The following is a 117,134-nucleotide window of genomic DNA, read 5'->3' as shown; positions in this document are numbered from 1 at the left end:
CACCGCACTTATAAAGCAATTATTACGAAGGTGAGTAAACTGCTAAGCCCCTAGAGATCCAAAATGGAAAGGTGCTAGATAAGGGCAAAATATAGTACATGAACACAGAAACACTGAAAAAGAAAACCTGGGCACTGTGCTATTTTTATAAAATTACATTAGTCAAAGCTGCCACGAGAAAATCTGATAAAAGGGGAGACCTTGTGAGATTTGCCAAATGGTTCTGACTTGTTCAATGCTTTGCTCTTGTCATTTTTCCTGTCAGCTGCCAGAGAAAATCAGGGCGTGAAGTTGACTCCATGTTGCTAGTATTTCATGTACTATACACAAGAAATATTTTGTCACCCACTGTTGATGGACTGCTTTGTCAATGCTTTACATAGAGCATTTAGGTGAAACAGTTATACAGCACGTGCTTAATGGTCCTTTAACACACAAACCTACCCTAGACTAAACTGATACTTTCTCACTTAAAATGTATTCATTAATTCTAGTTTTCATTCAGCACCTTCCATGTAACCAAAAGAAAGAAAACCTGCCTGAAGCAAACACTCATGGCTGGACAAAAATTGGTTAAGGGATGTGGAACAGAAGTGTACTCTTGCATATTTGAGGTGGTCTCTTCCATTAGGAGTTCTTATAAAAGGATGGTCTCCCACCCACCTGCACAACAGTTGAGTTTTTGTTTAGAGGGGTAAGTAACTAACAAGAACAAGAAGAGCAAACATAGGCAGAGGTTTAAAGGCCGTCCGAGTATGTGTTTGAGGCTACAGAGTCCATTGAAAGAATCTAACATTGCAGTGGTTGAGTTACTCCTTCTCAGGGAAGTTGATTTTAGCTACAAGAGAACTACTTTTCTTCCTCCTCCTGGAGGAGATCCAGTTAAGCTGTCAAAGCTACAGAGAACTATGGGATGTGCCTAGGAATGATGAGATTCCTATGTATGTACTTACTACCACACAACTGACAAATTATGGAATAAGTCCCATTCCTCAATCCACAACTACTACACGACAGGTCTTTTGTGGAGGAATGGCGAGAAGTGATGCTGAGCTCAGCACGGTCCCCTCCTTACACCCAGTACACCAGACAGACAACAAATAAGGCAATATGAAGTCCCACTCCTGAGGCACAGAGAGCTGCTCTGCCAGCTGCTCCACATTTGTTTGTTAAGCTTTTTAAAGTCCCTGAAGTAATTTGTATGAGATGTGTCACTTTAAATTTCTATAAATAACTAGATGGAAATAAATGTATTAAGTTCAATAAATGATCTTCATTTTTCACTTGTCGATTTTACAATGTGTTGTTGTTCTGCCCCATGGACTAGGTTAGAACTACACAATGCAAAGCAATAAGCATATCTGCTATTTACACTGAGACAGCTGATAAGCCAAGAGTAGGAAAGGAGGCCGTTGTTAATCATTTACTCCACCTCATCCTATAAGGAAGGGAAGTTCCAGTCCAGCAACCCTTTGTTCTGTGCCCTTGCCAGATAGGGTGAACATGAAAGCTTCATCTTTCTTCACTGCAATGACCCAGGCTATCTTGGTTAACTTGCCCTTTAAAAAAAATAGAAAGCCTCCTTGAAGAATTTGTTTAACGTAAGGGGACACGAGATCAGAACACATCCACTTAACTGTTGATAGGGTCCAAGAAAGGCCTTGTGCAGCAGAAGAGCCAATATGGACTCACAAGAAAATAGGCAAGCAACTAAGGAAGCATTCACATCAAGGCTGCTATTAAACATATGGAGGAAGCTACAAGTTCTCTCCTTGCTGTTCGTTCAGATCCCTCGACTGTCTTCACTTCAGAGCATCAGACCAGCTCTCCAACTAGAGCAAGCTGGCTCCTTTATTACAGTTGCTGTTACTCCTAAAACATGGGTAGAAAACTAGATTGCAAGAAAGGGCAGAGGACAGGAAAGGACTCACACACACACAGCGTCGCATCAAAAACAAGAGACATTTAGAAAGTGCAAATTATTTATAAACACTATCAACAAAGTGCAAATCTACATGTAACATTTCACAAAGAAAAGCTATAACCAAAGATGACAAACAAGGGAGGCAAGTAAATTTGAGGAATGGGGAAAATAGGCTCTTAATTGATGCCAACTTGATGTGTCAACCCAGAAGACTGCCTTTTTCAACCTTCATAAAAAGGACATCGACCACACAGGTGATTCCAACATTAATGGTGTCCTAAGGGAACCTAGCAGTTGCTCTAAAAAACTTAAAGCTTCGTTCTGAGCCCAGGCTCTGGCAAAAAGATTTCCATTCTAAATTGCATCATCCAGCTCCTGTAGCTGAAGCATTATATCCGTTAGATTTCTCATTCGGTGTGACTTCCTTTTGAACAGTGGGGACACCGCTGCTTGTCAGCTCTCTGGAAAGCTTGCTTTTGTTTCAAAGGAAAATACTGATAAGAAATGCTACAAAGAGTTACCTGTACAGAACAGATCACATCTTTAATTTCTATTTAAAAAGGAGGTTCTGAAGGTCTCCAAAACAAAGACACACAAAATCCTCATACTGGCCTTATTAAAAAACAGAACAATCCATAGATCAAACAATCAAGAGACAAACAGCTAAGCTACAGGACAATTAAAAACTAACTTTAAATGTAGAAAAAACAGAGCACAGTCCCTCCGTAACAAGTAGCTCAGACATTGGAGGATGTTGTGACAGAGCTACGCTGGAAGTGGTCAGGAATGTCCTGGAAGCGACGGTGGTGGGCCAAGTTCCTGCTCACCCATTGCTTAAGGCTGCACTTTTGGGTGGGTTTCTTGGAGAACCTTGGGTATTTTCTGCAAGAACAGAAGGGGAATAAAGGTAACAGAATAATTAAGGCAAATATGGTGTGTAGGATCATGCATACAAGAGCAGCAGGAACAGTGGCTAATTTGCAAATGCCTTCCCTCATCCCGTGGCACTTGCAGTCTGCAGACACTTTTCTATTGCCAAAATTTTTAAAAGAAAATTATCTTGCCACACTGCTATGTTAGATACAGTAGAAGAGTACAAGAAGAGTCCTTCTAGGAGCATTATCTAGTGCTTTCTGTTACCCTCCTTGCAGAGATCTGTCTCTCCATGGCCTGCCAGAGAAGTCTGAAGGTTGCTCAGTTCATGACAGTTAAATGAGAAGTAAATTCCCACAGAAGGAGCTGTTGTCATGCAAATATTGCCATTTCTTGGATCTAGTACATTCTGAAAAAGCTGCTGGCTTTGTTCAAACAAAAACCCTAAAAAATACTTCCTACAAGGACTTAAAATAAAACAAGCAAAAAAATTTCCACAACGCAATTCCATTTTCATTAACTTGTTTACAACACACTTTCAGATGCAGGAAAACAAAGCTTTTCCATATTAGCTGTCAGATGCTGCCTTCCCGCTTCTGCACATAGCAGAGTTGGCTCCTCTTGAGTCTTTTCATTTGGTCTGGGCAGATATATTAGCATGGCTAGGAAATAATATTTATTAACTGCAGAGCCATCTGGGGAACCATGAGACATTGGGTGGGGTCACGCTTACAAAAAAATTAACTATCAATATAGTTATTTAGGAGAAGGAAAATTCATACCAACAGCTTTTCAGTTCTACAACAGTGGTTCAAACACAAGTTATTGTGATTAAACAGGCCTAAAACAGCAAAGTGGCCTGGCAGTTTCAGTCATGAAAGATTGGTGTCCATATTACAGGTCACCATCACAACTCATTCCTGTGTTGGGAGCCTCTCTGAAGAGTTGGAGATGAAGCCGGGGGGGGGGGGGGGGGGCGGGAAGAAGGGGCGACCTCCTCTAGGGAGGACAAAATTCAAAGTAAGTGTTACACTGGCAAGATGACACAGAAACATTGTTACCAGATACTTGTGTTGTCACCTTGATTTGGCTTGAAATTTTGTTTCCAGCAGTGTCAGTCAGGTACTTCTGGTGAGCATTACATTCTGAATGGATATTTAGAATCCAGGACACCTTCCTTCTCAAGTTATAACAATTTCAAACAAAGGTCAGTGTTCAGGCCTTAGCTACTTCATATTCTTAAAGTGAATTTTAAAAAAAGTCAAAACAAAACACCTCCAACGGAAATAAGCTCCTGAACAAGTTACTTTGTAAAGCCTATTTCATTTCCCATTGTAAGAGGGGCTTTCCTCTGCTCCCTCCCCTCCTTACAAACATTTGATGCCATACCTCATGGTGAGGTCCGATGGATGCTGCCATCTGCGGTCCTGGGTTCGGTACTCCCTGCTGGCAACCTTATCCATCAGTGCGTACAACTCATTTAAGGCATCTGCAATGCAGCAAAGTAAGGAGTGAATGGGAGACCGCGCAGGCCACATGAAGCTGGAAAAAAGACAGCAGCAGCATGGGAACTCTGGCCCCAGCTCATAAGGTTGCTCCTGGTCTTACACCATGGGACAAACAGAGTCTGCCCAAAAGACAAGAGGTCTACACATGTCCATTTTCAGGGACACTTGTGCAACATTTCCCTGGAAGCAGAGAAGAAGCAGACACCTGCTACTGACATGAGTAGGATATTACTTGCCATGATGCTTGCCAAGTAGCGGACTCAGCTCCTCACTGCAGTGACGGTTCACTGCAAGGATCCATTTGCACATGTCTATAATCAGAGTGTAGCAAGAGACATCTCTGTCCACAGTCACTTACATCTGAAAAGGATGTAACATTATTGCTCATGCAGCAGGGTTACCTACTGCACAGAACAAGCCCTTTCAGTAGATACAGTAGTTCTCCAAAGGCCTCACACCATGAATCCTTGGTAAGGGAATGCAACGGATGGTTTGGCAAGATACATGAGTCTGTGTGTCCAGGTCACAAAATAGCTCAGACCATATCTGCAATGCTTGTACTCTTGCCCACTCCTCGCTTCAGTGTCTGGTAATGCAGGCCGAGACTACATACTGCACACTACTTGTGACGCACACTACAGCAGAAGTCTGTTGTTATGATGTTGCTACCAACAGAAAACAGTGCCCTTCCTCAACCAACATGAACGCAGGTATTTTTCCCATCTTGCTACTGCAGTCATGTTGCTAACACTAGGAGTGGTTCTACATGAGACACTTCTTCATTCCACAGGAAGTGACTGCCTACTGAGTGCATCTGTGTAGACTGGCCCCACCTCTCTTTCACCCATTGGAGCGTCAGCTTCTGTTTGAAGTGACCAGTCCCAAGTCTGACAAGAGGCCATTCATTTTTAACTGCACACTTCCTAAAGATGGCTCTTTGAAAGTCCACAGTCTGTGTTCAGCCAGTATTGTTTACGGAGAAACGCAAAGTGCCAAGAGGGCTAACAACATGCAGACACCCACCATGCACATGTTGCAGAGCTGTTCAGCCCAGACAGCAACTCACCCTTTGAATCCATTTAGATTAGAGTAGAAGTCCCTGGAAGACTCGTGATTTCTTCCAGTTTATCTATCTTAAGCAACTTCCCACAAGTTCTTACTCTTTCTACACCAGGGCCCCTGACTGAGTTTCAGTCATGCCATCTTTGGGCCATCCCCCACACCCCAAACTTTTTGCCAGTACGGCTGATGTAACTTAGATCCATTTGCTGTTCTCAGCTGCTGGGGACAGAGCGCAGAGGCACTCTGGCCAGATCTCCTTACCTGCTGAAAGCCCTAGAACATTGGCGCAGTAATAGAAGACTGGTGTAGAGCTGTTAAGTCTTCTGTACACCAGCCATAGATTAGGGGAATGCAATAGTCTGTTCAGCTGGCTTTCCTTCTACTTTACCCCAGCGTGATGTGAAGCCAGAAGAAAAGGTCAGAATCAGGACCATAGTTTTATTTATAAGACAGAAATTGGTAATTGATCTTTTCCATAAGGGTCTTCTGTCCATCCCCCACTCCCTCAGGGCCAGTGCAGGGTTTTTCCGTACAGCAGAGCATCTCAAAAGTGTCATAGCATGGAGCACATTTTAACATGTTTTATGGACATTTCTCCCACCCATTCACAAAAACATAAGCTACTTCCCTTTCCACTGGCAATCACAGCAATTGTTTCCATAGAAGAGTAACATTAAGCAGCCATTTAAGATTTGTAGCTTCTTTTAGCAGCTGAAAATGAGAGCCAACACCATGTAACTTGCCAATTCTCCAGACTACCAGTGGTTCCTGGATCACAGTGGAGAACCAATGCTGTACAATAGAAATAATCCCCTGCTCCTCTTTATCAGCATCTGGTCTCCTTGGAATTTTTGGACTCTTCAAATACTTGGCGCTTCTTGCACTACTTAATCCAAAGATCTCAGAGTGCTTTGGCGAAAGCAATAAAAATTGTCATCGCTATTTACAGACGGAGAAAGGGGAATGGAGGCACAGAGACAAAGTGACTTGTCGGTCAGTCTGCATGAGAGTCAAGAATAGAACTTGGATCTCATCTCCCAGGTCTGTTCCCTGACCACTGAGTTATTTTCCTGCGCTAACAGATATATTCCCATCCCTATCCTCCCAAAATAGCAAAACGGGGAGAAGCTATACATTTACATTCAGATTTTCGTAAAAGCTGAGCCCTCATTTAGATACCAAGAATCTTCAACTGTTCTCAGTGGGAACTTCTGGATGTTGAGTTCTTTTTGAAAGTCTGGTCACTAGTCTTAAACTTCCCTTAAAAAAAAAAAAAAAATTCAGCCCCCTTACTTGTTGCGTTTGGCTTCCCACTAGAGAAGCTTCTGCTTTAACGCTGGGCTTGGCTTAGGGGAGGGGGTAGGAGGGATGGAGGTAATGCTACCGTGGAACAGCTGACTCCCAGAAGCTTCCCCTACCCCAAACACAATTTAAGTCTCATTGTGAGTAGGCACCTTTCCCAACCTGCTGTACAAACAGAGCCCATACACTCTGAAGTCCAAACTTATCCCCCTTCCCAGGATTTGAATTTATTATGGGTTTGGGTGGGGGTTTTGTTTGAAAGAACCAATTCAAGCCTTCTTCCCAGACTTGGTTGGGATTAGGATTTCTCCTTCAGGAAAGCTCAGCCCACACCATAGATCCTCTCCCTAGAAGGGCACTCCCCCATACTTTATATCCAAAAGCATCAGTGAAATCAGCAGAACCCACTTAACCTCTGCCCTTAGGTCCCCTGTATGACTTAATCCTCCTTGTCTGCAACATTTCCCAAAAATCTGCAACATGTTATTTAATAAAGATAGTTAACCTTCATAAATTAAAGGTATTAAATAAAATCAGGTCCTAAAAATTCCCTGAGGCACTTCACAAGTTGTCTCCTCTCTCTCTGCCCCAGAGGATCCAGCTTCATCATGTCTTTGCCCAGCTGCCAATGGCATGATCGAGTTGGGAAGCATTACAATGCAAATTATGTGTTTCCAGAGAGGAGATAAACAGGTCACCTCCAAGTGGAGGCAGCCCCGTATATCTAACATGCTGTGTCAATCTGCCCTTGGATAGAACTCCTGGTACAGTTTTACTAGCAGAGGAGCTCTTAAGGAAAGAAGCTATTAGATACCAGATTGGAAGAGCTAGTATTGCTTTCCAGGTACCAAACAGCTTACAAGTCTGAAGAGAGTCCACATGATGCCATGAAAGTTGTCTGAGCAGCAGGTGGTGCAAGCACTATTCAATATGTATAATTATGTCGTCAATATCCTCCAAAGGCACATTTACTGAACAATGTTGCAAAAATCAAGAGAAGGATATACAGAGGGAGAGGAAAAAAACCTCACCACTAAATTTGTTCTTCACCTGCCCTTTAAAAAAAAGGGGGGGGTTCTCAGCTGTTCTGTATTCTCTCTCTTATAGACCAAGACGAAGTAACAAAACTGGGTGAACGTTCAATGCCAAGAGCCACAACAATAGTCACTTCCAGTTATGAAACTAGGGAGCCTCATCACTAGTGACAAATGATTCTGGACCAAACAGAATCCACAATGAGGATCTCGTCAAGAAGGATTTGATTCTATTTATGGTTGAATAAAGACCAATAATGAAGTTTGAATACTAAGCTAGTGGTCAGCTGGCAAAATTTCTTTGTGGTCAATTATGGACAGTTTCAGCCAGTCATTTGGAAACAGATGTTCAAATCACATCACAATTTTACATCTGCCAGGACACAGCCTCTGCAGCATTTAGATTCATGTGGAAAGCTGCAAACAAATCTATTTCATTGGAAATATTCTATTCCCTAGTTCCTGGAGGATATCCATAGACCCAAAGCTACAGGTTTATTCTGCACTGGGTCAGTTCACTTTGCCAGACAGGGAAAAGTTAGCTCAGAAAATGGACTCCTTCTAAACTATCCAATATCCATAAAGACTAAATGGTTGGCAGTTAGTGGAGCTGTTACCTTTAAGTGGTTTAGCCCACAAAAGCCACCAACATGAGCACAGGAAAGTTGTTTTCGTATAATATTGTGCTGGGTGCTATACAGACAGGTAAAAAGACAAGGTCCTTGCCCCAAACTAGCTTACAATGGAAACAGGCAACATACAAATGATAGACAAGAGCTGTGCTACAACAAAGAAGTGTGGGGAAGATTATGCAGAAGAGTGTGAACAATGAAGTTAAATGCCAAAGTACAAGTGACAGCCTACAATACAAAAAAAGACTAAAAGTGGTGGCATAATGAGGTATTACTTTCAGTCACGTGGTTGGTTACCCCTTCCCAGCAAAAGGCACAGATCTGGTGGGCTTTCTGGCCTAGATTCCAGGAGGAATTACTCACAGCTACAATACATGTGCTGTGGCTCCTTGACAGGGTTTGATTACAAATTCTCACTGGGTTTAATATGTGTATGGAGAAAGGATCTTATGTGATTCAACTGGAAAAACCCTCCCACCTGTCACGCTATATTCCAAGCCTAAAGTTATTTGGAACATTTCCACTAAGAAGCAAAAAAATTAGGTGCATCACACACAACATTCTTCCTCAGTGAAATGGAAGATCCTGCCAGCCTCATTCATCAGGCTCCTGCCTGACTTGCTACAACTCAGAGATACACCTTGCATTTTTAATTTGAAAGGAGGAGAAAACGGGTCATAATTAGTTTTCCTCGCAGAGTCCCCTCTGCATTATGTATGCGATATTCATAGACTGGAAAGCAGCCCCATGGCTCTGCAGCTGTTTGCACTGCCCAGAGAAGTGGCGGCTCCATGTGAGCAGCAACACAACTGTCAGTTTCTTGAAACTCTCAAGAAAGGACAGTTACCACACCCATGAAAAGCCTGACAAACGAACACAGTTTGAGGCCATCTTTGTAAGCCGCAAGGGCCATCTTTAACCTCTGGAGTTTCTCAGTTCCACCCACAATTCCTTCAGGTGTAGCTCTTCATCTACTATTCATGTTTGCTCTTTACGTGGAGATTCTTCTTTAACCTCTGTCAGCAATAGCTTTTGTATGGACTGATCTGAGAGGGGCACAGCCTAAGAGTCCTGGAAGGTATTTGCAGGAATTTCAAGCCTTACTACTTGGCACTTAAGTTAAAGGTTTCACAATTTTAAGTTCTATGCTGCCAGCTAGGAAGAATGGCCTCCCATCACTAAGCACCACCAGAGACAAGCGCTCATGTCTACCTCTCCTATTTTGCATTTTATGGCCAATTTATAAGTGTAATGCCCTCACTGCCCAAAGTCCCAATTTTTGACCTGCATTTACCACACAACTTGAGCACGTGCATCAAACTCCTTGTCTATCGCAGCTCTTACAGGCAGAGAAGCTGCTTCTGAGGTTGTCCCAAAGTGGGGGTGGTTACATATTGGACCCTAAGTTCCCTCTAAGCTGCACGGCCATGCAGCAGCCTATTAAGCACCGCGCAGGCGCTCAGGGGAGAGATGGCTCTCCCCCAGCCCCAACCCAGCCCTGGCCAGGGGAAAGGCGCCCTTCCCCCAGCATCGGCGTGGATCTGTCGTGGTGGGGTGAGGATCTCCCCCCAGCCCAAGTGCTGCTGTGGGGAGAGAGGGCTGGGGGGCGTCCTCTCTCCCCACCATAGCCCTGGGGCAGCCTGCACCCCAAACCCCTCATCCCCGGCTCCACCCCAGAGCTCAGACCCCCAGCTGGAGCCCTCATCCCCCCACACACACACTCCAACCCTCCGCCCCAGCCCTGAGCCCCCTCCCATACGCCGAACCCCTCGGCCCCACCCCCACCACATGAAGTTTGTTATGTGCACCAATATGGAGATGATGAGTTACACATGATCTCCATATTGGTGTGCATAAAATTAATTCTGCACATCCGTGGGAAAAATTGGAGGGAACACGGATTGGACCCCACAGTCTCCAAAAGTGGAGCAGGCAACATTATTCTTATTGCTACCTAAAAAATGATAATATCTGAACCAACTTTGCTGAATGCAAACTAACAAAATTTGGTCCTTTTGGTTTGGTCTGTGCCTTCCCCTCACCCCATCCCAATCCTTACTGCAGGTTACCTGGTGTAGGATCCATGGAATTCTTTACATGGGCACGCACACATTGGATATAAATACACTTCTTTTGCTCAAGTTCTGCTTCAGAAATGCATATCCGTTGTTTTGGTCTTTAAAAAAAAGAAAAAGAAAGTTAATTTTTCTGAAGTACCTGTCAAGCAAGGCTCCATGTAACAAACAGCACCATGATTTCCTGTGTGGCGAATACAGATGGAAGGTCCTTATAGCACTATTCTTTTGGACACACCAGTTGTAAGAAGGAGATCTGGCAAGCCACTCCTAGGAGCAGGACAGCTGACAAGTCTGCTCTCAGCCTGTGGGAGGAGGGGATGCTTGTCTCCCATTAGCAGTGACCTACGGAAAGTTGAGGAGTGACAATGGCAGGAAGCACCAAAGTCTGATTGGAGTGAGACTCAGAACTGAAGCAGGTGGAGGGAAGGGCGTAGCAAATCTAGGAGTAAGAAAAGATCATGTCAGCATCTTTCCCCATCTCACAGACTGCCTGCTTTAAAGAGGGTGGGTGAGGTAGTATCTTTTTATTGGACCAATTTCTGTTAAATACAAGATATTACCTCACCCACCTTGTCTCTGATATCCTGGGACCGACAGGGCTACAACAGCACTGCATACTGCCTGCTTCGATAGTTAACATGCTTCCCTATCTTTGGCCTGCTGTATTGTTGCTGCCATCTGCTGGAAACCAAAGGGATAAAGGGGAACAGTGACCACAGCAGGCGCTCTCACACATTCATAATATGAACTACATCCTAACAGTGTCTCAGACACCGCCTCTCAGACTCAGGACAGCTTGAATCACCTCCCCTCCCATTCACAAGTAACCCTTGTGACAACTACAGCAATCGCTTACATGGAAAATATTACCTAACAGGGCATTAAATAAATTTACTTGCAATTTAGCAAGTGGAAATGAGAAGAGTTATTACCCTGTGAGCAGCCAGCTCTCCAGACCCCTAGCGAGTGCTCCACAAACCAGTGTGAGAATTGCTGAGCTAAGGTATGTTTAATATGTTACCTTTCTTCCACCTGTGGCACAGGAATGACTTTGCCTAGCTTCTTCCCACAGGTAGTGTCTTCCCCACAATCCTGGTTTAAGACTACAGAGTTTAACTGGATAGAGGAGGAGAAAGAGGATTAGCCTGACAAGACACTCCTGTGTCCATTAAGATGCATTATTTTCCTATAGAAAAGCTTACTTATTGTGCAAGGCTGCAAACCCATGTATGCACTCTGATATTGCTACTGACATCTGACCTATAATGTTTAAATAAAAACGTGTGTGATCCATCCACCCTACTGCTTATCTGTTCTGCTTCACAAGCTTATGGCTTTGTTGAAAGACAAAAACATTTCACTTTAAAACATATTGATTAAAAAACATTTTCTATCAAAAATACTTAGGCAAGGCTGCTTTATAAGAGTAAAGAGACAGAGGTGTGTGCTGTTACTTTAAGATTCTCTGATGATTCTTCAACAGACGTGGATTCCTGGCTCAAATCTTCCTTTTGGGAGCCAAAGGTCCCTGATAATCCATTGTCTGTTCCTTTGGAAGGGTCCTGATTTAAGATGACATTAGAGGTTTTTGGATGCAGTAGCAGTACAGGTGCTGTATTCTCCACTTTGTCCTTACTTTGACTACAGGCAGGGTCAGGAGAGTATGTGGAAAATTGTGTGTGCGCATCATAGAAGGAAGAGGATTCTTTGATTTCTGATGGCAGCTTTTCCACATTATCCATGCCCCCCCTGTGCTGCTCTTTAGAAACCAGGGACTCAAGGGACTCTTCAACAGCCAAGCTATTAGAACTGATTTCATCATACTCTATACTTTGTTTGCTTGCATTTTGTAGATGGTCATCTCTTATTACTTGTGAAGCTTTTTCGCCGGTTTTCTCCAAGCCATCATCGCCTTTTGGCTGATCTACTGAATCTGCATCAGTTGGGGAAAGATTTAGAGGCCCCTGAAGATCACAGTCAAATAGCGTACAAATGACTTGATTTGATTTCAAGCAGCCCACGTTCAAGCATCCTTCACCCTCAGAATTAGCTGTTTCATTCTCAAGAATTCGAAAATATCCAGTATTAACTGAAGAGCCAGTCTGAGATAGAGACTCGTTACTTACTAACTCATCTATGGTCCTGAATGATGTCTCTGTGCCTTCAGGGGGGACTGATGCCCAACTACAGTTGCTACTCACTTCCTTCTCACTTTGCCCCCATACATCTAGAGTCACTAAAGCACTCTCTCCAGTGGAGTTCTGGTCATCTCCTAAGCAATCATCTGCTAACATTTCCCTACACTCTTCCTCAGTATAATTGAAGGGAGAGTTCCCTTGCTCATCATCTGAGGGTTCCAGCAAAGAATCATCTGGCTCACTATCATCAAAACATCTAGTTGTATCCACAGAAAGGGCTACCGCACTGTCTTCTGGAAGACAAACTCTGATGACAATGTTCTCCAGCTCAGTATCATCCAGACAGCCAGGGAAGCAGGCAGAATCTGGGGAGCATAGTGGTAGTTTCTTTGATGGACATGGAGTGCTACAATAATTACTCAAGTGGCACCGTTTCTTAGCAGCTGATTGCAGGGGCTGATCCTCCTCCAGCAAGTCTAAGGGCCTTTTAGTCCTGTGGATTGTATCATTAACAAGAGTCACTTTATGATTAGGATATACACCAAGCCCAGAGGAATGTGGAGAGCTGTCTTCCATGATGCCGTTGGTCTCTGTATTTAAGTGACCTCACTGCTTCTGCTTTGGCCACTAGAACCAAGGGCAGAATAGGTACCAGTGTTTACTGAGCCTCTAATCAGCCTATAATGTGCTTCACTCTTCCAGAAAGTTAGTCAGTCACAGGACGGATCCCACTTGCCTGCAAAGAAAAAACAACATAAGTGAACTAAAGGAGTGTTTCTCACCTGTTCGTATCTCAGCTAATCTTACTCCCTTCGCAGTCCTCTGGAAAAACAGATGTACACCTCTCCACCTTGGGCAAGTTAAGTGTTGGATTTTCACTTGGCCCAGAACAGCTTACACTCATCCTGTGACTGATCCATGTTAGAAATACTAGTCACTTTGAAATCTAGGGCATTCTGCTGCCTAACTTTTAAGGAAGAAAGTATTGCACATATTTTGCCTTTGTTTCTCTTAAATTTAGTCCTTCCTGATGCAGCAGCAAGGGAAGAGCCTATCAGCATCCACTCTTGGAGCAAGTAGCCCAATGTCTGAAGATACCTGGCCTCCATAGCCTTCACTCCTGGCTATTATAACCTTTAATAACTTTTATTTAAGTCATAACAGAGTGAGCTTGCTCACGCTATTCAAACATCAGCTAGAGAATTATAGCCTGTAAGCCAGACAAGCTAATGAGCAATCCCCCACATAGAGAGGGGTCAGAGGTCTAATTTCAACAGCTATATTAGCCAGCACTAACAGAGTCTAAATCATGAATACAGTGACCACTGCATGCGGTTTTCTTTTAAGCTGTTGATATAATCAGTGTAACGTGCCTCAAAAAAGACTGTATAAAGAAATATTGTATGTTTTCATAGCACCTTTCATCCAAGGATCATAGAGCAGTTTGCATACTAAATGAAGCCTCAAACCTTTCCTCCCTCTCTAGTGAGATAGCATTATATCATTTTTAAATAAGAAAACTAACAAACAAAAAGGTTAAATAATATAATATTATAATGTTACCTAATCCTTTTAATAGGTAATATTTCTTTGGATGTGCTCCTAGATTCGCATACTTACACCCTTCCTTGAGGACCTGGTGGTGAGACACAAAGGACCAGCCCTGCCTCTGGCATGCCAAACGAATCTGATGGTCCAAGTTTCTCAATGCCCGAGATGGATGGTAGACAATGTTGCCTGATTTAAGGAGGTTAATATTATCATTTTAGATAATCTGGGTTATAGGCTCACCAGTTAATCTGATTAGAAGATAATAAGGTTCTTGTCCCAGAACCAGGCTACACAGAGTTTGCAAGGACACTTGGGATATACGACAAGGATGCTCACACTGAGACAAATGTAGCCTTAAAGACTTTTATTGAGATAAATGGAATAGGAATCAAATAGCAATCAAATGGTAAAATAATCAGAGTTACAAAGGAAATAATATTGTTCTAGAGATACATGTGATATTATGCACTATAAAGCTTTTGATTAATATACTCACACCCTTCCTTGATAACCTGGTATGAGACAAAGGACCAGCCTTGCCTCTGGCATACCAAGAGAGTTCAGGTCCAGGTTCCTCAATTCAGGAGTGGGAGGTGCATTGCTTAGGAGAAGCTAAGAGCTATAGAAGACTAAAGAAGCTAACTTAGAGTTTTACTTAACTCACTGACGTAAAACTTACAATTAAGAACCAACAGACTAATAAACAAAAGGATAATAAACTAAGAATGAAGAAGCTTCCTTGGCACAGTGGGTCACTCCTCTTACAGAGCTTGAACACTTGAGCCCTCCTTCTATGTCCAAACTTAGTTTCCTCACCCACAAGATGCCAGGGTACACTTGCTCCAGAGGCGGGTATGTTCGTACATACTGATGACACACATACATGTTAATGACATTAGCTCATTCTCACATTTGTTATTTCCGTCCTAACCGGTTATTTCCAAGTTCTTTGTGGTGTACTTGTTAAGTTTAAAGAGGGTATGAACTTAGGTAGCTCTCCTATGCCAACCTGCTTCAATGCATCCTTTATCTACATTAAAGGTCGCAACCATATATGGACCTTATGGTTTAGCTCATCACCACCTATCTAGGTGAAAGGTCCCAAACATATGTACGCTAACTTTGCCTTAGCTCCGCATACAGGATGTGGCCTGTAGGTCCCTTGTGTTACAGCCAAAAATACTCTAATATAAAATCTATAAACCTAGTATAATAAAACAAATAATCAAACCCACAAAAAAATAAGAAACCCATAAGAAAAGCTATATAGGCAGGCAAGCAGACTAGCCCTGTAGGCTACAATAACAATAGAGCTGAAGGATCTAATGATGGAAAAATACACTAATTCAACATGGTGGTTTGCCCTAAGCTAATGCTCAGCCTTCCATGTCCAAGTCTAACTTCCTCACCCTCAGGATATTGGGGTGCACTTTTCCTATAGCTTAGGATATTAATACATATTAATGCCATTTAGCTAACTGTCATATCCGTCACTTCTTGCTCAAGCAGGTTGGCGGTTATCATTTCCATGTTCCTTTGGTTGCCATTTACCATTAGGTTTCAATTCCTGCCACGAAGCAAGCTATTCCTAGTTCCCCAAAATCTAAGGATAACCATCAGGCCATTTATCTACGTCAAAGGTGGCAGACCTACTATACTTATGCTAACTTGTTTAAGCTAATATCTTACAGCAATGGTTCTCAACCAGGGGTACATATACCCCAGGTGGTATGCAGAGGTCTTTCAGGCGGGTAAGTCAGCTCTTCTAGATATTTGCTTAGTTTTACAACAGGCTACATAAAACACACTAGCAAAGTCAATACAAACTAAAATTTCATACAATGACTTGAAAATTTGAAAGCAAGCAATTTTTCAGTAATAGTGCACTGTGACACTTTTGTCTTTTTATGTCTGATTTTGTAAGCTAGTAGTTTTTAAAGTGAGGTGAAGCCTGGCGTACGCAAGACAAATCATACTCCTGAAAGGCGTACAATAGTCTGGAAAGGTTGAGAGCCAGTCTTACAGGATACAGACCTGTATGTTCCTTGCCTTTATTACATTCAGCAATAACGCAAGCCAGCCCTATAGGCTACAACAAAGTAACGCCATCCTCTTCCTAGGCCTGCTATGCAGATGGCTAGCCCCATAGTATAGCTACTAGACCAGAATCTATCCCAAATACATATACTTATTAAAAAAGAAAAATAGATAGAAACACACTACATATAGGCCTCATTAGCCAAAAATACCCCACAAACAAAACCTATAGTAGTTTTCCTGAGCAACTCTTGATTTCATATTTTTTTTAAACTCTTACTCTGTAAGAATATCAGTCTGGGAACCTAGTATTCATCTGACTCTCTTCAATCAGTTAGTCTCAATAGTGGGAGGTATTTTCTGTCCCCTTTGACCAACTGGGATAAAGAAACACCTTTTGTCCATACTCTTCACACTTTCTATTGGTTTGCCTGCTTACTGGGTCTAATGAGGAGGGGTTTGTTAGGGAGCTACACTATATAGAAGAGAAAATCAGGCCGCCCTGTGGCTTAGAGGGCTTCTGGCTACCATCCCAGTCTAAACACAGGAAAGAAAGGAAATACAGAAGGGAGCAGCCACATATTTAGAAGAAAAAGGGGAAGGTAACTGATATGGTAGTCTGTACTTGCACAATGTTTTGCAATTCAGATACAAATATTTGTAACAGAAGAAATAGAGCAAATAAAAGAAAACTAAGAACTGGTTTGGGTCCTGCAGGGTACTGCTCTGTGGTGGACTACTCTATTACAACAATAAACACTTGAAGTAGTAGAACATATGGAAGCTATCCAAGATTTTACTAGAACTGTTTTAGCAAAACACGTTCTAACATATTTACCTGCTCCGTTTATAAAATAAAGATAATTTCTTTAACTGCCATCCCTGCTGACTCACCTTTCCATCTGAAAGTCAACCTGGGTACTGTACTTTCTGCCTCACACATCAACAGGTTGTGCAATCAGAATTTAAGTAACAATGCTATTGTTGATACGTGAACCAGAACAGAGTCCAGCTCCTTGCCCCAGGGCTGCGTTGACTCTGCAGGACTAACTGAAGTAAAAAAAATAAACTTGTTAGTAAAGTAGACCTGACTGAATACCCACAGGGAGCAAGTCTACTGAGTTAAGAAGTCCATTTTCAGAGTAGAACCACACTTTAAGTTGTAGGGGACACCTGCCATTGGACAAAGTTTAAAAAAAAAAAAAGTTTCAAGGCTCAATCTCTCTACGTCCTAGTAAAGAAAGAAATAGGTTAGAAGAGACATTGGCAGGATGTTAGCTGTAAGTAAACTTGGAGAGCAAAGATGAAATGTAAAAATATTAAATACCGATATGGACTGGAATATTGCATCTTAGTAGCTAAGTAAAGTGAAATCCTACTCCTTTACATCAAAGCTATATGCAATTCAGACCCTTAGATCCCTTGCCTAGACTTCAGTTCTATTCACACCTTTTTACTGGTCTATTTCCTCTGTAAATACCTATTAGCCTTTGTAACCTTGATTTTTAAATGTTCCCAATTAATATTAAATTGTCAAAGATAAGGATACATTAAATCAAACTTAGTTTCCAGGTCCGAGGCTCTAGGTTGGGTACAGACAATTTAATTTAGCAGTGGACCCTGGATGACACTTTGAACAATAGAACTTAAGAGAAAAATTATTAGTTAAGCAAACAGACATACAATTACTGTACCATTTACACAGGTACTAAAATTATACTCACATTCAAAGATGGAATGGTGTATGAGCTGATCAGCCTACTGACAACAAAATGAAGTATAGCTTTATAATCAGGTAACCTAGCTGTATGCTTTTGGTGTTAATTGGAGCTCCCCCCAAGTTAGCAAAGCTACTCCTTTTGTAACTTATTAAAATACTAATTAACATTAAATCTATTACCATATTCACATTCTGCCACCTCTTTATTGGCTCTTTACATTACAGATTATTTAAATTAACACCTGCACCAATTTCCTTTCCATGCTATCAGTATAGATAGCATTTTAATAAAACATTCCAAATTCTCAAAAACACCCATTAAAAATGGCTGCTAAAACCAGTTATAACCGCAACATAACTCAAGGTCATGTCCTTGCTACCTTCCATTTTCCCATCTTGCTATCTCCAACTTATCTCTAACTTTTACTTCCACTAACAAGCTCAATTTTTCATACTCCTCCATATTTAGCCTAATTTCTACTTATTTTTTAAACCTAGCACATTTTATAGACTACATCTTCTCCCTTTTTAGTTTTCCTTTCACCTGAACAGCACCCACTTCATCATCACTGATTTTTGTTGAGCCTTTCCTCTGACTTCTTCCAATTAAATACCTGGTTTTCCACCTTTCCTTCTGCCAGCTTTATCCTCATTTCTAAAGGCAGCCTCAAGGTATAAATATCACATCCATTTTTATTTTCTGTTTCTAGAGTCCACCCAAGGGAACAAGTCTCTCTTACATTACCTAATCCATTTCTTATGCAGAAATTCTCACGCACACCCCCCCCCACACACACACACAAATATACACACACACTAGTTTCCACTCACTTCCAGTGCTGGGATAACTAGGCAATTGTTGGCTTGTACATCTCCCACCCAGCTCCCTCTTCACCCCTTTAAAGGGAAATCTGTATCTCCTACACTAATATCAGGGAATGAGGAAATTCCTCTGCTACTCCCTTTTGGGGGCTCTCATATTAGTCAGGGAATTCAGAAGAATGTTCAGCTCTCTACTTCCCCTTCCTCTCTAAGTGTATGTGGCAGTTAGTGCCAGAGGCCGAACCACACATGATGGATAACACCCCACTGGGTGGGCATCAGTGGGCTGATCACTTACCTACTTAGGTGGGTAGTGCTTCCCATTCTCATAGGCAATCTCTGTGTGATGGGCAACTCCCCACATACAAGGTAGCGGGAGAGGAGTCTTCCTTCAAGCCAGACACTTTCTGGGGAGCAGAGGTCTCTAAAGGAATGGGCATTTAGTGCCCATAGATCACATTCTATTTGGGGGCAATCAGGAAGAGGGAGGGAGTACCAGGAGGCAGTATCGCCCCAGTCAGAGCCCTTCAGAGGTGGGCTCTGACTGGGGAGTGGGCAGTGCCCCTTGTAGCCTTATTAATGGATTGGTGGTAAATTTATATTGATCAATCACTTAGACCACAATGGTCAATGAAGGTTTGGTCTCCTGAGGGCTACAACATCAGGATGATGATCATCAGTATCATTAGAATAAAAGATGCTAGAAGCACATAAGAAACAACTGCAATTTATTACAAGTCTCTTTATTAAAAAGTGCACTAAGCAGACGAACAATCCCACAGACACTAAAATACAACAGATAGAGAAAGAGTGTGAAGTTTAGCCCTATGATTAGCATCACTCACATCTCCTGCTGGGTAACCATAGAGAGTCAGTGATTATCTTCCTCCTCCTCATCACTACTACCACCACCACCAGTGGTTGCCATCCTAGCATCTCTCCTCTTCTTTGCCCCTCCCTCCCCCACAGGCTGGCTCACTTTTTATTGAATCATGCTTACACACACTAAGACTCATACATATGCATAAGGCTTCCAACGCCTTTTTCCTCATCCATACTTCCACTTCCCACTAATTTAGGGGCACCTCATTTCTCATTGGCTATCCCTTAGTTCCCCTTACTCTCATTATACTCTCTGTAAACTAGTTCCCATGGTAACCTGCAGAATTTCTCATGATGTTACAACTGGGTGCCTCGGGGTCTAGACAAGTACACTGCGGTCTTTTTTCCCTAACATCACCCACTGGCACATTCTTTACAGTAACCTTGTAATTTCACTGGTACAGGGTTATTCCTGGGCCACCTTCTTATGCCAACGCTCCTTAGGCCTAATATGGCTAAGTGAAACCTTATAGGCCTCAACTTGTAGACCCCATCACCCAACATTAATTTTTATGTTTCACTCTATATCTTAAATATACTTAATATCTATTATTCTTGGCTGCACCCTCCTGCCCAGAGTTCACCTCAGCAGGGGGACAAGGGGTCAGGACCCCCCTCCTCCCCATTACAGTCCATCTGGAGGGGAAAGTTGAGGTCAGGAACCCCCATTACATCCCACCTGGAGGGCAAGGGGGTTCAGCTGTGGTTGGGGTCAGGGCTCCCCCCGTCACATGCCACTCCTGCGGGAAACCAGAGGGCCCTGCACCCCAACTCCGCAGTCAGACTTGACTCTCAGTCAGCAGGTAACAGAAGGTTTATTAGTCGACAGGAACACAGCGTGGAACAGAACATGTTAGCACAGAAATCAGTGACTTTCAGACAAGTCCATCTTGGGGGGAGGGGAGCCCGGAGCCAGGGCTCTGGCCCTCCCCCTGCGCCCCAAGCCAGCCGAGACAGACTCGCTTCCAGCTGCCTGGCCCCCTCTCTGCACAGCCCTACAACGTCCTTCTTAAGGAGATGGCTACAAGCCATCACCACGCTGTTCCCAAGTGGTCAGGGACTCACAGGCCTGCGCTCTCTCAGCGCCCCACGGTCCCTGGGAGGAACCCCTTCAGTGCCACAGCCAGCTGGGGGGGGGGAGCGGCAGTTGGGGTCAGGGCCCCCCCCATGTCACAGCCCAGCTGGGGGGGGGGGGGAGGGAGAGCGGCAGTTTGAGTCAGGGCGCCCCCATATCACAGCCCAGCTGGAGGGGGGGGGAGGGAGCAGCAGTTGGGGTCAGGGCCCCCCCCCATGTCACAGCCCAGCTGGGGAGGGGAGCGGCAGTTGGGATCAGGGCCCCCCGTCACAGCCCAGCTTGGGGGGGGGGGAGCGGCAGGTGGGGTCAGGGCCCCCCCAGCTGGGCTGCGACGGGGGAGCGGCAGTTGGGGTCAGGGCCCCCCGTCACAGCCCAGCTGGGGGGGGGGGGAGCGGCAGTTAGGGTCAGGGCCCCCCCATGTCACAGCCCAGCGGGGGGGGGGGAGCGGCAGTTGGGGTCAGGGCCCCCGTCACAGCCCAGCTGGGGGGGGGGGGGAGCGGCAGTTGGGGTCAGGGCCCCCCCAGCTGGGCTGCGACGGGGAAGTGGCAGTTGGGGTCAGGGCCCCCCCGGTCAGAACTCACTCACTCACTCACTCACTCACTCACTCACTCACTCACTCACGCGCTCCCTCCCTCCCTCGGGGGAGACTCACTCACCCGCCGCCATCTCAGACGCGACCCCTAGGCTCGAGTCGCGACTAACTAACGCGAGCTCCTTAGGGCTTTGGGGGGGGGAGGGAAAGGGCCTCACAGGCTCCGCCCCCGCCCGCTGCGAGGCCACGCCCCCCATCGATGTGCTCTGGGCTTGACTCCTCCGCCCTGTCCCTGCGGCGGAAGCGCTGTGCGGGGCGGTTGAGTCGCAGCCCGGCGTCGCGCGAAGCTGATGTAACCCGGAGCCGGCGGCTGGAGACGGGCCGCGGGGGCGCCTCGCCGGGGAGCAGCGGGTCGGGTCACGGTAAGAAGGGGAGGGGTTACACCCGGGACCCACAACCCCCCTCTCACCTCCGGGTCCGAGGCCCCTGCCTGGCGGGGGGGGGGTCCTCCCCCTTCCCGCGCGTAGCGGCCTGTGGGGCCGGCTCTGCCCCGCTTCTGTGGGGGGGGGTAGCGGGGGACAGGCTGGCGGGGGGCGCTAAGGCAGTAGCGGGGGGGGGGGTAGGAGCACCCCGCACAGCGTTGACATGGTGAGAACAAAAGCGATCCAGGAGCCCCAGGGCGTGAAGGGAAGAAATAATCCCCCCACACACACACACCCCACCCTGGCAGCCCGGGTGGCAAACACAAGGCATCGGCATCACTCTCCCAGGCGCGTGAGTTCAGCCCGGGGGCGGGGGGGGGGGCTGAGCATCTGGAGGGATGATTCACGCTGCTGGCCGGCGGAGGATCCGTGGAGCTGGCCTGTTTCGGGAGGCTGGAAAGGGAGCGGGGCTCTGGGTCCAAAACGGCCCCCGCGGGTTCCGCGCCCCTGACAACGCCAGAGGGGAAGGGCCTGGCACGCTTCGGGATCCGTGTCCTTACAGGTAAAGGCACACGGTGGGATATGAGTTGCTGTTTGCTGCAGACCACCGAACGGCCCGAGGGAGCAGGAGGGCAGCCCATATCTGTAATGTGTGTGTGGGGGGGGGAAAGCTGCGTGATCATGGGGGACCTTCCGTCTGAGTGACACATGGGGAGGTCTCCCGCTACCAGTATCAAAGCATGGTTGGAATTTCTAAACTCTGTATGTGACAATTTCATAACTCAAAAAGTGTTGCAGCCAACGCAGAGGAATTCTTTGTCAGATCTTGCTTTACCAGATGTAGTAGGAAGAGAGCCCTGAGACATGCACCCTTGTATCAAAGGCCTGGTATAAGGCAGGACCTGCTCGCAGAATCTGGCAAGAACAGGGCTGATATCGCAGAAATACACATTCCTAACAAGTGCTAGTCACAGAGTACTCACACAAACACGTCCCAATATCAAGGATGGTACAAAAACATTAACAGGAACACACCGACCCCTCCTAAAAGATAAGGTCAGGATGACAGTACGTAACCTGTTTATACGTAACCAGGCTATAAAGATGTATCTCAGAGAGAATATCTTTGGCCAGCCGAGGGGGGAGTGGATAGTCCTGCCACTAACTGAGCTGTGTCCATTGTCACGGGCACTCATATCTTAGTATCCTCGTAGAGTCTGCCAGGTGCTGTTACTGTGCTTTGTCAACAGTAAACCTGGCCTGGCGCCTTCGTAAACATTAACGGGTCTTGTGGTCGTTGGGGGGTTGACTCAAGGTCTGCTGTGCCGGCTGTCTGTGGAGAGCTGGGGCAGCACACAGAGAGAACACACACGCAGCCAGACATCTGACTACACCAGATAAAGTTGTGAACAGATTTAGTTCTGATCACAGAACTAAAAAGTAATGGTAGCTTAAGTAGAAGCAGTCTTGACTTGATCACATTTATAATGTGCAAGTAGAATAAAATCCAGACCAGTAATATATATACACTTGGTACTTTAATAGGACCAATATCACAAAGCTGAAAACAATTATGAGCCAAATCAACTGTAAGGAAGAACTTAATCAGAAAAAAGTGAACAATAATTGGGAATCATTTAAGAACACCTTACTAGATGTCCAAAAATCCATAATCTAGGAAGAAGGCCATGGGGGTTAAAAAACAAAAACCTGGTTTAGAGGAGAAGTAAAGGCAGGTGTAAAAAAGAAAAAAGATTAGAAGAAAGGGGAAGTTGATAGTAATGAATATAAATCAGAAGTTAGGAACTGTAGAAAATTGATTAGGAAAGTAAAGGGACACAAGGAGAAATCTATGACTAGCCGAGTTAAGGTCAATAAGGAGGAGTTTTTAAAATATATTAGGAACAAAAAGAATCCTGACAATGGTATTGGTCCATTACTGGATGGAAATGGTAGAATTATCCATAAGAATGCAGAAAAGGCAAAAATGTTCAATAAATATTCCTGTTCTGTATTTGGAGAGAAAAACAGATGCTTATACTCTCATCATCTGGTGATGTTAACACTCTTTGCATTCCATTAGTTTCTGTGGAGGATAGACACTTTTAAATCTGCATGTCCAGATATCTTGCATCCAAGAGCTTCCTGAGGCTCTCCCTGGACTGTTCATGTTTATTTTTAATAAGTCGTGGGGCATTGGGGAAGTTCCAGAAGACTGGAAGAAATCTAATGTTGTGCCAGTTTTTAAAAAGGGTAAATAGGATGACCTGGGTAATTGTAGGTTTGTCAGCCTGACCTTGATCCTGGGCAAGGTAATGGAGTGACTGTGACTGACACATTACTCCCCTTTAATTCTTTATTAAGTGAGTCACGTAATTAATGTAAATCAACGATGGGTTTATGGAAAATAGAGCCTGTCAAAGTAACCTGATATCTTTTTTTTTTTTAACAAGATCAGATGTTTGGTTGACAAAGGTAATAGTGTTGACATAGGATACTTAGACTTCTGTAAGGTGTTTGACTTGGCACCCTACAATATTTTGAATTTAAAAAACTAGAATGATATAAAGTTAGCGTGGCACACATTAAATGGAATAAAAACTGGCTAACTGATAGGTTTCAAAGTATAATTATAAATGGGGAATCATCATCAAGGGGGTGTGTTTCCAGTAGGGTTCCTCGGGGATTGGTTCTTGGCCTTATGCTATTTGACATTTTTATCAATGAGACGACACACAAATTGGGGGAGCGGTAAATAATGAAGAGAGCAGGTCACTGATTCAGATCAATCTGGATCACTTGGTAAACTGGACACAAGCAAACAATGTGCGTTTTAATGCAGCTGAATGTAAATGTATATATCTAGGAACAAAGAATGTAGGCCACGTTCCAGGATGGGAAACTCTATCCCAGGAAGCAGTGACTCTGAAAGAGATTTGGTGGATAATCAGCTGGACATGAGCTCCCAGCGTGAAGCTGTGGCCAAAAGAGCTGATGCAATCCTGGGATGCGTAAACAGGGGAATCTCAAGTAGGAGTGGAGAGGTTATTTTGCATCTGTATTTGGCACTGGTGCGACTGCTGCTGGAATCCTGTGCCCAGGTCAGGTGTCCGCAATTCAAGAAGGATGTTGATAAATTGGAGAAGTTTCAGAAAAGAGCCACAAGAATGATTAAAGGATTAGAAAACCTGCCTTATAGTGATAGACTCAAGGAGCTCCATCTACTTAGCTTAACAAAGAGAAGATTAAGGGAAGACTTGATCACAGTCTGTAATTATCTACATGGGGAACAAATGTTTAATAATGGGCTCTTCAGTCTAGTAGAGAAAGGTATAACATGATCCAATGGCTAGAAGTTGAAGCTAGAAAAATCCAGACTGGAAATAGGGTGTAAATTGTTAAGTGAGAGTAATTAACCATTGGATCAGTTCACCCAGGGTCTTGATGGATTCTCCATCACTGACAAATTTTTAAATCAAGATTGGGTGTTTTTCTAAAAGCTCTGCACTAGGTATGATTTTGGGGAAGTTCTGTGGCCTGTATTGTACACGGGGTCAGACTGGATGATTTTGGAATCTATGGTTTCAAACCAGTGGCTGGGGAGTGAAAGACTCTGTGTCCCACTACCCAGCCCTACCTGCCCCCGGTCTGTGAGTGGTCGGGGGAGAGATGCCGCCCTGCCAGGGTCATAGGGTGGTTATAGATATTTAAGAGTCTGAACTGCCCCAGGGCGCGTGCCTTGCCCATGCCCTCTATTGAGCTGTGCCAAGAGACCAGCAAGGGGGTGAATCCCACACAGCTTCCCCTCCCCTTACACAAGGCCAGCAGGGTGCGTGCCTTGGCTGAGTGGGCTCCTTAGCCTAATACAGCCCCTCCCTGTGTGCAGGGGCAGTGGGGTCTGTGCCCTGGTTGAGCTGGAAACCACACCAGGAGTCCTCCCTCTGTGACTATCAGGAGGGTTTCCCCTCCCTCCCTTTCCTCTTGTGACATGTCTTCTGTTTAATCACAGTTTGTAAAGGCTTGACTGGTCAAAGGCTGACGCAATGGGGGACGAGCTGACCCCGAGGGAGAAATGCCACCTGATCACCCGGAACCTACAGGTACCTCTGGGATGGGGGCCTTCTCTGCACAGTTCCTGAGACGAGAAATACAAAGGGATACTTGCTTCGCTCTACTTATCTAATTATTATTACTTGTGTTGTGGTAGCGCCCAGGACCCCACGGCACCAGGGGCTGTACAGACCCAGAACACAAAGCCAGTCCCTGCCCCGGAAAGCTCCTGATCCGAGAAGTGTCCTGAGGATTGGGGTGCCCCTTGTGCACCCTTCCCTAGACGATTGTGGGGTTTCTATTGTAACCACACTTCTGGGCTTGGTTCCTGCCTCTGCTATACTGTGACCTTGGGAAGCCCCTTAACCTCTTTGTGCCTCCATTTCCCCAGCCACAGTATAGGGAGAATACTGAGCTGCCTTACAGAGGTTTTTCTTTATCTCTTGGCTCTTCCATAATGCTCATCAAGTGCCTCACAGTTACTAATGGATTTATCAACTCAGCCCCTCAGTGAGGTCAATAAAGATCATTGTCCCTATTCTGGAGATGGGAAACTGAGGCACAGATAAACTAAACAACTGACCCAAGGATAGAGAGAGCCAGGTATAAAACCTAGATCCCTTGATCCAGAGTTCTAACCGGACAACTATCCTTCCTCTCCTGGAGTTACGAGCCCAGTGTATCGCGTTCCTTCTCCCATGGCTGTCGTGGTCTCTGCTGGGTCTGTTGTGCTGTGTAACATGCAGCCTCTGGTTTCCTCGCAGGAGGTTCTCGGGGAGGATAAGCTGATGACCATCCTAAAAGAGCGTGATCTGAAGGTATACTGGGGGACAGCCACAACAGGAAAGCCTCACGTGGCCTACTTCGTACCGATGTCCAAGATTGCAGACTTCCTGAAGGCTGGATGTGAGGTACCTGCTCTAACCTAAATGCTGAGACCTTGGGGAGGCCGAAGGCGGAGAAGGGGGGCTTCAGACCCAAAGAGGTCAGGAGCAGGGGATACCTTCAGCTCCAGGCTGGGTGACAGAAAGGAACCTGTAACGCCTCTTATCTGTGTGACACCCAGTGTGACATGCCCAACTCCCCCCCCGCCCCATTCTGTGCCAGGTGACGATCCTGTTCGCTGACCTCCACGCGTACCTAGACAACATGAAGGCACCGTGGGAGCTGCTGGAGCTGCGCACACAATACTATGAGACCATGATCAAGGCCGTGCTGGAGAGCATCGGCGTGCCTCTCGACAAGCTGAAATTCATCCGGGGCACCGACTACCAGCTCAGCAAGTGAGCTTGTGGGAGCCTGCTCCTCTCTCAGGGAGTGTTCCTGACCATATATTGCCTGGGGGTGGGATTTGACGGCTACTACGAGGGAGAGGGGACAAGTGGCATGGAAGGACTGTGGAACTGACAAGCTCCACAAAGGAATCCGGGGGTGGAGGAGACAAGTGGGATATTGAGCCAGTTGGGGAATCTGTCTGTTCTGAGCCAGTGTCATTCAGGAAAGGAAGGCGGGTCGGGGGTAAGATATCCACACGCCTGATTTCTCTGCGCTCCAGCCAGTGTCCTCCTTTGCGTGTGGTGGCTATAGAAGAGGAAGGTTTGAAGCTTCCATTTGTCTGGCTTCAGCAGCAGTATCGACCTGTTCTTTCCCTCCAGGGACTACACGTTGGACGTCTACAGGCTCTCCTCTCTAGTCACCCAGCACGATGCCAAGAAAGCTGGAGCAGAGGTGGTGAAGCAAGTAGAGCATCCCTTGCTGAGTGGTCTGCTCTACCCAGGACTGCAGGTACCTTTGGGGAGGGTGGCAGCCACCTGGATGGAACGCATCCCCTTCCCCATGAAGGCTGCAATGCATGCGCCAGGCTAATCACAGTCCCCCTCCCCCTACTGCTGAATAGGGCAGATTTACTTTCTCGCTAATCAGCATGAGTATCTGATGTGCAGCCCAAATCTCGAGGACTTCACCTGGTGTCGGGGCAGTGCACGGATATAGTGGCGGTTTGGTTGGTTGTTTTTACAGGTGTTTGTACCAGTTGCACAATATCCCTACGTAGCCAGAATGGGTGTGGGATTCCGCTTTCATGTGAAGCTGGGATTCCTAGCCCTGACAGCTGGGTAGATTTCTAGGGTGTGAACACTAAAAGTGTGATGTCAGCTGGGGTGTGGGAGTCCACGTGCTGCAGCATAACGCTTGTGGGTGTGTTCTCCCCACAGGCCCTGGACGAGGAGTACTTGAAGGTTGATGCTCAGTTTGGAGGAGTGGATCAGAGGAAGATTTTCACCTTTGCAGAAAAGGTTAGAACTGGGGAGTGTTTTGAACTTCCAGAAATGCAAGAGGCTCCCCCAGGCGGCTGGTTCCAGGTCTCTGCGTTTGAACTCTGCTTGCAGCTGGATGGCCAGCGTTGTCTTATGCACAGTATCTGTGAGGTCACCCAGACCTCTCTTCAGGTTCCTGCTGCTGCCCATCAGTGCGCAGTGGCTGCCGATGTAGCTGTTCACAGGGATTCGCTGCCAGGTCAATGTTTGATGCTGGGGCCCTGCCTCATGCAGGGGTGACAGTGACACAGCTTTTCCTTCCCCTCTCAGCACCTGATGGTGGCTGTCGCTTGCTGCCCCCTGCAGGTTGCCCACTGGTGTGTGCTGGGAGTGGGTCTGGGCTGACTGGAGAATGGAGCCTCCTCCAAGCAGAGGGAATTGGGATTCAGCAACATGTTTTGATCCCAGCTTTCTGCACTGGGGGAAGTCTTGAGCCCGGATGCTAGGGGGGAAGAATGCTCTGGGGAGTGATGGTGAAAGCTGCTCCTCAGATGGGAGGATGCTTAAATACTTTTAACTCCTTTTCCTTACTTAGTACCTGCCCTCCTTGGGCTATGCCAAGCGCCTCCATTTGATGAACCCAATGGTTCCGGGGCTGACAGGCACCAAGATGAGCTCTTCGGAAGAGGTAGGTTGATGAACCACATGTTTATGCAGCAATCCTGCAGGGCGAGGAGTTTAACCCTTTGGGGCTGGTAGGCTAAGTCCTGGAACTCCACTGGCTGAGAAAGGAGCCCTCCTCTCTTACTGTTGGTGGTGGCTTGAGAGAGGTGGTGCCAACTCCAGCACACCCTGCCTCTCCTAGGGCGGAGGTAGGGAAAGAAGCTGAGAGCCCCAGAACAGAGACAGCTGACCTCAGAGTTTCATTGCAGGTAGGTTGGCTGTGGAGCACTGAACCCTACAACTGGGCTAAAGTAAAACTCCTCCGTGTCCAGAGTGATACTAAATTAGTGCAGGATTCCAAGTGGCTGCATTGCCTGCTTCTGGTTTCAGCTCACAGGTCTCCTCTTCTCCTCCCACGTCCTAGGAATCGAAGATCGACCTTCTGGATCAGAAGGAGGACGTGAAGAAGAAACTGAAAAAGGCATTTTGTGAGCCAGGAAACGTGGAGAACAACGGCATTCTGTCCTTCATCAAGCACGTCCTCTTCCCACTCAAGTCAGGTGACTGTCTCCATGCCCCAGAGAGGTTGGGGTGCAGTCTTTCAACAGGAGCCCTTGCTGGCGACGTCTGCTTAAATGTAGGCAAGAGGCATGAAAGCGAGCATGTGTTTCTCTGCATCCTAATGCAAGGCACCCACTCATGTGCTCCAAAACCTGGCGCTGCCTCCCCCTCTCCCAGAGCCAGAAAGGAGACACCATCCGCTCATAGCAATGACATGACCTTTTCTGGTCTGGGATACCCCTCTGCTGCAATACCCCTCATTGGTTGTTGCGGGGGAGGGGGGCAGTGGTGGTAGTTTGGAGTGGGGGTTATTAGAGTTGCTAGTGGGGACAGTGCCTCAGGGATTTGCCTTCATATCGGTTAATCTGACCCTCTAAACCCTCCTTGTGTCACAGAGTTTGTGATATTGAGAGACACAAAATGGGGAGGAAACAAAACCTACACGACTTATGAAGAGCTGGAAAAGGACTTTGCGACTGAGGTAACTCGGGGCAGGGGGTCGCTATCCACCTCCCTCATGCCCACACTGCTGTATGCTTGGAAAAAACCCTGGAGCATGCAAAGAGGCTCATGTTGTTTCCTCTGACACAGGCTTTGAGTAGTTGGACAAATGTTGATCTCTTGCACCACATGTAAGTCTGTAGATTCGCCTGGGGCATCAGTAAGGGCAGATTCTGGCCTGGTGAGTGTGGTGGTGCAGGCGCCATGATGGTGTGAGGCAGATACGCCCAGGAGCAGCTAGACAATCAGTGGCTGGTGCAGAACCCTCTCTCTGTAGGTCTAGTTGTTAATGATCTTCTATTTCTGGCAGTGCCTTTCAGCTCTAAGCACCCTACAAATTTAGCAATACACAGATCACTCACAGGGAAATGCAGCCATCTCTGGGTGGGAAAACAGCTGTTCAACAGTGCAGAGCAACACTGCCCAACAGTTTAGGATAACAAGTGGAGAAGAATCTGTTTCCCGTTTAAGCCTCAGGGAAGTTTGAGGGATATGAAATGCCATTATCAAAGCTGGAATTTGACCAGCGTGATGGGGTAATGTCCATGCTCTTTGCTGGCAGGGGAGGGGAAAATTCCATGAGATCTCTAATTACAATGGTGAGGACTTCGGTTTTACATTTCCAGTGCCACAGCGCCTCCTAGCACCACAAAGGAGCATTGGGTGCAGCACTGACTCACAGGAGAGCATGGCTGAGTCACCAGCCCCACATCCTGCAGCTTCCAGCTATTCCTCTGGGGGGCGGGTCTCCCATCCAGCTAGTGACCCAGCCCTGTCCTCCTTAGGACGTGATCCTATTAACTCTCCCAGCATAAGTCACTGTGGCTGCCCCACCTTACAGCTTTCAATGACGTACTTGTCTAAATGGGCACAGCCATGCGAAACTGCTCCGCCCTTCCAGCCCACTTCTCCTCCACAAATCTCCTCCTTTTCTTTATTCACGTGGCAGGTCGTGCACCCGGGGGACCTGAAGAGCTCGGTGGAAGTGGCCCTGAACAGGCTGCTTGACCCCATCAGAGAGAAGTTCAACACCCCAGACCTGAAGAAATTGACCAGGGCAGCGTATCCTGACCCATCCAAAGCCAGTAAGCGCATGCCATGACTCCCATGGGAGGGGAAGGCCTGGGCTGGGGAGATGAGTCCTACAGGTGGGGCTAAGAGCAAACAGAAGAAATTCTGGAACTTGAATTCCACCAGCAATGACCATGGGTGGCTCAGAGTCTGGGTGATACTGGCTTTGACCTTGCTGCCTGATGCAGCTCTTCTTCCTGCCTCTCCTTAGCCAGCATCTGACTTGGATTGTCCCCAGCAGGGCTGATGAAAGAATGGCCTGTGGGCCATGTGCCTACCCCAGAAACTACAGATCCCAGCATGCAGTGTTCCATTTCTATTGGAGCTGCAGTCAAGCTGGAACAGTGCATGATGGGACCTGTGGTCCCCACAGGCTGTATTAGAGATGTGGGTGGCTGCAGTCTGCTTGATTTATATATGAATTGGGTGCTGCTGGCAAACCAGAGACGGTGACCCTTGTCTGGACAGAATTCAGGTTCTCCTGGTCCCTGCACCTCTTCCACAAATGCACCTTCACTCGTGGCTGGGTACAACTCTTCTCAGGGCAGGCTGGTTTCACTCTTTTGCACGTGCAGAGGCTTCAGTGAAAAACTCCACCAAGAATTCAAACCCTGAGGACGTGATCCCGTCCCGGCTGGACATCCGTGTTGGCAAAGTGATCAGTGTGGAAAAGGTACCAATGCTTTAGCAAGGATCCTGTGATGGGAGAACAGGCATGACAAAGAAAGGGGGGCAGACAGTGGTTTTCAAGGAAAGTAAATCCTTCCAAGCTAGGCAGAAAGTGTTAACACTCTCCATATGCTTAGCTCTAGGTTTGCTCTGCAGGAGCAGCACCTTGGAGCAGTTCTTCCATGGGGTTTCTGAAAGTCCTGTGCCTGGGAATTCCCCATACAGGAGGCACTGGGCTTGGGAAGCAATGAGATTAGTAACTCTGAGCCCTGACCCCAAAATACCATCTCTTTGCTGCTTGGTACCAGAATAGGGTCCTTCCCAGACTGATATGGGGGCAGTGGTTTGGTAACATATTAGACGACAGTTTTTCTCCACAGAGCTGTTTAATTATCAAGGCTTAATGAGCTCACCAGGTGCTGGGAAATGGACCTTACCTTTCATTAGTGGTGGTCACTCTCTGGAGTGCAGCTGAGCAAGGCGGGTGGGGATCTAGAAATGATCACCTGCTGTGTCTGAACTGGCGGAGTGTTTGAGGCAGAGATGGTGTTGCAGGTGAGACCTGCCACTAGATGGCACGCTTTCCCTGAAACAGCTCTGTACTATTAACACAGCAAGGCTGACCTGTGGAACTCACTTCTGCAAGACTTTGAGGCGAATAACTTAGTTTAAACAAAAAGATCAGATGCTTTAACGAATGAAAACATCACTGCAGTCACACAGCACGAGACTAACCAAAGCAAATTACCAGGGCCAGTGATCATGATGCTTCAGTGCCTCGGGTGATCACCTGCTGGGGTCAGGAAGAAATTCCCTGCTCCCTGAAACTCTTCATTAGTGGAATAGTATTGTAGAGAGGGGACCTATCCCCAAAGGCAGCCAGCACCAGCCCCTGTTAAGGTCCTGGACTAGATGAGCCAGACAGTGGTTACATTCTCCTGTTCATCTCATTTGATGGCAAGCAGCTATCAAGGAAATTGCCCCATGGGAAATTCTCCCTCTTGGCACTGTCAGTTGCCTCCTCCTAGCCTGAGATGAGGAGGGAGGCAGCCAGTGAGGAGCAATGGGGACAAGGATTTGGATCATCCAGAAGTGGAGGCTGCTCTGGGGGGCTTGTTTCCTCATGGAGTGACTCGAGCACTCACTTGGAGGGCGTATGTAAACCACATGGGCGCCTTCCTGCTTGTGTGTGCTCTCAGCCCCCCTTCCTGAGGGATGACCGCTCCCGGCTTCTCAGCTGTACCTGCATTGGCATTTGCATTGGCAGCACCCTGATGCCGACAGCCTGTACCTGGAGAAGATTGACGTGGGCGAGCCTGAGCCACGGACAGTGATCAGCGGCCTGGTGCAGTTGGTGCCGAAGGAGCAGCTGCAGGACAGGATGGTGGTGCTGCTGTGCAACCTGAAGCCCCAGAAGATGAGGGGAGTGGAGTCCCAGGGCATGCTGCTGTGTGCTTCCAGGTGAGGGCGTGCAGGGGGCAGGGATAGCAGGGGTGATGAGGCTGAATTTCAGTTTGTTTTCCATATAGGGCAGGAGGGGAGAATACAGCCTAGTCCCCCATAACATCCAGGCTGCATGTGGACCCCTGGTTCTTTGCTGTCCTATCTGGGGGGAGGATTAGGACAGGCCCCTTCTTTGAGGTCCTAGCTGGTCACTCCCTCCCCCTTTCCCCGTGTGTTTCTCCACAGCGTGGGGGAGCCCCATCAGGTGGAGCCCCTGGACCCGCCAGCGGGCTCCTGCCCAGGGGAGCGTGTCTACGTGGAAGGCTACGACAGCGGGCAGCCTGACGACGAGCTCAAACCCAAGAAGAGAGTCTTTGAGAAGTTGCAGGTAAGAGGGGGAAGAGAGTCGTCTTGCTCACAATGGGGCTGCTGGGGACGGGGCCCATCTCTGCAGTCAGAGCCCTGTCTGCTCTGGCAGCTGAGCTCTCTAGTCACCCAGGCAGCCTACGCCAGTCCTGTCACAGCTTCATGGGAGGCTCTCAAAGCGCTTTACGGCCCCTGCATGAGACAGGGATGTCGTCCCTCTTTCCAGGTGTGGAGACTGAGGCACACTGCATGAAAGTGACTCACGTGAGGTCACACAGAGGGCAGAGCAGAGCCTAGAACAGGAGACTCCACTCCTGTGCTCTGTCCCCCCTGCCTGGGGAGTAGATGAACACAGCTGGCACTACGCTGTCTAATCCTTGCTAGCCAGGCATCTGCCAGCTGTCAATTGACTGGCTCTGGGGCTCGGGTAGGCCAAGAAGGGAGCTGTTGGCAGAGACCTGTTTAGACCCAGTCCATCTCAGGGGGTCTTGTTACCTAGCAGCTGGCAGGCTGTCGCCACTTGGGACCTACAAAGGGGACATAAGGGCAGTGGTCAGAGAGGGCAAGTGGGAGTCAGGACTCCTGGGTTCTGTTTTCTGCTCTGCCACTTACTTGCTGCATGGCTTTGGGCAAGGCACATTCCTGCTCCATGCCTCGGTTTCCCCAATGTAAAATGAGGAGCGGGATATCTTGTAGGGAGGTTAGGAGGCTAGCTCATTGCTTGGAAAGCACTTGGGGATCATCTGGTGAAAACAGTTACAGAGCGGAGTTACAGCAGGGGCTGCCTGTGCTGCCATTTTGCTTCACTATTGGTGCCTACAGTGAGGGTTACGGGCCCCCTTTGCCCTTAATGTGAGTTACATAGTGGCATTCCCTTTTAGACCTTTAGCTGGCACGCCCTCCTTGGGCCTGGCAGGAGCAGGGTGCCTGTCCCCAGGGATTTGAGAGGTGGTGAGGATTCCCAGCTGCATGTGTGATTGGGGTGAACAGGGCATTGGCTAGCCAGTCCGACATATCACCCCCCTGCCTCTTCCCAGGCTGACTTCCGGATCTCTGAGGACTGTGTCGCCCAGTGGAAGCAGAAGAATTTCATGACTAAGCTGGGGAACATCTCGTGTAAAACACTGAAGGGCGGAAACATCAGTTAACAAGTGCCAGCCCGTCCCCCTTGTCTTGTCCTCTCCTCACCTGTTGCCATCCACTGCTCCATTTTGGGTTCTCTTCCCCCAACTTCCACCACAATCGCTGCAGGGCCACACTCCCCCAACTGCAGCATGCCTCTAAGTGAGGGAGCTTTGGCCCAAAGCACCTGGGGCTCAGAGGCTGAATGTGCGAAATGCAGTAGATGGTTCACACCTTGTAACTGAACTTGGGCAGGTTCAGTGGAGAACCCGCCTCCGGAAGCAACCTGTTCCCACCCAGCTGATCTCTGGAGAAGGCCAAGCATGACTCAGGGGGACCATGTAGCTCCTGAGCCCCCAGCAGGAGCTAGGGCTGCAGCCAGTTGTCTGTTTCCCCCGTGAGTCCTCCTACGTGCGGCTCTCCTGACGTGTCTGAAGCAGGGGTAACGCTGTGATTTGTAAAAGCACGGGCTGTCACCTGACTTTCTGTGGGTGAATTCCAGCAGCTTTGAAGGTTGCACTGGAACGGGCTGGCAGCCTGACAGGCAACAATTGCTGTTGGAAAGCTCTGGTAATTTTAAAGGGAAGAATGGTCGTTCAAACCTGTGTAGTTTGTAACAGGGGAAGAGGGACTGCGTGGCATCCTGTGTAATGACCATCACCCTGCAGCTGCCTCAGCCCCACATGCGCTTGGTGCAGGGCTTGAACTGCGAAGATGATGGGGCTGGGCCTGTGGAGGGCACGCAGGGCTCTCCAGACACTCACGGCTGCTCTAACAGGCAGCAGGGCTGCTCTGGCAAGCCTGTCCCTGGGCTTGCAGAACAGGGTTTTGGTGCTCAGCCCATGGAGTTGCAGGTGGGGGTCCTCTCCCTTTAGTGTTGAATCTGAAATCATCCATCAATTGTTAAAAACCCCAATAAAGTGTGAAACTGACTGAGGCGTGTGTGGTGGGGGATGGGACTGTCTTGCTGGAGCCAACAGCCGGATCTTAGAACGTGCGGGCAGGATTAACTGCGCTGAGCCCCCTGCCAGCCTGGGAACTGTGAGTCCTCTCCCCGGAAAGGTCTGGTGCAGGCAGGGGCCTGCCTCTAGGGGAAGGAGGGGAGTTCTGCTGAGCCATAGCCAAGCTGCAGCGCAGAGTGCTGTGGACACCTGTCCTCCAGCACTCGCTGACTCCACCCAGGCTCCCCTCAGCTGGTCCCACCTTTCAGGCCTAGAGACTGTTACTGAGTGGATTTGTTTGCCTGGGGAGACGCTAGAGCCTTTGTCAGCAGCAGAGGCTACTCCTGCTCCTTCTTTCGCACGGTGACAGGGGACCTGTGAAAGCAACGGCATGACTGCAGTTGGATCTTACGGTCTCTTATCCCGTGCAGAGCAGAGGGGGTAGCCACATGAATGGCTGAAACACCTCCAGGAGGAGCATGGATCGGGCAATTGTCCGTCTGTGAACAGGTTTCAGCGATGAGGGGGTTAACCCCTTGGACAACTGGGAGGGGCAATGCAAGGCAGTTGTCTCCTGCCAGTTGCTTGATCCCTGCTTCAGGTAAAGTTTTACACTGCCACCCTCCAGGGGGGTAGCTGGGCACCTTCCGTGTAAAAGCAATAGCTGAGGCCCTAGTGGACTCCAGCAAGGTTCTGGAACTTCTCCCTCGTTAGGGTGAAAAACTAAACAGCTTGTGTGTCTGTCTGGGTGACTCATCTGTTCCAGGCTTTTGGGGAGGAGGGGTGAGTTGTGCAAATAGGGGTCTCCCTGTTGTCACTCCAGCCACCCTGGAGGAGGGAAGGCCCCAACTGTTAGCCAAGAAGCAAAGGAGACAGCCAATTTCAATCATCATCTTTAACCAAAGAGAGACAGAGCTTGTAACTGTTACTCTGCAGCTTCTCAAGGCAGATGGTTTTTACAATCAAGGAAATCAAAGCATGACCCCATGTTTAAAGAAACAGAAATCAAGTTGCCTGGCTCTAGAGACCAGGGATGAATGTAAAACTCAGGCTTTTGGTCTCATTTAATGCTGCATCCAGTGTCACTCCCTGCTACAGGGTATCTGAAAAGCTTCTCCCTCCCCCGGGGCTGTCTGTGTACACACAGGGCCTGGCTGGGGTGAGGGTACAACTCTGAAATTACAGAGCATGAGGGCAGTGGAATCTCTCAGGGTAGAGATTATGGAGCTTGGAGAGGCCTCAGTGTCCAGATTCTCCTCCCTTGGACCCAGAAGGCTGGCAATGTGGGAGGAAGCCCTTCCTCCTGTCCCAGACAGGCCCTGGCTGGTTGCAGCTCAAGGGTAATTGCGCCCTGCAGTGACTGAGTCCTCCCCTGCACTTCCTGCCGAGTGCCCCAGACTCACAGGGCAGCAGCTTGGGGCTTGTGCTTTCAAACAGCCCAAAGAAAAGGGGGCTGAACGCTCCCCTAAGGGGCCACTTGTGGCCAACCGCAGCTTTGCTGGGCCCTGAGACGGGCACTGCAGGCTGCCTGCCTGATTAACCGCTTGCTTGGCTATAAATCCTTTCCAGCTCCTCAGCCAGCAAAGCAGTATCTCGGAGATGGGCAAACTATGGCCCACAGGACCCTCCTGCCTGGCCCCTGAGCTCCCGGCTGGGGAGGCTGGCCCACAGGACCCTCCCGTGCTGTCCCCCCTCCCTCGCAGCTGTGCCACGCTGCCAGCGCAACACACCGGGCGGCGGGGCGGTGCGGTTGCAGAGCGGTGACCTGACCCGGGGCTCTGGGTGGCATGGCTGTAGCGCTGCCAGCCACCGGTGCTCCGGGCAGCACGGGAAGGGGGGGTTGGATAGAGGGCAGGGGAGTTGGCGGGGGGTGGTCAGAGGGTGGGGAACAGGGGGGTTGGATGGGGCAGAGGTCCCGGGGGCAGTCAGAAAGGAGAAGGGGCGTTGGATGGGGCAGCAGGGGACAGGGAGTGGTGGATGGGGCAGGAGTCCTGGGGGGGTCAGATAGGGGGCGGGGGCTGGGACACGCCTGGCTGTTTGGGGAGAGACAGCCTCCCCTAACCGGCCCTCCCTACAATTTTGGAAACACAACGTGGCCCTCAGGCCAAAAAGTTTGCCCGCCCCTGCTGTAGCTTGAGCCTCAGCAGCATGTAACATGAAGCGGTGTGAGCCTGGTTTGTTCAGCTCCCTCGGGACTGGCAGAGGGATCCTCCTAAGCCCTGCTTCTCCCTGCCCCCAAAAGAACTTCCCCAGGAGCCCTTGCGGGCCTGCCCCATCCCCACCTCAGAGCACGGCACAGCCAAAGGGACAGTAGAGCCAGTCAGGCGGGGCCCCCCCACAACACACTAGGGTCCAAGCACTGCCTTGGGGTTGCTCCCTTGTCCAGCTGCGTGGGTGGGGAGGGCCTTGTGGTGCTTACGCACTACCACTGGCCCCAGGGAACTTACGCGTCTCCCCTGCCGGAGCAGTAGAGGTGGGGAGCCCGAACTCACAAGCACAGGAGGCCAGGTTCACACAGCACGTCCCCTCTGGCACCCTGGCCTTGCCTGCCCACTGTCCTGTAACAGCCCTAAAGAGCGAGGGGACAGCAGCCAGCCTGACACAGGAGGAAGCTGGGCCCCGGCTACCTGGGTTGTCTGCTGTAGGAGCTCGGAGGTCTTTAGCAGCCTGGGCCCCATTTCCCCTCCACTCTCAGCCAGGGCCTGTTCAGCACAGACTCATCCCCCTGCACGTTCTTACTGAAGTGGTCCTCGAGCCTGGGGAGGCCACCCAGCAAGACAGAGGCCTTTACCGCACCTCGGCCAAGCTGCTGCCAGCCTCCGCGCGCCTCAGGCCTGGTGCTGTACCTTTCCAAAGCTAGTCGGGGCATATCTAGCACCACACAGCGCGTGTCCTGGAACACTAGGAGAGAAGATCCCCTGCAGCAAAGCCGGCAAAGGAACTCCTTGGCCAGCCAGCCACGAAGTCCGTAGCATTTGGGACGCGCCTTCAGCTTCTTTTGAAGAGGTGCTTTGATTTCGTGCCGTCTCAGGTGCACAGAACAGAGCCGATCCTCTGCGCCGTGGAAAAACAAGTCCCCAGCCAGGCCGTCTTCTCCCAACCCAGGAGGCCATGCTTCAGGTGGTGCAGCGTGGTCTTATAAAAACACCCCCCCTCACAGCGGCTTCTCTGCAGCCTTCCCTCCTGCACCAACAAAACCGGCAAATCCAGCGGGTGAAGGGCGAGGCACTGGACTCCAGGACAGGGTTTGGTTTAGTTTTTGTTTTTTTTAAAAAAAAAAGCACAATAAAGCTGTATTATTGAAGAAAGTGAAACCAACACCAGTTTTTGCATAAATATCAAGGCCATCAGAGGCTAAGGCTGTTTGCTTCCATTTACTCAGTCAGTCGTGCCAGCTCCACGCTCATCCTTTCACCTGCTCAGGTCCCTGAGAGAGATTTGTATTCCTGGAGGTCAGGGCACAAGCACAGTCATCCTTCAGGCTGTCTCTTCCCGTTTGTCTGCAGGAAAAGGAGAGCAATTCCCGTCAGAGCCGGGCGGGGCTCAGGTGGGGGTGACAGCTGCTTCAAATCCACCCCAGCCTCCTGCCCGAGCTTTTTATACTGAGCCCAGCACACTGGGCAGCGTGGGTTACAGGCTCCCCTCTGTCTGAGCCACGGAACGGCTGTGCCCATTACAGAGCTGGGGGCTCTAGCCCCTGCTCTTAGCTCTGGAAGCCCCTGGTTCAATCTTGGGGTCAGCCAAGAGGGTGGCCACCTCCTGACGCTGCTGGTTTCTAAAGCTGAAGAGCCTGGGCTTGTGCAACCCCCCTCAGCCACAGTTTTATTGCCCCAAGAGGCAGAGTTACCTCCTAGCACATCAGGTTGTTTCTGGACTGACTGATGTTTAGACAGAGGGATGGAGTCAAACTGGGCCAAACAGCCAGCGCTAGCGGGGATCCTAACAGGGCTACGTTTGTTCCTCGTCTCTCTTTGATTCAGGCATTAGGAGATGGGTCAGAGAAAGTCACAATTCTCCCCACCATCCCTGCCTAGCACTAAGCTGTTCTCCAGAGGGTTCCATCATCATCCTCGGTCTTGTTTTCTAGCCCTGTTCCTGCTGGTAGAGAGACAGGGTGAGTGCAGGGCAGCGGAAGAGTTATGCTGGAGGAGAGCTGCAGTGGAGGGGAGGGGGGGCTGCAGGTTGGGATTGGGGTGCATTAACAGCTGAGAGTGGAGTGCATTGACAGCTGCAAGTGGGGGGTTGCAAGTCAGAATTGGAGTGCATTGACAGCTGTGAAGGGGCTGCAGTTTGGGATTGGCGTACATTGACAGCTGTGAGTGAGGGGCTGCAGGTCAGGATCACTGTTCCCTCTAAGCTGTGGGCATGTGCGTGCACACACAGATCCTAAACCCCGCACACACGGCGAAACACCGCACGCACAAAAATTTGCACAGGAGCACAATTTGCACAGAAGAAATTTTTTGCGCACAGGGCCTGTCAAAAATTTGCACAGAAGAAATTTTTTGCACACATGGCCTGTCAAAAATTAGAGGGAACATTGGTCAGGATTGGGGTGCACTGGCAGAAATGAGAAGCTGCCTGGCTCCTACACTACCCTGTTACACCCTGCATTTTCCAATCGGCACCTCTTCTCCCACACTCCCCAATCCCTCTGTACCTTGTGCAGAGGGATTCTGCAATGGCGTCTCTGGGCCTGCCAGGTGCCCGGCTCTGCTGCTCTTGGCTGGGGGGGCCGCGTTCACAGACAGTTCGCTCTTAGTCCTGTTCTCTTCGGCCGAGGGAGCCTTCGCTTTACTGTCTGGTAGGGAACAGTTCAGCACTTCCTCCCCCTGCGGCTTTGGGCTCACAGGTGACTGACGCTGCCCCATGCCAAGCGAAGGCTTCCTGGCTATGGGAGGTGGGATCTTGCTGGACTTCCTCTGTGCTTGTGACTTGCCAGGGGGCACCTGGCCCTGCTGGGTCATTGCTGGGACTGTGGAACGCTGCCCGGAGAAATTCATCAGCTCAGCTACTAAGTTCCTCTTCAGGTCGGCCTGAGCCTCCGGGGAAGATGGGGTCTCTATGACCAGCTTCTTGGAGCTCTTGGCGAAGATGAAGCTGGCAGTGGAGGCAGGTGATTTGTGGATGGGGGACACCTGGCCGTCCTTGGCATCCCCAGCGGTGGGCTCCAAGCCAGAGGCCGCGTGACCTGGGAGAGTCAGCTTGTTGCCATTGGTCCTGTCCGCCAGTCTGGAGGTCGGGGTGTCTCTGGAGGACAAGGTGGAAGTCTTCAGCCGTATGGCATTTTGCAGCTGATTCAAAGGCACGGTGTCTTTGGAAGAAGGGGACTGCCGCAGGGACAGCGACTTGCGGATGGGTTTCTGGGGGACAGGCTGAGCCTGCTTCCCTATGCCATCGGCGCCCTGTCCGTTCTGGCCAGGCGTCTGCTTGCCCGGGCCGGCCGGCGCATGCACGCTGACCGAGCGCAGGCGTACCATCTGCAGCAGGGAGGGAGTGACGATGGGGAGGTTAGCGTCCTCCTTTGGCGTGGGGTTGCTCTTACTTCGAGAGACAGGCTCCTTCTTAGGATCCAGCTGGGAGCCATTCGTTGTCTTCTTAAGGCTTGCTTGAGGCTGGAGAACCATGGGCGGGGCTGGAGCCGCAGGTGCAGGGGGTGGGGCTGCAGCCACAGCATGCTTGGGCTGGCTAGGCTGCAAGCCGGGCGTTGCTCTGGCTGATGGGGGCACGGTGATCAGCATGGGCAACTCCATGGCGGGAGCTGGCAGTGTTGACCCAGCCAACGGGCCCTGTTGCTGCTGAATCCTCGAGGAGACTTTGGTGGAGAATGCGAGTGAGGCTGCCCCTGGACCATCCCCTGTGGGTGCTGCTTTCAGGCTGGCCGGCTGCTCTGAGCCCGTGGGCTCTGGCTGGGCTGCGACAGAGGAAGACACCGCGGTTCCAGTGACAGGGAGAGGCTCCGGCAGGGTGGAGAAGCCAGCCTCGTCTGGAGGAGGGAAGTCCGCCATGGACAGATCCTGCTCGTCCAGCGCTGGGGGGGGAGGTGGGGGCCACGAGGGGTCCTGAGGCGCCTCCTGAGTAGTCTCTGAGTGGGGGTCCTCTGGGCTTGCCTCACCCTTTTTCACTGGTGGTGGAGGAGGATGGTAGGGAGGTGGAGGAGATGGAGGGGGTGACCTGCTAGTGGGCTTGGGAAGCGCCGAGGGCTCCTGGCTGGCCGTGCTTGGGGCAGGGGAGGAGACAGCGGGGCTGGCAGAAGGCGCTGCCTGCCGGAGTTTGACAGGTGGGGGGGAGATAGGGGCCGGCACCTTGGGGTGAGGAGGAATAATGAACCTGTCCATTCTACTCTGCAAGGAAAGGGCCGGGCCAGCTGGGGGAGCCACTGTCTCTGCAGGGGCTGGGTCGGAGGTGGAGGAGGATAAGGATGCCAGGGAGGAGGAGATGGACAGCACAGGAGACTGCAGCGAGCAGACCCTCTCCGGTTTCTTTGGCTGGGGCCTCCTCTTTCCTGGAGACGAGGCGTGAGGGCCAAGCCCTTTGGTGGGGAGGGTGGGGGTGCCGCTCTGACTCGAGTAGCCACTGGAGGGCGACATGGTGCGCTTGAATCCCTCGGGGGAGCTCTGCCTGGGGGGGGCCTGCTGCTCCCTGAGGATGACGGCTACCCCCTCCACCTCCCTCCGGAGCTTCTCCCCCGGCACCGGGCTGCACCGGGACACGTCGGGGGAGCTGGCGTCAGCCGAGTAGGCCAGGCTCTCGGAGCGGATGCTGCTGGTCTCGCTCAGCGAGCCGGGCGAGAAGACCTCGTCCTCGCCCAGGGGGCTCTGGCTCTCCAGGCACGGTGTCCACGGCTCACGCTGGTGTCGGGGATCTGGCTTAGGGGGCAGGCCCAGCACTTTCTGCCCCCCCTCGCCCACCGCTTGCTGCTGCTCAGCCCTTTGGTGCAGGGAGTGGGTCCTCCTAGGGGGCGCCGGCGGTTTCTTCATTTTCCTGAGGGATACGCTGCGCGTGGAAGAGCGGTCGCTCCTCACGCTCACGGTGTCCGAGCTGCCCGCCACGCTGCCGGTGCTGTACGCAGGGGAGGCCCTGCCACTGCTGCCCCCCAGCCCCGCTGCCAGCAGGCCGTGGGCTCTGTAGGCGGGCCTGGCCTTGGCACAGGAGTTGGTGCAGCTCGCGGCACTGTAGACACTGAGCTGGTCCGTGTCGGACCGGCCTGCCGTATCCGCCTCGCTGGGCGGCCCAGCCTCCCCCTTCCTGCTGTCGGAGCCGCCCTGCGAGGAGATGGTGGAGCTGTCGGACACTATGGTCTCCGTGGACTGGGAGTGGCTCCAGTTGTCGCTGGAGGAGGAGTGCTCCCGGCTGCGGCCGCCAGGCTCCGAGAAGCGGGCGAGGGAGCGGACTGAGGCTGGGCTGGAGGAAACCAGGCTGCAGCGGCTCAGCGTCCGCACGCTGCTCCTGCTCAGCGCGATGACGTCCACCATGGGGGGCAGGACGGCGTTGGGAATGATCTTGGACATGTAGGTGGCCTGGGGGGAAATGGACATAACAGGGCCCAGCAGCTCCGGAGGAGGGCTGGCGTTGGTGGTCATGCCCGGCACAGCCAGTGACTTCGGCCTCAGCAAGGGAGACAGCTTGGCTGCCGTCCTCCTCCCCAGCAGCATGTCGTCGTAGTAGACGCGGTCGATGTGCCTCTGGATCGCTGCGTCTGATTCTGCCTCCTCCAGGGCTTGCAGGGATATGCGAGCGCCGCCCTTGGGGGCTGGTGGGGGCTGCAGGTTTCCATTGATGGTGGGGATGTGGATTGTGCCACCGTCTGCCTCGTCACCATTCACCAAGGGCTGGGATGCCATGCTGGGGGGGCTCCCGCCCTGCCTGGGGCCGTCTCTGGGGGAAACACTGCCAGGGCGTTTCCTCAGCTCGTGACTGTTTCTCAGACCTGAGGGTGGATAGGAGCAAAACCCGGTATCATTATAAACCGATCCTGGCGGGCAGGCAGCCCTTGCTGATTGCATACAGGGGTTACTATGGGCTGGCAGGGCTCACTTAATCAACGCTGGCCAGGCCGGGGCCTCAGTGCAGCTCAGTCCACCTGTTCTCTCCCTGTGACACCCAGGAGTTCAGACTCCTGAGGGCTGTAATACCATGGTCTGTTTCCGATTGTCGGGCAGGGTGTGACGTGGCTGGATGGGGTGAGGGCCTCTGCTACACAGGAGATCAGATCGGGGGCTCTGGTGGTCCCTTTTGCCTTACACTCTGACTCCTCCCCGCTGCCCCTTGGACACTCCACTGCTAAACGGGTGGCAGGGGGACCTCCAGGAATAAGCCAGCTCCTAGCCTGAGCCAGAGCTGAAGTCTCAGCAGGGAGAGAACTCTGGCTCACTTGTGCACACGGAGCAACCACTGTCCCTGAGTTCTCCCTTCAGCAAGGCCCATCTGCCCTCCTTACCCAGCTCTTTCTGGACATGCTGGGGGATGCCCAGCACCGTCGTCCTCCTCTCCTTCCTCCTCTTCCCTGCCTTCTCCGAGGATTTGGGGAAGGAGTCGTGAGGCCGGAAGGTGGAACCTGAAATGCAGTTACGATGAAATAAAGTCCCAGACTGGTAAGCAGGGACCAGCCACTGTGACGTCGCCCGCCCACGGTATGCGCCTCTGTAGGAACACAGGCCCACATCAGACCTAAGTAAACAATGGTTTTAAATTGAGGTTGGATTTTACCATGAGTGAGAGGCCCCAGGTCTGTGACCAAAAAGACCGAGACCATAAGAAAGGGGAACTGTTTGTGGTAAACTTGTAACAACCCTGGAAATACCAGGTATCTTATTTAAGGGTTGGGCCAAGCACTAGAAATAAAGAAAACATGGGTAATTGGGCACCAGGTTTCAGGGTAACAGCCGTGTTAGTCTGTATTCGCAAAAAGAAAAGGAGTACTTGTGGCACCTTAGAGACTAACCAATTTATTTGAGCATGAGCATCCGATGAAGTGAGCTGTAGCTCACGAAAGCTCATGCTCAAATAAATTGGTTAGTCTCTAAGGTGCCACAAGTACTCCTTTTCTTTTTGGGCACCAGGTGCAGCGAATAATTGGCAGGAAATGCTTAGTCCAGTAGCAGGGGAAAATATGGCAAAGTGAGATAAGAAGAAAACCTTGGAGAAAGCAGAGTGCAGCTCTCAGCTGCTATAGCTGAGTTTAGTGAAGGTCCAATAACCAGCAATGTTGTCGCTTGTTTGTTACAGAGCACAAAATGCCCCGCGTTCTAGGGCTGCTTTGTCAGAGCATTCCTTACCCCTCTGGAGCCATGCCATGATGGGAAGGCGTCTCCCAGGTCTGAACCAGCTGTAAGTATCTTAGCCAATGCTTGCAACTGGACTGTAGCTGGGTATCAAATATAAGGCTGTTTATGTTTATATTGATACTTTGGATGTAATCAACACCGAGTAGCCATTGGGGCTAACGAAGGAATGCCTGTGTGGAAACTGAGTCCTGGTAAACCTTGATAAAGCTATCAGGGAAATGATCTCCCACCATTCCGGTGTCATTCTGACAGGAGTTCTCCCTGCTACTGCCCTAGAGCACAGTCCAGCCCCAGTGCAGGGGAGCCAGGCTCAGGACGACCTGACAGCTGTGTGAGCATACAACGAACATCTGCACAATCTATTGGGAGTGACAGCTGCCCTGGGCAGAGCTTGGAAGAGTACTACCACTCCCTGCCAGCGGCCCTGCCCTAATCCCGGAACAGTCCCTCCCCCCATCTCAGCTGCAACCTCTGGCCCAAAGGACAGGCTTGATGTCCCTTGTGGAATCACCCAGCAGTCCTCAGGCCACCCAAACCCCAGCTCACACGTCTCGGCTGGATTTTGTGCTTCACTCTCGCCAGAGCAGACTGCCGAGATGGCTCACCCTCCCCAAAACTCCCACCCCGCCCGTGGCTAGTACCTTTCCTCTGGATCATCTCTGAGCGGATGGAGAGGGCATCCTCGGAGGCATTCTCCGTTGTGCACGACTGGGTCCTGCTTCGGAAGGAGATCTCATCCTCCTCCGTAGAGGCGTGGGAAGACTGCGTGGGGAGGAGAACAGGTTCAAATAAGTCCTGAGCCTTATAGGAACAGATGCCTCCCTCCTTGTGCAAGCCGCTCCCCAGCATCAGAGTCCCCTAACTGGGCTCCTTCTCAGCCAGAAAGTGACTCAGCAGCTACGCACTCTGAAGACATAAAACTTCTCGGAGGCCCAGTGTTATGAGTCAGCCCCATCTGCATGCAGGCAGAACCCTCCCAACGGCCAGAGAGGGCAGGCAGGAAAGCCCTCTGCCCCAGGGTGCGTTCAGCCAGCCCTTGGGCCCCCTTGACAGAGGGGACCCAGCAAGAGGGAATGAATGCCCAGAAGTGACCTGACCTGGCACCAGATGGCGCTGCCTACTTCACCTACCCGTGAAAATGAGCCCTTAGCAGCGAGTGGCCAGCTGCAGTTGTCTGACTGGGGATCCACTGATTGCAGTTGAATTTAACCTGGCTCCCAAGCGAAGTGCAGCCAAACTGGCATAACCCTGGTGTGAGCCAGAATGAGAGGTCCACCCAGCCCTCGGCACTACTGCGTGCGCCCTGAGCTTCCAGGATTTCATCTCATTCTGCCCAAGGGAGGGGAGTGCCTCTCGAACATGCCAGATGGGAATGAGGGAGCAGCCTGGCTGTAGCTGATTAGGAAGGGCATGGGGAGGGATGCAAACAATTGCACAGCGGTGGAGCTGCAGTTTGCCGCAGCGGGACCCCAGAGCCCCCTCCCTGGGTGAAACAGCAGCACAAAATCCCAGCTGGCAAATGGGCAGCTGCATTGCCGGCAACACCCTGAAGTTTATTTCTGCTGCCTCTCGCTGAAAACCACCACGCTGTCCATCTTCCCCTCCTCTTCTCTGTGCCTCCTCCCTCCCCCATCTACACACTCACGGGCATTAAGGCTGCTAGCTCACGGCCCAGTGCTGCACTGCTCCTTTGCTAGAGCTTTGTCCAGTCTCATTTCCAACATCGCCAGCTCTGGGGCTCCCCCAAATTCCCTTGGGAGACCGTTTCATAGCCCATCAGACCCTATCTGTGGGAAATACATCCTGACATTCAACCTACGTTTTCCTTGCTTGATAATATGGCAACCAAATCAATGGTCTGCAGTTGGGGTGTCTGCAGCCAATATGAATAGTCTTGTCGTTCAAGCTGGGAGTCACAAGATCTGGGTTCCATCTCCAGTGGCTTATTGGCTGGCCTTGGCCAAGTCACTTAGCTGCTTTCTGCCTTAGTTTCCCCATTTTGCAAAGCAGAGATGATAATCCCTCTCTCACAAGGCATAGCGAGCATTATGCTGGCGAAGACAAAGGTACCCTCCACTTAGCCTCTGCCCAGCTGGATACGTTTAGATGAACCATGCCAGCGTATGAATCATATTTGCTGCTCTTCTCCAAATTCCCTCAAACATTTGATATGGAGGAGTTCAGAATCTGCCCCACAGGGCTCTATCTGAGGTACTGTGTAGGACAGAGGTCTCAGGTTTGCCTTCCCCAGTGGCTCTGTCTGCCCTACTGAGTTACAGTCTCACCTCTCAGCTTTCTGCCTCTCAATCTGCCACCAAAGGGGTTACGAAAGCAAAAAACCAGACAGTCAGCTGTTGGAGCAAATACACCCAGTGAGGCTCTAGGAGTGGGAAGGGCGTGGGCGGAGCAGGGTCAGAGGCCCAGAGACAGGCTGAAACCAAGCTTTGGCCAAAGGGGTGGGCATTTTTTGGCTGTTAGAGACTGGGGAGGATCTGTGGACATGGGGCCAAGTGGGTCACAGTTGGGCAGGCCCTCCCCACCACTTGTTACTGCCAAAATAAACCTAAGGGAATAACTCCAGTGAACGGAAAAGCATGCACCAGGACTCAGCCCTATCAGCTCATACGTCCTGCTGCTTCCTAGTGCCACAGCATCTGATTGCATCTCTCACTCCTTGTGTCCCTCCTGGACCCCCAGGGTTTCCCTTCCTTGGCCATCGCCCCCGAAAAGCTGCTTGCCAGGATGCTCCCTCACTGCCCGGCTCCTTTAGACCCAGCGTGAGTGGGAAGGCACCCGAGAGACAATGTCTCGGGGATGCCCAGGCCTTACCCATGATTGGGGCGGGGGAGCACCCAGGAACATTCCCCGCCCAGCGCTGTACCTGCCCCCACTGCAGGGGCAATGACTGCCCTGTGTATCAGCAGAGTGCACTGCATGCCAACCAGCACCCTAGCCCAGAGAGCCACGGGCAGGGGCAGGTGGGGTGAAGGCAGTCACCCACCTGGATGCTGTTGCTGTCTCCGTAGTCCCAGCCACTTCTGGTCTGTTTTTGTTTTTCTGGAAGAGGAAAGATGGAAAAAAATCCCTAAGGGAAATGTAAGAGAGGAGTCGTCCCATCAAACTGTGGGCTGGCGGAACGGCTGTGCCTGGAGGCCCGGCCCTGGGGCGCAGGAACAGAGCAGCCCAGAGCAGGGCTGGGGGACAGCAGGTGACGCTGGCCCTGCGTGTCCTGCAGATCAATATGCCCCCTTCCCCCCAGCCGCAACCACTCCACCTTCTCTGCCAGGCCCACAGTGACTGGACTCTGGTCAGACACAAAAACAGCCCACCCACAGCCCCGCCTGTCCAACCAAGAAGCAGGTGCGGGGGGGGGTGGGGTGTGGGTGGCAGCATGGGTGGGTGCAGGCTGCTGAAACATATATACTGGGCCTGTGTGAGAGAGTGAGATTTGGGGGGTGGGGTCGGGGGGGTGTCAGATTTATGTGACCCCCCTCCTGCTTTGGCTCTTCCTCCCCTCAGTGTGTTGGCTGCACCAGTGCTGCGTCCTCTGACGCTTGCCTCACACCAGGGCGTGCCGTGCCTCATTAGTATCCCCAGGGAGCACCTGGGCCTGCCCCACCCCCTGGGAGACCCTCTCCCCCTGGATGCATGCTCAGGCGAAAGCAGGAGCAGAGTACCTGGAGCAGCCCCGTGGGGGACGGATCGTACCTTGGTGCTGCAGAGATTTGAGCCCTGCCTGAGCCTGGTTGTGCAGCTCTTCCAGGTGCGGCGGGCGGCTGCTGGGGAAGAAGACATTGTCGGGCTGCTCCGCTCCCGCCTTGTACTGGACATTCAGCCTCTTCTTGTTCTCAGCCTTGGCAGAGCCTGGGAAGGCAAAAGGAATCAGCCTTGCACCACCACATCCCAGCACCTGCAGCCGGGGCTCCTGGGACAGGGAGGAGACAGCAAGAGGCAGCTCCAGGCCCAGGCCCCCCACCCCCCGTCAGTGCTGAGCTGCCCTCACACTCACAGCTTCCCGGTGCGGTGACTTCATCGGGGGACAACTATTTGTTCCCACCCTTGCTCCTGGTTGACTGACTCTGTCAGTAAGACGGAAGCAGAGCGGTGCAGCCACCCGGCCTGAAGGAATCCTGGTGCCCTGGTTGGGGGGCAGGGGGGTGCAGAGGGAAGAGTGCATTACAGAACGTGGGGGGGAGCCCAAATAGAAGAAGATGTGCAAATAGGGGGACACTGGGGGACTTCTGGTGAAGCAGCAGGCGTGAGTCCCCTGGACTCATTGGAGGCCTAGGCTCTCTCGCTCCCACCTGGTCCTGCTCACACATAGCCCTGGCCACACCAATGGGATGCCGACGACTCCTGCTTCACACCTAGGGCTCCACGCAATGCCCATCCAGCCATGCGAGCCCCTCACAGCCTGGCCACAGGTAGGGAGGGGCCATCCCATCCTTTACAGACAGGATCTGATGCCCAGGGTAGATTCAGTGCATTATACAGCAACTTGTGGCAGAGCCGGGAACTGACCCCAGATCTCTCAAGTGCCTGCTTGGTGCATCCTTCCTAAGCATTAAGAGGATCTCCATCGCCCTTGCGGGGCACGGCCAGGGTTAACTCGCTCTCCCTGACAAAGCTAGGGGCAAAGCTAGATAGGTAAGGGCCTGGCCCTGCTGGGGAAGGTCAGTGCTCAGGGCAGGTTTACACTTAACAAGCTGCAGCTGCGCAGCTGTTGCACGTTAGTGAAGACACTACTATGCTGACGGGAGAAGCCCTCCCATCGCCCTCGTGCTGCCTACACCAGGGGTTAGGTCGGCCTAACTGCATTTGCTTTGGGTGGATTTTTCACACCCCTGAGCAATGTAGTTCCACCGATGTACGTTTATAGCGTAGACCTGGCCGCAGTCTCTGCTCCAGGAACCCCTCCTCCGGTCACACTCCCCTTGGCATCCCTCCTCTGCCGGAGTCTGTATCCCCATGGCCTGGCATTTCTGACTCTGTGATGCCAGCAGGAATCAGCAAGCCAGCTAGGCGAGTCCAGGGCTTTTGCATTTCCGGTATCCATTGCAGCAGATCCCTTCACTGGCAGCTCCTCTTACAGCCCTGTGCTGGCAGAGGTGACCTGATACCTTCCCCACCAGCCCCTGGCTTTGGCAGCGGGAGGCTGCAGGTCTGACTCTGCTCTTTTGGAAGTGGATCCTGTGCCTTTAAAATGAATGCACTGAATAAGTGAAAGCTCCCCAGGGTGTATCACATGACTGAGACCAGAAATATCTGTGCACCTTGCACACAAACCAAATGAGCCAGCAGCTCCGGGCAGCTTAAAGAGACAGGCCACACCAGCACGGGGGAGAGCCCTCCACAGAGCCCCAAAGCCTGCAACTTCATCTCTGGGAGCTGCAGCCACCTCAGGGACTAAGGAGCCAATCCTAAACCAATGGGAGCAGAGGGTGCCCAGTGCCTTGCAGGATGGGACCAGGGGGCTGTCTGGCATAATCTCGAGGGTAGAGGGTAATTGCCGGCTGATTTACTGCTGCCCTAGTGATCAAAATACCTTGAGAAACAGTCAGGCCCTTAAATACACCCCTAATAATAGTATTGATATGCTATTTATAGTGCAACTTGGAGCCAATAAATGACCAATAATCCATTGTCCTTATTATACAGCCCCTTTCATCTGAGGATCTCAAAGCACATTACAAACACTAATTAAGCATCATAACTGCCTCTCTTCCCCACAAAGTTGCTATATATTGTAATAAACTAGCTTTTGGGGGCATCATTGTCTTCCGCTAGGAGGAATCAAAATAGCTCAACTGAGTTATAGTCCCTATGTGGATAATAACTAAAAGAGAATCTCCTTACATTCAAGTGGCAGGGGCCTGTGGACTGGAAATGAAACAGGAGGACCAACTTTCTATCCCCATGGTCTCTGTGAAGTTCTGAGCAGCTGCAGGGTTTAAGCACAGGATTCAAAGTTGTCACTAACTGGCTACAGTGGGATTTATTCCCAGATAAGTATCCCCATTTCACAGATGGGGAAACTGAGGCACAAATCACATGCCCAGAGTCATACAGTGAGTCAGTGGAAGAGCTAGGAACAGAGCCTAGGGGCTTTGAGACCCAACCCCCTGCTCCAGTTACTGGATATTACTTCCTTTGTCTTGTCTACACAGATTTTGTACCAGTATAACTGTCGGTCAGGGGTGTGATTTTCTATCAGTAGTTGTACCAGTGCAAGCCCTACTGTGGAGGCAATTTTACCAGTATAGCTATTCCCGTACAGGAAGAGACCGGTACATGGTAAAACCACCTTTATACCAGTAGACCTGCATCCACCCTAGAGGGTTGGTATTGCTGTAACTATCCCGCTATGGCTACAGCAGTACGACTTGCGTGCATAGACAAGGCCTTATTTATCCACACCAGAAATTTGCATTCATTTCTCCTACCCACAGCCCAGCTGGAAGGAGGAAGCACTGACTTCAGAGTATTCTCCCTGGGCTTCTCACAGCCAGCCGAGATGAAGGAGGGAAAGGGCTGATGACCAGGACAATAACTGGGACCTACCAAACTCTGTGTTTGAAGATCAGTTCCCCCCCAGCCACGCACCTTCCGAACTGGCTCTCTCCTTCCCATTCCCCAAGGCCTTCCTCCCACATTCTCCTTTCTGTCCATCATCTCACACTTTCCCTCAGCTTTGCACCTCTTCTCTCCAGGCAGGTAGCACTTATACCTTCGAACCCTACTTCACACTCAGATGCTGTCAGAGGGAGGGGAGGATTATTATCCCAAGCCACAGAGAGGTGAAGGGACTTGCCCCGATGTCATCTTCAGAGCAAAACTCCCTTTTTGGAAGAGATGCTCTGGTCAAACACAGGTTATAGGGCCCAATGCAGGGGGAACTGGGGGGAAGTTCTCTGGCCTGTGCTCCGGAGGAGGTCAGACGACATGATCTCATGGTCCCTTCTGGCCTTGGAATCAATTCATCTCTGAAAGAGGTGTCCCAGCCAATCACAGGCAGAGCTGGAAATAGAACCCAGGAGTCCAGGCTGGTTCTTAGCCCAAGTCATTGCCCTACTTCACCCCACTAATTACTAGTGCACTGAAGCCTTCTACATGCTGACTCCAGGCTGCCCTTGAACACCTCACCCCCCACCTGCCTTTTCTCAGCTTAGCAACAAATCGATACACTGGAGACAGGTTTCCCAAATGCTGCCAACGCTGGGGACTTTCATCCTCACTTGCCTGAGAAGGACAAAGCTGGGGGTGCAGACGCTGGGCCCAACCATCTACCAGCATCCTTGTCGAGGGAAAGTGAGTTTGTACATTGGATGCGGGTTTGCCACCAGCAAAGGAGATAAGTGGCAGGGGAGGGGATGGGAGTCTGAAGCGAAACAAGTAAATAAAGCAGAAGATTCTCTTCCCACCTCAGCATTTACACCCCTTACAGCACTGCAACCAGGCATCTCAAAGCCCCTCAAACACAGGAATTTATTGAGCCCCACAATCCCCCTGTGAGGCAGGGAAGTATTTACCCAGTTTTTTAAAAATGGGGAAACTGAGGCACAGAGGGAGGCTGCGACTGGCGCACGGTCACCCAGCCAGTCGAGCCAGAAGCAGAACCCAGATCTCCTAACTTCCAGTCCCCTCCTTTATCTATTAGGCCACACTTCCTACCCCATTCCAGTGAAATCATCCCCTTCCCTGTGGTAGCACACTAGATTCTCATCTCAAAACAGCCTCCATGAACACAGCAGCTCAGTGGACTGAGGCATCAGCAGCTGGCTCTCACTAGCTGTCCCGGGCTCCAGGATCTAAGTAACCTGCCCTGGAGGAGTTCTGTGGGGGGTCATGCTTCCCACTGTCTACCCTGGGAGATAAGCGGGTGCTGAGTCAGCTCGGCAGGCTCTCCCCCTTCAGCCTACATTTCCTGCCCATTACAGCTCATCTCATTCTAGGTGCCCTGCAGCAGTAGAGAGAAAAACAACTTTGTGCTGAAGAAAGGACGGGAGAGGATGAGTAGCTGACCGAGGCCGTGGAATCACCACAGAGGCACCAACCGTCCCCCTGCACACACTTGCCAGTGTCTTCTTCACCAGTCGCCCCGTCTTCAGGACGCACACACACAGGGCCTCTAACCCAAATAGCTAGAGAACCACCCCTCCTCCACAGCATCTCTGCCACGGCTGCACACACCCCATGTATGCACTCAGATTAAAAGCCAGGCAGATGAAATACGGACTGCTGCAGCAGCTCCAGATCTGCACAATGGGGAAAGGACACAGGACAATAGAAAGGATTCCACCCTGCTAAGCCGCACAGAAAAAGAGATTCTCTCCCAGCCAGGCAGCATCTGCAGCCAGCCAGCCAGCCGCAGGGTCGGACATGGGCAGAAACAGCAGGGCCAAAGCATCCTGGATAAGTTGGGACACAGACTACAAAGCACACGCAACCCAGTTTATGGGACTCAGGAGCTCTCTCACACACCCCGCCAGGGCCAATGCCTTCATCCAGGACCCCGGTCCACCCCCATAAGACCGTGCATACCCCAACCAAGCCCTTTACTGCTGTGATTTCAGCACGATCGCTCCCCTAGCCCGGGCACACCCTGCGAGTCATCTTCAGGCAGGAAGCAGCTCGCTGGTTTATTCCGTTAACTTCCTAACAAGAGCAGCCACTGCTGGGGTGACCTTTCCCTGCCCGACCCAGAGAGGCAGCCAGCTAGAACGGGATCCTTCTAGGGAAGCCGGGGAGCCAGCCCAGCCACACAACACAAGGGGGGCAGGGAGGCTTCATGCTTGGAGATCGCCTATGGCCAGGGTTACATAAGGACAAGGGTTCGTCCCACCGAGGCTGTACTCACCTTTCTTCTTAAACAGAGCCAGGAGGGAGGGCAGGTTTCTGCTGAGGAAAACCACCATCCCGGCGGCTGGCGGGCTCTGGCACCAAGGGACCCTCCAGAGATGGGGCTACGCAGCCAAGAACTCCTGCCACACCAGGGGTCCCAGCTGAGGCTGCTGCCTTTATCCAGCTGCCCCCCAGCATTCAGCATCCCTGGCACTTTCTGCTGCCTCTCTCCTTCACACTCATCTGTGCCTCGGGATCCGGCAGGAAGATGCACAAAACCAGCCGCACAGAGACGCTGCCAGTGCAGCAGCCTCCATACAGAGAGCGGGGCTGGAGAAGTGTGAACTCAAGGACAGGGAGAGGAGCGGGGCGAAGTGGGGGGAGGGATCTCATCTCCCTGGATCTCTGCATCTCCTTGGAGGCCAGCAGGGGAGTGAATACCGGCCCCCAGCTGTTCCAACTGCACAGCTAATTCATTGAAAAAGAAAAGCAGCCCCTCCCCTGCACCCCCTCCTCCCCTCCAGGCCCAGTGTCTGTCCCCGAGCACAGATGCTGTATCCAGAGTGGGAAGAGTTCAGCAAACGCTTCCCACCCGCCCGGCTTCCAGGAAACTAAATCCAGAGCAGCTGCCCGGAGCGATACAGCCCAGCAGGAACAAGCCTGTATGGGCTGCAGAGCAAAGGCAAGAGGGAGCCATGGGGCTTGATCCCAGCTCCCACCTAGAGGGTCCTGGGAAAGCCAGGGGAGCCGTCGGCCTGTGCCCATGGAAATTCCAGTGAGCCCTTTCACTGGGCCCTGCTGGAGGGAGCAGACCTGTTGCTCTCTTCCAAACCCAAGTTGCCAGCTGTCAGGAGCTAGCAGATTTTCAGCGGGAACTTCCACTCTGGCGTCCAGAGTAGCAGGGGCTTTTCCTGGACTAAGGGCAAGCCTTTGGGACAGACCAGTGTGATGAGGCAGACACAGCTCAGGAGCAACTATCCCCAGGCTTGGATGGACAGAGACAGACAGACAGACATGGGATGGGCAGGGGGTTGGACAGTTGTTCCCAGAGCACTAGGCAGTTTAACCCTGGTTGGCACAATCATTCCCCCCCGCCCCCTCCGAGCTCTCGGATAGCACTGGGGGATGGGACAATACGGAAAAACGACCCCAAAGCAGATCTAACCGACTAGCTCAGGAGGGATGAGAGTGGCCCTAGTGCTGAGTCAGCGGGCATACCCCAGCAGAGCAGCCTCCCTTCAGATACTGGGCCGACTTCTCTTTAACTGGGGAGAGGGGTGCGCAGGACACCTCGTCACCGAGCCAAGCAGGACATCCCTCCACCCCATTCCTGCATACGGAGACATTCGCCCGGGGCCTGTCCCACCCAAGTGACCGGCGGTACTCCAGGGAGGGCACGACCCAAGAACACGCTGGCCTGGGGGCTGTCCCTGCCTGGACACCTGTGGGGACAAGGAGTCTGGAAGGCTCACGGGGAGAGGGACCTGGGGAATTATTAGCAAACCCACGGTCTGATAACCATCCCCCCGCCAAACCCCTGTGGGTCGCAGACCCTGTGGGTACTACAGAAACACCTATACAGGGGGGAGCCTGTTTAATGACTAGACTCCTGGATTCTATTCCTGGTTCTGCCACTGACTCCCTGTGATCCTGTGTGAGCCACAGCCCCACTTTTTGCCTCGGTTTCCCCATCTGGAAAATGATGCTGACCTGTCTCCTCTCAGCACTAATGAAGGCTTGCAAAGTGGTAGGAAAGTGTGAAGGGTAACTAACACAGATACACATGGAGCTTTAGAGTAGCAGCTGTGTTAGTCTGTATCCGCAAAAAGAACAGGAGACCTTGTGGCACCTTAGAGACTAACAAATTTATTAGAGCATAAGCTTGGAGCACTTGACAAACACTGGCTAAGGCCAGGGCTACACTAGAAAGCTTTGCTGGCAGGGTTATCCTGCTAAGCCCCCCATGTGAAGACACAGTTTATACCGGCAAAAGAGTGCTTCTGCTGGTATAGCTTATACTGCTTCTCAGAGCAACATAATCTGTGTCTGCAAAAGCATTTTTGTGCCAGTATAACTGGGCCTACCCGGGGGCCTGGGACAGTTTAGAAATGCCATACAAAAACCAACCACCACCCAGCTGCCACGGCTAGATCAGCAAACATTTCTTGTGTGGACCTGGCCTGAGCCTCACAGCCCCATGAGAGGCAGATCAGAATTATCCTCATTTTCCAGAGGGGGAAACTGAGGCGTAGCAAGGCGCTATGACTTGCCCAGGGGGTGACACAGAGTCTGGCAGAGCCAGGAATAGAACCCAGGGGTCTTGGCAACCAAACCAGACCACACGCCCTCCCCACACCTCCCCGATCTGTTCTCTACAATGGTGCATGCCCCTCACTTGTCAGCGTTCCCCAGCATTCCTCTCTGCCCTCTCCAGCACTGGGGTCCCTTCCTCTCAAGCTCTGCTCCCCTCCCCTCGCATGGGCATCGCTGAGTTCATTCCCGCTGGCTGGCATGGCCCTACCCCCACCCCTTCTGCTCTTCTGGGGAGCTGAACCTCTGTCTCTCACTGCTGAATATTCATCAGGACTATGGAGAGAGGATCCCCGGGAAGGGCAGGCCAGCACCATCTGGCATGCGGGGAGGGCTGGGTCTGTTGCACAACCCAAGGAAAAGTGCAAGAGGCTGGCTGCAGCTGCAGTGTGGAGAGACAGAAGGGGAGTCTGCTAATTCTCCCTTGCAGTGTCCCTCATCCAGGGGGAAACAATGCCTGGCAGGGTGTGGGGAGGACACCAGGCAGCTGGGATCAGTGAGCACTGAGGAGGAGGGGGCCGGAGGGCCAAGCATTTGGGGGTGGGAGAGGAGCCCAGGGCAGGAAGGGAGCCGAGGGCTCTCTGTGCCCCTTCTCTTCCCCAGGGTACCCTACAGCCCCACCCTGCACAGGCTTCAGCTCCAGTCCCTCTGGAGATTCATCTTCAGTCCCAGTTCGGAGGCTTATTTTTGTAAGTCCTGGTACATAAGATGTTTCTGCTCCCTCGGGTGTCCGCTCCCTGCTTCCCCCAGCCCTTAGGCACAGGGCTCAGAGGGCCTTCCCTGCAGACCTTACAGACATGCTCCTGTGGGATTCCTCGGCACTGCCAGATGGGTCAGGCACATGTCCCATACCGGGAGCACATGGGGCTGTTTGTACACGTATCACCGATGGCTCCGTCCTGTTCAGTGTTTGGAGGAAGGACAGAGGTTGACAGCATCAGACAAGCTGGATCCCTGCCAGGAATATGTGTCCTTGAGGTCGCTATATTAACAGTGTGGCTGCTTCAGTCTGCCTCGACCCAGCACTACATTCCAGCCAGAGCCTAGTCTGCGTGATGAGTCCATATGTCCAACATACAGCTCATGCTCCAGCAGGATCACACCGTACGGAGTGAAGGACATGCCCCAAAATTGTCAGAAGCAGGGGACGGAACTGAAACTTCATCCAGAAGGCACTGGGCCAAGCTAGGAAGAGACACCTGTTACCCAGGTGGTGGGGATTCCTATTGCCTTGGGGTTAGCCCATATAGCAGGGGTACGGAGAGAGGCAGCATTAACTAGTGGTTTGAGAATGGGGCAGGGAATCAGGGTCAGGTTCCCGAGTCCTACCCCTGGCTCTGCTGCCAACCTGCAGCACGACCTTGGGCAAGTCACCTAACCACTCTGTGCCTTGGTTTCCCATGTGTAAAATGGAAGGTGATGACAGTAATCAGGGACCCCCAGGCCAGTGGGATAGACTGATGTAAAACTTTAAGAGCCAAGTATCAGCAAATTCACATTCCCTAGGAACGTGCTGTCAATATGCTACACACCATGGCCATTGGGAAACCAAGTGCAAACCAAGCCCCTACAATGAGCTAAAGAATCTCCAACAGCTGTTCACAGTACAGGGTCTATGACACACAGCGGAGCAGAAGACAATGGCATGCACAAATAAGCCAGTGCATCACAGTACTAGTACTACAAGGGCTCCACTCCTGTTTACTGGTTTAATTCCCTGTCCTTCCAAGTGAATCTAAATCTAAAGCACTTCAGAGGCCTAGTGGATAGAGCTGGGACCCAAGAGACCTGGGTTCTATTCTTGGCTCTGCCACTGGCCTGCTGGCTGACCCTGGGCAAGTCACTTCCCCTCTCTGTGCCTTGGTTTCCCCATCAGGAAAGTGGGGATAATGACACTGACCTCCTCTGTAAAGCGCTTTGAGATCTGCTGATGAACAGAGCTATAAGAGCTGCTGATTATTGTTATTAACTGCACGTCCCCAGAAAACGGAACTCCCTGCGAGTCGATAGTTTTAACTGAAATGTCCATGCCAACACACTTTCCAGTTGTCGTCCGTTCCCGCGCCGCCCTCCCCCCCACCCCCATACTCTAGTAAAGCTTGGTTATTTTAAAACATGCAGAAACGCCATTCTGTCTTGGGGACAGCACCTTCTGCTGCACAGCCCTTGCCTGATGCAGGTGGCAGGCAGACAGTGCCAGGGGAGGGGAGCGGGAGCCCCTAATCCCTTGGAAAGCATGTGGAATTCTTTTGATTTCCACCCTAGCTGTAATGGGATTGGGGACGGCCAATGAGAACAGAGCACTGGCATCTCCTCCAGAGCATCAGGAGCAGCAGGGTACACTCAGCTCACTGCACTGGGGGCGGCTGGGTTCTCCCTTGGCCGTGTTCAAAGTGGGGTAGGAGGGACAGATTTCCCTGCCTTTGCTGGGGCTCACCCCTGGCCTCTTTGGATCTTCCTAAAGCACCCCAGCCAGGAGGCCTCTGATCTCTGGTTCATGATGATGCTTTGCACTAAATGGCAGGCAGTTTCCAAATATTTTTTTCTGCAGGAGGAGATTCCCAAAACTCTCGCCTCGCTTCCCCCTCCAGGGAGAAGACCCTCCCACACATCCCATTTCCCCACCCCTGCCAGTTCCTGAGTCCAAACATGCTCTGGCGTGTGCCATTTAATTACCCGGTGAGACACAGCGGCAGGTGGAAAGGAGGTTCCCCAAAGCAGATGCAGAGCTTTGCACAGGAATCCACGTGCAGGTGGACAGCGTGAACAGGCAGCTCTTCCCCCCTCACCCCCTCACGCACCCCTTAGCTTTGCCGCTCTGCAGGGCAGGGACTGTGCTTCCCTCCCATATGGACAGCGCCTTGCACATTGTGCATGCCATCAGCCAACACACAGCCAGAGCTACCCACAGCCAAGCGGCATCTTGCATAGAACAACTTCCCTCTGAGCAGAACCCATGCGGATGCTGGTACATTGCATGGCCGGGGCAGTCGTTGCATCACACTCTCCAACAAGTTTCCCTCTCTGGGCTCGCCATGCCTCCGGCCCCGCTCCTGTCAAAGCCAAAAGCCAGACACCCTCGAACGTCAGCGTGTGATTGGGCCCTGCTAAATGAACACTTGCACAAAGGGCGGCGTTAGCTGCGGGTTGATGAAGCCCAGTTGTTTTCACAGCCTAAGTAGAACGCACTACAATTAAAAGGGCTGATAATGCACAAAGCGAGGAGCCACGTGCTGCGTTGAACGCTGCCCTACTCCTCTCCTTAGGCTGCTGTTGCAACACATCATGAGCCATGACGTCAGCCATGGCAAACAGCGGGCATTGCTAACAAAGGAGATGCTGCCCCTGGTACTATCCAGCGCTGCAGGGAAGCAGAAGGGCATCCACAGCGGAAGAGTTCAGCTCTCCCTGCACCGACTGAACGGGAGAACCAAGCTCGTCAGCTGGCTGCCACGCCAGGGAGCAACTGTGACAGCCCATTGTGTCAGCGGCCCAGAAAACACGTTCCACTTTAGGGTCCAACCTACTCTCCCTTGCTACGGCAGAAAAGAGTTACGTTAGTCACAAACCCATCCCAGCGTTTCCCACCTCAGCGCAAAAGCCATTGGATAGTCTCTGGCTCTCCCAAATAGGCCCCCCGTCCAGCAAGGCACTTAAGCACATGCTCTCATGAGCAGTTCCCTCTGATTCAGGGGAATTCCCGGAAGTGCTGTATTGAATCGGGTCCGTAGCTCCTAGAAGGCTATTCCTCCATGCACATACACAGACCATGGACATTGATCTTAAGCTCAGGCAGCCCCATTCATGCACAGGGATCCACAGTGCTTTGCAAACGTTACTTGACACACGTTGTAGGAATCCCATCCCTGATCATGGGAATGCAGCCAGCTCTAGAGTGGAGCATGGCAGTTGCAGGCGCAGCAACAGGAGTGAACAGCAGCAGCTTAGGGCATGAAGTGAAGGAGAGGTCTGCATCCACTTGAAATTGCACAGGCAGGATATAATTATCCCAATTGTAACGTGGCCAGGACACCGGCGCCAACGCCCCTTCCCACATACGCAGAGCCACGAGATCTCTAATAACTGCAAAAGGTCAGGCCCTTGGGTTTACAACTTATTGGCCAGGGGATGCTCAAAGCATGAGTTTCTGGTTCTCTCTCGGTACCTTACGTGGCTGCTAGAGTCTAATATGGCCACGGCTGCCCTTTCTACAACACCCAGTACTCCATTCCCAGAAAAACAAGGGTTGTAGGTATGGCCCTACCAGTGCACTGTATTTACGTACAGCACAGCTAGAAACACGGCAGGGTAGAATCCCAGCTCCGCAATACTCATACGGGCTCACCTAGGAAACAGACCAGCGAGACGCAGAAACTCAGCTGAAAGGGGAGACAGACAGACAGAAGTCTGAGCCTTTAGTGGAAGCTGCTGAGTTTCACGGCTGAGGAATTTAATCCAGCTGCAGCCTGTGCTGGTAGCAACATGTCCAGATGTAACTGGCATCTCACTCTCCATACGTCCTTGGTGAATTGCCCTGGATTTGCTCATCCCAGCCAGTACACACCGGCTGGATACACTAAGTAAGTAAGCTCCAGTTCAGAGAACCATGTGTCTGGTTCACATGAGCTCCCAGACTGGAGGCGAAGGAGCAGAAAGAGAAATCCTTCTGGATGAGGAAACCTTGGCCTCCCCATGCTGGAAGGTATCTCGGGCACAGTCTCCTTGGAGTGGATCCAGAGGCCATTAGCTCAGGCAAACGACAACTGACGAGAGAGCTTGGCTTGAGAAGGACTTTGGGATCTGGCCCCACCCCAAAGTAGAGAGATAGAAGCGCTCCTCTGGGGAGAACCACCGTGGGGAGGGTGCAAAGAGAGCACCAATAAGCCGGTTTTAAAAGCCAACTTTGCAACTACTCTGATAGACCCAGCCACAAACCCCAATATTCCCTCCTAGCCTCGGACTTTGGTTCTCGCTTCTGAACCAACGGAAGTGCAGGCCCAAACGTAAAGATTCAAGAGATTCCAACATCTTGGATCTCAGCTGGCCTTACAGGCCCCAAACATTGCCATTCACCCATCTGCAGGGCACAGAGCCCATCGTGCCCATGCACCCACCCAAGCTGCACCTTTACATCTCTAAGGCCTCTACTGTCTAGTGTGGCAGGCAGCCATTTTGTGTTCAGTTCAGTGCAGATTGTCACAAAGGCGCCCACGCACACTGGGCTCTCTCCTGGAGGCTTTGCTTTTGTTCTTTCTTGTTTGTGGTTATGCTTCATCTAAAACAAAAGATATTCAGGCTGAACGTCTGTGTTTGGTCTTTGTGTTTGGAAAACAAAACACTCAGGTTAATACATTCTCAACCTGACCTTTGTGTTAACTAAGGCTTTGCCCAGGAGTACAGCATCAGAAAAACTGGGGAAATCTTAAGTATTGCTTTTAAAAAGAGGTTATTTAATAAAATAACCCAAAATATTAAAAGGAGGGAAATTTTGCCTAAATCCCCTTGACAGCTGGGAAGAGATCACACAGAAAAGATTGGTTTGGATCACTGACGGGAGAAGGAGAGGAGTCTTCCATTCCTCTAGCTCTTCTCAGACAGAAGGCACTTTACTGACAGTACCAACAATCACCAACAGGAATAATTCCACCCACCTCTGAGATGCAGCTGCTTCTGGGGTGGAGCAGGGCACCTGGTCCACAGCTCACAGTTACACAACAATACAGTTTAGAGCCTGAAGCTACATAGAATGCACAATGACAGCAGCAGGACACTACCATGTGCCACACACAGGCATCCAAATGCCTGCCAGGAGCCCTGCACTGACTCTAACCCTAAGCAATTCCTGAAAGTGAATTTAACTGAAAAATATAGAGGAAATTCTGCTTCCCAGCCATTTCTCCTTTGTGGCACAGGCTCAGCAGATGGAGGCAAAGGTCTAGACTACAATGCAGGGCTAAGAAAGCGCAGAGCAGAGGCTGCAGGTTGGTTTGGGAGGCATCCAGCTGGTCCCACTGACGGGGGTGCCCAACACTCGTCAGTGCCTCCCTGGTTGTCACAGTGAGACAGAGCCAGATCTGCAACCGAGGTGCTATTCGGTGCAAATCAATCAGGAGTCACTGCTGCGGACACAGAGCTTGCAAAAGCAGACAGCCACCAGCACCGTGGGGCCTGAACCAAACACAGCAACCTCAGCCTCGGCTCTAGTCACTCCGACTGGGGCAGAGGCAGCTCCAGTCCAGCTCTCTGCATGCCAGTACCACACAGGACAGAGCAGCTACCCACCAGGCCTGGAGTAAAGCAAAAGGGTGCCATGGACTCTAGCCACTGCAGCCCCAGGCCGACAGCAGCGGGGTATGGGGGGGTGCACCCCGCACAGCAGGATGAAGAGACCTCTCCGCTGATCACCCCTGGGGACGGAGCATCACAGTGAGTTACAGCCCCAGCCTTTCACTTCCAGGAGCCTAAACTCACGAGAGAGAGAGTTGGGGCTTGGCAGGCTCTGCTGTAGAGAGACCCAGAGCCAGGACAGACAGGGCGCTGCAGGTCAGAACTGAAGCGCCCTGGCAGGGCACTGTGGGGAGCAGGACTGGAACAGGAGAAGATGCTGATCAGAACTGAGGGCCACTGGCAGAGCTGCGGCTGCAGGAGGGATCCAAGACTGAAGTAGGTGCAGGTTAGGATTGAGGAGCCTCTGCAGAGCTGTGGGGTGCCAGGTCGGGAACAGCAAAGGGTGCTGAGTCAGGAACAGGCACAGCTCAGGGAGGTGGGGAGGGGCTCCACCCAGTCCCACAGCTGCACGGTGGAAGCCGGCAGTTGCCTGACCGGAGTTTGCATGTCTTGGGACAGTGCTACTAGCTCAGGACTAAGTAAACACAAGGGCTCGCTCGGTGTTTCTCTAGAGCGAGAGAAACTATGTTTCATGCCAGACCTAGGCCTGAACTCTCTGTGCTCTGCAGCTTTCAGTGGACTCAGCTTTTGGAGGAGCCTGCAAACATCCATCTCAATCATCTCCACAGCAATGCCTCAACTTGCCTGCTCCCTCTGCAAACGATCCTGCAGCAGGAGGCAGGGAAACACCCAGTTCAGTCAGCCCCCTTCCACCACCACTGACTCGCAGGAGAAAAACGAAAAGCAGGGGTTGTTGGGGAGGCTAGTCAAAGGGGGTGGAGATGGGGAGCAGCAAGGACCAGAGAGATTAAAGGAGAGGAAAAGCCGGTTTATCTTTCTCTGCAATGCTCAGTCCTAGGAGCCTCGGGGCTCGCCACACACAACCAGGTCTCTCCCTTCAATCTCAGCACCATCACTCACCCCCAGTCCAGGACGAGAGATGCTGCATGCAACCTGCAGGGCCTCCAGATAGGCTGTTGCTGACACACAATCCCTCATGGGCTTGTTTCTGCAGCATGCATCAGGATACTGACCAAGGGCATGCAGATGTGCTCACATGTACAACCATCCAGGGTGTGTGCATTTGTCTGTCTGTCTTTCTCCTGCAGCCTTCTTGCTGTAACTGAATTGGTGATCCCCTTTGGATCCTGCTGTAAATCTGAATAAAGCTAAAGAAATGGAAATTCTCTTGAGAAACATGCTGTCTAACTGGCCTAGGGACTACACTGCAGGTGTTTGCTACAAGAGGAAAGGAATAGCTACAATAAAGAGCGTCTTAGAGCAGGGCTTTCAGCAAAACTCGGCTCTATGCAATTTCATCTATTTCCAGCTCACGTACTGACTTGCCATGTGGTCTCGGAGAAGTCACCCTCTGTACCTCAGTTTCCCCTTCTGTAAAATGGGGAGATCATCATCTCCCTCCAGGCATATTGTAGCATCTTCTGAGGCTCTCTCATAAGTTACAACAGAGGCAAGGTGAGCATGTCCCTTTTTAGGGCCTGGAACTTGTGCTACCATCTGCTCCAGTTCTCAAAGCCATTTCTTGGCAAAGGGCAAAGCTGGTGCTCCCATCACAACCCAGCTCTCTCTCTCTCTCTCTCAAAATGGTGACCATCACCATCTGGTCCCAAGCCATGTGCATTTACGTAGGGCAGCTGGAAAGCTGATTAGCTACGGTTTGCAAGTGCTTCTCTGAAAATCCCCGTAGACGTGTATCTTACATTATAAGGGGGATCCCAAAGCCCTCAGCCTATATAGAACACCAAAATTTAGCCACTTCTTGGGTAGAGGAAGCAGCCAACTGGAGGGCTAGTGGAAAGCTTGCTGCACAGCAGTGGTGGAGGGGGCAGATTTTGGCCATGGATAAACACCATGGGATCTGACCTGAGTTGTTAAACGTCTCAGAGCCCAGCTCACAGCAAATGGTCTGGGACTCCACCTATTTCAAGACAGGAGAAGGGCAGAGACACCCCTGCTGAGACTTGAAACCGTGCCACTGGGGCATCCGACCCCCAGTGTTTGTCCAAGACCCTGTTTCAAAGCAGCTCAAGCCATTTTCTGTGAAATCCTCTCCTTCCTTCTGCACTGGGCGCAGCAGCAAGGGCAGGTCCTATTACCAGAAGTGGACCAAAGGCCAGAGGCTCCAAGGAGACTGAGGGGGGCTCTGTGAGCTTCATCCTCATGGCTCCTCGCATGGCATTTGCTGGCTAGGAAGGGCCCACACTGCACAGGAATTAAGATCCCAGCATTTTGCCTCTCATTAGAGCCAGTTAAATAACCAGTTAGGTGGCTTGGGCAGAGTTAGCTACCCTAACAAGCTCCTTCCACACTGGGAATGACGCTGATTCTTTCAGGCAACACACATGCTGAGTCTGCTCACCTCTCACCTATACACATCTCCTCTAGGGGTGATCCATTCACCCACGATTCATACTCTGGAATAGCACAGGCCAGCCGCCCCCAAGGGCGCCTCCATTTCCTCACCCATCACATCTTCGCTTCTCTACCTGCCCCTGCTCACAGCCACACCCAAACACACCCTCTCCTTTACAGCACACACCATTCACTCTAAGGCCACTTTCAGGAGGACATCACTTGACATGAAAATCTTTTCAAGTCCTTATCTCACAAGCTGGTCTAATGGCTGGAGCACAGGACAGGCCTGGGAGCCAGGACTCCTGGGTTCTATTTCCTGCCTCATTTACCCTTGGGTAAATCATTTAGGCCTAAATGTTCAAAAACACCTGCTAATTTTGAGTGTCCACCGGAGACATCTAGGACCTAATATGCAGAGGCGCTGACCACTCTCAGATCCCATTGGCTGCAATGGGCAGTGAAGGAGACTATTTTACAATGACCTGTGGCCAGGGTGGATAAAAATCAATGATTTTTTTTTATTTAAATCGGATTTTTTGGATAGGTTTTTTCCTCAAAAAGAATTTTATCTAAAGATAGTTTTAATTAAGATACGTTACAGGCGAGTCTCATCTTACGCACATTTAACATACGCGAATTCAGCTTTGCGCAGTCGGCAAAAAAAAAAAAGAGAGAGAGAGAAAAAAACAATTTAAATACTGTACTTGTAGTGCAGGTGATTCCGCCCGCCATTCCACTGAAAGTAATTTTGACTATTCGTGATTTTCGCTTTACGCACTGATTGCGGAACGTAACCCCAGCGTAAGATGAGACTCGCCTGTATAGCTCAAAGATATCTCATCATGGAATAGGGATTATAAATTCTAATTCTATAGCATGAGACAATACATTCATGTCATGTTTAAGAAAAGTTTTGTACATGAGTTCCAATAGCTCATGGATTAGGGACCCTGTTTTATGGGGTTCCAGGGGCTTCTGTATAGATTATTTAGGTGAATCTTTCTATCTACCGAATGGGACTCGGTGCTTAGTCTAGAAGATACCATCAGAGATGCTTAGTTTTGCAGTTCTCAAACTGTGGATTTGTCTCTCCAGAGGCAACATGCTTGTTAACAGAAAAAATGTTTTTAAATAAATAAATAAATAGAGAGATGAGAAATAACAGACCTCAACCCTATTGTCCCTCTGCAAATTTGGGTACACAGAGTCAATCCCTTACCTCTTTCTAAAAGTGCAAAGTTTCAAAAAGTTCAATGAATGGAAGATTGTTGGGGGCAGAATAGACCTGGACAAGGAGAAGAAATCTGGAGATAAATGTGAGACGGGAGGGACAGGCAGTAGAAACAAAATGAAAATGCTTGAGCAGCATATTCCAGAAGTCTTGAGGTCTTTCTGAGTGTAGCCTTCGTTGATTTGAGATCTACCATACCATTCTCTCACTAGAAGGGAAAACCTATAATGGCAGCAGACATAAAAGAGACCCAGTTTGGGAATAAGAACCATTCAAGAAATATATGTTTACTGATGATGTTTTAAAGAAAGTCACACCAGTGAGCTGGTGGAAGTCACTTAAGCACTTGGATTCAGACTGTTGAAGTGATAATCTCACTTTTACCAGCAGTAGCTTCTTCTGCCTGTGTAGAAAGAATATTTTCTTCCTTTGGACTAATTCATTCCAAATTGAGAAATCGTTTGGGACCTGAAAAAGCAGGAAAGCTCGTTTTTCCTTTTCCAGATTATGAACAAACAGGAAAATGCAGGTGAAGACGACTGAGTTACCTGCAGAAGCCAATATTTTAAATATCTCATATTGGCCTGGCTGACACAGTTGATTTAATTTTTGGTTTAAAAAAAAATTCCATTTAACTATTTTAGTTAAAAACAATTTTAACAAAAACAAACCTGATATAAAAAACTTGAATGTTTAACTAAATTCAAAAATTCATATGCTTGTTTTGTTAAAATATTAGACGTTTGCTGTTGAAGAAAAAAATCCAGAATACATAATGTTGTTGTTTTAGTTAAATAAAACAACCTTAATGTCTGTCTGGTGATGTTCTCCTCCTAATACAGCATGGCAAGAAAATCCTCCAATTAAAGATTAACCTGTTGAATTGGAGATAGTTCACCTCCCAGTGACTTCATAAATATCTGCTTCAATTACCTTTGGTAAATGAAATAACCAAACAATCATTCATTTTCTGATATAGCTGTCAAACTAATCTGAAAAGTTTTCAAAACAAATCACTTTAAAAATTTATAGTGTGTACCTTATAAAAATGAAACCTACGTCTGTCTCTGAGTTGAGAGGAATAGGTATTAAGGTTCTAACAACCAACAAGAATGCACTTTTATGTAGAAATCCAGGATTAAATCGAGTCTCCCTGACTAGTGATTTAAATCAAATCCACCCTGCCTGTGGCCCAGTCCTATCACGCTTAGCCAGTTCCTACTTAGGCTTCAACAAGAGTAAAAACCAAGTCAGGAGCCCAGGTTCCTAGGTTAAGAGCACAAGGCTTAGCCCAATATCAGAATTAAGGTGGGGGGGACAAACACATTTCCCCCCTTTTTAAACATTCTCTTCTATTTGCTAAAGGAACTTGTCTGGAATCCACGCCCTTGTTGTTCTGTGAGTCTTGTATCCGGATTTGCATCCCCCTGGCACACAGCAGCAACAGGCTCTTTCAAGGCCAGAGGAAAAGTGCAACAATATGTCTGATGGCATAGCAGCAGCACCCCTTGCAGTTACAGAGACTACTGGCAGCCCCTTTCCAAAACCATTATTTTCCAAGGGTTGCAACCTGTGTTAAACGCCTCGCTGGGCTAAGAGGTTCAGAGCCCCACACCTCAGCCCAGGAAATCTTCTCACAAGGAATAAATAATCCAGGTTCCCATTTCTAACCCAAATTAGGATTCAACATGCAGAGGGAAATATAACGTTATTGCAACACATACACCTGCTCTGGATATGGCCGTAAGTGGAAAAACAACCTGGGTATTTTGTTTTCTCCAACCAGTTCCCCCTGCACACATGGAAAGCTACAACCTTGGCACACTAGATTGTAACCAGGCAAGAACCACAAAAGAATAAGCCTTGATGCAATCCACTATATGAATTACTATATTGGAAAAGACTGGTGGTCCATCCAGTCTAGCAACCTGCCTCCAGCAATTGCTTGTACCAGCTGCTTTAAAAGAACAGAACACACTTTTTTGTGCAATACTCGCTCATCAAATTCCTTCCTGACCCCAGTTAGTGAGCAACATGTGCCCTGAAGCCTGAGGATTGGTGGCCCCTTGGAATTTCATCCAATTGCAGATGTCATTCTTAACACAATATTTAGCAATTCTCTGCTAGCCCCCCTGGAAGGCTCTAAAACCTTTACTAATATTTAGGGATAAATCCTCACAACATAGCTGAGAAGTATGTAGTCACATTATCATCCCCAATTTACCGAACGAGATGGAGACAAGAACAGAGATGCTAAGTGACTTGCTCAAAGTCACACAAACGTCAGAACTCTGGTTTCCTGCAGTCCAGTTGCATGTTCTGGCCACTAGACAATGCTGCCCTCCCTGTGAGTATTTCTACACTGTACAGCGAACTTCCACAAGTTAATTACATGCCATGACCATAGGAGCAATAAGCAGTAATGGCTTCTACCAGCTCTACGGTCTCCACGTAAGGCCCAGCATCGACGCACATTAAAAGCAGGAAACGTTGAGGCACAGAAGTGTAACTGCAGGGCCTGATCCTACAATCCTCACTGAGGCAAAGTGGGAGTCAGGATCAGGCCCCAAGGGAAGACGAAGCACCCGCAGTAACTCAACGACTCAGCCTTTCAGATTTAGGGGCACACGTTCGACATCGCTCCAGCACTGGGTTTAGAACAGCTGTAATATCTTGTGTCTCGGCTCCCCTTAATATAGCTGTTCCATTCCATCAGTGACCTCAGCCTCATTCCTCCTCTCAACGATCCCCACCCCTGTGCCTCTGCCTGCCCTCCTGAGAAAAGCCACCTAACAGGTTTTAAGGTAAATACAGATTTCCTCTGGAGCCGGAGCCGAGCAGGAGGAGCCCAGGCCCTGGAGAGCAGAGCGGTGCAGACAATAAGGAGACTGAAGGGGTGGCAATCAGCAATTTTGCGAATACAGACTAACACGGCTGCTACTCTGAAACCAATCAGCAAGCAGACCACTTCAGACTGTGATCTTGTCAAAGAGCTGTACAGGGTCAGCTCCGGTCAGAGCACAGATGGGGCTGAGAGGGCCAAGGAAAAGCCAGGGTGTTGCACAAAGGGCTGCCAGTGAGTGAGCATGCTGAGTCAGGATTGAACTAAGGCACCAGCATGGTGCCAGAGGACGCGGTGTTGCTGGAGGTGCTGACGAGGTCATGACCCCCAGAGACAGGAGAGATTCCATAATACTTTCTTCTACAGGTTTAGATACATGTGGCCCACACACCAAGGCTAATGCCCACTGCCTATCTATATACCTGGTTCATTTTCAAATGGATGCATTGTTCTTCTTCACTGCCTGTCCTAAATTTCTGAAGTGTTGCAGAGCACTGCTGTGCTCCACCCACAGCTGGCTGCATTTCAGCTCCAGGTGAAACAAGTCATATATTGCATTGGAGGAATTAAAGCTGCTCTGTAAATATCAAATACTAATGTGAAAGGTCAGCAACTGGATTTCCTGATCCTGATTCACACAGGCAGATTACTGACATGAGCACGTGACCTTGCACACCCTTCCACGTGCAGGTACTTTACCACGCAGCCAACAGCAACCACACGTGCTCCCTGTGCACTGAGCCAACACGCAATCAGGACTCCATCACTCACATCCTTGCACACCCTGCTGCCCATCACACGTGCCCGTGCCCACATGCTTATCACATATGTCCTGCCACACAGAAAGGCCTTACTATAGGCACATCAACCCCATCCCACATGTTCTCACACTGGATCGGATACTGCAGAGTTGGGGGGGGCCTGGGGGGGTGGCGGATTCTTATTTGAGGCGGTGGCTCCTGCTCTCTCTTACCCAAGAGGAACAAGACCTATGATGCCAGCTTTACAGCCCTCCTCTGCAGCTTCATCCAGGCTCTAACCTTCTCCCAGTGGACAGCAAGAGCCTTCACCATTGCAGCAGCTTGCTGCTGTCCCTGCCAGCAAAAGAGAGAGAGGACAGAGACGGTGGAGAAGTGCAAGAACAGGCCTGTCTCTACTAGGGTTGCCAATTTTGGTTGGACATATTCCTGGAGGTTTCATCACATGACATAAGCTTTAATTAATCTTTAATTCCTGGAGACTGCAAGACAATCCTGGAGGGTTGGCAACAAGTGTCTCCTTATGGAACCAGCTGGTGGTAGGACAGGAAGTGGGAGCAAAGCAGAGGGAGGAAGTGAGGGAGGCTAGCAACGGGGAGCTGCCAGGCACAGCACACAGGTGCTACTTCCACAACAGGCTTCCCACAGGAGAAGCTTTGTGAAGCTGTTAAATGGGGAGTCCCCTCCCAGGAAAGGAGGAGGAGGTGCCCCCTCGGCATGACCCAGCCTGTCAGAGCTAAATTCTGGAGATGGCTCTCCTGCGAGAGGAGCCCCATTCATCATCACCACCTCTGCAGATCTATCCCAAGAGCATGAGTTAGCATGGGGGAGGAGAAGTGGTTTTTTTAGCCAGTGTCAGCGGAGGTCCTGGCCAGCCAGCACAGCAGGCCAGGGGTCTCCCCACCACGAGCCCCAGGATTCTAGTGCCCAGAGGGAGCACCTGTACTTATCGTGACAAACATGTTCCCCGGCTGCTGAGGGTTGAGCCCCCTCTTATCGAGTTGCAGTTTATACACAGACCCAGCCCAGATTCTGTGATTGTCTCTCACTGGCTTAGTGCACCTGGCGGTGTTAACACAGCCGGCTAGGCTAGAAAGAATCACCGCATCTGTGCTGGCTTCCTCAATAAACCATTCAGAGGTGGTTACAGCAAGGGCCCGTAAGCATCTGGCCTTCTAGACCCAGACCATAGGACGGTCCCCTCATAAACATCCGACCCAGGAAGCACCATGCCCTCCCTCCTCCAAGGCTGGGAAAGGATCTGGCCATAAGCATGGCACGGCTCCTCCTTAGTGCGGGCTACCAAAAGGCAACACTGAACAGCCCCATGGATAACGGAGAAGCGGCAGGTGTGGGTTACTGGGGTCATGGTAGCAGGGATCCACCTCATTTCTCCAAACCCTGCAGCCCAGGGGATTTTTGAAACCAGTGTATCCCCCAGGGAACATGGACCCAGCCACTGGGCAGAGCCATTTCAAAGGAAATTACTTCTGTGCTGGTGAAAGGGGTTGGACCGGCAGCCCTACAGACTGAACTCCTCCAGCTACACAGTGGCTGCAGCTGCATTAGCTACCCAGGAGGCAAGGGAGGCAGAGGATGGTTCTGTCTTTGTGACCCATTCAGCCCTGGCCTTTCTATACAGACTGCAGTGCCCAACGTGATGTTGCTTCCCTATGGGAAATAGACTGAGCCCACAGAGCTGTGACGGTCAATCTGTTCACTTGCTTTTACAAAGCAGAGTTACTAGCTACCTGCTTCACATGCTCAGCTGTCTCCACCCTGCAGGGTTCAAGACACTTCCCCAAATGTGTGGGGAAGGGTCACAGACCTGGCAAACAAAACAATTAACCATCAAGCTGGGTCGCTGAGGGGAACACTCCCCAACACTGTCTGACCAAAGCTGCTACTCCCAGATAGGGTGACCAGACAGCAAGTGTGAAAAATCGGGACGGGATGGGGGTTAATAGGCACCTATATAAAACAAAGCCCCAAGTATTGGGACTGTCCCTATAAAATCGGGACATCTGGCCACCCTACTCCCAGATGACAATAGATGATCCAGTTCTTTCAGACTTCTTTAAGCACTGGGGACCCCAACAAGCATTGCGGGGCTGTCACCGGCAGCCCTCAGCATTGGGCCATTCCTCCCGAGTCTGTGTGCTGCACGCAGGGAGGAGGTGGGGGGGAGGCTCAGCTGCGGAGGTGCCAAGAAGGAAGCGGTGTGAACGCGGAACCCGGTGCTCGTGGCGACCCAGCGGCAGCTGGCTTCACTGGCCATCTTGTTTCCGTTGGGTGCAGTTTGGCCAGAAGCCACGTTCCACTGCCATGACTCAGCGAGTGCCTGGTGTGCCCCTCCCAATAAGGAGGAGATCAAGAACTCCGGTCTCCATGGAGTTCAAGGACTGCGAAGGCCCTTTCAGAGCAGGGGGATAAGGTGCTGCAAACCCTGTGGGGCAAGGAGTGGGATTCCTCCCAGTGCAGGGTGGGCAGAGTTTCATCCAGCATGGGTGGGGGTGGGGGGTTGTTTCCATGGAGGCATAAGAGTTTGTAACTTTTTGGGTTTAGCCAGCCTGGGGCGGGGCTGGGTTCTGAGAACACAGCGTCCAAAGACAAACAGAGTGCCAGGTGGGGGAGCGAAGAATCAGGTTACAGGTGACCAGCAGGGCAGGTACAGCCCCAGGAATCAACCCAAAGGGATGCCCTGCCCCCATCTCCTGGGAGGGAGAGGGAACATCCTGGGCTCCTCATTCAGCCTCACCTTGAGTGACCCATCTCCGGCCCACCTTTCCCTGCATTGCAGGAGTTCCCCTGCGGTTGCCCCTGCCCGTGGGGATCAGAGGGAAATAGATGCCCTGCTAGGGCAGCGTTCAAGCACCCTCTGCTGCTTCTGCCCCGGCCTGAGCACTGGGCCTGAGCTGCCCCTGCCCGGAGCACTGGCCACAGCAAAGTGAAACTGACTAGGTTCTCCCAAAAGCTTCCTTCTGACCCTGGCTTGGCATCACAAGTGCTGTGTCCAGGGGCAGGCAGAAGGGGAGGAGGGAGGAAGGGTAAGGAGCAGAGAGAGAGAGAGAAATCAGGAGAGGAAAGGTGAAGAGAGAAGAAAACCCATGGAAAGGAGGAGGGACGCACCGAAGTGCAAGAGGGGAGCGGGAGCTGCATTGCTTGGTGCAGCAGCTGCATGGATTGGGGACTGAATTTGGACCCTCTGTCCACAGACTCACAGGGGCTGTGAGCATGGGGGAGTGAGAACCACTCAGCATTTGCCAGCGCCCCCCTCTGCCCAGCGAAAATATCTGCAGCAGTAACCGTGGAGGGAGCAGTGTCCTGCAGTGCAGAAGCTATGGGGTGGGGAATGAGAAGGGGGGAAGATGGGAACATCCTGTCCCAAACACCCTCCCTGCCCAAAGAAAGGAGAAAACACTGAGCCAAACAGGGAGTGATGCAGAAGATTGGGGGAGTGGCAGAGATACAGGGTTAGTGGGATGGAAGGCGATTTACAAGTTTAATGTTGAGGGGAAGATTCTCTCCAATTTATTCAGCTACTGGTCCAATCATCAGTAGTAATTAGCCAGCCTGGTAACTGAAACCCAGATCCATCTCCCTTCCCGCATTTGAAAGACCAGGAATGAGGCCGATGGGGAATTACCTGACCACTCAGACAGAGAATGTGTTTAACCCCCTATCCAGGGAAGAGAAGAATCCACCCTCCGCACCCATGTAATCCCCCACACCGGTGTGTCCCCTGCTCCCCAACAGGGCTGAATCCCTGGCCCCAGAGACCACACCCTCCCTCTGCAGATTGAGAGAGGGTGCCTCAGCAACCTGGCCTGCTCCCTCAGGGTCTTCCTCGTGCTCGCCGAACACACCCTGCCCCCAGCCTAGTGATCCCAGCCACGCGCACTGCAAAATGCTGAAGCAACACAATGCAAATTCTTTCACTTCGTGGCCTCTGTTCTGTTCCCATGGAGCCAGGGCAGAGAACAAACAGAACTCATTCTATGTTTTCTCAGCACCTTCTGCCCGATGCCCTTCCCCCTCTCACTTCACCCAATTCTTCCTTCCTCCCTCCCTCCCCACCCCCATTCACTCTCCTTCTCCTCTCACCCCCGCAGTTGTAATGTCCCCATCACTGTAACGGCTAGGTCCTCCTTTTTGGTGACCCACGGGGATGCCAGCAGAAAAGTTCATGTTCAGGGCCCTGCTGCACCAGCTAAGTGAAAGCCTGTTCGTGCGCACTTTCCCCCACGCCCAGCGGGATCAAAGCCAGGCATTCATGGAGTGCCCACTACCGTAGCACCTAGGCACCAGAAGAGGAGCTGGCTCCCCTAAAAGCATCACACAGAGCCCCGCAGTGGGAGCATGTCTGATATTCTCGGCTAGGAAGGTAGCAAGGTGACACATCACTCACCAACCTCATGTTCCAGGCCCAAGGATCCAGCTAGAAAGAATGTGAATCCAATGAGGGAACGGATCTGCCTGGAAATTGGTCAGCCTTCGTATCCCAGGGGAGTGAGGGGGCCAAGGTTGGTGGTGGACATTCCCATGTGGGTTGGTCTCTCCCCTCACTGCTCCCCCAAGACTATTCCGGTCCAGTGCCCCTCCAGTAACTGCTGCTCACTTGGAGAGGGGTCGGGTGCACATCACAGCCCTCTGCCCCGCACAGTCACCAAGAAATAATGAAGGCCCAAAGCCAGGCAAGAGAGATCCAAGAGGAGCAGAAAGTTTTCTCCCAGGAAGGCCTAACCACCCACCCCATACAGCCAGGTCCAACGACCCTCCCCATACCCACCCCAGGCCCAGACTGCAAGGCCCAGACACCCCTCTCCCTGCCTTCCCCAAGTCTCACACCAACTGGCCAGGCTCTTGCCTCCACTCCCCTAGACCTGTTTTACGCCTCGCAAATCTGATTTCCAGATCCTCCCATAGTAATGGGAAAACTGGAACGCACTCTCCACTCCTGGTACCCATAATCCCGTCCACACCAGTTGACCAGTCCAGCACCACTCAACTTCACTCTGCATTCACTATTCTGGATGAACCCAGCCAACTCCCCCAAGTCAGATGCCTACAGAGACCTGCTCGTGGGCTAACCCTCACTTCCAACACTGGACGAGGAGGGCAGCCCTGGCACAGAAAGAGTTTGCCACAATCCTTCCTCATTGCAAAGCTTTGTGGGATCATCCTACAGCCAGCCCCAGCCTCCCCCCTACAACCTGCACTGAGGAGTTACAATGGCAAGTGGAAACCGAGATGTGGCTGATCCAGGCAAATTCAGACGGGGGGTGAGTGACCAATTGGCGAATGGATCTTAGAGTCAGTGCTGGGGATGTGTTAGTTTGACCCCCCAAAGTCCCAGAATTTCAATGGATTCTGGTAGTATCCCACAGTGCACTGCGACCCAGAATGCACAGAGCCTAGCGGAGGAATATTGCACCATAGGCTCTGACCAGAATGTTGTGCGGTTATTTCCAACAAGCTCAGGGCTGTGTGGATGCAACGATTCACAGGGGAAATGGCTTAAGCCAGCATAAACAAAGTGGTGTGGGTGCCCCCTCTTTTGGGAGAGTTACATCTGTAAAGTTACAGCAGAGAAGCACATACTGAAAAAACCTTCTCAGGTAAACAAGCCCTTCCAACTTGCAGGGCCAGATGAGAGAGATGAAGTAGAGAAAGCAGCTCACAGGAGGGGCTAAGCTAAAGCACATGAGAAGGGCTGCATTTCAGTTGTTAAAAATTTTATTTGATCAATGAGGGTAATTGAACAACTTCCCAGGGGTCGTGGTGGATTCTCCATCACTGGGAATTTTTAAATCAAGATGGGATGCTCTATTTCAAACTGGAATTAATTCAGGGAAGTTCTATGGCCCTTCTGGCTTTATAATCTATGACTTTACATCTACTTCTAGCCACTCAGAATAGAAATCACCCCACCAGATATGTCCCCTTACCAACAGGTAACCCGCCACTTTTGCATGTTACTGCAAGATTTGGCTTGCAGCCTCTTGGAAGAGAAATACAGGACAATGGAAATACAGCCCAGCCAGGCTGAAATCAGACTGACGTAGAAGAGTATCCATACTGTTAGTCAGTGTAGTTTAGCGTGGTGCTTCTCAACCTATTCCATGGTGCAACCCTGTCTTACAATAGAAAATATTTTTGGGGGTCCCCAAGCAGCCATAAAGAAGAGAAGCTATTTGAGAACCCACAATCTAGAGGACAATGCACAACACCAGCACCAGCAACTCCTGAATTCCAATCCTGACTCTGCCACTGACACCCTGTATGACCTTGGGCCACTCACTTGATCTCTCTGTGCCTCGGTTTCCCCCTCTGCAAGATACCAACTTGTCTCCCCTGTGAGTTTGAAGGTTACTGAATCACTGCTCTATGATGTGAGCAAGTGCTAAGAATTGTTATTCCTCCGGCCTGCCTTTGTTCCTCCAGGTGGCTCCTTGCCCCTCTCTGCTCTCCTTCAAGGTGAGCTCCAAAGGGAAACAACGCTGGGCTTGTGTTCTTTTTTTCCTTCTTTATGAATGACCGTCGAGGGGGAAGGCATTCCCAAACAGACTCTTTGGGGGTTGTTTGCTGTGGTTAATACCCATTTAACTTCAACAAATAATTAATGGTGTGGATAAAGGCCGCCTTTGTTACAAATTCGACAACCCTCCCCCTGCAATTAAGGAGTTAAGACTCCAGATCAACTTCGATTAGGTCTCCCAGAGGTGCCCCTGCTAAACCTGACTTGACCTTCCTGATATTTCTAAGGTACAAGCCAAAAACCTCACAAGTCTTCGTTCTCCCTCACAGAGCAGCAGGGAGGGGCACCCCCTCATTCTTTCTGAGCCCTTTGCAGGTCACCTTTAAACCATCCCCAGTGCGTAGTTTTGCTTTGTTTTGTCACTCCGTAACCCTGCGCTGAAGGTTTTGAATCTGGGCCCAGTGCATGTTTACCTTGAGGACAGTCTGGCTAGCCCATTCCAGCCACACCTGTGCAACATGCTGACAGTAAAGACAGAATGAAGCAGAGGGATCAAGTGTTGTCAGACAGTGTGTGATATCAGCAGGAGCCCCCTTGCCATCCGTGTCTCCCGCAGGGGCAATCCCTCCAAAACACTCTGTCTGAACCAGCACAATGTTCGGGAGTGAGCAGTGTGGGGTAACACACCCAGGCACTGGCGGGAAAATTCACCCACATGACCAATAGGAGACACACTCCCCTTCTGGAGACATCTTGGGGAGTGTTTATGTACATGGGGGAATCCAAACTCTCTCCCTACAAAGACTTTGGCAAAAGATAGGGTGCAACTGGTGCTCTCTGAGCAACCAGAGCTGTGCATGGGAGAACCCGATCCTCAGAGAAGTGACAGATGGAAAAGACAGATTAGATCCCATCTATGCCCTCTTCCCCCTCCTCAGCCATTATGGGACTGGTCCCAAGAATCACTGCTCTGATTTTTTAACAAATCTAGTTTTAAAATGCCCCAAGTAGAAGAAGGTTTCTAACCATCAGAAAAGGGAGGTTCTGGAACAACCTCCCAATGAGAGTCACGGGGGGCAAACAACCTGGCTAGTTTTAAAGAGGAGCATGAACGGGATGACATGATGGAGTTGCTTGAGGTGGCAGGGGACTGGGCTTGAAGGCATGGGAGGTCCCTGCCAGTCCTATGTTCCTGGGTTTGGCAAAAGCCCCCAGAAGTGGGGCACTCGTCTAATGGATCAGAGTGGGCAGAGAAGTGCACACGCTGAAATGCGGGACAGCTTTGCTCTCACAAAGCACAGAATTTGGGATTCAGGGCAGCTCCCAGAGGGTCATTCCAAGCCAAGTCTCACTCACTGGCCTCCAGGAGGCTGGGGCTGCACTGGTATATTGCAGGCATTGGATATTATTGCTCATTTGCCTGGGTCATACTTGGGTATGAAATGTAAAAAGCAGCAAGTGGGAGAGCATTTCAGTTTGTCAGTGCCCACACACGTCTGTTCGGGGCAGCTGGTCTTCCCAGGGGGGAGTCTCCCCGTTTCGGTGATCATTAGAAGGGGGATAAAGCCCAACTCTCAGACTTTGCACTTGCATGGAACTTCTCTATGCAGAGCACTCACAGCACTGTACCACGACGGGAAAGTCCAGCGCGAAGAGGAGGAGTGAGGTCTCTCCCAGCAAGGCAGTGTCAGAAGCAGCACAAGAAGCCAGGTTTCCTGGCTAAACCCACTCTGCTCTATTAGACAAGAGTGCCCCACTTCTGGGGGCTTTTGCCAAACCCAGGAACATAGGACTGGCAGGGACCTCCCACGCCTTCAAGCTCAGTCCCCTGCCACCTCAAGCAATTCCATCATGTCATCCCGTTCATAACCTTATCATGCTCCCCTTTAAAACTAGCCAGGTTGTTTGCCCCCCACGACTCCCATTGGGAGGTTGTTCCAGAACCTCCCTTTTCTGATAGTTAGAAACCTTCTTCTGATTTCCAGCCTAGATTCCTACTCAAGTGCAGACTGACCCCCCCATTCCTGTGTTATACACACACACACACACACAAACACACACACACACAGCTGAGGGAACAATTGCAAATGTAGCAAAATCTAAAGGATGGGCCAGTTTCAGTGTCTGAACCAGGACAAAACTATCACAAGAATAATTTCATAGATTTTCAGCTTGCTCCAGTTCAGCCACTGAACTGATGGGGGAATCTTAGTGGGGGAGGGATACCCTAGGGGGTCTGGTACCTCTGAAACACATGTTCAACTGCCAAGAAATCAAGTCCCCTGTCTCCCCTGATACCCAAATCCAGCAAGGAGGGACATGGCCCATTCACCACCCCTGCCCTCAGTCTCTGGAGTTCTTAAACTTTTCACACTCTGAATCCACGGAACCAGAGCAGAGAAAGCAGTGGAATTTGTACCCCACACAGTCAGCCAACAATAACAGGGTATTGTTAGGAGTTTTACTTTCTGCCTTTATACTGCAGCCTCCTGCAGTGGAGGTATCTTCCCAGCTTGGAACGAGGGGGAAAGCATATGTCAAAGGAAAATCTACTCCTTGCCCTCCCCACTCCTCATGGTGTGGGTTGGACAGAGACATTGGGAGAACAAAAATGGAAATCAATATTGTGCTTAACCAGGGAGAATGAAAAGTCCAGGTAAGAACACTGTGCATGTACACAGCCCATTCACAGTAAGTCACTTTCATACAAGGATCTCAAGACACTTTGCGACAGTCATTAAACCTGGTGCACTTTTACAAGATAGGGGAAACTGAGGCACAGAGAGAGGAAAGCAACTTGCTCAAGACCACACAGCGAGGTAATGGCATAGGTGGGAATACAACCCAGGAGTTTTGGCTCCCTTCTGCCTGCCCTAACCACTGGGGCCATCGGCTAGCTGAGAAGAGAAAAACAAATCAGTAACTAACTCGATGGATGTTAATTGCACTGACAATGCTGAAAAGCATGGGTCTCAGAGAGAGCACAGTGAGAATTTCACCAGTCCCAAAGCAGATTAGGATCTTTTCAGCTCCAGTGCTCCGAGCCCCTGCCCCGACTAACCGTGGCAGAGCTGGCAAGGTGCACTTGCAGCAGATTGCAAAACTCCGGGAACCTCAGACCCACCCAGGCTCCTTCCAGCCTCGCTAAAAGAATCCTTGGGCCCCTGCACGAAGCCCCCACATCGCGCAGCACCAATACAGACACTGCCTCCTACCCACAGCAGCCCAACCTTGCGTACAAGGGCACGGGCACAGTTCCTCCTATGTGCTAAGTGCCAGCCCCAGAGCCTGGGCACCCATCTGCCAGCAACAGGCTGTGGATCATGACTGCAGAATACCGTTGTACAGTGCATGAACCATACCAGCCCTGCTGGAGCTGCCATCGACAGAGTCCCGCCCCCCTCCCCCCCCCCCGCTGACTGGGCTCCTGCCTCAGGCTCCTACCTGTCTTCAGCTTCCCTGTGCGGCCAAAATGCCAGAAGGACCTGGCCTTGGCATTCGGGGGGTTCCTCTTGTGGTGCATGTTGCCCATGGTGCCCGTGTGTGCAGGAGGCCCTTTCCCTCCCCCTCTCCTGGGTGGAGGAAGCGCGGGGTGCTACATGACCGCACCAAACAGGCTTCACCTTGGCCTGCTTCCAGCTCCAGAGAGCTGGCGCTCAGCTCCAGCTCCCATCCCTCCAGCCACGGTCAAGCCCTCAGATTTCCACAGGCTGCACTCTCCCTGAGCCCCGGAGCCAATCAGGGCGGACACAGAGGAGGGGCCTCCAGGAGAATAGCTGGGATGGGTTGTCCTCTCTCACCCTCCCTCTCTCTGCCCCTGCAGCTCTGCTCCCTTCTCGCTCTCTCTCTCTCTGCCCACACCCCGCCCTGTCCCCGTAAGGTTGGTTGTAGAGTCCATGGCTCTGCCAGGGAGTGGGATACAAAGTGGGAGATGGCCAGGATTGGCTTTAGGATTCGGTGGGCCCACCGCGAGGTGGCTCCTGGGGATCCTGCCCCCACCAGCGTGCAGCACAGCCCCCAGGCTCACATTACATCTGGGACCGTTCCCCATGAACATCCCCTCACCCCCCTCATCCAGGGTGGGGTCACAGCTCCCAAAAGCCAGCTCTGGCCATCACACACCCATCCAGCCCACCCTCACCGCTCTAGTGGAAGTGGGAGCAGAGCCAGGCGAGGGCAATAGCGGAGAGGTCCTCGAAAGCAAGTCACTTAATCTTTCTGTGCCTCAGTTCCCCATCTGTACAATGGGCACACAGGAGGGCTGAGATGATAAATACATTAAAGGCAGCGAGGCGCTCAGATACTACGGAGATGGGGGCCACATAAGTAGCCAAGACAGGCAAACAGGTCTTATGTACAGACTCCCAGATAGGAGAGCACACATACAGCCCATTTGCCCTCCGCAGCCCACTCGTCACATGAAGCTACAGCGATACAATGCAAGGGGGGATTGGATACCGATTAAATGGAGGTCACTTTGTGCATGGACACTTACACCGCCATCTGCCTGGCTCGTGTCACCCAGTGGCGCAAATTAAACCAACGTGAACCAGGTTGATCGTTCAATAAGAGCGTCCACACACACAGCTGCACTGGTTTGAATGAGCTGATTCCAGAGTTAACCCAGTGCAACCTCTGTGCAGAGAAGCCGTGAGGCAGGAGACTGTGAAGGGCACTAATCCAGAAAAGCAGCATGTCAGATTCAAGGCCTGGCTGAAGTGTAGCTTTCGCCTTTTCTTTGAATTTGAAAATGAGATGGTGTGTCAGAGCAGGGAGGGTTCAGCTGGTCAGAGTCACGGGCACACGGGACGCACTCCCTAAGGACAGTGTTTACGTGATTAATCGGACATTCTGCTAAGGAGGAAGGACGGCTTTGTGGCTAAGGCACAGGACTGGGAATCAGGAGCCGAAGGTTCAATTCCCAGCTCTGCCACGGACACTCTGTAAGACCCTGGGAAAGTCACCATCTCTGAGCCTCAGCTCCCGGCAGTTCAATGGAGATAGCTCCTCCTCCTTTCCTCCACACACAGGCTGACTTAGACTGAAAGTTCAATGGGGCAAGGACCTAGCACCATGGGGCCCTGATCTTGGATGGGACCTCTAGGCATTGCTGCTTTTGTAATACAAATAACTAACAGCAGCTGCACCCAAAAATCTCAGTCTGGTTGGTGGCAGCTCTGCCTTGGAGGATGCTGGGGATGTGAAAGGATGGGTGAGCAACAGCTTAGCCTCTGTGATCCCATTGCTCGCTACACCCTAGTTTACAACACAGGCTTCTCACCAGATTGCAAGATCACAGCAGCTGGGGAGGGGGTGCTCAGGCTGGAGTCACATGCCTGCACCACATTCTTGCGTCTCCATGATGAAATGACGGAAAGGGCTGCCCTGGCCTCTGCCTCTCCCCTGCAGGTTCGCAGGATCTGACCCCAGGAAAGGAGGTGTCCTAACGCAGTGGCTTCACTGTGGCAAAAGAAAGGAACCTCTCCACTCCAGACTCACCCCTCTCCTCCGCATGACACAGTAGGGAACTCTACAGCAGAGTGCAAAAAGGACGTTGCATGCAACAGATTTTCCACATGACACATTTGCTCCTCTCTTGCCACGAAAAGGACCAGCTTGTCTGGATACAGCCTGAACCTTCCCTTCCTGCCCCCAACACAGAAACCCTTCAGTGCCCAGACCAGGAACATGTGCTCCCCCATGACCCTGGGCCCTTGGCTCAGACACTCTGCACAGCACCCAGACTTCACTGCCTCTGATCACAGTGATCAGGATATGGGCATGTCCTCGAGGCTCGGGACCTGCGGGTAAAGCTCTGAGGCACAGAAGGCCCCACAGGGGTGCAGAGGCCTCAGAGCTGGACTGAGCCTGTGTTTGGTGGGATTAAGAAGGACAGTGGGCCCCCTGGGCTGGCCTGGTTTATATGCCATGTAGAGACAACCTGCTGAGCCCAGGGAGCTGCTGGCCTCACTAGTTTCAGATCTTGCGGCCTCTGTGGCCCCTTCTATCTCAAGTGCATGAGTGTTGCTCTTAGTTACAATCCAGATCAGCCAGGAGCCCCACCACCTACCCACTGAGAGCAGCTCATTACCCAGCTGCTTACTGTTTGCACTGGAACAGACCCTGTCACAAGATCCATGGCAAAGCCCCCAGCACGGTCATGTCTGCACACTAGCTGCAGCTGGCCATGTACATCTCTGCCTTCTGGACTCAGATTTTACCACATTGCACTCCAGGGTCCTCTCAGAACACACTCCAGCAGCCCGGAAGCATCACAGACTCTCCCAGCATGTCATTCACATCAAGGAGGCACACTCTTATTGCTACAAAACCAGGTGACAGCAAGGCCAGCAAGGATGGGGACGCAGCGCAAGGGGCCTTTCTGCCTCTAGCATGTGCTGTGGAAGAAACCCCCTAGTTATTCATCAAGGGGACCGGGTGGTTCAGGGGGTTGGTGGTGAGATATGGAGCCTTTCACCACTCGGTGACCAGTTCAAACACAGCTTGGGTCCCTAGCGGCCAGTCGTTCCCCTGCTGGTGGCAGTTTAGTGGCCCACGTGAGAGGAGTTGACGGTCTCAGTCCAGTTCCTGTAAGCGTCCACATCACAGACCTGACACCAGCTGGGCACCCTGGGGGATGGCCAAAGGACTGAACGGCCCATGGAGATTGAGCAGCCCTCTTCACCCCCACAGCTGTTTCCTTCCAGTCAGAACTGAAGCTCACTGATCGGGCAACGAGTGGGAAAGCTCCCCCCACCAAGCCTAGGCCAGACCTGTTCTGTGGCTAAACAAACATCTTCAGTTCCCCGGGCTGCCAATCTGGCATCTTTCCAGTCCAAAACTCTGCATCAAAGCCCACAATCTGAGGTTTCAGTACTAGTCCCTCGACCTATGTCCCTCCTCTTTACTATGCTGAGAAAGGTTACAATCTCCACAGTCACTGTAGCCTAGCTTTTAACCCATTATACCAACGAGTCCAAGTCCTACAGTGATGGGACCCTTCTCTTTTGGCAAAAGGAACAGATAAGCCAGCCCTACGATTTTCTACCCTCGATATGCCAATGAACAGACACAGAGCATGATCTGGGCTACTAGGATGATCTCTTAAAGGGGAAATGGAACACTGAGGGGAAAAAAGGGTAACACAAAAAATGTTTAAGATCCCAAACCTTTAACAGAAAAAAGAAAAACCCAGAAGGGTTTCCACTCATGTCCTGCAAAGCCCGAGTCCAGGCCCCCAAGTCTTGCTATGACTGATGGCAGCACTGGCACCCCCAGCGGTGGGTTCCCCCCTGCTCCGGCTGAGGTGTTCAGGTGCTCATCACCTGTAGCAGTAGACACAGAAAACCCAACGGCGTGAACTCCAGTTTGGCAGACAGACACTTTGCTCGGCTCTTCACCTTTCAGTGGTTTCTGTTTCTTTCGGTGCTGGAGTCATAGTCAATGATCATATTGTCTTATGAAATAAAACGGTCCTTATGAAGAGAAACCTGACTCCAGCAAAATAGTTTTATCGGATCTTATGGAACATTATTTGCAAGAGTAATTCTTCCAGTTGTCTCCAGGTGGAATAGCTGTGGCTGGCAGACACACCTCTCTTTGTTTAACAGAGAAGCTTACGGTTTCCAGCTCAGACCAGCCAGTGGATTCCTGTTGTTCAGATTTTCTGAAATGTCACTCTTTACTCTCTGCAGATTAACAAGTTCATTACCAAATACATTGAAGCAATTCTCCTGAATGAGAGACTCAGCCCTGGTCTACCTTCTCATCACCCTGGAGCCAATACCCTCCCAAGGCGGGATCCCCAACCCTGAAGCTGGAGAAGGCAGCTCTGGGGAGTGCACATTTGTAACTACAGTACAGGGTTTAAAAGCAATAGTGTTTAATGTTTTATTTGCCCTGAAGACTTGGGATGCATTCGCAGCCAGTACAGCTACTGGAAAAGTGTTAACGTGTCTGGGGATGGAGCGGGAATCCTCCAGGGACATCTCCATGAAGCTCTCCTGGAGGTACTCAGACAGCCTTTACAGAAGATTTCTGGGGAGGGCTGCCTTATTTCGTCCTCCATGATAGGAAACTTCACCACGCCAAGCCAGTAGCAAGTAGTTTGGAATCATTGCAGCACAAAGCATGGCAGCAAATGGTCCTGGGTTCTGGTCGCATTCAAGCAACATTCGGTCTTTATCTTTCTGTGTTAGCCTCAGGAGGGTGATATCATTCATGGTCGGTCACCTGGTTGAAATAGGGGATTTTTTTTGTAAGGGAACAGTAAAAGGACCCCGTTCATGTTGGGTTGTTTGCGCTTGGCTAAAAGGGATCATCCCAGAGAATAGCCACGCGGCGGGGGGAGGGGTGAAGGGATCATCCCAGAGAATAGCCATGCAGTGGGATGGGGGGAGGTGTGTGCTCCACATCCACCCGAAAACCGCAGCCCCTCCTTTTAAATGTGAAACCCAACCGGCATTGCTTCCTATGGGAAAGGATGGCACTGCAGTTTGAAACCATTCCTGCATGTTATGAAGGCGGAAGAAGCCAACCCCACGTACCAAAAGGCTTACCATGGCTGCCTGGAAACCGAATTCTGTTGCCCAGCCATTTGTGATGTGTCACCATACCAGCAGGCGCTAAATATAAAAGGCAAAATGCGACCTTGTACCTAACGCACATGTGCCGTCTGCTGTGAATTCCTTGATTCACTGTGAAAGAGTCTCCCTTTTGTTCTCAGAAATGTATCATCTTAAATTTTACTCTCCCTTTTTATTTCCTCAGGTGCAAATGTTTCTATGCTCCCCCATCTTCTCCGTCCCTGAGGTTATCGCACATTAGAAGGCAGAAAAAACTCACTCGCGATTACATGTTTTCCAAGCTCATGAAGTCCTCCTGCACTGATAGGGCACAGCTTAATGCATGGAGGCATTCAGTGGCAGAGGCCAGGAAAGCATTAAGTGAGCGCAAAGAGCAGAGGCAGGAGGCGATGCTGAGGCTAATGGGGGAGCAAACGGACATGATGAAGCGTCTGTTGCAACTGCAGGAAAGCCAACAAGAGCACAGACCCCCGCTGCATCCATTGTATAACCGCCTGCCCTCCTCCCCAAGTTCCATATCCTCCTCACCCAGACGCCCAAGAATGCGGGGGGCGGGGGAGGCTCCAGGCATCCAGCCACTCCACTCCACTCCACAGGATGGCCCAAGCAACAGAAGGCTGTCATTCAAACAGTTTTGATTTGTAGTGTGGCTACAATAAGAAATGTGTCCTTCCCTCCTCCCGCACCCCACCCCACCCCACCCTTGTCTACCTTGTCAGTTATCTTACATTTTTTGTAATTACTAAAGAAAGAATGCATGGTTTCAAAACAATAGTTACTTTATTTCCTTTGCCAGCTGTGATTGAAGGGGGGAGGGTGGTTGGCTTACAGGGAATTAAAATCAACAAAGGGGGCGGGTTTGCAGCAAGGAGAAACACACATAACTGTCACACCGTAGCCTGGCCAGTCATGAAACTGGTTTTCAAAGCCTCTCTGATGTGCAGCATGCCTAGCTGTGCTCTTCTAATTGCCCTGGTATCTGGCTGCTCAAAATCAGCTGCCAGGCAATTTGCCTCACCTCCCACCACGCCATAAATGTCTCCCCCTTACTCTCACAGCTATTATGGAGCACACAGCAAGCAGCAATAACAATGGGAACATTGGTTGCACTGAAGTCTAACATAGTCAGCAAACAGCGCCAGCGAGCTTTTAAACGTCCAAAGGCATAGTCTACCACCATTTTGCACTTGCTCAGCCTATAGTTGAGCTGCTCCTTACTACTGTCCAGGCTGCCTGTGTACGGCTTCATGAGCCATGGGAGCAAGGGGTAGGCTGGGTCCCCAAGGATAACTATTGGCATTTCAACATCCTCAACGGTAACTTTCTGGTCTGGGAAGTAAGTCCCTTCTTGCAATAGCTCCAACAGTCCGGAGTTCCTAAAGATGCGAACGTCATGCACCTTTCCCGGCCATCCCACGTTGATGTCGGTGAAACGTCCCTTGTGATCCACCAGTGCTTGCAGCACCATTGAGAAGTACCCCTTGCGGTTTATGTACTGGTTGGCAAGGTGGTCCGGTGCCAAGATAGGGATATGTGTTCCGTCTATCGTCCCATCACAGTTAGGGAACCCCATTGCAGCAAAGCCATCCAGTATGACCTGCACAGCAGAGACTGCGGGAACTGTGGGCTAACTACCCACAGTGCACCACTCCATAAGTCAATGCTAGCCCGGTATTGAGGACACACTCCGCCAACTTAATGCGCTTAGTGGGGACATACACAATCGACTGTATAAAATCGATTTCTAAAAATCGACTTTTATAAAATCGACCTAATTTTGTAGTGTAGACATACCCTCAGAGGCAGCATGCAGGAATGTCCACATGGCTGCAGTGCCTCGCTTATTACAGCAGAGCTCTGAACCCTTGGCACTAGGATACAACTGCTGCATCTGCAGAGAACTAGGAAGTCTCTATTATATTACAGCAATGGATCTACATTCAGATTCAATTTCACTATCTCAGCTATTATCACAGAGCTGCATCCATGGATTTTCAGTCCTGACATGGTGCTGCTAAAGCACAGCACCTAGGAACTTCCAGTACTACCCACAACTACATCTTCACTGATATATGGTATTCTAGCACCCAGGAATCTCCAGCACAGGGATAACAGCATCACTTCTGCTATATCACAACCCTGCACCAGGGATCCTCCAATACAGATATACAATTAGGTTATATTGGCTCACCATGGCAAACAACAAACCAAATCATACAATTTCCAACAACTCTCTCTCATTGAGTGTATTTAGTATTTTATTTTTAACCACACAGTGAGGAGTCTATATGCTGCTGGGCCAAATTAATACCAAAAAAATTAGTAATTGAAAATGTTTGGAACATCAACTCCTTCGTTCTTAAAACCTTGAGAAATAATATTGTGAAACCTAGATTAACCCCCCAAAAGATGGGCCAAAATCACTAGGACGTCATTCCTCAATGATGTTCTATTCAAATGGTCTTCCTAAAATGGGGTGGTGGTCCACATGCACTTTCACAGCAGGGCTAACGGGCTAAGGGGACACCTTAACTATCGGGGTGGATTTGCGATCACAGTTTTTTTTAATGCTTTTCTTCTTTCTTTGTCCCCAAGTGAAAAACCCCACACACCCCCTGGAGAAACTGACTACAACCAAAGTACAGGCAAATGCACAAGGGTTCAGCGGTTAGGACACTACCGTGGCACTTGAGAGTAATTTCTTGCTTCATCATAGATTTCTTGTCCCTTAATTTCTCCATGCCTCAGCTCAAAACTGGGGATAACAGCACTGTCCTACCACATGGGGGTATTGCGAGGATAAACACATCAAAGACTGCGAAAGGCTCAAACGCCACAGTAACGGAGGCCATATAGGTACCTAAAACAGATAGATTAGATGGGATCAACAAACTGAATAAACAGAGAAATATCATTGTTTCGTCTCATTTCCCGTGATCTCAGGTGTTATTTGTAACAACAGTAGGTAAATTATTTTCAGACAGAAGCGTGGTGATGGAGTCCCTTTAACTAGATTGTATCCTCCTAATACTGTAGTAACCCTAACAGGTTAACTAGACTCACTGTGCCCTTCCATATTCCAGGGTGCCAACAGAGATTACAGTGATAGGATTTATTTCTTTTAATAAACAGAAGAGAGGAAGTTGGCCAAGCAGCTGTATGGAAGATTTTGCTGTTTAAAAGTAACAGTAGGGGTAATAGTACTTTGTAAGGACAGGGAGGGGTTCCCACAGCACAAGGCCTCAGCTGGTAAAGCAATAAAACAGCAGCAACCAGAGGAGAATAGGGGAAGAAGGTACCTCAAGCCAGGGAGTTGCAAGTTTCAAACCAGCAGAAGGAAATACCTTTCGGTGCGCAGAGTTAGCTTGTGAGCTCCTCGCAACAAGGTATCATTGCAGTCAAGAGCTTAGCAGGATTCTTTCTTCTTTTTTTGTTGTTGTTAAAGTTTGGACATTTTTATGGATAACTGGAACATCCAGGGATACAAAAGAGAGGATTTTTAAAAAACTTTTGGAAGGGATCTAATACCCTCCTGCTTCAAGGCACAAGGGGGAAGGAAGACTGTTTCCCCATGGGTAGGTGATCCCAGAACTGCCTATTGCAGGATTAATTTCACCTTTCTCTGATGCAGCTCAGCTGGTACTGGTCAGTCAGAGACAGACTATTTGACGAGATGGATCACCGAGTTCTTCAGTATGGGACTTCCTACATTGTTACATTTCCATTATTTCAGTGCTCAGCCACCCAGCCTTAGTTTACACCCAAATCATGAACAGAGAACCAAAGCTCAGGGGAATTGGATCTTGACCCAGCCCTGACCCATGCCTTCCTTGACTTCACTGGAATGAAGACCCTATACCCTCCTGCCATTTTCTAACATATGTCTGCACCCCCTCCCCAGGAGAGAAGGGCTCTTATCGCAGCGTGGACACAGGAGGAAATGTTTCCACATGCATCCCAACCACCCCTTCCATAACCAACTCTAAGTCTTCAGAATGGGCAAGGGAGTGCGATGCAAAGGTGAAGAGATTCACAACCCTGGGTTGCATCTCTGCTGGAGAACATGGTACTTCACAAGATTCCATGCTGGTCTTTGGAAGGGCCTGAAGTACCTCCCGAAACCAGAGAAGTATAAAGAGATCAGCAGACACCACCAGCAACCTGTACAATCAGAGCCTTGGAGGTCAACCCAGACCTGCCTAACTCCAGACTTCCTCCAACAGTCATGGCCCGTCGCCTCCTGCTTGATAACTGGAAAATTCACAGGCTCAGGCAAAATGTATTATTGATAGGTCCGCCCCTGTCATCAGCTCAAGGTAGACCTAGCCTCCATACCAGTCAGTATTTCAGGCAGTGGAAGCTGAGTGTTACCTGACTCCAGTGAACAGCACTGCACCCAGTGTACATAAGAAACTAATCAATAACTTAGCACTTTAATAGCGGTCACTCTTTTCATCTTCAAAGCGCTGCCCAAACATTAACTGAAGAATCCGCACAGCCCCTCAGTGACCTAGGGAAGTGTTTCCCCCCTCATTTTACAGAGGACAATGACATTGAAACACAGACTGTGACTTGCCCAAGGTCACATAACAAGTCAGTAGTGGAACCGGGCTTCCAAGCTTGCAGCCCAGTGCTTAGTCCCCTGGTCCATGCTGCCTTCATGGCCACATCATTAGAATGCAAATGGCAAAGCAGCTGAGATAGGAAGGGTGAAACAGGGTGTGGTCCCTTCATGTTTTGCATTTTGGAAGCGAGCATGTTATTAGAACAGACAGAGTGATTTAATCAGGCACGCAAACTGCAATAATTTCATATGCATGTTGTTTCTACCAATCCACACCTCTCTCCCCGTCACACCAAGAAATGGCTGCACTACGGAAACATGGCAAGGAACTCTAAGTATGGTGTACATGCTCCATGGCGCACACATACACATACACGGCCTGCAGCCTCCCACGCAAAAGGGAGATGGTTTCATACAGCAGAGCAGAGTAAGGCATGCAGCTAGTTTATGGGTCTCAGGAAGTGGGGCATTTAAAGCAGTTTGAGTGGGCATGGAGCGGATATCCAGTTTACACTTGTCAAAGGGCTGGCCAGCGATGCTGGAAGCATAATGCTGGAATCCTAGCTGGCATTCACAACACACGGCCAGTGTCCATAAGAGAGGTACACATGTTTAGCAGAATGAGAGCCAGGGTCTCTTGTGTTCTGATCCCGACTCTGCCAATGACTGGTTGTAAAGGCCCTGTTTTGAAGATTAGGTATGGAATTGATGCCAGTATTGGTGGGGCACCGCAGTGAGGAATATCACACTGGGTGGACCTATTATATTCAGATTCTTATGCTTTGCCCATCACCATGGTATCTGAGCACAAAGCATCAGGGGAAAGCTGCAGCCAGACATGTCTGACAGGACGTGCTGGTATCATCTTATGAGACTGTTAGGTGAAAACTCAGCCACCTTTCAAAGATCTCTTTGAAAGAGCAACTTGCATTTCCATGGCTGTTCCCCTCTTATCACAGCTCTCAGTGTTCTCTTGAAAGCAATAAAAGACAGACCAGTAAAAGAGCAACTGAGTATTGATAAAAACAGCAACTCCCCACATTATGGATACCTGCAAATTAAACTAACTAATGCCCAGCGAGGGAGCCAGGACGGTAATACTGGACAACGAATCATGGTGTGGGGCACTCCTCTGGATGGATTACCGCAGGAATCTGTATCCCCTTTTCCAAAACACCAGGCAGAAGAGACTTCATTTTGATGGACTAACAGGTGGGCGGAGACACTAGCATACATAGGGTCCCTAACACCACGTCCCAGCACTGGCAGAAGACCTCTAGGTGAGAAGGGACAACACCTCAAGCAGTACTTCACTCTTACAACTTGTATACTGGGCTATATGCAAATGGAAAGAGGCCATGTTAAGAAGAACACCACTTCCAGCAACGCAGCATCACCGAGCAGCGAGGGCTGGAAGCGGGTGTATAATCCTGGCATGAAGGGCTGAGCTCCTCGTAGCATGGCACTACATAACATCACACACAGGAGCAGTGGAGGGCATGAGCATAGCCCAGGTTTAGTAGCTGTGCCCTCTCTGAGGGATTGTATCCTGCCCTGCAGAAGGATGGGAGTTGTCGCTCTAAAGGCCTTTGCCATTTTCAGCTACGATCTTACATCCAGGCTTTGAAGGCCTGCCTCCAGCAGCAGAGCAGCCCCTACCGCCACCCTGAAGTAGTGGGGAGGAATTACATCCAGGTTAGCAAGGCCAGCACCTTGGCCTGGCTGGTGATATTGGCAGTAGGCCGTAGGCCGCCAGCAAGAGGCCACACCTGGAGCAGCACAGCTCCTGCAAACACCGTGCTGAAGAAGAGGAGAAATCTGGATTTGCTCCAGGTTCCCTCCAGTCTCTGTGACCTTCTGACTCAGCAGAGAGAGAACATACCCAGTGAACCGGCAACATCCCTTAGGGGAGGAATGAGATTACACAGGGCGCCCAGCATTCCCGATTACAGGGAACCGGAACAGGCCTGCTGCAATAGCCATAACACGAGCGAGGGCAACGAGCAGCTAGTCCCCTTGCAGGGCTCCTCAAGGCTGGGTGAAGGGGGCTGGCCACACACCAGCGCAGGGGGCAGAGGGGAAAGTCTCGGTGGCCTGAAGGGGAGGGAGGAGAGACCCAGCAAGCAAACAGCCCCTGGCCCAGGCACCCACCCCTCCGGGGGCAGCCCCTGCCCTACCTTTGCCCTTCTTGGCTGGCTCCTCGTGCTTCTTTCCCTTAGAGGGCGCCTCCCCCTCCGCTGGGGGCGCCCCATGGTGGGCGCTGCTGCTCTTCTTCTTCTTCCTCTTGCCCCGAAGCCAGCTGAAAGCCCAGCGCAGGCTGGAGGAGCCAGACTTGGGCTTCTTCTTCTTTGGGGCCCCCTGCGCGGAAGGCACGTCCCCTTTTTCCTGCCCGCCAGCGGGGAGCCAGGTGCCCGCAGCCGCCGCAGGTGCCTCCTGCGAGCGCCTCCCGGACATCTCCGGGTAGGGGAGGATGGGTCGGAGAAAGCCCCGCTTCACCGGGAGAGCTCGCCTTGGCTACGCTCCGCCCGGGGGAGCCACCGACCGACGCGAGCTCCCCATCCGGGGTGGGGGGAAGCGCCTCCCCTCCCCGTCTCCCGTGCCCCACGCCGGAGCCCCCTCTCCCGTGCGCCCCAGCTCGCCCCTCTGGATTCCTGGCAGCCGGGCTCCCGCCTCTCCCCTGCGCCCAGAGCTCCGGGCCCCCCTCACCTGCCCCGGGACTCCCCCCGCGCCTTAGCTCCCCCAGTCCCCCCGGGACTGTTCTCCTGCTCCGGGTCCGCTCTGCGCCCGGCTGCACCAGGCGCCAAGGAAGCAGCCGGGGAAAGTTTCTCCCGGACGGGCGGGCGTGTGTGGGGCGGGCGGGGCCTGCCGAGCGCGCTGGGGTGTGGAGAGGCTCTGCCCCCGGCCCCTCACTCCGCCTCCCCGGCTGCCCGGCCCGGGGCTCCGCGGACGCTCTGCGCAGGGCGCCCCGGAGCGGGGCCCGGGCTGGACGGCCCATCCCAGCCCGCTGCCAGGGGGAGCGCGGCGGCAGGTAGGAGCCGGCGGCGGCCTGGGGCGAATCGGTTGGTGGGACTGGCGGGGGGAGCTGCCTCGGGGAGGGAGAGGGGCTGAGCCCAAGGGTAGGGGGTGTGGGGCTAGGCAGCTGAGCTGCCCCTGAGGAAGGGGAGGTGCGTGGGCCAGAAGAGGGCTGTATTGTGGGGGACAGCAGGGGGCAGGTTAAGATGGGGGGGGGTCTTAATCTCCTTCTCCAGGCTGGGGAGGGGCACCGTGCTTCCGAGCCAACCACCCCCTGCTCTGCGGAGGCTCCGAGCCCGGGAGCAGGCTGGGGAGAGAAAGGCCCCATTGTGACTGAGTCTGATTAGTGGGGATCGGAGGGGCAAGGATTACACCAGCAGGATGCAGTGCCTGTCTCTGGGCAGGACGTAATCCCTCCCCCGCGTCCCCAACCCGGGTTTCTCCCTTCCCCTCTGCCTCTCCCACGCGCTTGCCCTGGTGTGTGTTTGGAGGAGGGGGTGTCTGCATTGAGATGGGTCTGTTTGATTACGGGGTCATCTTTAAACGTAATAATCACCGCATTTTATTGACCTTTTCCCTTTGCATTACATTAAAATTGGCTCCAGCCCCATCACATGGGAGCCTGGGGGTATGTCCAGCATCTTTTGTCAAAACCTCATCTCCCATGCTAGCCATGGTCGGTTTGGTCAGTTTTTTAAATCTAAAACCCCAGCAGTTATAGCATTACAATGGAAGTAGTGTGGAGTCTATTGGTTAGAGCTGGGCACTATGAGCTCACATCTGGAGGACTGGGAGTTAGGAGTCCTGGGTTCTACTACTGAGGTCTTGGACAGGAGTATAGTCTAATGGTTAGAGCAAGAGATTGGGAGTTCGATCTGTCTAATCTGCTGCCAATCAGCGGGATATCGGAGCACCTCCTGAATTCTTGATCATGGGCAAGTCTGTACCTCAGTTTCACTATCTGAAAAATGGTAAGTAAAAACATTTTAAGCATCACAACTCACCTTGCAGAGCCGTACAGGATCTTCAGAAGAGGTGCAAGTTATATATAATAACATAAAGTCAGTGCAAGAAAATTAGGAGGGAGAGATTTCTTCCGATTTCATGACTGGTCTTTCCCCTTTTATTGCAGGCAGCCTGGTACCACACTGGTGCTTTGAACTGAAGTCCTGAAACTTGAGGTATCCTGGAAGCAAAGCACAGTCTTATTGTTTCATGAATGATGACAAAGCTAATAAAGAGGACACTTCCTGAGCATCGTTGGGGAACTGATAGCCTGGATGTGACCAGGGTCATTAACCCTCTGTTGGTCATTCATTCCTAGTAAATGCCTTGTGTCAAGCTGCTGGTTGTTGCTTATAAGTCTCAATTGGAAAATTAAAAGATATTGGGTCTTTAATTGTTTGATGCAGTTTTATTACTCTAGTTATAAAATAAGTAAATGTAAGATACACTGTGAGAAGAAAAGTTCTGCCTCTCGGGTGCAAAAAGCCCACACCTAGCAGAGCAGAGTTTACTTAAATTGTGTATGTCTGTCAGTATTATAAGTGGGTGGATACGAAGCTGGTGGTCAGATACCGTGGTGATGAAAGCCCTATAAATATCCACTAGAGATAGTGTTTAATCCCAGACAAATTTAAAACTCTCATGCATCCACCTATGCATGAGAGAAACAAACATTCCCAGACAGACACAAAACATTTAGGGGAAAGGGAATGTCAAAGCAGGCTGCCAAAATAGCTGCAGTATGAGTGTTGTGTATGCAAGCCAGGAGGATTGCTTGAATCATCCTCTGCTCTCAAGATTCCATTCATCTCCTAATGATGCATCCTAAAGCCACTGAAGGAGCTGTTATGCATCTTGTCAGAGCTATTAGTTGGCAGATCTTTGACATGATATATCGTAATGGCTAGCCATACATCCTGTCAACCTGCAGCTTGCAATATTATTGTGGTAAAACAAAGGGGTGGGCTACAAATCTTGCAAGAAAGCAGAAGCTAATTTTCTGTGTTACAATGCTATATGACGAACACGTTACCCATGTTTACGTTATTGTGCAGATGTATTTTCTAACTGTGTAGGCTGCCTGATCGCTCTTTAAAATGCAACCTTTCTTAGAGGCTCAAAATGTTCTGCCCAAATACTGATGACTTTTGCCAACTTGTAGAAACCGCTAGAAGGATTTTAAACCTCACCCTCTGGAAACTAGCCCCTGTCTCTGATGGGCTTCCCAGTGCATGTTTGTAGAGCCCTGCAAATCAGCAGATATTCACAGACCATTTTTTGCAGATTGCGGCTCAGATGAGGATACAAATTTTGTATCTACATAGCTGTTTACTGTATCTACTTCATTCAGTTCTTAAGGTGTGTATTCTGTGATTTGTACAATGCTGAGTGTCTTGTTGCTGCTTAACAAAAAGGCTTCTGGACTGAAAATGTGGATACTGACTGTGTATCCTGGATTTCCCCATGAGCAGGACTCTGATTCCCCAAACTTCAATTTTCTTCCACCCACACTGTCCCTCCTCTTAAACATCTTCACATCTTTATTTAGATCTAAACTATGACTGAAGTAAACTATATTTTCTGATTGCTTCTAGTTTTGGCCCTTTCCTCGGCTTGCCTGTTTACTCCATGGCACGTTTAATGTTATGTAGTGGCTACGGTGTCTTTACCCTCACCCTTCAATAAGGTCTTAGGTAAAATACTGCACCCATCCCCTTTCATCTCTCCTCCCCTTACACCAAAAGGTCTGTGGCCTAGTTACTGACCCCTACAACAGGTGCAATTTGTTCCACCTTAACTACTGTGGTATGAGTGGCAACCTTGACATATTTCAGAGTAACAGCCGTGTTAGTCTGTATTCGCAAAAAGAAAAGGAGTACTTGTGGCACCTTAGAGACTAACGAATTTATTTGAGCATAAGCTTTCATCAGCTGATGCATCTGATGAAGTGAGCTGTAGCTCACGAAAGCTTATGCTCAAATAAACTTGTTAACCTTGACATAGTCATCACTATACCCACAGGACTGCACCATGGCTCTACAATGATGGATTTCCTGGCCAACCTGGCCCCTCCAGCAGCCCAGCCCAGCCCAGCCCAAAGGAAATAATGATTATATGTAAAAAGAAAAGGAGTACTTGTGGCACCTTAGAGACTAACCAATTTATTTGAGCATAAGCTTTCGTGAGCTACAGCTCACTTCATCGGATGCTCATGAAAGCTTATGCTCAAATAAATTGGTTAGTCTCTAAGGTGCTACAAGTCCTCCTTTTCTTTTTGTGAATACAGACTAACACGGCTGCTACTCTGAAACCAATGATTATATGTGAAATTCACATCTGAGAGAAGCAGCTGTGAGGGACTCTACCTGCAAAGCTTTTGCTGTGTGCCCATGGGAACAAGTCCATCCAACCCCACCTTGCACAGATCTGGGGTGTAAAAGCAGAACAAACAGGTTGTTTGTCATGAAAAGTGCATGTGACCAATTTAAAAATAACTGAACTTTGCAGGGGAAAAGCTAATCCCTAATTAGGGCTTTTTTTTTTTTTTTTTAATACTTTTCTACTGCCGGCTCAAACTGCTAATGACTCATGAGCCTTCTAAAAAGTGATTGTATATTTCACATCTTTCCCCTCCTCAAGTGGCAACTGAACCTGTCTGAAAATAGCTTTGCACTCAGTTATGGGGCGTTGTCCAAATAATTATGAAGAGAGAGGCAAGAGAATAACAATTAGCCTGCAGGGAAATCTATCCCATTAGATGTGCTAGGGAGGCAAATGAGGGATAAAAACACCCTTTCTCGGATGATTTCTAGAGGGTGACAAAAATGCCCATGTGGTAACTGCAGCCCTTACGTCAGTCTTATTTTATAGCTATGGCCCGAATCTCACATTATAATAATTGTACCCAGCCCTCTGATTAGTGCTGTTCATTGCTGTGCAAGAGACCAAGTGGTGTAAAGGTGCATTCACTTTGTTTAGGCATTTCCACAAGGGTCAGCTTAGCTCTCCCCCAAGCTAGTCTATTGTTAATGTCCTACTCAACATTCTCCTTTTATAGTCATGGCACTGGTTAGGGGAGTGAACTATAGGTACTGCTGACCTGTTTCTACTGCTGGAGTAGTCAGCACAACACTACAAGAGGACCCAGAGGGCATTGTGGGGGGGCAAACTGCAGTTCTTCCCCAAAAGCCCTGCCTTGCAGAGTCCCATGAGGATTATCCTGCCTAGTCATTTGCAGTATTTACAAGCGGCAGCTGGAGAGGTGGTGTGATGCTGTGGATTCCACTGCCAGCAATGCACTCATGATACCCAGCTGTGTAATTCATTTTCTGCAGATGCAGCCAAGACCATTGCAAGGGTGTCAGAGTGCCTAGAGGAGATCAGTGTCTGGATAAAAAGCAGCTGGCTCAAACTCAACCCAAGAAAGACCCAAGTGATGCCGGTTGGGAGAGGAAAATGTTTCCTGGCACAAGTCAGGACACTGGCCTCCCCTCCCACTAAAGGCATCTGCCCCCTATTTATTACAGCAGTGCAAAGCCTTGAAGTCCTGCTGGACTCATCACTAGCCCTGGTTGACCAGGTAGTGACAATCTCAAGGAACACCTTCCAGCGGCAGCTTGCTAGGGGACATTGCCCTTCTTCTCAGAGGAGGATCTGGACCCCCAGTGATCCATGCATTTATTACCCTGACTGGATTTCTGTAACTTACTCTATCTGGGGCTGAAAGTGGAAGCAATGCATAGGCTCCATTGTGTGCAGAATACAGCAGCCCGACCCCTCAGTGAGACCAGCCACTGACAGCACATCACCCCTGTGCACCAATCCCCCCTACTGGCTCCCAATCAATTTCTGCTGACGGTTCAAGGCGATGGGTCTAATTTACAAAATTGTCAGTGGGTCAGAACCCAGCTACATCAATGACCAAATCTCCATCCAAGACCAGACTACTTCATCTGTGACAAAGCAGCTGACAAAACCCAGGACAAGGTGTGTGAGGGAAAAAGCTAAAGCATTTTCGTTCCTGGGGGCTCGACCATGGATTGAGCTATCGGAGGACATCAGAACACACTGCAGGATCCTCCTTTGTGACAGAGGTTTCTCACAACAACAGGAAGTTTTCTTTCTTATTAAAACTCCAGACACACCCAAGCCAACTGTCCTTAAACTTGGGACAGGCAAAGAGCAGAATCCTCTGAAGTTTACTAGAGTCTTTGCAGTGCAGATCCAAAAGACCTATGCAGCATTTAAGAAGCTACAGTGATGGGGGAGAGGGGGGCAATAGAAAACTGTAAGACTGATGAAGTTCAGATGCTTTTTGCTGGGTTTTGTTTCCTCGTTGCCTCTAATGCTCCTTTCCCCCATTATTTTACCTATTTTAGGTACTACTATGGCCCTCATTATCCCAGTGTCTGAGCCCCTCGCAATCTTTAATGCGTTTATCTTCACAAAACCCACAGTATTATTATCCCCATTTTACAGATGAGGAACCAAGGCACAGAGAGACTGAGTGACCTTTCCAAGGTTATATAGAGTAAGGTCGAATAAACACTGAAGCTGGGACTCAACTCCCAGGCTAGATCCCCAACCACTGGATCCTATTTCCTCTCCTATCATAGAGCCAGTGCCCCAAAATTAACACTGATCTTGCCTGCCAATCACTAATCTCATGGCCCCAGAGATTAAGGTTGAGAGGAGATATTTGCTGAGTCAGAATTTCCATGAAACATTTGGACAAAGAGAGGTTTCATTTCTGGCTTGTACTTTGAACCTTATGGTCAATTTTTAAACAGAGAACATTGCTCTCTGACGTGCTGGCTGATCTGAGATGTTACGTCAGGAATAAGAGACAGGTCTGGTCGTTGCAGAAATTTGAATGTTCCTGTTATTTCCGCCCTCTGGTAAGGATCATCTTTAAATCAGGTAGAGCTTTGCTAGTGAAGAGGCAAAAATGAAACTGCAGTGACAGGAATGGGAACAAATGGGGCAGAATTTTAATGTCTTCTTTCGATGCATGTGCAGCTGAATTTCATGCTGGCCTGACAGCTCTGGAGCCTCGCGGGGTGAGATTTTTGAAGGTATTTAGGCATCTAAAGGTGCAGGTGGGCGTCTGTTGGGATTTTACAATGCACCTCAGTGTCTAACTCCCATTAGTTTGCCCAACCTGCTCAGGTGCTTTTGTAATTCTCAGTACCTGCCTTCAGGCACTTAGGTACCTTTAAAAATTTGGCCCAAGGCCTCTATCAACAGAATGCATAGAGCACACACAGAGATAGTGCAGGCTCCCTTCGCTTCCCAAACATTATTCAATCAGTGCAGTTAGCCTGTGGGGCTTATTCAGTCCTGCCCCTGGCCTCACTGCTGAGACTCCCGGCGGGGGAGCCAACTGCAGTGGAACAGTTTCCCCCTCTCCCCCCCAATTTCCCTGATTAATGCAAAAATACCAGGTTAAACCAGTGTCCAGGGTGGGGTGTGTGCCCTTGAGCCTTAGGTCCAGCTGAGCTGTGCTTGGCCAGGATGGGGGTGCAAAAGTGACTATGTCACCTTTATACCCTTTCTCTGATGCTGGGGCCAGTTCATCCCCCAGTATGCGTTAGAGCAGCCTCAGGGCAGCTCTAACTTATGCCTGCTGGTAATTGCCCCCAGTGGGCTGTTAGATCATGTGGGGATCATCAGAGAGCAGCAGTGTTCTGACCACTCCCCTCACTGTCCCGTCTCCACATTAGCCGGGCAGCTATGGATTTCTCCAGAGTGGCAAAAAGAGGCCATAGCATGAGCCAGATCTGGCCTTGTAGTCCCTCTCCTCCATCAGTCTAGATGTTCCCCCTTTAAATATGTGCTTTTAGAACAGCCCACCTTCAAATGAATCCCATTCAGATGCTGAATTCCCTGTGCCTCTGGTTTCTTCCCTCATGTGGACACCAGAGAGGCCATTCTCCCTAGGCCAGCTGTCTCTCCTCTGTTGATCTCGCCACATTAAGATTCAGTAACACGTTCTTTGTACCTGCACTGAGGCTGCACTACAAGGTTCAGATCAGGAGGCACAGTTGTTCTTGCCCTCTGACCTGGGCAGTCCCGCCTAACTAATCTGCTCGGGACACCTCAGCTTTTCATCTCCTAGGTCACTGCAAACACCTCGCAGCTATAACTCACGGAGTCCCAGGAGTTGGAAAGAATCCACCCCAAGGTTCCTGTCAATTTTTACCTGTATTTCTCTCTTCACCCAGCTGTGTGTGGAAAGTGTATCTTGATCTGTGTCCTGCCCAGACAGGCACTAGCTCTGGGCTCCCTCAGAGCTGGGTGTGCCGGCTGGAACAAAAATGATATGGCAACTTCCAGGGCCTGAGAGGTGTTTCTGACACTTCTGTGCCTGTTTTGAGTACAAACTTTTTGCCGAAGGGAACCTGGCAGTGATAGGAGTGGTCCAGTCTGTGCATCTGCTCTAACAGTTGCCCCAAGAGATGGAAAAACCTAGCTAAGAGTCTTTTACACAAGCACTCAGGCACCACAGTGGCTGTTAGCTGAGCTCAGACTATCCATGAATCATTGCAATTGTTTGGGAGGGGAAATGTCTAACGGTTAGAGCAAGGGGGCCTGGGTGTCAGATCCCTGGATTCTCTTCTCAATTCTGTTCCTGAGTTGGACAAGCCACTTACTCGCTCTGTGCCTCAGTTTACCCATTTGTTAAATGGAAACAATACGACTTCACAGGAGCATGGAGGTTAAATAATTAATGCTAACCAATTAATCAGTATAATTTATTGGGGCCTAAAACTCCATTTTCAGTCAGTCACAGATTATTTATTAAGTGTACTGCATTAGTGCCTGGGAACCCCACTCATAGACCAGAACCCCATTGTGCTAGGTGCGGTACAGACACAAAACAAAAAGACGGACCCTCCCCCAAAGAACTGACAATCAAGCTAGGGGTAGTCAAGAGGTAGGCGGGGAGCCAAATCTAGACCGCCAGATGCTTTTGAACAGACCACAAAATCTTTTTATTTACCTATTATCATCTTTATTGTTATTATTCTTGTATTATTTTCTTTGGAGTCTGGAACTTGACTATACCTTGACCAAGAAACTTGGACCTTGACAAAAAAGAATTGATTCCTTTACCCCTGAGTAAGCAATCACAGATGTGTCAGCTTAGTTCTTCAGAACCACTGTCACTTGGGACAAGCTTTACAAACTCTGGTGATGATTCTCCGTGCTGCAAGGCATAGAGACACTGACGGGGGCAGGAATGGAATACTCCCAGTGAAAGGGACTCCACACGGCAGTCGGGCCAAACTAGTATCGGGGTTGGGGAGTGGGGACAGGGAGGGGGAAGTGCTTAGACCACTGCTGCTCTCTGGTGAGCCCCATCTGATCTAGCAGCCCTTTGTGAGTCATTACCAGCTAAATTGGAGCTGCCCGCAGGCCATTCTAACTTCTGACCTGACGGGGTTTTTCCCAAGCATTTCAAAATCATGTGATTAACTTCAAATTCAGGAGGGTTTTTTGCGGGAGGAAAATAATACATTCTTGTCCTTTTGCCTTCTGGTGTTGGAGCCTTTAGGCTGAACTTGGGGTCACATTTTCAAGCTTTTCTCTGCAAACTACAGGGACTAGAAACTTACTGTTTATTTTTTAAATGGAGGCTGAGACTCATGTACTCACCTCACTCCAATAGCAGGGGCCTTAAGGCAAACATCAAACAGCGTGAGATTAATGGTGGCAGCACTGCCACCAGCACGGAACATCTGGAGCAGCTGTTTGCTAGCCCAACTCCCACCCGCAGGAGTGTCAGGAAGGGTCGGGGTAAGCAGAGCACACTGGACTACAGCTATTCTCAACTTCCCAAGGCCCATAAGACCCTAAATACAGAGGAAGCTGCATGGTCCCCAAGTGGCTCCACAACACAGGGAGTGTAAAAGAGAGTTAAAGCCTCCCTTTGCCTCACCCACCCCCACTTTTTATTCCTGTGCTCAGCTCAGGGACAGACTAACGAAGAATCGTGGCCTTTCGTTCTTGTTTCAGGAATTTTGTACGTGGTCTATTCGGGACATAAGCCCCTTGTTGCAGGGACGTTGTCTTTCATTGGGTTCTGTACAGCACCAGGCACACTAGCCAAGATCCCTAAGTAATCACACTAAGCGCTCAACAGGTTTTTCATTACAAAGCAAACACACTGTAACTCGTGATGAACATACAGGGAGGGGTTTGTCAGGGGTTTGGAATGATAGATAAAAGTTGGCAATTTAGAAAGGTGTTTTAGAAAAGAACATTTGAAAAACATCCCATTCAATTGCCATGTGCATTGTGTGTGCTCCTTTGTAAAACAGGGATAATGACGTGGCCCCTCTCTGGTAAGGTGCTTCGGGAGCTCTGGATGAGAAGCACCATATCAGTGCTAAATGTTATTTCCTTCCCCATCTCTAGTGATTGCACCAGGATGTAAGTGCGTAAACAGCAGCGTTTTCCTTTCTAATCAGACTGCTCCATTCAGTGATATGCAAGCCAGGGCTGCTGATGCCCCACTTTATAGCCGGGTAAGTGATTGTATTGTCACAGTTGTTGAATAGCATCATCGCTACATGAATCATTCAGGCCAAGGGAGCAGATTATAGAGGACACAGCTTCTGTTTACACACAAATAGCTTGTCATTCAGTAAAGAGGGGGCAGGAAACACAGAAAAGTACATGACATTTAAAAGGGCTGTCTGTCCGTCTAAGGCCGTGGTTTTCAACCTTTTTTCATTTGCGGATCCCTTTGGAAATTTCAGACACGGTCTGCCGACCCCAGATTGAAAACCACTGTATTATGGTAACGACAACCTTTCGCAGACCCCTTAAACATAGTCTGTGGACCCCCAGGAGTCTGCAGACCCCAGGTTGAAAACCACTGGTCTAAGGCATTTCCCGTGTGCCCATCAGTATAGTATCTAGATGCTATAGGATCTGATGGGCATGGGATTTGATAACGCTATTGTTGACACATCAAATGTCTACACTTTCTAAAGTTTGCTGCAGCCTAATAGTGAGGGTTTGAATTAGGTTAAGGTGCAGCTCCCAAACGAGGGACAAAGCAGCAGGGCTGCCTAGCATCTGCCCCCAGCTTGCTGTCGTTCAGCTACATGGACATCTGTGCAGCCACATGCCTATTCAGGATAGCATCTAAGCATGTGACTAAGCCCCACTGTCTTCAATGGAACTTAAGTGAATGCTTGAAGTGAAAAAGTCAATTACGTGCCTTCCTGAATCAGGCCTGGGGTGTGTTGATCTGGTACCATTTTGTTTCAGCCAGGAGCTGGTTAGCCATTGGGACATGGCTTACGCAAATGACCCTCCCATGAGCCCTTGGAATGAACGGTGAGTGTGGCCGAAACTCCTGCAAACCCACAAGTTGCAAGACAAAAGACAAGCAGCTGCAGTGAGGAGGAGGGCTCAGAAAGCTTTGGGAAATGTGTCTGTGAATATTATTAGTGAATGGCAATCAGGAGGACATTGTCAAAAGACAGCTCATAATTTTGGAATCAAGGCATTGTTGTTCCAAACTTTCCCTCAGCAGCATGACCCTGAAAGCTCTTTGCTAGCTCCATCCGTGCACACTTCTCATGAGCACAGTGGGTTGTCAATAATGTGGGGTTGTTATCAAGGGCTGGGCTCTGTCTTCAGCAGTTTGGTCATGTCGGGTTGCTCACGCGTGCTGAGCTGCACGCACACACATGTTTATTAGTGTAGGGTTGTACGTGATTGCTGGGCTATACACGCTCACATTTATTATTGTAGGGTTGGTCTTGGGGTTGTAGTACCAGAGATTGCATTGAGGTTTTGGCTGCTTTAGACAAAAGAGCACCAACAAACGTTTTGCAAAAGAATCTGAACATGACATACACTCTGCATGGAGAAATAAAGGGAAGAGAACATCATTTTGATTTTGGACCTACCAGCTTTAATGTCATCCACTGAATAGAATTTCAACTCGTGTGCATGGCCTTACCTGATTTTTGGATGTCCCAGCTTTGAAGCAAAACTGTAAGAATTAAGACAGGAGGTAACTTTCTCTCCCATGTGTTTGGGGGTCAAACATTGCCAATTCCCAGCCTCCTGCAGTCTCTTCTTTCTGCAGGACTGGGAGCATCCTCACAACACAGTTTGGCGCCTGAACCTGCTTCTATGAAGTGTGTGGAGCCATCAGGACAAGGAAGCAGTGGGAAGGTGAAGCCTCAGTGCCACCAACATGAGCAAAGGGATTGTGTGGAGGATACTTCGTGGCACAAGGGAAAGGAATGGGGCTTGCTCTGCCCAGCCTCAATGTGAGCAGACCCCCACCCAGAAGACACAGGAGTTCTGTGGTGTAGCGACTACGGCTATTACTGTTATTTGTATAACAGTAGCACTGAGAGGCCCCCAGCTGATATCAGCATCCCATTGTGTTAGGTGCTGTATAGACACAGAGGGAGAGACAGTCTAAACCTCAAAGAGCTTACAGCATAAATAGACAAGACAGACAAAGGATGGGAGACGAAACAGAGGAGAAGTGACTTGCCACAGGGTTACCCAGCAGGTCAATAGAAGAGTTAGGAACAGAACCCAGGTTTCCTGAGTCCCAGCCTACTGCCCTACCCATTGGACCATTGGTCAGCCCCTCCCTGCTGCAGCTTTTTTGCTTTTCTTGGAGAAAAACGTGGCTCCAACCCCTCATGCCAGATTTTGCCCTTCCACTTTGCCGAGAGTTGAGGCTGAGCTAGAGCAGGCTAGAGGAGCTGCAAAGTGGGCTCCCACCTAGCCCTAGCCCCAGTGCTCTCAGGGTCCCCGTCCCCTCACTGAGTCTTCTCATAGCTCTCTCCCTCAGTCACTGTGGAAAGAGCTTCCCCGTCCAGCCACATGGGTCGCTGAGAACAGTTCGCTGTGGGTGGGTGGGGATGGGAGGGGATTTGGCTGAAGGAAGGCTGGGCAAATGCAGCAATGGGAAATGTTATTAACACCTCCAAGGTGGGAGGGGGCTGGCTCTGCCCCTCTCAACCCCAGATCCCCCTGCCTTACTCTGGGAGGGGGCTGATTCTCTGATTCTCATCCCCCGAGCCCTCCTGTCTCACCCAGGCAGGGGGCTGTCTCTGTCCCTGTAAACCCCAGAGCCCCCTTTCTCCTCCTCTGAAGCTCTCCCCCTACCCCTAACCTTGAGCCCCCACTCTCCCCAGGGGCTGCCTTTGCACTTCGCAAATGTTGTCATGAGAAAGCCCCTTTCTGCATCTTCCTTCCCTTTAAGCCAGTAGGGACGATAGAAAGGGCCTAGGCAACTGGGAGAAGCTAAAAAACGCCCGTGATTGTAACTTCCCTGCGGGCCCCAGCTCCGGGTGCCCCGTTCCTCACAGTCACTCTATTGTCTGCACACAGACAAGCTACAAGCTCCTTCAGGAACATGGGAAATAGTGGGTGGTTGGCAGCCTTGACCTCTTCCCTTTCATCCTTCATCCCCCCTCCACCACGGCCAGATGAGTTTTTAGTCTATTTTCTCCTCTTTTCCTTCCCCCTCCTCCTTCTCCCCCTCCCCCTGTCTCCCGAGTGTCCTCCTGGGGTCTCCATCCGCTCGGTCTCCCAGTCCAGGCGCCTACCCGAGAGCTCTTGATCTGATTCCCACATACAGCGTTGGAAGTTTTGAACCGGGTTGCAAGTCTCTGTAGTAAAGGGTTGGATGCCAAACCCCCAGCACAGGAGAGGAAGCCTCCTGCAGACCAGCTACAAACAACTCGCCCAGCCAGTGGCAACAGGCCTCCTCTGGATATTTGGCATAATTCAGAACAGCTGCTGGAAATGAAGTCCATGATTAAATGTGGAGAGCGAGCTCCTCTGGGGGTGGGGGGGTGGCAGCTCCAAGCCACTGGAGCAGGGAGCCAGAGCATGGTCCCTTAATATCCACATCAGGCTACGTTGCCTCAGGGGTGTGGAGATGCCCATGAATGAACGTGGACACAATTGTCCTCCCAGTCTGCTACAGAGAGTGCAGAGCAAAGGACCATTGGTGCAGCCCTCACCACAATTAATCCTATTTACCCCTTTCTGTTGGAGGATCCCAAAGTGTTTTACTGATTTAATCCCAAACAACCCCTCCAGTGAGGGAAGTAAGCATCACCCTCAGTCACAGATGGGGAAACTAAGGCACGGAGCAGGGAAAGGGGCAGAGCTGGGAACAGAACCCCTGTTCCCACTTCCCAAGCCAAGGTTGTAACCACAAGGCCCACTCCCCACGAAGGAGTCCTGGGATGAAGGAACATGGGAGCTGCGTAGACCTTCTCACTCTAGGACAAGGCGTTCCCCTCAGCCCTGGGCTGCACTGACTGAACAGCATGGAAACACCACACTCCCTTGTCTCCTAGAATTAACCACTGCCCTGCTCAGTGAATTAACCTCAGCTGGTTCTAAGCCTCCTGGGAAAGGGTTTGCTCTGCTCAGAGGTTCCCAAATACCTTCCTATCTTATCAGTCTGGTTAGCCCGCCTTGCCCCTCTCTAGAGCAATCAGGGAGGGCCTGCAGCTCCTGTGATTACCTCCCATCATCTCGACACTGCATTTACATTCCCTTCCTGCAAATCACATGAAATTAAAGCAAATCAACAACACGATTATGCCCATCACATGCAACCAAACGCACAGAGGGATGGGATGACGCCCATTGGATAAGGATGAGTCTGTGACATGAAGCAACAGATCTAGGCAAGGTGATGCTTCAGACAAACCCCCCATCCTGAGCAAGGGCCCCCCGAGGGTTCACTTTGGTACATTAGGTAAGGAGCCAGTGCACTGCCTCCTCACCACACAGCCTTAATATATTGGACCACATTCATCCCTGATGTAACAAATGAAGGCAATGGAGTTACACCAGAAATCAACATGGCCCATATTGCTTTGTACATGGATTGCCTGGGGGGGATAAAGAGTTTAAACTAATTAACTAGTTATAGTACTTACGAGTTATATGATTGCAAACTGTCCTCTTTCTAATTGTATCTATCTGTCTGTGTTCGTTCACAGCGCACCCATCAGTGCCGTATCTCAGCATCAATGTGTACTCACATGTTGGAACATGTACAAAAGGTGTATTTAAAGATTCATGCACACCACAAGCTCACACAAGGTTGGCCACACCCTCTCACTAGAATCCCAGGGGAGAGGGTGATGGGAGTGGTGAACAAACTGTACTGATTTTCTAAAATAGAGACTTTTACAAAAACTTTCTCCTGCACCCTCGGACTTTCCTCTCCTGCAGATCAGTGAGAGGAAGAGTAGCCTCTCGCAGAGTCCCCAGCTGAGATAGAGGAGATACTGAGAGGCATGGGTGGAGGGTGTCACAGGCCAGGGGAGGCTGAGCCTCCCCAAACAGCTCTGCATGGCCCCACCCACACTCCACCCCAAGGCCCCCTCCTGCTTCCCAGGGCACTCTTCCCCTGGGACCAGGCTGGGGCAGGGGCTAGGTGGGGCTGGTCTGTAGTGTGCGACTCTGGGCAGTTGGAGCCATGCCACCCACCTGACCGATGCTCCGGGCCTGGGAGCACTCGGGTGGCTTGGGGCTGGGGTGGGGGCCTGGTGGCCGTGGGGGGGCTCTGGTGTGAGGGGTGGGGCCTCAGGCAGAAGAGGCAGGGCCGGTGGTTCGCACACCACCCATGCTGAGAGCTATAGCAATCATAAGGGTTTGTTTTAAACACAGGAGATAAGCTCTGGGCCAACCAGCAGAAGGCAACAATGGTCAGGGGTAGGGGGTCATAGATTGCATAGGCCAATCTCTGCAAATCAGGATGATGCAGGCAACAGGAGAGAGGGTCATACGTGGGGATGGGAATGGGTCTGTAACAACAGACCCATGAAGATGGGTAGCAGACGAGTCTAGAATAGAATCGCAGTGAGCAGCTAAAGGCTTTGCTGAGACTGTTCCATTCCTCTTTGCTTCCTCACCAGCAGAGCGGATGTTGCGATATTGTATTGCACTGGGAGAGCAAAGTCACTCGCATGCCAAGAGAAATACACACAGAATGAGAACAAAGGAGCCAATGAGGGCCACACCCTGGAATTAAGAACAAGGGCTGCACTATTTGAGTCACATCACTCAGCTACTCCCCCATGAGGTCTTGGGAGACCTCCGGTATCAGTGCAGGAAAGAGGCGGCCACACACACAGCCAGAACTAGGGAAACACCCAGATGCGCACACACAGTCATGGAAACACAGGCTGAGTGTCATGGAAACACACATACAGAGGCAGAGGGACGCACAGGGTCACAGAGAAGCAAGAAAGACACAGTCAGGGAGGCAAACATACACAGTCAAGGAGATGCACAGAAACACAGAATCAGTCAGGAAAACACATGGCGAACCAGGGAAACACACTGAACTAGAAGTAGGAAACAGACACTCATACAGAGTAAGGGAGGTGCACAGGGAAACACACAGAGATGACCAAGGAGATCCACAGCGACACACAAAGGGCACACACAAGGCAAGTAGACACACAGACAGGGCCTCCCATCTACAGTATCAAGGTCACACACTGAGTATGTGCCAGACAAAAACACACAGAGTCAAGGAGACCCACAATCAAGGTACCCTATGCAGAGTCAGGGACGCGCTCTCTCTCTCTCTCTTTCTCTCTCACACACACACACAGAGTAATGTAGGTGCATGGGCTCACACATCCATACACACAAGTGTCCAGCACTGGAGCTGTCATGCACTCAGGCATGCCGATACCAAGTGCCAAGTTGTTATGCCCACGGGAAGCCATCTAGCTGGCTGGTCTTTTCTCAGCGTTGAGTCAGGATTTGCAAAAAGATCTTTCTCACCTCTCAGTGTCAGAGCAAACCTCAGCAAAGCGAGAGCTGCTGCAGAGGACAAACTCCAGGGGTGCCCCATTCCTGAAATTTCTCTCCACTAAGCAGTCCAGTCCCCAAAACTGCCCTGATAGCAGTTTAGCTTTATGTGATGTCCATGGGCACCCAGAATAGAAGCTGCAGTGTGAGGATGATTTTAAGCTCCTTGGGGTAGTAACATTCCCTTCTTATGTGTCACAAGATGCAACACAAATACTGCACAGACTATGCAAAACACTGGGGAGAGGATGAATCAGACCCCCAACATCCCTGTTCCCAGGTTGCCACAAGCCTTCCTGTAGTACCAGCTGCCTGGCAGCCAGTCATGGACAAGCCAGGAGCAGAAATGAGTTTCCTGCAAGCAAAGGACTCCACTCTGCTTCCTCAGCCTCCCCTCATCCCATGAGCACGGCTACGCAGTATCCCTTTAAAATTAAAACAACCCTGCCGAGGTGCTGGGATGTCCCAGGGGCAGGGGAAAGGCCTGTGTTTTCAGTTGCTGTCTGAGAGAAAGTATTTGGAAGCAGAGAGGTCACATGCAGATGTGTCAGAGCTGCGGCATGTGCCCCAAGCGGAGACTTCGTTGAAGAGCCCTCAGGAGCACCTCATCCATTTTCTCTTCTGCACAGTAGAAGGAGAGGACACGCTCCCCCTTAGCCCCCGCTTTTCTTGGTCCTTGTTGGATGCTTCCCACTCCCACCGACTGCCATAGTCCGTGGAGCCCACCACACTCTGCCTGCACCATTTCTGAGAGGGATTCTGCTGCTGGGATGGGAGCCACTGCCAGCTCTCCAATAGCTAGAGCTCCTATACCATCCCCCTACAGTGCCTCCTGCTGGAAAATGATGGGACCGGTGTAGCAGTGAGCACATCCTACCAGTATTCAAATACCATCTGCTGGAAGAGGTCTTTATTGTAGCAGCTCTAAACTCATCCTCCATGTTGAGTTACAGACAGCGTCCAGCTCAATGGGAAATCCTGCAGAAACTATTCAGATAGCAAGAGCTCACTGGGGAAGAAGACGACCTGGTTAAAGGAAAGCTTCCCTGTAGAAGGAGGAGCAGACTGCCTCATTCCCTCTCTAAAGGCCCAGGCCTGCAAAGTAGGGCGCACCCCCATCTCCTATGGTCAGGGCCATAAAACACTCATAGGGGGACAAAATGAGGAGGTTATGATGGGGTTGAATGGGAAGGGAGGTGAGGGCCAGCTGATGGCAAATGGGAGTGGAGGTAGGAGCAGACAATAATGAGTGGCAAGGAAGGAGGTGAGATCCTGAACGGAGGGGGGCAGGCAAGAGAATTATGGCTCCCTGTTCCAGAATAAATTAGTCAACCTAGGTTGATGGTTTGAAGCCTCTGTATCCAGCTGCTGCCTCTCTGCCAGGTGGCTGAGCTCTGTCAGACTCCTCCCCAGACTGCTCCCAGCTCCCTGCCTGGTCGGTGTCAGCATGCGCGCTCTCTGGCCTTGAAAGATTCCAAAGGAATAGCTATCACTTCATGCACTTCCCCCTCCAACGGATCGCTCATCCAGCTGCCGGAAACCTTCATTCCTACCAGGCTGCCTTCTTCTGGATGAATTTTAGGACAGGTTTGAAAGCGAGTGCAGGGAAGGTAGAATTCCAGCTGCCACACCCACCCCAAAAGGAACAGGGAATGTTCAGCCTGCCCATGTGGCAACACTTTGCCAGGTGTTTCTTAACTCTGAGCGTAATGTGCCCTGGATGGAGCCTGAAATGAACTGAAAATGCAAGAGCCGCCTGTCTAGTGAGGCTGATGTGACATGCCAGGCCAAGGAGTCAGGAGGGCAGAGCTTGGGATGCTTGTCTGTTATTCAAGAGTAGCAGAGCCTAAAGATTCATGCTGCTGTTAAAGGGAACTTGCTGTGCAGGGAGACGGCTGCCTCTAGCTGCTTATTTGAACTGGCTGGTTATGCTCCCGCACTGCCTGCTTTCTAAAAGTACCAGCCAGGACCCCAGCTTCCGCCCAGCGGTGTCCTGTCCGTGCCAGGCAGGACTGGGCTGCGAGCTTCCTGGCAGTAGTGCCCTGTCAGTGCCAGGCAGGAAGATATGAAAAGCAAATATCCCAGAGCAGTGGAAGCCCCATTCCTGCAGTGTCCGCAAACAGCCACAGGGACTGTCTTTTTGTTCTGTGTTTGTACAGCACAGTGGGGTCCTAGTCCAGGACTAAGGCTCCAGGAGCAACAGTAATACATAAAATAATAAATAATAATAAGGCTGAAAGTAATGTTTGGAAGCTGGTAAAATTGTAAGTTTCTCCTTCCTCTCCAGAGCCCCACCCCAGCTGTCTTCAAAGAGGAGAGTGTCTTTATCCTGATCTGCTCTTAGAAAGCTTTTCCCCTTTGGACCTGGCCAGGCCCTGCCAGCAGCCACAGCCTATCCTCTCTGGGATGTTTGCTTTGCCTATCATATCAATCTTTCCCCAGCTTAACCCTTTCCTTGCTTTCTCACACATTATGTTCAAGCCTTAACTCTCCATTACTAATTATTTCATCAGGGCTTAGGCTGACATTTCAGTGGAGACAGATCAATGCTAATCAAGAGGGATAGAGCAGAGGCTGGGAATGTGTTCTCCCCACAGCCAGCACCTTTGACAATACTCCCTACATTAACTCCGGCAGGGAGAAGCTGAGTCTGAGGTAGCTAGAGTGCCCCACAGCCTGCCTTCCTGAATAGATCCATACAGGGACAGCTGCCACAGAAGGCTGGGGTAGGATTAGCTGGGGGCATCTTTGCTCTTGCAGCTTCTTGCTGCGAGAAGCAACACCATTTTGAAGAGTGACTCCTCCGGGGGGAGCTGGGAACCCCCTACAGCAGGACTTTTGATGTAGAAGAATAGGATGGGAAGAGCCGTGACTTCCCTTACGCTCTATCTGCGGTAAAAGATGGACTGCTTTAACTACACTGGTAGAGGTAAAGTGGCAAACCCTACCTAGTGTGGATGCAGTTATACTGATATAGCTTATTCCAATTCTGGAGGCAGAATAAGTTATACCAGCATAACTTTTATACCAGTATAATTCTGTCTACACTAGGACTTTTACTGCTATAACTATATAGGTAAAAATCACCCCCCGACTGACAAAGTTATACTGGCATAACTTACAAGTGTAGACATACCCTTAGAGCCAGTGCTCTGGCCCCTCCCTGTCATGCCTCTAACTAGCTAAAAAGTACTTTTCTGGCATCTGTCACCATAGTATCTGAGCACCTCACAATCTTTCATGTATTTATCCTCCCCACACTCCTGCGAGGTAGGGCAGTTCTGTTATTGCCATTGTACAGATGGGAAAGGGAGACACAAAAAGACTAAGTGTGTCCACACTAGAAATGCTACAGTGGTGCAGCTTTAGGGCTGTAGAATAGACCCGTACTACATCCATCACTGGAATAAATCCAGCTTGAGAGAAGGTAGCTAGGTTGAGGGAACACTTCTTCTGTCGACCTAGTGGTGTCTACACCAGGGATTAGGTCATCTTAATTACATCACAGAGGGCATGACATTGTTTGCAAACTTTGTAATGTAGACCAGCCTAGGGCACAGATCCTTAAAAGGTATTTAGGTGACTTACTTGGGAGGTAGAGGCCTAAATCCCTTTGAAGATCTGGCCCTAAGTGACTTGCCCAAGGTCTTGAGGGTCTTGAGTCCCAGGCTAGTACCCTAACCACTGAGCCATCCTTCTTCTTTCCATCTGAGAGAGGCCATTACTGGAGTGTACAGCCTTGAGTACAGTATACTCTTCCTCACAAGCTCTTTTACTCAGGGAACTGATGAGATGTGACTGCTTTCAATCTACTGTGTCCTCAGAAACCCTGCTTTGCCCGTGAACCTCTAGAAATGCCCCCTTGCCCCATGTGACATTTTGGGGATCACCCAGACTAGTAAGGGGTTCTGCAACCACCTTCCTTGTAACTTTGGGTGCCTTAATGATATGCTGCTGTGGCTCAGAGCCCTGACACCAGTAGCCAACCCACAAGCCTAAGGGCTCATCCTGACTTCCACCAGTCTCGTTACTCCTGGCAGGGTGACCCTAACAGCCTTTCCACTCCAGAGTCTCCCCAAATCCATCTACCCCAAGTTCATAATCACAGTCTGTGTACATAACTCATAATGATCAGATCCCCTCTTCTCCCCTCGGGGTGTGTGGATCCTGATGGTCACACCTGCCATGCTGCTCCCATCCTCTCTCCCCTTCCAGCCAGGATGTGGGTGTCAATTTCTAAGCTGGAACTGTTGGTTTTCTGTGGCTAGCCCTCAAGTTACACTAACTCTGTGGGAAAGAACAAATAGAAAGCAGAAGGTGGAGGGGTGAAAAGAAAAAAAAAAATCACCAAAGCAGGGTAATAATGCCAGCCCTTCCAGATTCCTGATCAGAGCTCTCCAGACAGCACCACTGCACAGAATTTAGATACCTCAGGCATGTGCTGCTGCAGCCCAACTGTTTGTTGTAATTTGGTTGTTTACAGACATCTGCTCTAATCAAATCTGAGCCAGATCCCCCCTCCCGCAGTACGGAGGAGACGCAACAAAGCAGTTGTGTCACTGCAGGACTCAGGGAAGAAGGAAGTTGGTGGGAGGAGAGTAGCTCTCTGATCCAAGCCATGGCTGCTATAGGCAATTCTCCGAGTAATAATGCTGCATTGCACATCGACAGCACCTTGCAGGGATACCAAGGCATACCAAAGCAGCTGCAGTTCAACCGTCTCTGTGTTATGCACAGGGAAACTGAGGCACGGAGAGCAGCAGTAACTCACCCAAGGTCACACAGCAGTTCAGTGGCAGAGCTGAATGGATACTATGGCGATGAATGCTGTAGAAACCCATAAGGTAGACAGATAGAACCCAGTAGTCCTGATTCTAGAATATGCATTACACCACACAGCATCCCCCAAGAATCCCACTTCGTACCTAGCAGAGCCTGTTTGTCCGAGGGGCAGGAAGTAGGGAATCTAGTTCTACAGTTCCTTACAAATATTTACTCCTGTAGATAGCCAGAGGGTGGGATAAGGCCCATTGGTTTGGAAAGTCCCTGCCACAACTGCTAGGTACTTGGACTGTAACACAGTCAGGACTGAAAGGGAGTCCGGATGATGTCTGGTAGCACTTAGGGATTTACGTCTGTTGAGCCCAGTGGTCTGGAACAGATGGAAGCAGTACAGTGCATGTCACTCAGCAGGAGCAGAGCTGGGGGGGAAACTGAAGTTAATCTATCAGTGATTAGCTCAAACCGATGTAATTTTTAACTGGAAAACAAGAAGGCTCAAGGCCCAGCACTGCCCCTCCCCCTTGGAACTCTGAGTAATATTTAAACCTGCCTCCTGTCCAGGCAAATCACAAATGTAACTCGCATTCTTGGCGGCCTCTGGCGGCCAAAGGGATGAACTTACACTTCTGCAGAACATCCCCGTACAGTAAATCAGTTCACTCCTGTCACCCTGCATCGCTCACGACACACTACGTCAAGTGTTGCCAAGGCAGAAAGACCTACCTGTGGAGGGCCTTTTTGTTCAGGGACAAAGAAGGGGAAATCCCCATGGAGAAAGATGCAGGAGCCTGGACATCATGCAAAAAAGCCTTCCCATGGAGTGCTGCCTTCTGTGGAAATATACGCGCGGCTGGACGAAAGAGTCACATTTTCCCCACAGAATCAGATTCAAAATCCAAAGGGCTCATTTCCAGCCCAGCTCCGGCCCAGGTCTATGAGGAGTCAGCGACAGTCCACAGACCCAGGATTGCCAACCTCAAGAGATCACAAATCATGAGTCCCACTTCAAAAAACTCAATTAAAAAAAAACAAAATTACTGTTTTTTCAGTCAGCCTTTTGATTTTTGAATCCCCCACCCCCGCACCTGGTGTCTATGTGTGACAATCAGTGTTGCCAGCACTCCCAAATGTATTGGTTAAGATAAGTTGGCCCCTGCTACAAGAACTCTCACCCCCATGTCTGCCTGTCCTGTGCCCAGCAATCAATCCTGTCCCCCAGACCCCACCCAGCAGATCAGCCCCTCCATCCCACTGTTTCAGGCCCCCCAGAGTCATCTCTGCTCCTCCTGGATTCCTCTGCCCGCCCTCTGGCCTAGGAGGGTTGCAGTGGAGTGGGGCAGGTCTAGGGGCTCCTCACCTCCTGTGCTCAGCACTTCTCACTGGAGGGTTAGGGGAGGAAGGAACTAAGAGCTGTAGCACAAGGCCGGGGCAGAGGAAGGTGAAGACCGCCTAAAGCTGGCCTCCCTCCAGCCTGGAAGCGGGGAGGGGAAACGGAAAGTTTTAAAGGACAGAATTGCTACGTCCAAAGGATGGGGGGTCCCAGCTAGCAACGAAAGCGTCAAGAGATTTTAAAGAGTCTCTTTGTGAGATATAGAGGAGGATTGGACAGGGCAAGCAGAATGGAATTAAGGAAGTGGAAGGAAAATGCACAGAGTGACGAGTGAATTTGACTTCAGCAGATGGCATGACAAGGAAAAGACTAATAGGATAAGAACAGTCCACATTAATTCAGAAAGTGAGATCAGAGAGTGAGGTCTGAAAAGGAAGGTGGAAGAGTTTGGAGGAGGAAGCTGTGGACATCTTTTTCCTGAATGTTTAGGCCATTTCTGGAGACAGCACCTTACAAAAGACTAATCCATACAGTTAATTAGCATCTCTGCTTGAGAACATTAGGAACAGGTTTAGCTATCAAACACATACAGCTCAAGCACATGGAAGCAGTTGGGAATGGAGGCAGCTAGCTAGTGCAGAGCCACAGAGAGCAGTAAATAAGGATCAATTTTGTTTAACGACCTGGAAGAAGGAAAGTGCAGTTGGCTGGTGGAATTTGCTGATGTTAAGGCTGGGAGGGAGGAAGGGAGCTTTCAGTAAAATTCAGAATGATTTGGTCACTACGGATGATGTTATTCAATATAGAAACAGACACGGCAATGATGCTAGGGACATACAATGGAAGGAAGGGAATAAACAGATCCACAAGACGATATGCTATGAAACACTGAGGAGCAGAAGAATCAGGAGGAGTGGCACATAAGATCTTAAAACCTTTGACACAGGCTGCGAATGCAGTAAAAGAACAAAAGAACTGCTAGGTTACATACAGGGATGGGGAAATGATGCTACCCCTGCTGGAGGGATTACCCAAGCCTCTCAAGGAAAACTCTCTGCCCCCCTGGACACAGTGGGGAAAACAGAGCACAGAAATTGAGATAATTCAGAGAAAAGGGCAATGGCTGTAGTCCAGAGGGCAAGGGATCCTTAAAGCCCTGCATTCTTTGGGAAAGAAAGCCATCCTACTCCCATTTAAATCAATGGGGAAACTCCAGTGAGAAGCAGGATAGGCCATTAGAAGAAAACTCACTGAGGTGTATGAAATTCTGTGGGGACTAGACAAGACATGGGCTGCAAAATTGTTCAAGTCAGTGTCAGAGACAAGAAGCAGACAGAGGACATGAACTTAACCTAAGAAAGAAGGACAATGGAAAATAACTTAGGCAGAATGACTTTATATGGATAGTATTTACTGTATTTACCATGTGAGATAAATGGTCCCACCAGGGAGAAAAGAGAAGACACTGGTTAAACCTCTTAACACTTCTGTGGGGTAAGTATTATCCCCTTTAGAGAGATGAGTAAAAACTGAGACATAAACAGTTAAATGCTTTCTTCAAAGATCTTTCAGTGAGTCAGTAGCAAAGCTGGGTCCAGAACCCAGGAGCCTAGAACCATGTCTCTCTAGTCTAACATTTATTAAACCTACTACCAGATACTGGATTTGGAAAAGATGTGAAATTTTTGAAGAGGGAGAGGAGAAAAAAAGGCACAATTCAAAGGAAAAAATGTGTCCCCCTCCCACTTTGCTGGGGTTCAGACGGAGAGAGAGTGAACTAAGTATTATTTTTGTGCTCTGTGGTGCTTAGCTATTTTTAGTAGGTCATCAGGTTCAAAGCAGAGAAATCTGCAACCACAAGAGGGACAATCAGGGACATTGCAGTTTTTTAAAAAAGCAGGAACATTTAGTCTTTGCAATATGCTCATGTGTTTTCTTTTCTCCTTCATGGTTTCAGTAGTGTTCCTGATAAGTCCTCACTAGTGCTGTTTACAGGAGCAAAGTACAGACTATTCTAGTTCTCACACACACACACACACACACACACTAAAGAGCATTTTTCGGATTGCTCCATACAAACAGGAATCCACCCAACCTTCAGACCTGAATTAACTTCACAAACAACCAGGCCTAAAAGAAGCACATGTGGGGAGTCTTACTTAACCAAACCCAAAAAGAGATATCATTTCTCTGCAGCTATGAGGGGTCACAACGTTGCTGAGATCTCTTCTCTGGATTTGCTGTAACAGGCTGCATTGTATCAGTAGCCCTGGGCATATCAGATGTAATGCCCCTTCCTCTCCTGATGACACCCTAGCTGACTGTTGCCTAGCTATACTCACAAACAGATCCCCAACAGGAGAAGAGCTGCAAATGCACCCAGTCCAGAAGGAAAGCACAGCTGAACTTTTTCCACATTCCTCCCTCCCCTGAAATATTTAATGGATAAATCAGAAAGAGGTGTAAAGCTGGCATTTCAGAAGTAACCTTTTTTTAATTTAATCCCATACAAGGCTTTTTCTACGTAGTGCACATGACCCACGTGTTTTATCCCCCGGCAGCTTTGGACAGTTATATATTTATACACACACACACACACAAACAACTTGTTCAAGTTAATAGCATTCCTGTGCTATTGAGTCAAAAGGCACTCCAGAAATAGGGGAATTGGGGAGAGTGTGGACTGTACTGAAAAAAGGATCTTTTTTAACAAAAATATTTGTCACTTAAAGCTGTGTTTCCTTCAGTGCTTATATTGGCAAGCCTGATTTAGCCCTGATTTCACTGGAACTTAGAAACCTGAAGGCAAACAAGGGATGGGTAACCTGATCCTTGCACTAGTGTTTGGCCCAGGGAGGATTAGCAAGACTGGGGAAGCTGACATTCGGGACTATGTTGACATTTATGAATGTTTCAAGAGTGTGGTGGGTGTTGCTTGGCAATTCGTAGGTAGATAAGCAGAGCCAGCTAGCAACTGCTGGGGAGGATGTCGAGAACTGGGCATGAACAGGGCTGTTACAGCAAAGGTAAGGTCTAGTTTAATTCCCACCATAGATTATTGCTTGATTTACAGATTTGTATTTTTTTAAAATGTAAAGGCACGCAGATCACAAGGCCTATCGGTACAATAGGAACGCAAGGTTGTCAAGACCTGACAATCTCAAAGTGAAGGAGGTGTTGAGAAGTCATTAGTGAGGCTGTGAACATCTCACTGAAACACAACAAAGCCCTTAATTGCAAGAGGGAGAGTCTTTAAAAACGGTCTTAAAAT

The 117,134-nt window shown here is 50.4% G+C and overlaps 3 protein-coding genes and 1 long non-coding RNA gene across 9 annotated transcripts; 2 read left to right on the top strand and 2 right to left on the bottom strand.

Annotated features, from left to right (window-relative positions):
* Nucleotides 1-2,019: 2,019 nt before the first annotated feature.
* On the bottom strand, nucleotides 2,020-21,410 carry S100PBP (S100P binding protein). 4 transcript variants are annotated; one of them, XM_074934647.1, is made up of 6 exons: nucleotides 21,295-21,410; nucleotides 11,868-13,287; nucleotides 11,435-11,529; nucleotides 10,405-10,511; nucleotides 4,187-4,286; nucleotides 2,020-2,806 (listed from the first exon to the last, which is right to left on the bottom strand). In XM_074934647.1, the coding sequence occupies exons 2-6, from the start codon at nucleotides 13,125-13,127 to the stop codon at nucleotides 2,662-2,664; spliced, it is 1,707 nt and encodes a 568-aa protein (XP_074790748.1). In that variant the 5' UTR covers nucleotides 13,128-13,287; nucleotides 21,295-21,410; the 3' UTR covers nucleotides 2,020-2,661. The 4 variants fall into 4 exon arrangements, with proteins under 4 accessions (XP_074790748.1, XP_074790750.1, XP_074790751.1 ...); XM_074934649.1 differs by having other exon boundaries at nucleotides 12,285-13,287; XM_074934650.1 differs by having other exon boundaries at nucleotides 12,540-13,287.
* Nucleotides 21,411-21,435: 25 nt separating this feature from the next.
* YARS1 (tyrosyl-tRNA synthetase 1) lies at nucleotides 21,436-35,230 on the top strand. Its single transcript, XM_074934651.1, has 14 exons — nucleotides 21,436-21,592; nucleotides 25,602-25,692; nucleotides 26,407-26,553; nucleotides 26,750-26,925; nucleotides 27,298-27,427; nucleotides 27,856-27,936; nucleotides 28,493-28,585; nucleotides 28,985-29,120; nucleotides 29,517-29,602; nucleotides 30,572-30,707; nucleotides 31,269-31,366; nucleotides 32,630-32,823; nucleotides 33,052-33,193; nucleotides 34,209-35,230. Exons 2-14 carry the CDS (start codon nucleotides 25,636-25,638, stop codon nucleotides 34,317-34,319), a joined length of 1,587 nt encoding a protein of 528 aa, XP_074790752.1. The 5' UTR covers nucleotides 21,436-21,592; nucleotides 25,602-25,635; the 3' UTR covers nucleotides 34,320-35,230.
* Nucleotides 35,231-37,168: 1,938 nt separating this feature from the next.
* NHSL3 (NHS like 3) lies at nucleotides 37,169-91,580 on the bottom strand. Of its 3 annotated transcripts, none has more exons than XM_074934332.1 (7): nucleotides 91,071-91,580; nucleotides 48,230-48,385; nucleotides 47,523-47,578; nucleotides 45,163-45,283; nucleotides 43,675-43,791; nucleotides 39,895-43,164; nucleotides 37,169-38,734 (listed from the first exon to the last, which is right to left on the bottom strand). In XM_074934332.1, exons 1-7 carry the CDS (start codon nucleotides 91,345-91,347, stop codon nucleotides 38,712-38,714), a joined length of 4,020 nt encoding a protein of 1,339 aa, XP_074790433.1. In that variant the 5' UTR covers nucleotides 91,348-91,580; the 3' UTR covers nucleotides 37,169-38,711. The 3 variants fall into 3 exon arrangements, with proteins under 3 accessions (XP_074790433.1, XP_074790435.1, XP_074790436.1); XM_074934334.1 differs by lacking the exon at nucleotides 91,071-91,580 and adding an exon at nucleotides 79,189-79,452; XM_074934335.1 differs by lacking the exon at nucleotides 91,071-91,580 and adding an exon at nucleotides 53,379-53,682.
* Nucleotides 91,581-97,697: 6,117 nt separating this feature from the next.
* LOC141974641 (uncharacterized) lies at nucleotides 97,698-103,772 on the top strand. The gene is made up of 4 exons (XR_012635786.1): nucleotides 97,698-97,808; nucleotides 101,332-101,441; nucleotides 102,193-102,261; nucleotides 103,022-103,772. It is a non-coding gene; the product is annotated as an uncharacterized LOC141974641 (long non-coding RNA).
* Nucleotides 103,773-117,134: the final 13,362 nt, after the last annotated feature.

This window comes from Natator depressus, chromosome 19 (assembly GCF_965152275.1).
Source record: "Natator depressus isolate rNatDep1 chromosome 19, rNatDep2.hap1, whole genome shotgun sequence".
Lineage (NCBI taxonomy): Eukaryota > Metazoa > Chordata > Testudines > Cheloniidae > Natator > Natator depressus.
This window is presented reverse-complemented; position numbering and strand designations above follow the sequence as displayed.

Coding starts and splice junctions, on each gene's coding strand:
- S100PBP (XM_074934647.1), bottom strand. CDS start 13,127: ATGGAAGACAGCTCTCCACATTCCTCTGGGCTTGGTGTATATCCTAAT. Junction 4,287..10,404: donor TTCCATGGATCCTACACCAG/GTAACCTGCAGT, acceptor GCTGCATTGCAG/ATGCCTTAAATGAGTTGTAC. Junction 2,807..4,186: donor CCATCGGACCTCACCATGAG/GTATGGCATCAA, acceptor CTGTTCTTGCAG/AAAATACCCAAGGTTCTCCA.
- YARS1 (XM_074934651.1), top strand. CDS start 25,636: ATGGGGGACGAGCTGACCCCGAGGGAGAAATGCCACCTGATCACCCGG. Junction 29,603..30,571: donor AAAAGGACTTTGCGACTGAG/GTAACTCGGGGC, acceptor TTCACGTGGCAG/GTCGTGCACCCGGGGGACCT. Junction 31,367..32,629: donor AAGTGATCAGTGTGGAAAAG/GTACCAATGCTT, acceptor TTGCATTGGCAG/CACCCTGATGCCGACAGCCT.
- NHSL3 (XM_074934332.1), bottom strand. CDS start 91,347: ATGTCCGGGAGGCGCTCGCAGGAGGCACCTGCGGCGGCTGCGGGCACC. Junction 47,579..48,229: donor CAAATCTCTGCAGCACCAAG/GTACGATCCGTC, acceptor TTCCTCTTCCAG/AAAAACAAAAACAGACCAGA. Junction 45,284..47,522: donor GAGACAGCAACAGCATCCAG/GTGGGTGACTGC, acceptor CTCCCCACGCAG/TCTTCCCACGCCTCTACGGA.